This window comes from Sus scrofa, chromosome 7 (assembly GCF_054392235.1).
Source record: "Sus scrofa isolate SSC_HxYL_T2T_F1_AM1 chromosome 7, Sscrofa_HxYL_maternal_Yorkshire_Landrace_v2.0, whole genome shotgun sequence".
In the NCBI taxonomy this organism is placed as follows: domain Eukaryota; kingdom Metazoa; phylum Chordata; class Mammalia; order Artiodactyla; family Suidae; genus Sus; species Sus scrofa.
Window position 1 is genome coordinate 7,589,168 of NC_139389.1, and position 144,179 is coordinate 7,733,346.

Below are 144,179 nucleotides of genomic sequence, written 5' to 3' on the forward strand. Positions count from 1 at the left end.
TCGATTCGACCCCTAGCCTGGGAACCTCTGTATGTGGCAGGCGCAGCCCTCTAAAGACAAAAAGACCAAAAAAAAGTCTTATGAAATGACTCAGGAGATAGGATTGTTGAGATTTCTTCCCAAAGCTATTTTGACAACTGACTCATCTATTATATATAAGTATATTATAAATTATAATAAATATATTATTAAATTTGTAATAAATTATAATTTATTAAATTTAATATATATTATACAGACAATTTATTAATTATGTAATTATATAATATAAATATATAATATAAATATTATATATGTAAATTTCTTTGCATGCTAAATGAATTTCCCAACCTTAGAGACAGCTGCCATGCCATGCTCCACTGCCTGCTTGGGGACCAATGTAATGTGCCCAGGACTGGTATTCAAAAGTCCTCAGCTAAAGAACGGACTAACTCTATCTGAATAACCAACTGTGGACCCCAGCGCAGGTGGACAGATATCCCAAGTCTCTGCTCCGTCTGTCCAGGTGGGTGCTGCCACCTGAGGAAAAGACAGAGGGGGTCTGATGGCCTGGCGATCTCCGGGACTCTTCAAAGGCAGCGACCCTGCTGGAGAGGCTGCTGTGGCGACTGCAGCTGGAAGGGCCAAGGCTTCTGGGTAGGTGGCCACGTGGGCATTTTCCGGAGCAGAGGCACAGCCTGAAAGGCTCTTAACTTCGCGCGCGCTGTCACGGTATTTCGGGGCAGGGGGCTGGCAGGCCTGGTAGGACACTTTGGTGGTGGTGGTGATGACGGTCTGTAGGGCTGGAGCCCCCGGGGAGGTGGTTGTAAGGTACCTGCAGGGAAGCTCGGGGGTGTAATAACGGCGTGTGGCCCCGGCCTGGGATGGTCCATGGTCGGTCCACTCCCCAAGGCCAGCTTGTCCAAGAGCTGGTGTCCAGCCATGCTGTTGACTGGCGAAATCAAAGCTTCTCTCGAAGCTGCTGTAGGCATTCACGTTGTATTGTGGTGCATTCAGAGGAAGCCAGTCTGTGTCCTTAGGCACGTGGCTGGAATCTTTATAAAGGGTGGGGTAGGGGCTCGAATTTGCATAACCAGGACCTGCCGATTCATAACTGCAGGGTGGCCGAGACCAGCAGACTCTTGGGTTTGGGTATTTCTGAAAGGATGGTACTCGGTCTCCCTGAAAGGCAGCTAGGTCACAGGTAGCTTTGTAAGCCTCCGAGTCTGGAAAGGAACAGCAAGTCTGCCCTGGAACAGGGAAGCCTGTGTCAGGAATCAGATCCAGCTCCTCTGGATTTTCCAGGGAAGGTATGTCGTTGAAATGACTGCTGTTACTTTGATTCGCTCCTGCCTAAAAAATTTTTTTAGAAAAAGCAAAAAACAGGTGCAAATTTTTATTTGTAAATAAAGATGTCATTTGCATGGACACCTTCACCTGTAATAGGTGCCAACCAACCAAATAACAAATTTCCGGTTGGGGGGCTCTGTGTTATGAGCTCGGAAACATGATCTGGGCAAGTGATTCGCAGCTTGAGCTCAGACTTGAATTCCATGCTGCTGAACGAGGGGGGTCCATGGCAGCCAAGCGGGGGGCAGGGGAGGGGGTGGGGGGAGATGTCTGAGTGACAGATGGTCTCTTCTCCCCCTATAACGTGCATAATCCTCAGGAGCCTGCTGCAGACCTGGGTTTGAATCTGGACTGTCCCTCATGAATTAAACAAGTGCACACCTCTGAGCCTCAGATTCCTCACCTTTTTAATTAATTTTTGGTCTTTTTTTAGGGCCGCACTAGCAGCATATGCAGGTTCCCGGGCTAGGGGATCGAATTGGAGCTCTAGCTGCCAGCCTACGCCACAGCCACAGCAACATGGGATCTGGGCCACATCTGCCACCTACACCACAGCTCACAGCAATGCCAGATCCTCAACCCACTGAGCAAGGCCAGGAATCCAACCCGCGTACTCATGGATACTAGTTGGGTTCATTAACCTCTGAGCCACAACAGGAACTCCACATTCCTCACTTTAAAATGGGACTCAGTAACAGTGATTTCTTCCTGAGGCTCCTGTGACCACGTCATGAGTAAACTTCGTAGACCCCATGTGCCTGGCCCACAGAAAGTACTCAAACAATGCCAGGATCTCTTATCTCAGACTAATATTCTGCCTGCTGGCACACTTTGCGTGGAGAGACAAACTGGAGCATGTTGCCCAAAGAAATGTTATCTGTCCTCAGTAATAATGTAAATATCTACATTTACATGACGTAAATGATGTAAGGGACCCTCTCAAGGATGCACCCATTTCTGTGCTTGTGCAGGATGTCAGCACACGTCCTCACTCCATCACTGCCCATAGAGATATCCTGCTTCCTCCCCCCTAAGAAGAAGGAGGTATCAGAAACCCTCTTCCAAATGTTGATTCAAGGACATTGTTAGAGGTATATCATTTTCACACAAAATCAAACCTTTTTCATTAAAGCCTGACATTCAGATTTAACATAATTATCCATATGTTTTGTAATGAACATGAACACAGACCACGGTGAAGGATCAGCACCCCATTACCTCCGGTTCTCGAACTTTCTTTTTCTGGGGTTGGTAAAAAGAAGCCATTTGTCTCTTGATGGCGCTTCTTCTAGCCTCCGTGTCCGATTTACTCTCTGGTCGTGGGTGATCATGAACTCCCTTGGCCTGTGTTAATAAGGACGTGAACCACACATGTTCCTCTGAGTGAAGCCGGCCATGCTGCTCAAAATCTGAGTATGCCTTTCCCAGCATCCCAAGTTGTTTGGTTTTTGTTTTTTCAAAAGGACAGGGGTGGGGGGGGGGAAGCTTGAACAAATAAAACTGCACCAATCAATAATAATAATAGACATCTTGAAAGATAACCTGACAGCGCTTTGACATGCAAAAACAACTCTAACTAGGTTCTCCTGCCCTTAGAGAGCACACAGTAGGTGCACTAACTCCTGGGAGTGTGGTAAGGCCCCAGGAAACCCCAGTCCCTATTTCTGGTCACCTGAGCTGTATTTGGTTTGGTCCAGAGTTCCCAAGGCCCATGGCAGGGGGACTGGTCCCTGTGACATGAGCAGCATGCCCATGGCAAACTGTAGTGTTCTCTCCCACGCCCCCACCCCCGCCAGCCCACCTACCTGAAAAAATATGGCGTTGCCATCAAGCCGCCAGAAGTTGGTTACAGGGTACCCGCTGTGTCCTCGACAGGGGATCAATTCCAAAGCAGAATGACAGTTGGGGCACGCTTTCTCTATAAAGCCAGAGGCGAGACACATTAACAGCCTGATACCGGCCCCCTTGGAAGGAAGACAGGGGGAATTAGCTGGGGAGAGGGAACTCAGGCTGGCAAGCTCCCCTCCCCTGCCCGGCCCGGCCCCCGGGGCGGTGGCTCACTCTGCTGCTTCAGCCTGGCCTTGTCGCAGATGGCCGGCCGCAGCTGCAGGCGGGAGCCGTCGGGGAGGGCGCAGGCCCGCGCGCACACCACCACGCCCAGGCACGACTTCTTGAGGATGTGGCCGTTGTGGTTGTTGGTGTTGCGCATGGCCCAGCCGCTCAGGTGGCGCTGCGCCTTCTTCTCGTCGCTGCGGTAGATGAAGCGCACGTAGCCGTCCGCCCACTCGCAGAAGCGGTCGAAGTGCGCGGGCGCCTGGAAAGGCGCCCCGAAGGAACAGGGGTCAAGGTTAGCAGGCCCAGAGCTATGCATCGCGGGTTTCATTTTCCCCAAGCACGTGAAAAGAAAAACTGTGTCCTTGTAATTCCAGAAAGGTTGTCAGACCCAGGAGCTGCGCCCTCACAAAATGTCACTGGCCCTGTCCGCATAGGCCCTTCTGAGAGCCGGCTGTCAATTGATGTCTAAATGGTGCTTATCTTCCAAAAGCCTCTACATGCTATTATTATCCCCATTTAATCAAATAGTAAACAGAGGCCAAAGAGGTTCAATAACTCGCCCAAGTTGGTACAGCCTAGTAAGTCCTGGCTCTAGGATCTGAATCCTCAGTTTGGCTCCAGAGCCAGTTCTCATTACCACCACGTGATAGCCCTTCTTGGTGTGTTTAAATGTTACAGACATTTGCTAACCAAGCATTAAAGCACCAGGGCAAAAAGTGATTGGAAATTTCCATCACTGACATGCAATTCAGCCTGTAAATACCTTTACTTCCAACCCATGCTTTTTCTTTTCTTTTTTTTTAATGGCCATACCTGTGGCATATGGATGTTCCCAGGCTAGAGTCAAATCCAAGATGCAGCTACCCGCCTATGCCACAGCAACTCCAGAATCCCAGAGTCTGTGACCTAACTGCAGTTCAGAGCAAGGCCAGGGATCGAACCTGCATCCTCATGGATACTAGTCGGGTTCTTTTTTATTTTTTCTTAATTTTATCACCCCCCCCCAACTAGTCGGGTTCTTAACCCACTGAGCCACAATGGGAATTCCAAACCAATGCTGTTTCTTCAAAAGCTCTTGATTGGCTCCTCCCAAACCTGTCAGCCACTTCAGCAGTGACACCCCATGCCCCATCAGAGAGACAAGAACAATTTCTATCCCTCCTCCCAGCTTAGCCCTCCAGGTTTACTAAGTGTTGTGATGAGAGCCTAACCATTGAGGTAAACTCCAACATCGGGCGGAAATTGTCAAAGCCCTGGACCCCTGCCCAGAGCAAAGAGATTGTCACTCAGCAAAGAACCACATGGCTAAAATAACGATGTTATATCTAAAACACTAAGCACTTCTTCACTGTTCATGTTTGGTGGTCCTTGTCTCTATTGTGCATTATTTCTACCCAAGTGTCTTTCTTGCACATAAATATAAGACCACTTTTACTGAGCACTTACAATTTACCAGGTACTCTTCAGGGCAGGGGTCCACAAACTGGGGACTGTGGGCCAAATCCAGTTGCCACTTGTTTTAGGACAGCTCACAGGCTAAGAATGATTTTTACAATTTTAATGGTTGGGGGGGTCAAAGGAATTACATTTTTTTTTATTTTATTTTGTCTTTTTGCCTTTTCTAAGGCCGTACCCACGGCATATGGAGGTTCCCAGGCTAGGGGTCCAATCGGAGCTGTAGCCACCAGCCTATGCCAGAGCCACAGCAACTCAGGATCTTAGCCACGTCTGCGACCTACAGCACAGCTCAAGGCAACGCCGGATCCTTAACCCACTGAGCAAGGGCAGGGATTGAACCTGCAACCTCATGGTTCCTAGTCAGATTCGTTAACCACTGCGCCACGACGGGAACTCCCAGGAATTACATTTTGTGACACATGAAAACTGTATGAAATTCAAATTTGGTATCCATAAGGCAAGCTGGATTGTGACATAGCCGTGTACATTCATCTACGTATAGTCTGTTTCGGCTTTTTCACGCTGCTGTGCAGAGCTGAGGATTTGGAATCTAGACAGTAGGGCCTGCAAAGTCCCATCATACACTATCTATAACTTTCACAACAACCTGGCCTGTTGGGCATCCTTTCTCTTATTTACTAGATAAGAAATGGAGGGTAGATAGAGAGCCTTCTCCAGTGGCATAGCTGGGGTTTAAACAGAAGATCTGTGGCAGCCCCACTGACCTTACCGGTAGGATAGAGGCTCAGAAGAGTATTATCAGAGTAATAAGCCATATATACCGTCTCTCCCTCCTGCTGCCCCAGGAAAATTAGATCTAACATTTGCAAAGCACAAGGATTCTCAGTTGGACACTCCAGACGCGTGTAACACATTAGTGCTGTGCATTCTAGAGTCATAGGTGGGCAAGTTTGTTTCCCAAACTACACAGATATTGTTAAATCATTATCTTTACAAACAGACATTATTTATCTTTCCTGGGAAATATTTAAGCGACATAAATCAATTTACTGGCTTAAGGTAAATCACATATGAGATGTATAACGATGCGTGATCAACTCTAAGCTTTTAAAGTGACTATTTCAATTTAAGGACCTTATTGACAAATAGGCAATTTTCCAGAAGAGAGTACTCTGTTATCACTCCCTTGTAAGGGTACTGCCTGGACTTCGATGTCTCACACCAGCTACCAAAGTAGTGACACTGAAAATGAAGCCTCAGAGACGGCATTTTAAAATCAGAACAAGAATGGGGGGCTCCACTGTTGGAGCTCGTTTGGTGCAAGTGAGCATGTGCTCACAGCGTGCTCACAGACAAGCGTGCACACACTGAACACGACACTAGATCTGGATGACGAGCAGTGGTATCTGTATTGGCTGAGATTCTCCCCCTACCTTTCCTGTGGATTTCAAAGAATGGATAAGGAGATAATGACCCATTCCCACCTGGGTTAAAGGAAAGCGAGGGACCCGAAAACCGGCTCCCTTCAGACCACCCGGAGCCTGACTGACAGTTCCTGCTGCTTTCCGTGTTGTTTTCAAACAAGAGCGAAGAAAGAGCTGGAAGAAGACGCATCTCTAAACCCAGCTCTGCCACCGCGGAGCCCCTGCACACTGGGGGGCTCTCAGGGATGTGTGTTTGGCGGCGGCGGGGGGACTGTCCACAGTCTCGGCAAGGACTTGAAGGCCATTCTCCTCCTCGGATGGGCAGCGCCGTGCGCGCTGCGGAGTTTCACGCACCTGAGGCATCTGCGGGTCGTTGATGTCCCAACTGAGCTGCATCCCGTAGGAGCACGGCCAGTCCGCCTTCTGTCCCGCCTCCGCCGGCATCTGCCCCTCCTGGCTGGCGCTCTCCACCAAGGATGCTGAAAGACAGAAGAAATACCAACCAACCTAGAGGTGCCCAAGGTGAATTTTCCCCTCGTTTTATAAGAAAGCGGAGAGACAGTAAGAGGTAGATGGATAAGAGCTGGATGAGAGAAAGAGGGGAGAGATGAGAGATCCAGAAGCTGCGGACAAAGGTTAAGACGGGGCGGAGACTTGGCCCCGGTGCTCAAAGGTCTACACTCGCGGCGCAGCGCGGCCGCCTGGCAGCTGCCCGCACGTTTATAGGGATCCAGGCCGCCACCCCCCCTCCCCTGCTCCGCCTTTCCTCGCTCGCCCGCCAGCTCCCACGCTCCAGGCGCCTACAGGGCCTGCCACCCCCTCCCTGGCAGAACTAGGGACGGTGGGGGATGGGGGTTGACCTGAGCCTTTGGGGCGACGGGAGACTGAAGCCGAGACCCGCCAGGGTGGCAGGAGGTTGGAATGCCTCCTTGAAGTCGTAAATCATCTTTTCCCAACCGGGCCCCGCCTCCGGGGTTCCCGATGGGGTCTTAACGGAGGCGTTTGAGACCGAGCCTTTCCAGAAAAGTTCCCTAAGAGCTATATACTCATTCCCGGACAGCTCGGGAACCTTCTGTAAAAGCCTCGGCTGCCGTGCACCCCCGAATGAGTAGCTGCGTCCACGCCAACTAACTTTGGGGGTAGTTTGGGGCTCTTTTTGGGGATTTTGCTGTAGCCGGGCTTTTGTTGCCGCTGCTGGGCTTGTTTGGGAGTCTACGGTCCCTTTAGGGGGGAGAGAGGGCGAGTCACTGAAGGAGTGACAAAGGTTCCCGTGCGCTCGCTGGCCTAGGAGACACCCGATCCCGGGGGCTGCTGAGAGATCTGGCCCCGTGGGGCGAGAATCTTCGAACCACAACCTGGAGAAAGTGGGGAGATGAGCTAGGGAGAGGCGGAGGGGGAAGGAAGGGGTGAGCTCTGCGGCTCCAAGCCCCCCAAAACTCGAGCCTGTTTTCTTAGGTGTTTAAAAGCGGCATTGGGGCTCAGGGAGTCCTCAGGCGCCACCCACCTGAACTGACCCTTTATTGGAACTGTCGTGGAAATACCACGATAAATCGTATTTACACCCATTCCATTACGGGCGAGAGCGCAGGGCGCTGAGAGCTCCCCTGGGTGAAAAGCAAGTTTTCTTCATCTGTGATTCCGTTTCCTTAGGGTGATCGGAAGCGCCCAATACAGGAAACCGATGGAGGAGTTCAACTGCGGAGGCGCAGCGGAAACGAATCGAACTGGTAACCACGAGGTTGCGGTTCGATCCCTGGCGTCGCTCAGTGGGTTAAGGATCCGGCGGCGTTGCCGTGAGCTGTGGCATAGGTCACAGACGCGGCTCGGACCCCTAGCCTGGGAACCTTCAGTTGCCATGGGTGCGGCCCTAAAAAAAAAAAAAAGAAAAGAAAAGAAAGAAAGAAAGAAAGACAAAAAGAAACCGATTGAAGTGACTTAAGTCGCTCTTTGGCTTTCCCGGGCAGCCAGGGAAGGTGGGTTTCCGGAGTTTATTCCCTGCGCCTTTGTTCTACGGGGAAAAGCCAGCCATAGGCAGGTCCCCGAATTTTCTTCTTCCTCTAGTTTCAAGCTGGGATTCTCCCTTGAAGCAGAGGAGGCTCAAAGTCCTCGAGCAAGAGAGTGACTTGTTCATCCTCCAGCCTCCCTCTCCCCCTGCAAAGTTCTCTTTGATCTCGTCGGTCTGCGTTTCTGGTTAAAATCACTCTCTCAGAGTTGCCACGAAGGTCCGAGAAGAAACGAAGAAATGTATTCATGCCTCACCCCCCAGTTTCATCCAAAGCCGTTAGTCGTGGTAGCCACCTACCGAAGGTCCTGGCAACTCCTGCTATTCAGTTGCTTTGTGTGTTATTTTGATTCTCAAACGTTAAAACTATTGACATGTTTTAAAAAAAAACTGACATCAGGTGTGAAGTTTGATAATGTACTCTCTAAAATGTTTTAAATGTAACTTCAAAAAATAAAATCACCTCTGAGAATTCACAGAAATTAATTCCTAGTTGTATTGTAACCATTGTTAGACTCTTCCTTGCCTCTGTTAAGTTTGAAATATTCCTAGAGAGTCCTTACCACTCAAAAGTATAAACACGGTACATTAAAAAAAGTTAAAGCCAAATCAATCAAATACTTTTTCTTAAATGGACTCTGGTCTCCAAAGAAATGTGGAGCCTCTACCATATTGTATTTAAGCAGAATTAGAATATATATTTCAAGTTGCCCTAAAATTACGTGTTAGTAAGAGAAGCTAATCAAAGTGAAAATATAACAAAATAAAAGTAAGTAAGTGGTGTTATCTGTGACGTTATCTTTAATCTCTCCTGAATTTTTGAACGTGTTCACAGTCATATAGTTTGAAAGGACATACTTTTTCCCCCAAAGTGAAAATAATTGATGAACACTTTTAAACTAGTATTAAGAAAACTTTAATTCTGTTATCATATTGTTATTATATTACGTATTTTATTCTTGAAAATAAAGTGCATTTAAATTGCATTTTGATTATTACTTGTTATTAACTCTCGGCTTTTCCTGCATTAACATTTGCATTCATTCGAAACACTTTATTCACAGCTGGCTCTTCCTTGATTATTTCGAAATTGTAAAAGTCCATTAATTCAAAAGCAAATGAAGAGGGCTTTGAATTTACTTGGTTTAGATTAAAATAGGGTAAATTAATGTAAGTATGTTTATACCACATTTGGCAGGAAATGGATGTGATGAATTTTGAGATAAAGATTATTTTGAATGGACTGGAAGCACATGCAGAGTCCTGGGTTGACGATCGAAGATTCAGGTTATATTATGTTTTGCTTTGAAATAAACAAATATCTTCTGTAAATGTCAGGACACAAAATACCCATAGCATCTAATTTTAATACATGTTGATTTTTACACGAGGAATGGTTAGAATTGAAGGGTCTTGTTGTTGTTGGCTTATTTTTTAAAGAAAAGGCCAATCCAACTTTTTTTTTTTTGTCTTTTTTTTTTTGCCATTTCTTGGGCTGATCCCGCGGCATATGGAGGTTCCCAGGCTAGGGGTCTAATCGGAGCTGTAGCTGCCAGCCTATGCCAGAGCCACAGCAACGCAGGATCCAAGCCGCGTCTGCGACCTACACCACAGCTCACGGCAACGCCGGATCGTTAGCCTACTGAGCAAGGGCAGGGATCGAACCCACAACCTCGTGGTTCCTAGTCGCAATCCAACTTATTTTTGCCACCAGTTCAAGTAACAGACAACGTATCAGCCTAAACCTGGCCAATAGTGCACATTCTTGTCAGCTGAAAGGAAGCGGGCAGAAAACAAGCAGACAGGATAAAATTTTGTTTTTTTATTTTAACTGAGTACACCAAGGTATATATAAAAACGCTTCTTTTGTGATATAAGGAAAAAACACAATTTCAGGCACAAATCTGGTTCCTGGAGGGAAAAAGTTCATTCTATAATCACTATTCATGGATGAAAACCAGCTCCACCAGCTGTGAAAAGTGGAGAGAAAACTGCGGGCTTCCGCAAAGGTGATGCCTATCAGTTTAGAATCTCGCATATTAATTGACGTGTTCACCTTTGAGCAACCGCTTTCTCTTAATCGGGGAGGGGGAAGGGTTGCGTGCGCCCAGGTGGCCTGACCTTAATTGCTTGTTAACTCGCCAACGTTTCTTGCTTCTCCAGCAGATACTCAGGGCTGGGTTTGTTAAGAGTTCCGGACGAAGCTTGGAACCCAGGAGCTCTGGGCTACCCGGGCCCTCCCCGCCGCGCATCCCAGCCTGCCCATCCAGTGCGCGGCGTCCTGCTGGGGGCCTCGGGATGCAGGAAGTGAGTGACCTCGGAAGGATCGGGCACCGGTCGAATCCGAGCCTCCCCTCCGCGGTTCTAGGGGGGCGCGAGGGCGGGAAGTCGCTCTTCCGTCAGGCTCTGGGCTCCGAGCCTGGTGTGCTCGCTCAGAGACCCGACGCCGGCTACAATCCCGGGGCGCGAGATACGAGCCCTTCTGGGGCTCTTGGGGCGCTTCAGCCTCCTGCGGTTGGCTTGGAGTTCATGGGCAGTGAGACCTCGAGGCATGATAGAAACCTCTGGTCCCTCGCTACTGAAGGGTTTGCGGAAGGGGGACCTGGAGAAGCAGTTTGGAAGGCGAGGTTCTTTTCAGGTTGCTCGGGATGTTTTTCGAGCCCTTTTTTACCCCTTGCGTAGAAAGCGCAATGACATTTAACCCGCCTGGGCCCCAGATCTAAGGTCCCCAAAGCTGGCGCACAGGATAATCCCTAAGGCTCCCGCCACCCCGGGGTCGGGGTTGGGGGGGTGAATGGGTATTTCTAAGTGCTTTTACTTTTGCAGCATTCATTTTATTGAATACACTGCTGGTGGAAAAAAGAGTCTGAATTGAGTCTTTCAATTCACCTTATTTTTCGTATTTATCAATAAGATAATATTATTGTAAAATATGTTGGCTTTTAAGGATTTTGGTCAATTATATATAGAATTGTTAGCCCAAGCTAGATTTTTTTTTTTTTTTTTTTTTTTTTTTTTGCTTTTTAGGGCCGCACCCGCGGCATGTGGAGGTTCCCAGGCTAGGGGTCGAATCGGAGCTATAGCCCACCAGCCTACGCCACAGCAACGCAGGATCCTTAACCCACTGAGCGAGGCCAGGGATCCAACGGCAACCTCATAGTTCCTAGTCAGATTGGTTAACCACTGAGCAACGCTGGGATTTCCCCAAGCTAGATTTAAAAAAACAAGACATAAAACAAAACCTCTTTAGAAGAGATTAAAATTTTTTTGTCTTATGCTTTAGTTGGGATGAATTGAGCAAATGAGATACTGTTATTTAACGCAGTATGTGCTGTGAAAACCAGGTTGGTAAGGCCCGGGGATCACTTCTTGAAGAAAATGTGCAGCAACCTAATGTTTTGTAAATTTTCTTGTGCTGGTTGTTGGTATTTGATCCTTGAAGTTGTACTTTTAAGTCCTAGAGTCACGTCTAAAATTCGTAACAGGAGTTCCTGCTGCGGTGCAGTGGGGTAAGGTGGAGTGTGGCTGCAGCTGTGGCATGGGTCACAGCTGTGGCTGGGTTTGCATCGTTGGCCAGGGAACTTCCACGTGCCACGAGTGTGGCTGAAAAAGAAATAAAATGAAATAAAATTCATAACATAAAGCTTAAACTCATGACTGTGCTTTAAACACACTTTTAAAAACTTTATAAGCTCTCATTCTAAAAATGATTCATTAATTCAAAGCCTTTTTTTTTTTTTTTTTTTTTTTCTTCTTAAGGCAGAACTCACAGCATATGGAGGTTCCCAGGCTAGGGGTGGAATCTGAGCTGTAGCTGTTGGCCTATACCACAGCAACACCAGATCCTAACCGCATCTGTGACCTACACCACAGCTCATGGCAACACTGGATCCTTAACCCTCTGAGCAAGGCCAGGGATCGAACCTGCGTCCTCATGAATGCTACTCAGATTGGTTAATTGATGAGCCATGATGGGAACTCCTTAAAGCCTTTATTTTTAAAAAAATAGTTGCCATTATAGAGTTTAAATTTGCCTATTTTATGTGATTGTTTATTACAATGATGATTGCTTTGCTCGTGATAATTTTTATTTATCACAAATTGGATAAAATGCTAAAGAATGGATAACAATTTTGGTTTTGGAAGAAGATTGGATAAAGTTTTTGTTTTTTTTATTTTGTCTTGAGGGTGGTTTTTGTTTTTTGTTTTCATTTTTGGCCATGCCTCCAGCATGAGGAAGTTCTCTGGCCAGAGATGGAACTGGAGCTGCAGCAATGACGGCTGCTGAATTCATAACCATTAGGCCACCAGGGATCTCCTGCTTTTTTTTGTTTGTTTGTTTTTTCTTTTTAGGGCCTCACCTGTGGCACATGGGGGTTCCCAGGCTAGGTAGGGGTCGAATCCGAGCTATAGCTGCCAGCCTACACTACAGCTATAGCAACGCAGGATCCCAGCCGCATCTGCAACCTACACCACAGCTCACGACAACGCCGGATCCTTAACCCACTGAGCGAGGCCAGGGATCAAACCCACACCCTAGCTGGATTCGTTTCTACTGCACCAGGATGGGAACTCCCTGTTTTTGTTTTTAAAGTAGTGTCTTAGACCTGTAATCAGGGGCATGAACAAACAAAGTTTTGTTCAGGAGAACAATACGAACCTTTATTGCTTTTATTTTAAAACCTGAAATGCACATCTTTGAAGTAATTTTTCAACATCTTCTTCCTATATACAGGAAAAGGAAGGTCCTTTGCAGTCTGTTCAGGAAAAGGATGGGAGTGGACTGGTCCAGGATGCTTTCTATGTAAAGATAAAGTTTGTGTTCTGTGTGTGTATGTGCGTCACATGCTGTGTCAAGTCCTGTGTCCCGGGGGCCGTCAGCATGAATGTTCTCCAGTTGCTCGAGCCAGACACAGCGAAATCCTCTTTGCGTCTCCGGCTTCCCTAATCACTCACATGCAGTTTATCACCATGAGTTGGCAATTGTACCCTTGATTGCCCTACTACTATCCTAGCTATCTTGCATCCGGTGCTATTCTAGTAGACAGCATGGACCCACTTCTTGCTCTCACAGAGCTTCCAGCCTAGCAGAGAGCCGAAGAGACAGATGAGGAACAAAAGTAAGGGAGAGACCGAGTTAGGAAGAAAAGGAATTGGATGTTGTGATGGAGAATCATTGCGAGTGGAGGGAGGCGCTTGACTAACCTAAGAGAAGGTCCTGGAAGACCTACCTAAAAATGGGATACTGAGGTGAGATCTGAGGGGGGTGGGGACAAGGAGCCCGAAGGTGGTACCTTGTGGGGAGAAGCAGTCTAAGCGTGGAACAGCCAGTGCAAAGGCCCTGCGGCAAGGAATAGCTTGGCTTGTTCTAGGACTCATCTAGCAGGAAGTCCAGGCTGGAAAAGTTGACAGAGATTGAATCCTGCAGAGCCCTGCAGATCACAGCAGAGGGTTTGGATTTGTTCTAGAGAAGCCAGGCAGAGTTTCCAGTGGGCAGAAGCCTGAACTGCTGAGTCAGAGAATCTGAGCGTGCATCTCAGCTGGGTGATCTCATGCACGTTCTTCAGCTTTCCCAGCCTTGCTGTTCGTATCACCACGAGACGAGTGCAGAGGTTTAAATGAGAACATCTGCAGAGCACGTACTTGGCTCCAAGAGGCTTACTAGGTAGTAACTTAAAACATGTGTGATTTCAAATGCTGCCTCCCCATTTAAATCAGTACAAAGGATAAGTGGAATTGTAGGCGGTATATAGTAGAATGACTTCTCAAGATACTGTAATTTAGCCTGTAGGAGTGGACTAGATTTTTTAAATAAAGTCTTATCTTTTAATAGTGTAGATGTTTAAGAACATGTCCGTTGTGTCTATTATTCAGGTAGATGTGTGTATATATGTGTATGTGCATATACATCTGACTTAAATTGTCTAGAATAACTTCCAGGCAGAAAAGGTTAATTTCATTCATCATGGTAAATTGCCTACTTAGCAACTTCCATTAACCATAATTATTAGTGTGGAATTTTTCTTCCTTCTATTAGGATCATTTATGTAACTTGAGTGATAATAGCCTTGAATTTTATAGTGTTAGAATTTCTAACATTACCGAGGATAAAGTGTCTTTACCCCACGATAACTGTGATTTAAGTATAGTTTTCCTTCAGTCACTGCTTCTCAAACTTTAGCCTGATGAGAATCACCCGAAAGTCCCTGAGCCCAGCGTTTGATTCCAAATAAGACCCAGGTGATGGTCAGGTTGCTGGCGGTCCAGAAGCCACATTTTTGCAAACTGCTAATCTGAAGCCAACAAACTCAATCACTGTCCACATGATAACTGACTGTTCACGATAAAATTCTCTCGAGTTACTCATTTCTGCACAAAATTACTATTGCCCATGATGGTTAGAAATGCCACTATGACATAAAATACTTGGGGAAAAATGGTAATCTTGAGACTCTCAACTTTGCAGCTTCAGTCCCTCATCACTGATGCGTTCCATGACCAAGGATTTCAGAAAATAAAAGAATATTTCCAACAGCGAGAGAACCACGTTCCTCAAAAGTATGATGATCTTTTATTACACCATCTTAACAGATCGATAAGTAAGGCAAGTAAGCTGTTTTGGTCTGTAATCAGAATACCAGTGGGTAATTATCTGTAAGGTTTTTAACGGAATGTGGTCTAATCCCCAGGAACTGGATAAAAATGAATTTCAGTATGTTTCCCTGTTGCTGAAATGTATTCAGCAGTTCTTCATGGACGGCCTCAAAGAAGATGAGCCTTTGCTAATTCAGCAGGGACTGATCCCCAAGATAAGTGGTGTCTTAGTTTTGTGTGGATTTGGGTAACTTAAGGAACTAGAGTGGATTCAATTGCAGAGTTTGGAATTTTCTGTCCCTGCGAAATCAAATTTGAAGAGAGATTGGTACTGATGCTTATTGCTTATATCTTAATTTTATATAAAATTAAGTTTGACAAATGTTTCTGATGTATGGGGTGGGTGGAGCTCTTTGAGGGTGCACGGGAATGAGTCAGACGCAGCTCGCCTCTCCCCCTGACCAGCCAATGCAGTGATAGCATTTGTTGTTTGTTTGTTTTAGTGAATTTAACTTTGGAAATACTGGATCAGGAGACACACCCCACCCCAAGACTCTACAACTATTTTTTTTTGGAAACAGCTGTTTCTTTTAAAATATCCAATCGCTTTATTTTACTTTTTTATTTTTATTTTATTTATCTTTTTAGGGCCATACTCATGGCAAATGGAAGTTTCCAGACTAGGTATCAAATAGGAGCTGCAGCTGCCAGCCTATACCACAGCCACAGCCACACCGGATCCAAGCTGGGTCTGCAACCTATGCCACAGCTCATAGAAACATCCTTAACCCACTGATCCAGGCCAGGGATTGAACCGCACGCTCAAAGATACTAGTCGGATTCATTACCACTGAGCCATGACGACGGGAACTCCCTCTATAACTGTTTTAATGGAATTTATTAACAAGATTAGACCTACATAAACTATCAAATACGTCCCCTCGCTGCAGCCTATCTTTCCAACTTTCTAAAATCCTAGTTGAATCTGAAAAAACAAACAATGAAAATATATTTTGCTTGTTCTCTGTCACCCCAGGTACAGGCTTCAGGTTGGTTTTTGCATTAATCAGAAGGTAACATCCTGCATGCCTTCTAAACAAAGCAGAGTTTACAAAACCTCTTGCATCCCTTCTGCTTTTTTTTTCCCAGAGATTTGAAGCTCTGGAGTTCCCATTGTGACTCAGCAGTTAATGAACCTGACTAGCATCCATGAGCATGTGGGTTCGATCCCTGGCCTCACTCAGTGGGTTAAGGATCTGGCATTGCCATGAGCTGTGATGTAGTTTGTGGACATGGCTCAGATCCTGTGTTGCTATGGCTGTGGTGTAGGCCGGCAGCTGCAGCTCCGATTCAACCCCTAGCCTGGGAACCTCCATTTGCCACAGGTGCGGCCCTACAAAGACCAAAAAAAAAAAAAAAAAAAAAAAAAAAAAGATTCAAAGCGCTGAGGTTATTGGTGGGATCAGGGTGGGAGGTAGAGTGGCAGAAGAGTGATCTGGCTGGTAATCAAATCTCTGATTTACCCCCTGGACTCCAGTACCTGAAGCTGATCCAGATCAGGTTGGGCCAAGGAGCTGTCCTTCCCCTTTTCACTTGAAAAGGCCTCTAATTATGGGGCAGCCCCTGGGGGTGGCAGTGGGGGAGTAAACTCAGGCTTTCCTAACGCCTCGTCTCAGGGTCTTTAAAGGTGTTTGCGGCTGGGTTGGTGGTGGGATGGGTAAGAGTGGAATTATGCAAACTGTATATATTTCACGCTGTGTTAGCCCCACCTGACACACGTCCTTATGCATGTAACCAAGAAAATGGGCTAAAACTCCAAAGGAAATGAGGCAGGGATGGCTCAGGGGTACCTTGGAACCTTAAGCTGATTGTAGGGGGATAACCTGGGTTCAACTCTAAACTGAATTTCCTATCTAGACCTAAGAAAGCCCTTCTGGAGTTCCTGTTGTGGCTCAGCAGAAAGGAATCTGACTAGCATCCATGAGGATGCAGGTTGGATCCCTGGCCTCACTCAGTGGGTTAAGGATCTGGCATTGCCGTGAGCTGTGGTGTAGGTCGCTGATTCGGCTCGGATCTGGCATTGCTGTGGTATAGACTGGCAGCTGCAGCTCCAATTTGACCCCTAGCCTGGGAACCTCCATGTGCTGTGGGTGCAGCCCTCAAAAAAAAAAAAAAAAAAAAAAAAAAAGACAAAAAAGACAAAAAATAAAACTTAAAGAAGAAGAAAAAGCCTTCCCAAGGTTAGAAATGTCAGATCAAGTCTCCCTTGGGGTTTTAAATCAAATAGGAATTTCCATGTTCTGGTGGAATTGTTGGTCATAGAAATGCCATAGCCATAATTTAGACACATTCTAAAGCACATACTATTAATTCATGTAGATTTGGCCCAAAGAGAATAGGCTTTTTTCTTTTTAGGGCCTCACCTGCGGCATATGGAGGTTCCCAGGCTAGGAGTCTAATGGGAGCTACAGCTGCCGGCCTACACCACAGTCAAAGCAATGTAGCATCCGAGCCGCGTCTGCGACCTACGCCAGATTCTTAACCCACTGAGTGAGTTCAGGGACCGAACCCGCAACCTCATGGTTCCTAGTCAGATTCGTTTCCACTGAGCCACGGTGGGAACTCTGATATACGTTTATTTTAAATCATACCAGTTCTAGCAACCTAATGTGAACATGGGTATATGTTCCTATAGAAAAGAAATCTCCCATTAGCTGGAAGCTTTTAGCACAAGAAAGGTGGCCAGGCCCGAGGCACGTGTGTTGCACTAGCATCCCCCTGGACATCTTCCAAAGGCTGCCTGTCCTTTGTCATCGGATGGCCCGCTTTCTACAGCCTCCGGGGTGACAGGAACTTCTCCCATGTTGATGAGACTCGTTTCTCTCTCAGCCCCTCACTAGCCCCTTTACATGGCTTTTCAGTGGCTTCCTGGCTGGTGTCTGAGAACTTAGCACAAATCAGCAGCAGTCCGATTCCATTCTAGAGTGTTCCAGACGGAGGCTGCAGAGCCAGGCCTCACAGACATGATGGGGTAATGGAACAAGGCCTTTAAACTTACTTTGCTCTGGAAGGAATTGTCTTTTGGGAAATTTTATCAAGTGGGAAGCAGTTCCTCCGCCGTAGAGGTTACATGGCTGTTTCTTCCTTTCTGTACTTGGTTTCCTGGTTCGAAAGAACAGCAGACTTTCTGACCACGACAGAGTTCGCCTCGGACGCATCTCTGATGAGTGTGACAGAAGACTTTTATGACACAGCCTTGGTAAGACTTAAGGATGGGTGCTTCACTGAGTACAGACCATTAATAACTTGGAGGGAGTTCCCATCGTGGCTCAGTGGTTAACGAATCCGACTAAGAACCATGAGGTTTCGGGTTCGATCCCTGGCCTTGCTCCGTGGGTTAAGGATCCTGCGTTGCTGTGGTATAGGCCGGCGGCTACAGCTCTGATTAGATCCCTAGCCTGGGAACCTCCATGTGCCCTAGAAAAAAAGGCAAAAAGACAAAAAAAAAAAATAATTTGGAGGACTCTTAGAGTTATTTATAAAACATGTCTTTTTCTAAGATGTAGGTTTTACTAAAAGACCCCCACATTTTATTAGAATATTATATGAGATAGTAACAAACATTAAACTATATAACCAATGATAGAGAAATGGTTTATTTTCAGATCTCTTGTTCACCTGATTGAGGCTGATATAATTTTAATAAAGTCATCAAAGGTCAAATAGGATTTCTAATTTTTCTCCCACTGTAGTTAACTTTAACTTCTGCCTGTTAGAGAAATACCAGCATTCATACCTTAATGCTATAGTTGATAATGCTCTTTAAAAGATAATACGAGCTTTGCTTTTTCTTTTATTAGGTTATTTCCAGAAGTAGTAGCAAAGGTAAGTATTTATTACTAATTGTACTTTTACTTTTCATGACTAGAATATTCTTGTGTAGAGAAAAGAGTAGTCTCTGAATGATATCTAAGTGATAAGTGAGGTGGGTTGGCCTATTATATTTGGCTTTATTGAGCATCTTTGTCGTAGTTGCATTGTGATGCTGAAATGAATTTTGCTGTGAAGTGTGTCTCATTTGCCAGGGGAATGTCCTTTATATGGCTGCTCCTGTCACTATTTGGCCACACAGGGGATTTTCTCCTTTCCAGGATGCAGAGCCAAAGCAGCAAAAGTTAGCCATTCCTGGTTTAAATTGGAGCTGATTCCAATGTCTTTCTCCGTGGATGATTTGGAGATGAGGGCAATGTTGTTCCATTTTTAGCTCACTTGAAAGGTCATCCAGCTTTTTGACTTAGGAAACCATGGACTCAAAGGTGCACAGACATTGGGGCCATCTTAAAATGCATATGTCCTCTCCCGGTCATTCTTTTTTTTTTTTTTTTTTTCTTTTGAAAAGCTGTTGTTGAATGGACACTACATTTGATGGTATCTTGTAAATGGAGAAAATTAGTACTAGATGCTTCAGTGTGCATAGGGCTTGGCTGACTGAATAAAAAGAAGTCCCCATAATCTGTCAGGGGGTTCAGATACTTTCAAGGCCATTTTTTTCCTGAACTTCATAAGTAATGGTTACTGTCTCTAAAATTGGTGGACAAGACACACAGTGGCAAAAACTACTTCTGAATTTTGTAACATTTATTTATTTTTTAATAATTTTTAAAAATTTTCCCACTGTACAGCAAGGGGGTCAGGTTATCCTTACATGTATACATTACAATTACATTTTTTCCCCCACCCTTTCTTCTGTTGCAACATGAGTATCTAGACAAAGTTCTCAATGCTATTCAGCAGGATCTCCTTGTACATCTATTGAATTTTGTAACATTTAAAAATACACTTTTGTTGATTACAGCAGTGTATATATATGCTGTGTGCTTGAAAAAAATACATAGGGAGATTTATTTAGTCTCTGGTCATTTTTTTTTTTTTTATGGCCAAAGGTTTTGGGTTATTTTCTTTTAAGCACCCAAATGAATTTATCACATCTGTAGTTGTATAATGATCATAACAATCTGATTTCACAGGATTTCCATCCCACAGCCCAAGCACATCCCCCCACCCTCCCAAACTGTCTCCTCCAGAGACCATAAGTTTTTCAGTATCTGTGAATCAGTATCTGTTCTGCAAAGAAGTTCAGTCTGTCCTTTTTTCAGATTCCACATGTCAGTGAAAGCATTTGATGTTGGTGTCTCATTGTATGGCTGACTTCACTTAGCATGATAATTTCTAGGTCCATCCATGTTGCTAAAAATCCTGGTATTTCATTCCTTTTAATGGCTGAGTAATATTCCATTGTGTAGATATACCATATCTTCTTGATCCACTCCTCTGTCGATGGACATTTAGGTTGTAGTCTCTAGTCATTGTTGGGACCACTTAATAGATTCACAGAATCTTTGTAATCACTCCAGTGCCTCTCAATGGAGGAAACACCACTCCTGTGACTGTATTAGCCAGCTCAAGCTGCTGTAACAAAATACAAAATGGGCTGAATGGCTTTTCTCCTTCTCCTCCTCCTCTTCCTCCTCCTTCTTCTTCTTCTTTTCTGCCTCCCCTTCCTCCCCCTCCTCTCCCTCCTTCCTCTCTCATTGAATGTTTCTGGATTTTATTCTCCATTGTCTCTAGAACAGGATTAGATAGGATTGCTTATCAATATTTGTCAACTTGATGTCTCCTACTACCTCTTTTAAAAATTTTTTTTAGAGTACAGGTGGTTTACAGCGTTGTATCAATTTAGGCTGTATCAAATAGTGACGCAGTGATACACATACACCATCTTTTTCTCTTACGATCTTCCATCATGTTCTTCTCCAAGAAATTAGATACAGTTCCCTGTGCTCTATGGTAGGATCTCATCGCATATCCCTTCTAAGTGTAATAGTTCACATCTGCTATCCCCAAACTCCCCATCCATTCCTCTTCCTCCCTCCTCCCCCTTGGCAACCCCAAGACGGCCCCTTTCTTGCTGTGTCCTTACACGGTAGAGAGCAAGCCAACACTGTGACATCCTATAAAGGCATTAATTTCATTATAAGGACCCCACCTTCATGACCGCATCTAACTTGCATTACCTCCCCAAAGGAGCCCATCTCAAATACCATCACACTGAGGGTAGGGCTTCATTCAGCATATCAATTTTGGGGGAATTGTCCACAGCAATAACATACTGTGCTTAGAGTCCACTTTGCCCACCTCAGGGGGTGCTGACCTCTCTGCAAGGGTCAGATTTCCATATGTCATTTTGCACAAGGTCATGGGGGGTGTGTATGGTTTAGTCCCAGGCTCTATAGAGCCTATGTCTGATTTCTCTCTCTCTGAAGTACAAAGATGTTTTCACTGACTTCCTTCTCACCTCCTGCTCATGCCATTGATAGAATTATTCCTCCCTTTTTATTCCAAGATTTATGTCATCCTACCATGTATATTCCATTTTTCTGATTCCTTTGTTTTGTTCTTTGCTGTATGGATGATACTTTCTTTCACTCTTGGAGGGAACATTCACTTTCTTCAACTATCCAAAGAAAGCCCTAGCTTGGTTCTGCTTAGATGCCCCTCTTCCCCCATAATGAACCAATCACCAGGAAAGGATGAATGGGATGCCCCTGCTTGGTTGAAGCCAGTCCAGACCCACCCCTGCAGCTCCTTAGTCCAACCCAATAGCATAATTGTTACATTGGGGGGGGGGGGGGGAGGATGAAGGGAAGGCGCTAAAAGGTCCATTACACTTTTTCCATTCTATTCTCTTTGTAAGATTATCTATTATTCATCCATTGCAACTTTTTTTGTCTTCATATATACATCTTTTTCTCATTCATATTTTCCTTTGTATTTTGAAAGCAGTTGCTAAGTTTTTCTTGGAAGCCATGACTTTAACCAATTCTCTCATCGCTTCCAGCATAGACTTCAATTCTGCTATCACATCTTTGCTTCCTTGAAATCTCTGGGTGGTGGTGATCTGCCTCTGCTCTCAGATCCATTTCCCTCTCGTTCTCCACTTTGTATTGCAGAGAACTTTTCCCTCCCTCAGCTTTTTGCCAACGGGCCGTCTGCTAGGTTTAGCCCATGGCAGGAAACTGGAGGTAGCGGGGACGTTTCTCCCGCTCCCTTCTGCTGAGGTGCCATCTCTGGGCACGACTGCATGGTTGCTATTTTGTGGTTACAGCATTGGCCAGGTGGCCGTGATTCCTGGGATCTGGTAATGTCACTTCCTCCTTGGGACTTTCCAGGGGTAGTGGGGGTGGTAGTGACTACTTATATCTTACATTCCCTCAGACTGTAATGTCTAGAATGACTTCGATTTTCATATTACATGTTTCTTTCTCATTTACTTCTGTTGTGTTCATCTTAGACTGTTGCCTTTTCTTACTAATCTAATTTTTTTCATTGAATTCGCATTCTTTTTGAGTTTTGAGATGATAAATCAGATGCTTCCAATTTGGCCTCTCAGCTTTTTTATCTTATGTTTCCTGAAGGGAGCATTTTTTTAAGTCACTTTTCTGCTACCTCTTGACTTGTTATGCGCCTTCCTTTTTCTAGGTCTGTATTTGCTAGTTCCTCTTTACTGCTCTTTAAATGAAAAGATTGCATGATGTCTGATATTTGCTGATTAACAGAGTGCATTCATGTCTTTAGGGTCTCTTGCCATCCACCTGGGTTCTGTCTGAATCTTTCAAATTTTAAGTTGGTAGGCAAGTTGTTGGCTCAGCCCCAAATTTCTAGTTTCCAGAGATCGTCCAGCAGTATCAATGTGGCTTTTTTGGACTAAATAGGTGTCTTTTTTTTTTTTAATTTCTACTTCCTGGTTTGGATTTCCACAATTTCATGAGTTACATGGGAATTAAAAAGTATGCAACATATGGTTAAAAAAAATCACATATCCAAATTGCACCTCTGAACCTATCAAAGTAATGTTTAGACCTTGCCATGAATTTTTGTTGTGTATACTTCCACATCATATCACAATATAAAATGCATAAATGAAATTGTAAATAATGGTCGCTTGTTTAATAAGTGCAAAGCATCACCATATACTTTTTTTTTTTTTTTTTACTATGTCCTGACATATAAGTAGCCGTTGAAGTGTCTGTGATTAAGCTATTTAATAGAGGCCAAACCTTTACTAAACAAATTCTTCTGTTCACCTAAGATCTTTCTAAAATTTTTATTTATTTATTTTCTTTTTAGGGCTGCACTTGCAGCATATGGAAGTCCCCAGGCTAGTCAAATCAAAGCTGTAGCGGCTGGCCTACACCACAGCCACAGCAATTCAGGATCGGAGCTGTATCTGCGACCTATACCACAGCTTATGGCAACGCTGGATCCCCCACCCACCGAGTGAAGCCAGAGATGGAACCTGCATCCTCATGGATACGAGTCAGATGCGTTTCTGCTGCGCTACAATGCGAACCCCTAAAATTTTTATTTTTATGAACTATGCAAAGTCTCAGACATAGAAATAACAGGAAATTGAGTGTGAGAGTTGCCCTTCGCACATTGCTTGGTCTGGACAAAAAAGTAGCTTTGCCTGAGATGCAATCATCACAGGGCATCACAGTTTGCATATATGGCTGCTATTTTTCTCAGTGGGTGTCTATGCCATGCAAACCAGTTGTGGTCTGGGGGTTTCTAGAACTCAAAGCAGGCCGTGATTGGTCCATTGCCCAGACGACCTCATTCCTGAGATATTTACTGTCCAATGCTTTTCAGTCTTTGCCTCTTCTTGTGCCCTAGGAGGCATTTCCTTATTCTTGTTTAGCATCAATTTGATTCTTTTAAAATTCTGCTTTCAGGGAAAAGTGAGATGCTGGGTTCCTTCATGTTTACCTTAGGATTTCTGGTGACAGAAGGGAATGTAAATCATGGCATCCAGCAGGAGGTGAGTTGCAGATAACAAGCGTGATAGCAGGTGCCCTGGGCTCCGTGGAGGAGCCGTGCCCGCTCTCCGTTTGGCTTATTTCCCATGAATTCCTTCTCCACCTCCCCATAGGCGCTGAGGGCCTTGAACTGCATTCTTCAAACGGTGCCTCGGGAGGAGAGAAAACAGCTTCTCTTGTCAGACGTGCCATGTCAACTCATGTAAGTCACTTTGACCCGCTTAGCTTTGATGTAAGGGCAAAAATCTCTCAGGGTTGTACCACCACCATCTTTGTTCTCTTTAGGTGTTTGGGGGTGTTTTGTTTTTGTTTTTGTTCCAATCAAATGTATGAGGCAAAATGCTTTCTCAAGCTGTGGTTTATTTTCCACTGTGAATGAATTAGCCTCTCTTGGGATAATGGGAAGAGCGGAGACTGGGATGCCAGACTGACTGGCTTCCACCCCTAGTGTTGCCACTTACGCTCATGGAGAGCACAGTCTTAACCTCACTGCACCTCCGTCTGTTCACCTGTAACCTGGAGCCCATGTTGATACCTGGTCGGTAGCGTTATTGTACAGGTCAGATCGGATGATCTATTGAAAGTGGCGAGCACATTACCTGGTAGAGAGCAAAAGCGCAAAGGTTACCAGCTATTAACTAGTAAACTCTACCAATGGGACATGAATTGCTTTCAAAAGGATGGACTGGGGGGTTTGGGGGACCCACTCATGATTAGGTCCTTCTTGGGATGTTGAAATTTGGAGGTGAGGTTGTAATGTGTAACCATGGGAAGAGCAACGGCAGAACCCAGTTTTGAAATTTGACCCTAAACCGGTCCCTGTGTGCTGACCACTGACCAGCATCAGTGACGACATTGTGGCACAGCATCATTCCAGTGACATGCAGCCGTGACTGGCGAGGGGAAGGGCGACCCCGTCTTATCACAGTGTAGACCTGAAAGTGGTGATGGGTGAGCGTGGAGCTCACCATGTTGGTCCATTTAACTGGTCTTTGCAGGTTGCAGTGTTTGCTCCGAATTTTTCCTGCAAAGTGTTCATTGAATGCATTAGTTTACTCATTACCCTTAGTGGGACATTTAGATCTGGAGAGCAGCTGATGTGCTGTTTTCTTCTAACACAATGCAATGGTCCTACCTTATTGTTCTAGTCTGGAATGTTCTGGACTTCAAGTCAAACGTAAAATCTGCAAGCATAACATGAAGTAGACCTCTCAGGTGTACTGTTTGAAGGTTTCTATTTAATAGTTAACAAATCTGTGATTATCATTCAGTTATCAATGTGCTTATCAATTATCTGCAAGCATAACATGAAGTAGACCTCTCAGGTGTACTGTTTGAAGGTTTCTATTTAAGGTTTCTATAAATGTAATAAATTCATTGAGTAATAAAAAATTATCAATCTATCAATGTGATTATCAATCAAATCAGTTATAATCAATCAATTATGAGGAACTGAACTACAAGTTTTCATAACAAATTTATTCTTTAAAATTGGAATTATTTCAGACATTAAAAAAGATCAACATCATACTTTTTAGCATTTAACTGCATTTTTTTTTTTTCTTTTTAGGGCCAAACCTGAGGAATATGGAGGTTCCCAGGCTAGGGCTCACCAGATCTGAGCCGAGTCTGCAACCTACACTACAGCTCAAGACAACGCCTTAACACACTGAGCAAGGCCAGGGATTGAACCCATGCCCTCATGGGTGTTAGTTGGGTTCGTTAACCGCCAAGCCATGACAGGAACTCCTAATTGCATTTCTCAAATGAATATGCAACTTGGGAACCTGCATTAATTACAATAAGGTAATAGCCTCATCCCATTACATCTGTAACAAATTTTTATCAGTTTTTAAAATCAGTTCCAAAATCTTATAGGCAAGACCCATAGCACCCACTGTATCATTTCTTCCAGGTGTCAAACTGTGTGTGTTGGGGGGGGGAGGATACACATCTTCACAGGCTGGTGAGGTGACTATAAAATTCCAGAATCTTAGCATTTGATGAATCCTCAGATTATTAAATTGAATTCACTTTGCAGAAGGAGAACTAGAATCTCAGAATGTAGAGTAGCTCTGGCTTCTTTTTTTAAAGAGTATATTTAAGGAGTTCCCACTGTGCCACAGTGGTGTAAGAATCTGACTGCAGTGGCCCTGGTTGCTGTGGAGGTATAAGTTTGACCCCTGGCCTGGCATAGTGGGTTCAAGTATCTGACATAGGTCTCAGCCATGGTTCGGATTCAATCCCTGGCCCGGGAATTTCCATGTGCTGCAGGTGCAGCCATTAAAAAAAATAATAAAATCATTAAAAAATTTTTAAAAAGTATATTTAAGTCATTAACATATAAAAAATATTTTTTAATAAAAATGCATTCTTGATATTGAGGAAATTCTGATGTTGAATTTGAAATACTTTCCAAAATATCCATCTTGATTTAAAATTTTAATGCCAATGTAGTAAAGTTTTATTTACATATGTTCATTTCAGTAAAATGAAATTTATTTAAATGTTTCAGGAAAGACTTTGCAAGGACAATCTTGACTGTGGGTGGTAAGAAGTATTTAGAATTTTCAATATTAGAATATTAAATATTTGACAGTGGGGGTTTTATGAGCATCTTGAAACTATGCGGAATAAATTATGGTTAAATTGAAATTTTATTTTTAGTTTATGATGAAAGAGTTAAGCAAGCTGAAACTGTAAAGAATAATTAATGAATATTCCTTTACTCACCAACCAGGTTAGTCAAATTTGATCATTTTTCCACATTTGCTTCAAATTTTTATTTAAAACATTTTTTTAATTAAAAAATTTTATGGTTGACTTATAATGGTCTGTCAATTTCTGCTGTATAGCAAAGTGACCCAGTTATACATTTATATACATTCTTTTTTTCCTATTATCCTCCATCATGTTCCATCACAAGTGGTTAGATACGGTTCCCTGTGCTACAAAGCAGGATCTCATTGCTTATCCACTTCAAATGCAAAAGTTTTGCATCTACCAACTCCAAGCTTCCAGTCTTTTCTCCCCCTCCCCCTTGGCAACCACAGCTCTGTTCTCATGTCCATGAATTTGTTTCTTTTCTGTAGACAGGTTCATTTGTGCCATATATTAGATTCCAGATAGAAGTGATGTATGGTCTTTGTCTTTCTCTTTAGGACTTACTTCATTTAGTATGAGAGGCTCTAGTTCCATCAATGTTGCTGCAAATGGCATTATTTTGTTCTTCTTTATGGCTGAGTAGTATTCCATTGTATATATGTACCACACTGTCTTAATCTATTCATCTGTCTTTGGACATTTAGGTTGTTTCCTTTTTTATTTTTATTTTTTATTTTTTTTTTGTCTTTTTGCCTTTTCTAGGGCCATTCCTGAGGCATATGGAGATTCCCAGGCTAGGGGTCTAATCAGAGCCATAGCCACCGGCCTATGCCAGAGCCACAGCAGTGTGGGATCCGAGCCACATCTTCGACCTACACCACAGCTCATGGCAATGCCGGATCCTTAACCCACTGAGCAAGGCCAGGGATTGAACCCAAAACCTCATGGTTTCTAGTTGGACTGGTTAACCACTGAACCATGGTGGGAACTCCTGTTTCCTTTTTTAAAAACAAATTAGAGTTACAGGTAAAGCCCTATGTCCAGACCCATGTCCCATTCCTCTCTCCATTGGTAGAAGTAATCTTTGACTTGGATTTGTTTTTCATTTTCAAGAATTTTTTTTTAACTTTTCCTCTATGCATTCACAAGCAACATATAGTATTGTTTTGCAAATTTTAAGTTTGCATATCCAGCTGCAACTTGCTTTTTACCCTTAAAATTGTTTGAAATTCAAACCTGTTGATTAGTTTTGTTTATCTGCTGTGAAATACTACAGTTTATCTTGGATTTTATTTTTATAGTAGAAGTATTTCTTGAGACTGGAAAAAGCTGCTTTTTAAAAAATTGGAAGTATATATGTATGACTGGGTCACTATGCTGTACAGCAGAAATTGACTCAACACTGTAAATCAACTATACCCCAATAAAAAATAATAAAATTTTTAAAAATTGAGGTATAGGTAATACATAGTATTATATACATTACAGGTGTACAATATAGCGATTCATAGTTTTTAGAGGTTACAATCTATTATAAAATACTGGCTATGTTCCTTATGTTGTAAAACGTCCTTATTTTACACGTAATACTTTGTACCTCTTACTCCCCTTCTATATGCTCCCGCTTTCCTCTCTCCACTGACAACTACTAGTTTTTTCTCTATGTATGTGTCTTAGACAAAGCTACCTTTGATGAACATTTTAAAATATCTAAAATATAAAATGCAGAAATGTTTATTTTAAAAAATTTTATATGCTGACTGGATTTTTCTCCTAATAATTTCTTAAATATGAGTTTAAATGTTTATAATTGCTCCAGGGAACATATTGCTATTTATAAGACACAATGCTAGTCTTCTAAGATGGAATTTCCTTTTTTTTTTTTTTTTTTAAGGGCTGCACCTGTGGCACATGGAGGTTCCCAGGTTAGGAGTCTAATTGGAGCTGTAGCCTTCGCCAGAACCATAGCAAGGCGGGATCTGAGCGCATCCAAAACCTACACCACAGCTCATGGCAATGCCGGATCCTTAACCCACTGAGTGAGGCCAGGGATGGAACCTGCAACCTCATGGTTCCCGGTTGGATTCATTAACCACTGAACTGAGCCACAACAGGAACTCCTAAGATGGAACTTCTTGGAGCAAATGCTAATCTGTGGAACTCATTTTTTCTTTGGCTCTGTGCCTAGAATTATCCATGTCTAGCATGTTTTTATTATTTTTTTCTACCATGTTTTTAATCTCTAGATTATGACCAGCAGGTGGCTCTTTGTGAAGCATTGTGTAGACTGACGACAAAAAAATCAAGGGAGGACATTGTCCATCAGTGGTTTGAAGATGATGTCATTGCTGAAGCTTTCAAAGAAATTAAGCATCAAGAATTTGAGACGGTGAGAGTCCTGGTCATGAAAATCCCATTTAATCAATACTTAAGAAGCTTCCTATATGTTGGGCTCAAGGGGGGACTTTTTTCTTTTTTTTTACTATTTCTTTTTTATTTTTTATTTTCCCACTGTACAGCAAGGGGATCAAGTTATCCTTATATGTATACATTACAATTACATTTTTCCCCCACCCTTTATCTAGATACTCAGGTTGCAACAGAACAAAGTTCTCAATGCTACTCAGTAGGATCTCCTTGTAAATCTATTCTAAGTTGTGTCTGATAAGCCCAAGCTCCCGATCCCTCCCACTCCCTCCCCCTCCCATCAGGCAGCCACAAGTCTCTTCTCCAAGTCTATGATTTTCTTTTCTGAGGAGATGTTTATTTGTGCTGGATATTAGATTCCAGTTATAAGTGATATCATATGGTATTTGTCTTTGTCTTTCTGGCTCATTTCACTCAGGATGAGATTCTCTAGTTCCATCCATGTTGCTGCAAATGGCATGATGTCATTCTTTTTTATGGCTGAGTAGTATTCCATTGTGTATATATACCACCTCTTCCGAATCCAATCATCTGTTGATGGACATTTGGGTTGTTTCCATGTCCTGGCTATTGTGAATAGTGCTGCAATGAACACATGGGTGCATGTGTCTCTTTTAAGTAGAGTTTTGTCCGGATAGATGCCCAAGAGTGGGATTGTGGGGTCATATGGAAGTTCTATGTATAGATTTCTAAGGTATCTCCACACTGTTCTCCATAGTGGCTGTACCAGTTTACATTCCCACCAATAGTGCAGGAGGGTTCCCTTTTCTCCACAGCCTCTCTAGCACTTGTTATTTGTGGATTTATTAATGATGGCCATTCTGGCTGGTGTGAGGTGATATCTCATGGTAGTTTTGATTTGCATTTCTCTTATAATCAACGATGTTGAGCATTTTTTCATGTGTTTGCTGGCCATCTGTATATCTTCTTTGGAGAAATGTCTATTCAGGTCTTTTGCCCATTTTTCCATTGATTGATTGGCTTTTTTGCTGTTGGGTTGTATAAGTTGTTTATATATTCTAGAAGGACTTTCTTAAACTCCCTGTTTCCCACTTACGTGAAATAGCTTAAGGACAGTAGAAAGAGTATATTTGTGGACCAAATTCAGGCATACAGTTAAGAAGTCTTTGTAGGAAACAGCCTGGAGAGAGAACTCTGTGGGTTTAATGGATCCAGACGGAGACAGTGTCGTGGAGCAGGGAGTGATCTTCAACAAAGTTTGAAGGGGAGTGAGACTCAGAGAAGAAAAGAACATGCATTTCAGCCTTGCAGAGAGCAGCTGGGATGATGACAGGAGACTGAAGCTGGCACGGGCACTCTGGTGGCAGAGGACTATTACGGGGTGGTTGTGTCGTGAGTCCTCCAGCCTCTTCAGGTTGGAGGAACAATTTTTGTTGTCTTCCATGCAGCCTGGGCTCACAATGTCCGTGCTACTTGGTGTCCTCAAGTAGCACATAGTTTGTGGCTTTGCTGCATCTGCACCTTTATCCTAACATAAATGATGTCCCTTTCCTTTTAAAAGGTTTTTAAGGAGTTCTCTTCATGGCTTAGTGGTTAATGAACCTGACTAGGATCCATAAGGATGTGGGTTTGATCCCTGACCTCGCTCAGTGGGTTAAGGATCCCGAGTTGCCGTGAGCTGTGGTGTAGGTCACAGACATGGCTCAGATCCTGCGTTGCCGGCAGCTGTACCTCTGATTGAACTCCCTAGTCTGGGAACCTCCATATGCTGTGGGTGTGGCCCTAAAAAGCAAAAAAATAAAAAATAAATAAATAAATTAAAAGTTCTTAAAATGAGGGCGATTCCTGTAGGAAAAATTAAAATTCTTAACAGCACTCCTGTTGAACAAAGCCTTTTTGCTCAAAACAGCTGAGTATTTGGGATTTTATTAAATCTAAACCTGCATATATATTATTCAATATATTAAATTTGATTTTGAGCCTGTTGGCAGATCTGCAATTGTTGTTTAGCCAGGCTGCAGTTTGATCTAAATGGAAAGACCAGGAGTCTGGTTTGGGTCCCACCTCCCCCATGGGTCTGATGTACATATTTTGGTAAAGTAGTTTATTTTAAAAAAATTTTAAATTAAATATAAAATTGTTTATTTTTTAATTTTTATTTATTGCTTTTTAGGGCCATACCCATGGCATATGGAATTTCCCAGGTGAGGGGTCAAACTGGAGCTTCAGCTGCTGGCCTACACCACTGGCACAGCAACTCAGAATTCGAGCCACATCTGCAACCTACATCACAGCTCACCAAAATGATCCTTTAACCCACTAAGCGAGGCCAGGGATTGAACCTGTATCCTCATGGATACTAGTTGGGTTGATTTCCACTGGGATACACCAGGAACTCCTATTTTTTGTTTTTTGTTAACTTTTCCATTGAAATATAGCTGTACATATTATGTAAGTTACAGGTGCATAGTATAGTGAGTCAGTTTGAAGGGTTATACTCCTGTTTAGTTGTTATGAAATATTGGCTGTATTCCCTGTGTTGTACAGTATGTTGTTGGAGCTGGTAGTTGACTTTTGAAGCCTGAGTGTCCTCATCTGTAAAATGGGAATAAAACCCACTTCCAAAGTGTGAGAATTAAATGAAAGAAACAAAGTGTGGACACCCCAGTGTTGGTTTCCTTCCTCCACTATGTCATTCCCTCACCTGCAGGGAATTGGAGGGAAACAGGACGGAAGTAGTTATCTTGTTTCTCAAATCCTTTGCCCCCTAGAGCCATCAGCTTCTCAGTGGAACTGCTTTTAGATGAAGGCTTACACTGACGTGTGTTGAGTGCCAAATCTAGACACTGAGTGTGGGGACTGTTTGATCACAACAGCCAGTCCGGTTCTTGCTAACAAAAGGGTCAAAAGCCTGGATCAGTGTCTCTTTGGCTTTAGAGTTTTGGGGGCAACAGATTGTCCTTCCTAATAGCTGTTGGTTAGGAGAACTCTAAACCTATTCTTTATTCTTAGAACATATACCGAGAGAGAACTCCTGACAAGGGAAATTGACAATGGATAATACACCAGGATGAATTCAACACGATGAGTGTTGTGGGTTTGGGGTTGGCTTGTGCTGGGGAGGTGGAAAGGGGATGGACGCCCAATGGATTAGATGATTATTATATTCTTGTACCCTTGGTCATCAGTAAGGGGTGTCTCCTTGCTTACTCTTCTAACGCAGTGAAATGTAATTGCGCATGTAATTTTGGAGGGCTTAGTATCCCTCGGCTGCAGATCTCATGGTTGGGGGTTCAGAATGTGATTCTGGAGTCTTCTACTTTGTGAGACAAAATATTGTTTTAGTTATCATAATTAACAGCAAACCCTTATGAGGCCTTGTGGTGGCTCTGGATCCTAAAAACATGGAAGCAAACACTGGCCTCTATATGCTGCAAAAGGTGGTATTTCGATAAAATATCCTGGGAGTTCGCTGGTGGTCTAGGGGTTATGACTCTGGCACTTCCACTGCTGCAGCCTGGGTTCAACCCCTGGTCTGGGAACTGAGATCCCACATCAAGCCGCTGCACGATGTGGCCAAAAAAAAATAAAATAAAATATCTGGATTTTTAAACGAAGTTTGCCTTATTTACTTTGAAGGATTGTAGACGGTTTCTCAATCACCTAAATGACAGACTTGGTGACCAAAGAAGGTAAGACGTTTCTCTGAGTATTATTTTATTGATCTATTCTGAAAATGTCTAATGTTAAGAAGTTCCCGTTGTGGTGCAGGGGTTAAGGATATGGTATTGTCTCTGTGGTGATAGGAGTTTGATCCCTGGCATTATACAGTGGGCTAAAATGATCTGGTGTTGCCACAGTTGTGGCTTGGATTTGATCCTGGCCCCGGGAGCTTTTATGTGCCCCAGGTTCAGCCATTAAAAAAAATAATAATAAGTGAAAATATCTAATATTTAAAAAAAATCTGAAGTCTGTTTTATTTTAGGAGAGAACATAGGATACAGAATGGACTCAGTATTACTGAGTTATTCATTGAGTAGCAACCTCAGAAGATTAGACATTCTGCCGAGTGATTTATTTCATGTGTATTTAAAATGATTTCTCTCAGTCTTTAACAGGTTTATTTACGATTGGGAATAGTTTTAACATTCGGTCCTCCAGGGAGATTTTATGAAGAGTGTAGGTCTAAGGTTACCAGAGAGAGACGTCTTATGGACGGTTCTGTCCCTGATGAGAAAATATTGGTTGAATGCACTCCTTTCACTGGGACTCTTGCCAAGCCACGGGGCTGAGGTCTAAGTGCCAGCAAACCTGGCTTGTAGACTCTGCCAGACAGAGATCTGAAATCTACCCACAGTAGATCTCCGTTTGTAGGTCTGAGGTTCCTTCTGAGCTCAGTACAGAGAGACTTAATGGCATACCCAGTTACACATGCTTGCCGGTGGGACATCTGTAGGTCGTGTGTGGGGTCCACCATGCTTTCTTTCACTTTTTAATTGTGAGGTGTTTTTGCAGAGTCGAATCATTTCCGTGCATTGCTGCTTTTGCTGATGAGCTTGAGGTACGTTCATCTCTTTTGGGGGCTGTGAGGGTGGGGGATGTGTAATGAGAAACCCATAGTTAGGTTTAATCAAGCCAAACTGCTCTTGCTACAAAGAGGGGCTTTTCCCCTTCTGTTTGTCTTCTTTTAAGGGCGACACCCATGGCATAGGGAGGTTCCCAGGCTAGGGATCGAATCAGAGCTACAGCTGCCTACTTATGCCACAGCAATGAGGGATCTGAGCCATGTCTGCAACCTACACCACAACTCACGGCAACACCGGATCCTTAACCCACTGAGAGAGGCCAGGGATCGAACCCCCATCCTCATGGACACTAGTCAGGTTGGTTACCGCTGAGCCACCATGGGAACTCCAGCATCATGCTATTTGAATCTTTCTTTTTTCTTTCCTTTTTTTCTTCTTTTTTAAACCAAGAGCATATATTTATTTTATAATACAATTGTTTCTTGGCACCCATGGGGGACTGGTTCCAGGACCCCTCACAGATACCAGAATCTGTGATACTCAAGTCTCTTGAATATGAAATGGCTTAGTGCTTGCATATAATGTATACACATCCTCCCGCATACTTTAAATCATCTCTAGATGACTTATAATACCAAAAACAATGTAAACACCAGGCAAATAGTTGCCCAAGCATGGCAAAATCAAGGTTTATTTTTTAGAACTTTTTGGAACTTTTTTTTCCCCTGAATATTTTCAATCCATATTTGGTTGCATCCTCAGATTTGGAAGCTGGGGGTACAGAGGGCTGACTATAATTAAAATGAAGGTAACTTGAAATCTTCAGGTTCTTATCACAACACACGGGAGGTTGGATGACAAATCACCACTTGTGTTTGATAACTGTACCTCCTTTGCTAGAAGCCTCTATCCCTAAGCAGTGTGGTTTGTTATACTGCTTTCACACAGAACTGCTTTCTCTGCGATTCGCACCAGGAAAAAAAAAATTCTGTGGATAGTTACCTGACACATTTAAACACCTATTAAGTTGCTGTGTGTAGTAGAGTTTTTGTAGAAATAGCTTAGTTCTATAAAACTGAGACTTTCCTGTTTTGCAGAAACGACTAAGGCAATAAAGGGGGACCTTATATTAAAGTAGGGTTGTTCTAGGAAAAGCCGTTCTGTTTTTAATGGAATAATTTTCATTGGACCCTTTCACACGATATTAATGCTGCAGTTGTATCTTACAGATGAAGAAACCTGCGGATGAAAAATTAGAGAAATTTTGGATTGATTTCAACCTAGGCAGTCAGAGCATAACTTTTTATGTAAACAACACTGAGGTACAGGTTTGATTCCTGTTTAGACCTAAATGCTTAGAAATTGCTCGGGTCCAAGAATGTGTTATGCGCTCCTGAATTTCACTTATCTTTTCCCAAGAGCGCCCTCTGGGACTCCGTAAGACTTTTGAAGGATGCGGTGATTACTTTCAGCGTAATAGGTAAGACGATTATTCTAAACACTCCTACGTTTAGTCCTGAGTATTGTTTCTGTTGATGGTCGCAGAGTATGTTTAGTTAATTCCAGAGCCCATTTTGCTTGCACCTTGAGGCAGAAGGGAGCTGGTGAGTGTGGTGGAGAAGGGGCTGTGCTCAGGGCCAGGGGGCAGGGGATTGATGACGCCTCCTCTTTGTAACTTTGGGGCTCAGTTACTTGCCTGGTTTTCTCATTGTAAAAATGGTTACAGTTCCTAAACCCATTGAAAATAGAATCACCCTAGGATCCAGCAATTTCACTTTTGGATAGCTTCAGAATTGAAGTGAGAACTTGAGGAGACTGGCACACCGGTGTTCATTACAGCCTTATTCACAACAGCCAAGAGGTAGAAGCAACTCAGGTGTCCATCACCGGGTGAATGGATCCATACGATGGAATATTATTCAGCTTTAAAAAAGGAAGGAAATTCTGACACATCCTACAACATAGATGAACTTTGAGGACATTATACTATGTGAGAAAAGCTAAGTCACCAAAAGACAAATACTGTATGATTCCACTTAAATGAGATATTATTGAAAGTAGTTAAATAGAGACAGATAGTTCAGTGGTGGCTATCAGGGGCTGTGGGGAAGGGGGCATGGGGAGTTGTTTAATGGGTACAGAGTTTCCGATTTGCAAGATGGAAAAGTTTTCGGATCTGTTGCAACACAATGTCAATACCCTCAACTCTACCAAACCCTACACTTAAACGGTTAACAAGGTAAATGTTAAAACTGTTTTGTACCACAATTTAAAAAAGTGGTTATAGTACCTGCCCTCCCTTTCACACATACCTACACTAATGATAGAGGAGTTGTGGTGTGTTAAATATCAGCCCTCTGACTCCCTCTTCTTAAATTTCCATCACTCACCTTTCTTCTCCCTCTGGAAGGTGAGAGTTGAAGGGCATGGACTCAGGAGTGGTCCTTTTCCAGGAGGGGAGAGGGAAGTTGCTGGTCCAGTTTAACCTTTCAGCTGTAATCATGCTTGACCAGGATTCCTGAATTGAGTCTCTGAAAAAACAAAGGGATGTTTTGCAAGTAATTCGATACACATATTTTTTAAGCGATTGAATGTACTAAAGTGTTCAAACAGAACACTGTGGAACTTTGTGGATTTTTTGCTTGACCGACTTTCGCAGAGGATTTAAAGCAGCTTGCCTATTTATACTAAAATAATCCAAATGGGAAATTGGAACCCCAGACAAAGATAAAAATGTTTATCATGAAGGCTGGATTGGCTGCTACGGAGATGCAGATTTGGTACTTAGCTTCCCAAAAGCCAGGGTGAAAAGTGAAACAATATATAACATGATTCTCATCATACAAGTCCGAGAAAGAACCAATCTTCCTTCCTAACCTTGAACTCTTAACCAAAGGTTCTTCCCTGAGACTACTTAGGAGGAAGTAACCTTTCCCCATCCCAGGGTTTTCCTGGCTGGAATTTGTGTATGTAACTTTGGTGTTTCATTAAAAGATAATTTTTGAAAAGGTAAGATCATGACCCTCAAACAAATATAAATGTGAGTTAAAGATTTCATTAAGCAATGAGGAAATTGGTAAAACGCAGCAACCGGGAGAATTCAAAAAGCAATGCTGACATTAATTTACAAATAGATGCACCACTAGGCAGTTGCATTCCAGGGACAATTTCAATTTTTATGAACAAGAATCATTTGCTTTCTTATTGATTCCTCCTGTGAATTATCATTAGAAAAAGAGGGAAAGTGGGGGTCAATGAGGCAGTAAAGAATGTGGCAGAAGAGGACGAAAGCCTTTCTCTGCGAGGCTCTGGGAGAATGAAGGGACGGTGACGACAGCCCCCACTTCAGACCCTCGCCTCAAGTCTCAGCGTTGCCACCTGGAACTTCTGACCAACCAGCTGCCAATCAGAGGTTCCCACAGCCTCTTCCCTGGGTTTGATAATTTGCTGTAATGGTTCACAGATCTTGGGGAAATGCTTCTTTGCAGTTTCCAGTCTTATAAGGGATATAATAAGGCACACAGATGGACAGCCAGGTGAAGAGGTACCCAGGGAAAGATCCAGAAAGGATCCTGAGTGCAGGGGCTTCTGTTTTTGTGGAGTTGGTGCATCACCCTCCTGGAACTAACCTGGAAGCTCTCCGAAAACCCTGTAGTTTGGGGATTTTTATGGAGGCTTTCTCATGTAGGCGGAAGGGCATAGTTACTCCATCTCTGGCCTTTCTTTCCTCCCTGAAGACTGGGGAGCTGGAAATCCCAACCCTCTAACCGTGCCTTGGTCTTTCTTGTGACCAGCGCCATCCCGAAGTTATCCTGGGTCCTCCAGCCCCCAGTCTTCTCAGAAACTTAATAGGACACGTCCATCACTCCAAGGATTCCAAGGGTCTTAGAAGCTCTCGTGTTGGGAACCAGGCTCCAAGACCAAATCTTAGAACAAAAGGTGCTCCTGGCCCCCATTACTGAAAATGATGACAGTTGTAGGCTATGTCAGGAACCAAGGCAGAGGGCAAATTTATTTTTCTGGTGTCACAGACGGGAAGAAGCAGAAGCCAGCAGATAGAGTCACAGAATTGGAAATAGTGTATGTTAAGTTGGTGCCACCTATCTGCAGTAAAGGAAAAGGGCTTATAAACAACTTCCTAGAAATGTAAATTGAATATAATCATAGGAGTTCCCACCATGGCTCAGCAGTTAATGAATCCAACTAGTATCCATGAGCATGCAGGTTCGATCTCTGACCTTGCTCAGTAGGTTAAGGGTCTGGTGTTGCACTGAGGTGTAGTGTAGGGCTTGGATCTGGCTGTGGCTGTGGTGTCAGCTAGTGGCTACGCTCTGATTGGACCCCTAGCCTGGGAACCTCCATGTGCCACAGGTACAGCCCTGAAAAGACCCCCCCAAAAAATAATAATAAATTGAGTAACTTAATTTATACAGGTATTACCTGTTACTATCTATTTTAATGTAAAATATCATTAACGTTTACTCTAAGTCAATATTTTACAAAGATTTCCATGGATTTTCTGACTGTGGTACCCCTAACATTGCTTTGCTTTTTTTTTTTTTTTTGGTCTTTTTCTAGGGCTACTTCCTACGGCATATGGAGGTTCCCAGGCTAGGGGTCCAATTGGACCTGTAGCCGCCGGCCTACACCACAGCCACAGCAATGCGGGATCCGAGCAGCGTCTGCAACCTACACCACAGCTCACAGCGACGCCAGATCCTTAACCCACTGAGCAAGGCCAGGGGAACTTTATAATCCACAAAGTGCCTTCCAACAGCTGACGGAAGGTGTGACTTTCTAGTTTTATAGCTGAGGAAACCGAGGTTTGTGTAGTAAACACCACGAGCAAGAACACACACACACACACACACACACACACACTACTGTACAGGAAAGAGATGACAAAGGATCTATTGTAGAGCACAGGGAAACCTACTCAGGGTTCCACATTAACCTATATGGGGAAATAAGACTGGAAGTATGTATAGCAGATTCACTTTGCTGTTTGCTGAAACTAATACAATGCTGTAAGTCAACTATATGCCAATTAAAAAAAAAAAAAAGACTTGCCTTTTGTACACACAGCCCTTCCTGCTGAGGGCTTGGCAGGGTTCTAGGAGCCTGTCGAGGGTTTGGCGTGGCCCTTGCAGCTATTTCTTCTCAGCCTTGAACATTTGCATTGAGCCCCACAGCCAAACTAGTTCCTGGCTTTTTCAGACATTGTTTAGAATTACTTCTGTTGCAGGGTTTAAGAGATTTTCCTGCAGTGACTGAGTTTCCAGTAAGATCAGCATTTGGGGATGATTATTATTTTATGCAGTGATTTTTTTTTTCATTATAGCTGGTTTGCAGTATTCTGTCAATTTTCTTCTGAACAGCATGGGGACCCAGTCACACATACATGTATACATTCTTTTTCTCACACTATCATGCTCCATCATAGGTAACTAGGTATAGTTCTCAGTGCTACACAGCAGGATCTCGTTGCTTATCTATTCCAAAGGCAATGGTCTGCATCTATTAACCCCAAGTTCCCGGTTCATCCCTCTCCCTCTTCCTCCCCCTTGGCAACCACAAGTCTATTCTCCAAGTCCATGATTTTTTTCTGTGGAAAGGTTCATTTGTGCCATAGATTAGATTCCAGATATAAATGATATCATACTGTTTTTTTTTTCTCATTCTGACTTACTTAGTATGAGAGTCTCTAGTTCCATCCATGTTGCTGCAAATGGCATTATTTTGTGCTTTTTCATGGCTGAGTAGTATTCCATTGTGTGTGTGTGGGGGGGGTTATTGAACTTGACTAGAGGCCAGCACTGTCTTATGGAAATACCGTCTGAAGCACATATTTGATTTGACATTTCCTAGTAGCCTTATTAGAAAGTCTTTTTTCAAGTGGGTTAATGTTAATAATATATTCACTTAACCCCATATGCCCAAAATATGAACATTTTAACATGCAATCAAGGTAAACATTAACCATTTATTTTGTGTGTGCTTCTGTTCTTTGGTATTCAGTCTTCACAAACCCGTGTGCATTTCATGCTTATAACACATCGCATGTTGTGTTAGCCATGCTCCAAGTGCCATTGGCCACGGAGCTTGGCCAGGTGTGTCCCTTTCCATTCTCGCTCATTTGTGACACTGAGCTGTGCCTGCTCTTTCATGAGTTTTACTCTTTTCACTCCTGCTCCTTCCAACTCAGCTTCTACTTACCGTGCCTCTTTCTTGGGCTCTTTACGAATTGTGGTCTAAACGATTTTCTAGTCTAAGACCAATTACTATTCATTGGCAAAGGGCTGGTGTCTGAGAAGCAGGCCTCTCAAGGATGCTTCCATTTCTCGTCTTTAAGTGGTCTGTTGAGATGAGGGTGGATTATTCCAGTTTGTGTATTGAGAATAGTGGGTTTTATTTGAAATTTCAGAAATGAGTGAGAGAATGAGAATGTGTGTCGTGCCTAATGTATTGGGAAGTGAAATACCTGTTGCAGATGTAAGCTTTGTGTTCACAAATGCTCTTTAAAAAAACGGGTTGAATTTTAGAACAAAAACTCCCTCAATTGCTATGCTGCAAAGTTACTTCTATTTCTGCAAGATTAAGTACTTAAACAGATTGTGTGTGTATAAAAACACACATGTGCATCTTACAAAAATAATTTCAGAGTAACTTTATTACAATAATTTCAATCTCTCATTGCAGAAAAATCTGGACAGTGAACAAATAGCCCAGTGCAGTTATTTAAAATGATAAAAATTTGGGAGCTCCTGCTGCAGCATGGTGGGTTAAGGTTCCAGCACTGCCACAGCTGTGGTCACAGATGTGGCTTGGATTCGATCCCTGTGCCCTGAATTTTCAATGCCATGGGTGCAGCTGAAAAAAGGAAAAAACAATTATAAAATTTAAAAAGGTGACCTTTCAGTATGTTGCTGTACATTGGTATACTTTTTTTTGCTAGAAACTGAAATGAAGGTGCTCAGAATTTTCCTGAAGAAGCCTGTTAATATCGGAAACAAAGAAGTGATGAAAATAGAAATCCATTTTGAATTGCAATTTGACATAGCACAAGCCTCCATCAAGGCCTTAGGAGAAGACAAGCAGGTGGTGGCAGGTTTAATTCTTTTTGTTTGTGTATATTTTAGTATGTTTTCTTGCCTCTTAAATTTCCACGTTGGTTTTAAAACCAAGATCTAATTGATATAAAACATTATAGTAGAACATTGTATTAGTTTCAGGTGTCTATCCTAATGATTTGGTATTTGTATATATTGTGAAATAATCACCACAATGAGACTAGATAACAGCCATCACCATTGCTCGACGTGTGTGTGTGTGTGTGAGACCTTTTAATTGACTCTCTTAGCAACTTTCGAATATGCACTACGGTGATATTAAATATAGTTGCCATGTGTACATCACACCGCATGACAAATTCATTTTTTAGCAGGAAGTTTGTACCTTTTGACTCTCTTTGCTCATTTTACCTCCCCTCGCCCCCCTCCTCTGGAACCACCAGTCTACTCTATGTATCTATGAACTTGTTTTGTTGTTGTTTTTAAGATTCCACCTATAAGTGGGATCAGAGGGTATTTGTCTTTCTTTGTCTGACTTATTTCACTTTTTTAGTGCCTTCAGGTTTCATCCATGTGGTTCCAAATGGCAGGATTTGCTTATTTTTCTATGGCTGAATAATAGGTGTAACTATTTTCTTTATCTTTTCAAAGAGCCAGCCCTTAATTTCACTGTTCTTTTCTACTGTTTTTTTTAAGCCTCTATTTTGTGTATTTCCATTCTGTTTTTTGTTACTTTCTTCCTTCTACTAACTTTGAGTTCATTTAGTTTTCTTTTTAGTCCCTTGAGGTGTAAAGTGTTGCTGTTTATTTGAGGTTTTTTTTTTCTTTCTTTTTTTTTTTTTTTTAAGGGCTGTACCTGCAGCATATGGAGGTTCCCAGTCTAGGGGTCCAATGAGAGCTGTAGCCACCGGCCTACGCCAGGGCCACAGCAACTCTGGATCTGAGCCACATCTGTGACCTACAGCACAGCTCACAGCAATGCCGGCTCCTTAACCCAGTGAGCAAGGCCAGGGATTGAACCTGTGTCCTCAAGGATGCTAGTCCTGTTCACTAACTGCTGAACCACAATGGGAATTCCAGTTATGTTGTTCGAGGATTTTTTTTTTTTTAATAGCTACACCCGCGGCATATGGAGGTTCCCAGGTTAGGGGTCGAATTGGAGCTACAGCTGCCGGCCTCCACCACAGCCACAGCAATGTGGATTCCGAGCCACGTCTTCAACCTACACCACGGCAATGCTGGATCCTTAACTCACCGAGCGAGGTCGAGTATCAAACTGCAACCTCATGGATCCCAGTCAGGTTTGTTAACCTCTGAGCCGTGAAGGAAACTCTTTTTTTTTTTTTTTCTTTTTTAATGTAGGCATTTATTGCTATGAACACCTCTCTTAGAACTGCTTTTGCTGCATCTTGTAAGTTTTGGTATGTTGTATTTCCATTTTCATTTGCCAAAAGGCATTTTTAAATTTCTTTTTTGATGTCTTCCATTGGCCTGTTTGTTTTTCAGAAGCGTGTTATTTAATCTTGACACGTTTGTGAATTTTCCAGTTTTCTTCTTATAACTGATTGTGAGTTTCGTACCATTGGGGTCGGTAAAAATGCTTGATATGCCTTCAGTCTTCTGAACTTTATTAAGACTGTGGCCTAATATATGATCTATTCTGGAATATATTCTATATGTGCTTGAGAAGAATGTGTATTCTGTTGCTTTTGGGTGGAATGTTCTATATGTGTCAAGTCCATCTGCTCTAACGTGTGATTTAAGGCTGATGTTTCCTTATTGATTTTTCCATCTGAATGATGTGTCCATTGATGCAAGTGTGGTGATGAATCCCTTGCTATTACTGTATTGCTGCCTGTTTCCCTCTTTGAGGTCTGTAAATGTCCAATTTTTTAAAGAATTATGGCGTTTGAAAATCATGCGGCTTTTGGTCTGCATTTTAGGTAATGCTTGACCAGACAAAAACCTTCTCAGACCTTTTTGAGTTTGAAGAAGAAGGGACTGAGATTCCTAGCAGCCATGAAAGAGATACAGGTATATTGGGAAATAATACTACAAGGATTCCCTACGGAAGCAAAGATAAAGTATTACTTGAAAGAGGTGACTGAACGCCTCTGGTCGTAGAAGAGTAATTAAATGTATTATACCTTTGGAGAAAGAGAAGTTGGTTGGTTAAACCTTGAATTTTCTCCACTTGATATAGTCGCTCTTGGGGTCAGCTGGAAATGGCAAAGGAGGAAATAATGATGGGGTGACAGGAGGGACATGATGGGGGTGCCGCTCTGCCCACAACGTTGTACATCTCTCATGAGTTGGGCCCAAAGGCTGTTTTCCAAGGTCCTTAAAGGTCTTTGGCATGAGGTTTGAGACAGACCCTAATTGCCAGCTCTTACCAAAAGATGGTGATGGACCAGCAGTATGAATCCCATGAAGACCAGCTAAAGGGTGTAGGCCTCCTTGGATACGGTTATTGCGATCACTTTTTACTGCCCTTTTCTTAATATGTTTAGACCAAGCAAAGGAATCCACTGAGCTGGCAGAGTTATCCAGTCCTGAAGATGACCATGGCTTAGCCGCTGTCCCTTTAAATAACCAGTCTGATCCTGCTGTGAGTATGGGGAACTGGGGATGAGATTCTGAACTGTATCCACCAGGATGCTGGCAGGTGGAAGCTGACTCTCTTGGCTTGTTGGCCATTTTTTTCAAGCCAACCATCCCTCTTTTTTTTGCCTGTCTTTTTCCTTCAATTCCTTTTGCCTGTCATGTCTATTTTCTCTCTCCTTTTGCTCTCTGTGGTTCTCCCATGGATGATGGGGCTTGGCTGGTGGCTTGGCCTTGTTCCCTCATTTGGGATCTGGAGACTGAGCTTGGGAAAAGCAGCCTCATGTTTGAAATCAGACCTGGTTTATTACAAACTAACTGTGGGAACCTGGGAAAATTACAGCGCATCACTAAGCCTGAGGCTTCTCATCTGTAAAACAATGGTAAATAACTGGTTTACAGGATGGTCCTCTTAGGATTAAAGACATAATAGTCGTAAGGCCCCTAACACGCCGCTCGGCATATGTTGGTGTTCAGTCTATTTTCTTATGTTTGATTACATGATACAGAAGTGTGATGATCATGTCATGATTTTTTAAAACAAACACACTGGAGGTTATTCTCCCAGATAAATTGTCTTTTGGGAACCTGTACACCTGCCACCAAAAAGGATGCTGTTGAAGATATTTTCTGAGTCTCCCTTTGACATTTCCCTGAGTAGCTTTGAGATGCTCTGACGGTTGTTGACTTAAAAAATTGGCACAATCTCAAAGTTGAGAGTTATGTTTAACTCAGTGGACAAAACTGAGGTCTTTGGCCCAGAAGGCAGCATCTCGAGTAACTCTAAGGAAACTGCTCTGAGGAGGCGAGGGGGGAGCTAGGAAATAGAGGAGTTTTGCAATAAAGGGTAGATAGAAGGAACACAAGATTACCGTTAATAACTGAAAACTAGATATCTCAAGTTAAGGAATTTAGCACTTTTCTTTTTTAAAATTTTTTATTTTTTAAATTTTTTTATTTTTTTCATTTTATGGCCGCACCTGCAACATATGGAAGTTCCCAGGCTAGGGGTTGAAACAGAGCTACAGCTGCCGGCCTACACCACAGCCACAACCAGGCCAGATCCTAGCCATCTGTGACCTCCACCACAGCTCATGGCATCACTGGATCCTTAACCCACTGAGCGAGGCCAGGGATCAAACCCACATCCTCATTCTTAACCCGCTGAGCCACAATGGGCACTCCTAGCACTTTTCCATGTATGAGAAGATGCAAGGTCTGGGCTCACTGAGCTCATTCCTTTGAGATGGATCTCAACTCTCCAGGGCCAGTATGCTGTGCTCTCTTGTCCTGAGTCTTCTCAGCTTACCTTCAAGACTGGCAGCAGTCTGATGGCTGCTAGATGGCAGGGAGTCTTTGTTTCCTTCCTGAGTTCCTTCGGGGCTCATCAGCTCACCCTCAGAAGTGGCTGCAATTAAAAAAAAAAAAATTTTTAGGGCTGCACCTGCAGCACATGGAAGTTCCCAGGGTAGGGGTTGAATCGGAGCCGTAGCTGCCAGCCTCCTCCACAACTATAGCAATGTGGGATTCCAGCTGCATCTGCAACCTACACAACAGCTCAGGGCAATGTCAGATCCTTAACCCACTGAGCGGGGCCAGGGATTGAACCTGCATCCTCATGGATCCTGGTTGGGTTCGTTACCCCTGAGCCACAAACGGGAACTCCCTGCAATTGTGACATTCTTTGTTGACTGATACGGCAGGCTACAGTTTATTTCTCATTGTCTTTTAATCTGGGCAGATCTTTTCCTGAGGGTGGTTATTTTTTCTGGAACAGCCAGCAGTCACCTGGAGCAAATGGACAAAGTGCCTGCTATCTTAGTATTCAAATGCTTTTCTTCAGAGGGATAAAATAGGACCAAAAAAATTTCAAAAAAGCCATAATCAAACATATTATATATATATATTTTTTTTTTTTCTTTCCCTGCAGCAGACAAATACAGCTGATGGCTCACTTGAAGAGTCGAGACCGGATGACTCACAAAAAGGTCAGATTTTTTTTCTCTGTCACACAAGACCTGAGCGGTATATTTAAATGTCTCCTTGAGATGCTCACCCATTTTTGTTTTTCATTTGCATGCTTGGAAGTTACTTCAGAACTTGAGTACTCTTTAGATTTACAAGAACCCTCAGCCAAAATTCAGGTTCCTGCACTAAATGACCCATCTCGGTAAGTGATGTTCAAAAACTAATAAACCACGTAGATGGCTGTTAATGTGACGAGTTAATTACCATTTGTCTGGGTTTTCTCCTTTCCTGCCTCTGGTCCCGCCCCATACAGGGAGAGAGTGCTCTGTGCTGTTTTTCATAGAAAGATTTGAGCCGGGCTAAAATGTTCTCTTGACCTGTGGGTTTCTACCTTCATACCCCAATGTTATCTTTGGTGTTGCAGTTTTCTGCAGCAGAATACTGAATACCCCTAGGCAGAAAACATGCATACTTGGCATCAATTTATTTGCTATCTTTCCAGGTAAGTCTCTGAAGAATGGGTCACATGTGTGTTTTTTTTTTTTTTAAATAGCTTTATTGAGATATAATTGAAATTAAAAAATGTACCTATTTACAGTACATCTTGAGTTTTGACATGTGTCTACACCCAGGAACCATCACCACAGTCAAGATAAGAACCACATCCATCGTCTCCAAAGCTTTCCTCCTGCCTCTTTGAACTCCCTCCTTCCTGTCCGTCTCCATTCCTGCGCCCACCTCTGGCCATCACTCATCTTCCGGTCACTATAGATGAGTTTGTAGTTTAAAAAATCTTATTTAAATGGAATCAAACAGTAGGCATTCTTTTCTCCCCTAGCTTCCATCATTCGGTGTGATTTGGGATTCACCAATATTCTATCGACAGTTTTATTGAGTGATGGGGAAAATAGTGCATCTGTTCTACCACGACCTGTGTATCCATTCTCCCGTTGATTGGGCATTTGAATTTCCAGTTTTTTGTTGTTACGAATAAAACCCTTCAGATGTCTGTATAAATTCCTGCATGAAGATGTTTTCTTTTCTCTTGGGTAAATACAAGAGTTTCCTGGTGGCCTAGCAGTGAAGGACCTGGTGTTATCACTGCCGTGGTATGGATTTGATCCCTGGCTCGGGAACTTCTGCGTGCTGTGGGCATGGCCAAAAAAAATAAATAAATAAAAGTTCATCTCTTGGGTAAATACATAGGAAGGGGGTGGCTGGATCATGATGTATGTTTAACTTAAAAAAAGCCAAAATAGTTTCCAAAGTTGTTGCAGCCTTTCGCATTCCCACCAGTTCTAGTTTGGGGGCTCTGGTTAGTTGCTAGACCTTCTCATCAATACTCGGGTCTTGCACCTTAGCCATTCCAGTAGCAGTGTAGTTGTATTCCATTGTTTTTAATTTTCAACTCCCTGATGGCGAAGGGTGTTCAGCATCCTTTCATGTGTTTGTTTTCCATCTATATATCATCTTGGGTCAAGTGTCTTCAAATACTTTCCCTATTAAAAAGAAAATGGGTCATTTTGCTTTCTCATGATGGAGTTATAGGCGTCCTTTATGTAGTCCACATACAATTCCTTTATCAGATAAATGTTTTGCATATAGTTTCCTGTCGGTGGCTTTTTAATTTTTATAACTATTTTTTACCAAACGATTCTAAAGTCTAAATGTTCAATGCATTGATTTATTTATCTTTTGTACATTATGCTTTTTTTGTGTGTGTGTGTGACTTACTTGGGAAGTCTTAGGCAAACTCATGATCAATAGTATTTTTCTTGTGTTTTGTTCTAGAAACACAGTTATACTTTTAGAACTTATGTCAGCTTATGGGCCATTTTCTTTTAATTTGGGGGGTATTATGTGAGGTATGAATTAAAGTTCTCTTTCTTTTTTCCCTCCCTTCTTTCTTTGCTTTCTCTCTGAGCTGTCCAATTGTTTGAGACCATTTATTGAAATTGTTATTCTCCCTCCATTGAATTTCCTTGGAAACTTTGGTTGAAAATCAATTAACTTTATGTGTATGGCTCTCTTTCTGCACCCTATTCCGTTCCATTGTTCTCTTTGCCTTTATAGACGATCTGAATTACTGTAGCTTTACTGTATGAACTACCTTCTCTCATTTTGAAATGAGGTGCTGTTAGTCTTCCAACTTTGTTGTTGTTGTTTACAAAAGCTGTTTTGACTGTATTAGGTCCTTCACATTTCATATACATTTTAGAATCACTTTACAAAAAGGTCTGCTGAGATTTTGACCAGGATTGTATTGAGTTTACACAACAGTTTGGGAACAATTGACATCATACAGTTTTGTTTGTCTCATGAACATGCTATGTCTGTTCATTAATGTATGGCTTCTTTAATTCCTCTCAGGAATATTTTGTGGTTTTTAATACGTAAATTTTATATGTATTTTGCTAAATTTATCCTTAAGTACTTCACATCCTTCACTATCATAAATCATTAAATGTCTATGGGTTTATTCTATAGAAATGTGGTTTATTATTTCTGTATATTATTCATATATTCTTGCAACTTTGTTAAACTGACTTATTTGTGGGGGGTAGATTCTATGGGATTTGCCATGTTGAAAATTATTTCACCTATCAATAAGGACAGTTTACTTCTTTCTTTCAGATAAGGGTCACCTTCATTTCTTTTTCTTGCTTATTGGTCCAGCTAAAACTTTAGGTACAGTGTTTAATAGAAATGGGGAGAGCAGATATCTTTGCCTTTTCCTTGATCTTTGGGGGAAAACATTCAGTCTTTCAGCACTAAATATATTATTAGCTGTTAGTTTTACCTAGGTGACCTTAATCAGGTTAAAAGAATTTCCTTCAATTCCTCGTTTTCCGAGAGTTTTTACCAGAAACGGATGTTGCATTTTTGCCAGGCTCATTCTGCATCTGTTGAGATCATGCTATGATTTTTAATTTTTCAGTTAATGTGTTGAATTATAAGGATGGATTTTGGAATATTAAACCAACTTTGCATCCCCGGGATAAAACTCTACTTGGTTGTGATGTATTATCCTTCTTATCTATTGTGGATTCCATTTGCTAAACTTTGTTAATAAGCGTTCCGTCTGTATCCTAAGACATTCTTCAGTGATTTCCCACTGTCATTCCCAGTATTAGTAATTTGTGTCTTGTCTTTTCCTGAACAGTCTGGCTATAGGAAACAGCATTTTGTTTCATTAATTTTTTTTTCTTTTAGTTTTCTGTTTTCTGCTTTGATTTCTGCTTTGAGCTTTATTTGTTTTTCTCTGCTCGCTTGGGTTTCATTTCCCCTTCTGGTTTTCTAGTTGCTTAAGGTGGAAGCTGAAGTCATTGATTGGCAGTCCTTTTCTTCTCTAATACGAGTTCAGTCCTGGATTGCCATTAGGCATTGCTTTAGTTGTATCCCCCACATTTTGGTGGGCTATCATTTTTCTTCATTTCAAAATGCATTTTAATTTTGATTTCTTCTCGACCCATGAGTGAGTTAGAAGTATGCTATTTAATTACTAAATATTTGGGGATTTTCCAGAGATGTTTTTAAATTGATTGCTATTAAATTCTGTTGCGGTTAGAAAACCTACTTGACATGATTTGAATTCATATTTATCTAAAATATGTTATGGGGAGTTTGTGTTGTGGCGCAGTGGAAACGAATCTAACTAGTATCTATGAGGACTTGGGTTCGATCCTTGGCCTCATTCAGTGGGTTAAGAATCTGGCGTTGCCGGGAGCTGTGGTATCGGTTGCAGATGCAGCTCGGATCCCACGTTGCCATGGCTGTGGCGTAGGTTGGCAGCTGGAGCTCTGATTCAACCCCTAGCCTGGGAACTTCCAGATGCCACACATGCCCTAAAAAGCAAAAAAATAAAATAAGATAAAATGTGTTACGGCCCTGAATATGCCTATCTTGGTCAGTGTGCCATGTGCCCTTGTATGGGTGGAGTGTCAAATCAGTGTGTCTTATGTCAGGGTGGTTGGTAATGTCAAGTCCTTTATATCCTCCCTAATAACGTCATCTACTTGTTCTGCCAGTTTTTTTGGTTGTTGTTGTTCTATCAGTTATTAAGAGAGGGATAAACAATATCTGATTATAATTTTTATGAATTTATTTCTCATCTCTTGTTATTGCTAAATGTATTTGAAATCATCATTGGGCATACAATCATTTTAGATGGTTGTGTTTTCTTTATGGATTGACCCTTTATCTTTAGGAAATTTACTTTTTCTTTTGTACCTCTGGCAATATTCTTTGTTCTAAAACCTATTTGGTATAATATTAACATAGCTACTCCAGCTTTCTTTTTATTTGTGTAAGCATGGTATATTTTTTCCAGTCTATATATTTCAGGTGGGCTTATTATATGCGGCATATCGTTGTTTGCTTTTCTAACTCAATATGACAATTTCTGCCCCTTTAATTGGGATATTTAAACCATATTTTTATCATAATTGATATGGTTGCATTTATAGCTATTATCTTGCTGTTTATTTCCTATTTGTCTTGTCTGGCTTTTGCTCCATTTTTCCTTTTTCTGACTTATTTTGGATAAATGGAGTGGTTTTTAAATTGTTCCATTTTATCTCCTTGGTCATTTTGTCAGGTGTAGTTTTTCAGGTTGGTTGGTTTGCCTTTTTTAGCTCTTACTCTATCGATTACACATACATTTTTAACTCATTCCGTCACTTCACACAGGCATCCTTGCCACACCCTGTACTTTCATTTTCTCCTCCTGGTATTTGTGCTACTCTTTGTCCTGCAGTTTACTTGTACGTGTGTTATAAACCCCTCCTGTTATTAGCTTAGGTTTGAGTAATGGATGATCATTTCAAGACACTTGTACATGACTTTGTATCTTATGGAGCCTGTATCCTTCCCACTGCTCTTCACTCCTTTGTGCAGATGGAAGTGTCCATCCGGCCTCATGTTCCTTTGCTTGAAGGACTTCAGTATTTCTTCTTTTGTAGGTCTGCTGGTAATTAATTCTGTTAATTTCTGTATGTCTGATGGAATCTCTTTTAACTTGACTTTTGAAAAATATTTGCACCGGGTGTAGAGTTCCAGGCTAACAGATTGTTTTCTTGTAGCACAGTAAAGATGTTAGGCCATTATTTACTCACTTGATTGCTGTTAAGAACGACAACCGACTTATAATTATCTTTGTTCTTTTATATACAATGCACCCTTCCCCCCCTTGGAGTGTTTTTTCAGATTTTTTTTCCTTTACAGTTACCTTTAAGTAATTTGATCGTGATGTGCCTTGGTGTAGTTTTTTCATGCTTCTTGTGCTTAGGGGTTGGTGAGCTTCTTGGATATGTAGGTTTTTAGATTTTATGAAATGCAGCATATTTCAGCCATTATTTCTTTAGAAAATTTAGTCTTAATTCCTTTCTTCCTCTTCTTTATGATCTCCAATGATACGCATGTTATAATAACTGTTTTACTATCCCTTTCTGTGGTATCAAGTTGGTTTCAATTTTTTTGCTCCTCTTTATGCGTTGTATGCTTCTTGACATGCCTGGTAATTTTCTAGAGTTTGTGGGTTTTTACCTTTGGTATTAAATATTTTTGTATTCAATTAAATATTTTTTAACTTTTTTCTGGGATATGGCTTAGTTGTTTTAAGTTTGTTCCTTTTGAGATACTGGCTTTTAAACCTTGTTAAGTGGGACCAAAGTAGCCTTTAATTGCAATTTATGAAGCTTTCTCATCGGTGAGAACTAGTGCTCTTCAAATTGTTTGAAGGAGACTCACAGTCAGAAATTGATTTAAATTGTGACTCAGTACGCATATGCAAACACATTACGTATGTATTTGAAGCAAATATTTTGCACAATATCTGTTTTACTATGTACAGGAACTTAAATTCTAATATAAGACCTCCTCTCCCGTTAGAAGGTACTCACTCTGTTTCGCTTACTAATAGGTGATGATGTATAGTTGGGAAAACTCTAGTTTAAAATCCCTAATGTAGGCAGTAAATTGGAGGAGTCAGAGACAGAATAAAAGGCAGGAAGTCTGATTAATGAGTGTACAAGCTATCCAGGATAACTCCATGCCAGGGAGCTTCTGGAGGAAGGATGGAATTGCTGGCAGATTGAAGGGACATTATAGAGTGAGGGAGGAGAGGAAGATTCAAAACACCTAAGGCTGTCAACTGGGTAATTGAGATTTCAAGAAGATTTGTAAGTACTGAATATCGGTGCTAGGTTAGACATTAGCCATGGTTGGGAGCTTGGCTTAGCCAGGGGAAAGACCTGGGTTAAACATAGAAACTCAAGTGACATGGTATCTAGATAATTTAGGCATCATCTTTTTTTTTTGTCTTTTTGCTTTTTCTTGAGCCCCACCTGTGGCATATAGAGGTTCCCAGGCTAGGGGTCGAATCGGAGCTGCAGCCCCAGCCTATGCCAGAGTCACAGCAACACGGGATCTGAGCTGCGTCTGCAACCTACACCACAGCTCCCGGCAATGCCGGGTCGTTAACCCACTGAGCGAGGGCAGGGATGGAACCCGCGACCTCATGGTTCCTAGTCGGATTCGTTAACCACTGCGCCACGATGGGAACTCCTCACCCTGCCTTTTAAATTTCTGATTGTGCCATTTCACATATTATTAGCTATCGCTCAGGCTCTTATTTGAATATATGATCAGCTGGCATTTTAGAGTTTTTTCCCCCCACGATATGATAAGTTTGAGATGAGATCAAAGACCTAACTGTTTGGTTTATCACTTGACTCTCCTCTGCCTGTCTCTCTAGATGCCCCCTTCTTTGTTTTTCTTCAGAATAATACAGAATTTCTAGCACTCCCCATCCCTAGTGGGTCATCTTTCTTTTTACTCTATTTTCTCCTCTCTTTTTGAAAACTGACTTCCTATATTTTAGTATTTGGGTAGAGGCTATACCGTGGTAAAGATTATGTTATGGAACTGGATTTGGCTTTTCTACTTAGGAAGTTGGACACATTAATACTTGTGAGTTCAATTTTCTCATCTGTAAAGTGGGAAGATTAACACATGCTTATGTAATGCTTCATACAGTGCCTGGCTTCTGATAAATGTTCAATGAATGGTAGGTTATATTTGATAGAGCAGTAAATAAAGACAGTGTAGGTGGGGAGAGAGAAATTAAGAATTTGGAATTAACTTATACATCCTACTATATATAAAATAGATAACTAACAAAAATAACCAACAAAGACCACTGTAGAGCATAGGAAGCTATGCTATTTTGTAATAACCTATAAGGAAAAAGAATTTGAAAAAGAATATATGTATGTGTATATATACACATAGGTATGTATATATGTGTATGTATAACTGAATCACCTACTGTACACCTGAAACTAACACAACATTATAAATAAAATATACTTCAATTAAAAAAAAACTGGGTAAGAGCATGGGCTCGGGAGGCAAGCTGGCTGGGTTCAAATTCCAGCTCAGTCACTCCCAGGTGGGTGAGTAATCTCAGGCAAGTTAACTTTTCCTCTCCTTGCTCAAATAACCTCATCTAAAACATAGTGATAAGAGGAGTTCCTGTCGTGGCTCAGTGGAAACCAATCTGATTAGTATCCATGAGGACGCAGGTTCGATCCCTGGCTGCCCTCAGTGGATTAAGGATCAGTGTTGCCGTGAGCTGTGGTGTAGGTTGCAGACACAGCTCACATCTGGCGTTGCTGTGGCTGCAGCGTAGGCTGGCGGCTACAGCTCCAATTCGACCCCTGGCCTGGGAACCTCCATATGCCGCTGGTGCGGCCCTAAAAAGACAAAAATAATAGTAATAATAATAAATAAAATAGGAGTTCCCATCGTGGCTCAGCGGTCAATGAACCTGACTAGGAACCTTGAGGTTGCGGGTTCAATCCCTAGCCCCGCTCAGTGGGTTAAGGATCCGGTGTTGCCATGAGCTGTGGTGTAGGTCACAGACGTGGTTAAGATCCAGCATTGCTATGGCTGTGGTGTAGGCCAGAGGCTATAGCTCCAATTCAACCTCTAGCCTGGGAACTTCCATATGCCCCGGGTATGGCCCTAAAAAGCAAAAATAAAATAAATAAATAAATAAATAAAATAGTGTTAATGATATGGCTCTTGGGGTGCGATGACTGAAAGAATTATGACATGTACGGGGAACTCTGCCTGGTGCATAGGAGTACTCAGTAAATGTTAGCTCCTATTACTATTGCTACTGTCAGTAGCAATACTACTGCTTCTATTCATGTTCTGCCCAAACCCTTTTCTTTGCCAGTTACCAAAAAACCCACCTCAGTGATAAGATAATCTCTTAAAATTCCCACCCTTTCGACTTCCCTTCATCGGTCAGGTCGAAATCTAAAGGACCCTAAAGGGTCCGTGGCCCTCCTGGCTCCTGAGAAATGTCGTCGTCAAGGCAGATTCCCAACAGGTCAGGTAAAAGTGCTAAACGTTAGCAACGTTTAGAGAAAGTTGCACACTCATTACTTTCATAGTTGGCCCGTTTTGTGATATGATACCAAAAAATGTGGTTTCGTGTCTTCGGTCAGGCCACATCGTGTCTGTTTTGGTTTTTGCTCTGTTAGGTTCAGTACCATGCCTTCACTGATGGATGGACAAATGAATGAATGAGCAGATCCAGTACCGACGTGGGCTGTCTCTTCATTCCTCTCCCAGAAGAACCACATGATCCCCAAAGGGTCCTAGGGGACGACATTTTCCTCCATTTGTTACAATTTCCTTTATTTACTTCTTTAATCTACGTATGTTATTGTGGCTCCACCTCCCTAGCACTCTTCGAATTACTAGATAATTTTTTCTGTTGTTTTTCTGTGTCAGCGTCGATTGTTTGGGGGCTTTCGGGGTTTACAATTTATATCTGAACAGCTCTATTTATCCTTTTCAGATGCTGGTTTAAAGCACTCTTTCACGCTGTGAAATCTGTTCTTTCTTGACCTTAAGTGGTGAGAGTTTGGAGTTTCCATATGGCTCAATGGATTAAGGACCCAATATTGTCTCTATGAGGATTTGGGTTCCGTCCCTGGCCTCACTCAGTGGGTTAAGGCTCTGATTCAACCCCTAGCCTGGGAACTTCCATATGCTGCAGGTGCAGCCTTAAACAAGAAAAAAAGAAAAAGATGAGCATTCTAAGCCAGGAACAGAATGTACATTTCTACCAAGCATGATCCAGGAGATAAAAAGTAGTGTTTTTATGCCATCTTTGTAGTGAACTGTTCATTTTTCATGACTGTCTTTCAACTAGAAGAGAAATCTTTCCTGTCCTCTCCCTATGCGTCTGCCCCACCCCACTTTCTTGTTCAGGCATTCGGAGTCTCATTCTTGCCTTGAAGACCCTTGGAGCAAAATCCAGCTACCTTCCGATTTCAGCTCTTCCCCTCACATGCATCCCAGAGGCAGTGGGAGCAGGCAGGGCGTTGTGGTAGGTCTGGGAGCGTGTAGAGCTCGGGCTGCCCTGAGCCCTCCTGCCAGGCTGTGCTCTTCCAGCAACCAGCTGCCACTCTCTGTGCCTCCGTGATCCTCATGGATCCTAGTCGGGTTCATTAACCACTGAGCCACGACCGAAACTCCCGCCCTTAACCAGTTTTAAGTGTGCTGTTCCGTGGCATTAAGTCCATTCTCACCGCCATCCACCTTCCTCTGAAACCCTGTCCCCATTAAACAATTCCCAGTTTAACAAAAGTAAAGGATATGAGCTTAATATACAAAAATGGAGCTTCTTTCTCTAGGTGAGCAGATAGACTTATCTTTTGGTTTTTTTGATAACAGTAAACCATAAACATAGTCGGAGGTTAAAATCCAAAATATCCAAGGAACAACTCAATAGCAAAAAGATGACCTGATTTAGAAGATGGGGAAGGGATTTGAAGAGACGCTTCTCCAAAGAAGGTATACACATGGCCCATGAGATATGAGAAGATGCTCAGCGTCACTCATCATCAGGAAAAGCTTTCTTCGGTTTTATTTTAGAAAATTCTTTTAGGAGTTCCTGCGGTGGCTCCGTGGTAAGGAACCCAACTAGTATCCATGAACATGTGGGTTTTGATCCCTGGCCCTGCTCAGTGGGTTAAGAATCCGGCATTCCTGTGGCTGTGGTATTGGCTGCCAGCTGTAGCTCTGATGTGACCCCTAGCCTGTGAATTTCCATGTGTCGTGGCTGTGGCCCGAAAAAGCAAAATAATAAATTACAGTTGATTTACAGTGTTGTGTCAATTTCTGCTGTACAGCAAGATGACTCAGTCTCACACACACACACTCTTTTCCTTGTATTATCTTCCATCATGTTGTGTCACAAGTGATTGGATATAGTTCCTGTGCTGTACGGCAGGACCTCATTTGAGCACGGAGGTGATGCTCAGGCAGAGCCCGGCAGGAAGCACAGCTCATCACTTTCTTGCTGATCTCTCCCTGCCTTCCTCTTCTTTGCATACCTAACAGAGAATGGCTCAGCCAAGGTTTGTTTTAAATAGCCCATTGCTGTCTGGCCGAGGGTCTCTGGAAATGCAGGCAAGAAGTTTGGTGCCAAACGGGCTACTTCCCACCAGCTGGTCTCCCAATCAGAGGGCACGGGAAGGGAAAAAAAAAAAAGTGCTATGCGGTTGGTCAAAGGAGAAGGTGTTGGTGGAACAGTTCCATTAACTCAATCTATTTTGTTTTAGGGACGAGTCTGCTCTTGAGGGTGACAGAAAGCGAGAAACAAGGATGTCGGTAATGGAATAATCACCTTTATTGTTTGGGGGCCGCACTTTAGTTATTTGCGTCTCATCTTCAAACTTTGTCATCGCTCTGCTCTTTTATGTTTCTCAGTTAAATTTATCTTAAGCGTGTTTTAAAAGGGTGTAGTCCACTTTCAAATGGAAAAATCGGCATTAGTGTAACAGAAATAGTTGGTAAGCCCCAGATGAACACAACAGAAAAGAACAGAGTTATATCAAATTGTACTTTTCCTCGTATTAGGCTCTGAGCCTAAAGTCTGTTCTGGCTTTTGTGAAAAAAGATGAGTGGATATAGCACAGGGGACTATATCCAGTGTCCTGGAATAAACCATAGTGGAAAGATATTTTTAAAGAAGAATATAGAGATGTGTACAATGAAGTCACTTGGGCTGCACAACAGGAATTAGCACAACATTGTAAATCAACTATAATTTAAAAGAAAGAAAATGAAAAAAATCGTGAAGTAGAAGTGTTACAAGACGGAACAGCAGCTGAGATTTCTCCTGAATAGAATCCGAAGTGTTCATGCATCATGCTTTGCTCCGAGTCAGCGTCATGGTTTCATTCTTGTGTTGCTCAGTTTCCACCTCTCCCTTGTTCTTGCTTTGGGAAGTGTGGTGCTCTAAGTCTATAGTCGGTGCATTTGAAAGAACCTCTATGTGAACAGTACGTGACAGTTCGTTTTCTTCCCTAAAACTGAAGTCACAGCTTCAAACAAACAAGGCACCTCCTGCTTTCTTTCAGCAGTGGTTCTCCCTCTTAGCTGCCTAGTCCTCCAGTTAGAATCACAGGGAGCCGAAGGTCTTGAAGCCTGAACCTCTTCCTCAGACAAAGAGACTTAACCAATGCAGAGGGATGTCCAGGCATTGTTTGTTTGTTTTTGGGGTTTTTTTCTGCTTTTTGCTTTTTAGGGCCGCACCCATGGCATATGGAGGTTCCCAAGCTAGGGGTCGAATTGGAGCGATAGCCCCTGGCCTACACCACAGCCACAGCAAAGCAGAATCTGAGCTGCGTCTCCAACCACAGCTCAGGGCAACGCCGGATCCTTTAGCCACTGAGTGAGGCCAGGGATCAAACCTGCACCTCATGGTTCCTACTCAGATTTGTTTCTGCTGCACCACAATGGGAACTCCCGTACTGGTTTTTTGTTTAAAAGGCCCCTCCTGGCAATTGGAATATGCAGCCAAATTTAAGAACTACTGCTCTGGATACTTTTGTTTTTGTAAATAAGTTTCAACACCTCTTTGTATTGATCCAAAGAGGCTGGGAAAGCCTTGCTGTGTGGTTGTTCCACTGGGCACATTAGAGGAGGTGAAACTTGCTCTTTGTAGGATGCTGGGCTGAGGAGCCCTGGGGCAAATGTGATGGGTTCCTCAACCTTTTTTTTTTTTTTTTTTTTTTTTTTCCTTGTAAGATGCAAATAGGCCTGGTTTACAAAATTACTTTTAAAAATGGCCTTCTCTCCAGAAGTTTGGGCTGGTAAACATTTTAAAGCAGGAGTAATTAGGTCTTCAAAAATGAACTTGCCTGAAAAATAGTTGACCATTCACCCACCTTAAAGGTTACGTTGACCTGTAACCTTTAAAACAAGGGTGACACTGCTTCTCATGTAGGCCTTGGGGCTGATTTTGAACGTTGCCCTTCTAGGCCCGGGGCATAACCTTCGGCTGATGCATTTTACATTTGACAAGACTGTCAGATACTGTCACCACTAAATATGTTTAGATTTCATAAGAATCCTCCCTGGCCTGAAATGAGAATGAGCTCACTGATGAGGCCCTCTAGGGGCACCGTGGTTTGAGGACTGGGCCCCTAGGAGAGGTGCAAGACACGGGGCTCAAACAGCCTTGTCAACAGTGTTTTGTTGGAGTTCCTGTTGTGGCTCAGTGGAAACAAATCTGACTAGCATCCATGTGGATGCATGTTTGATCCCTGGCCTCGCTCAGTGGGTTAAGGATCCGACGTTGCCATGAGCTGTGGTGTAGGTCGTAGACACGGCTCGGATCCCGTGTTGCTGTGGCTCTGGTGTAGGCAGGCAGCTACAGCTCCGATTTGACCCCTAGCCTGGGAACCTCCATATGCTGTGGGTGCGGCCCTAAAAAGATAACAAACAAACAAAAACAACCCAGTGTTTAGTTAAATTCCATATTAAAATTGAGCATAAATATTTGTCACAGCATTTACAAAAATTGATGCAGGCATCCCTGCTGTGGTGCAGCAGGTTAGGTACCTGGTGTTGTCTCTGCAGTGACATGGGTTTGATCCCCAGACCAGTGCCGTGGGTTAAGGATCCAGTATTGCTGCAGCTGTGGCAAAGGATTTGATCCCTGACCTGGGAACTTCCATAGGTCATGGGTGTGCCCCCCCCCCAAAAAAAAATCCCGAAATAGTAAGATGTTTGAAATATATAAACATCAATGTCCAGTTGACTAATCCAGAACAGAAATAAACTTGCCCTAAATCTCTGCATTTTAGAGTCCAGGCTCAATGTCAAAAGGCTTTAAGATTTAAAGAGATAAGACCTTCTGGCTTTATTTTAGTTCCTCTTAAGGTATAGACAAGGGTGTCTTGGCAAAGTTATTTTTATAGTTTCTTTTGTTGTTCAGATTAGTATTTTGAAGTTAGTGTTGGTACACTAATCCGGTGCATCCGCTTTCGGACAGGTACCTGCCCTCTCTTCAGTTACAAACACTGGATTAGAGAGGGGTTTCTCATCTTTTACAGCAGCAGCTTGGTTGAGAATTCAGGAAATCATCCTTTTCTCCCTTCTCCTTCTTCTGTGCCCTCTTATTACGTAAGAGAGCCTAGTCGCCTCGAAGAAGGGGTTGCTTCTTTTTTGTCTTTGTAGTCATGTATTTAATTGTATATAAATAGCACTGATGCCCTTTCAATCGTTCTCACGTACCACCTGTGTTTGTCCTAGTTTAAGTATAGGAAACACCTCTTCTCCGAGAGTAATCAAGACTCGAGTACCAGCAGCAGTGAACTCTCTTGGACCAGTAACCAAAAAAGGAAAGCCCTGAAGTCGTATCCTAGCAGAAAAAAGACAAGAACAAGAAGTAGCGTCCGATGTAAGTCTGCTTTTGTGTTTTCTTTCCAGAGTCGCTGTTCAAATACGTGGGCAGGTGATACTGGAAAAGGAAAAATGTACATCCGGGAAGCAGTACGAAAGAATATGGAATTGACTAATAATTGATAAGCATGAGCTATGGATAAATGGAGTCAGGAGTTCAGATAAGAGGAAGCTGGCCCAAGCTGGAATCATCAGGAAAAATGTCAGGGAAGAGATGGGTGGCACTTCGGAGAATCCTTGGGAAGGGGATAGGATTCGAAGAGGTGTGGAAAAGGAGGGGCGTTCTAATGAGTGCTGGACAGACAGGAACAGCACTGGGGACAGGCTCTGGAGCAGAGACTTCATGCTGAGTGGGGAGGAATAGAGTTGGAGAATTAGAAAGCGGTCTTAAGAGCTAGGCAGTGCAGCAAGCCGGGGGAAGTGGGCATTGCTTCCGGGATGTATTTTTGTACTTGTCATAAGTAAACCTATCCATTGTACTCTTATTCCCTTCGGTTTCAGTCGTGTCACTTCTCCCTCCCAGTAGTGGCAGCGACCTTGAAAAAGACCAAGTAAGTAAAATTAATTTGGGCTTGTGTGTGGCCTTAGGGCATACGCTTAACATAAATTGATCTGTTTAAGGTTAAAATACCTTTGTTTCTTTTCTTTTCTTCTTCTTCTTCTTCTTCTTTTTTTTTTTTTTTTGCTTTTTACGGCCACACCCTCAGGATATAGAAGTTCCCAGGCTAGGAGTCAAATCAGAGCTGCAGTTACCAGCCTACACCACAGCCACAGCAATATGGGATCCAAGCTGTGTCTGTGACCTACACCACAGCTCACAGCAATGCTAAATCCTTAACCTACTGAGTGAGGTCTGGGATCGAACCCACGTCCTCATGGATTCTAGTGGAGATCCTTAACCACTGAGCCATGAAGGGAACTCCAAACTACCTTTGTTTCTTAAAAACAACCAACCAACCAAAAAGCTCCTTTTTGGAATATGAGAACAACAAACCAGTGGTTTACTAGTATGTAAATCACTTTCAATAGAAACCTCAAGACTTCTAACGTTTAGTGTGAACCTTGGGTAAAGATTTAGGATCTTTTCTCATGGGTTTCAAATTTGTTGAAAGGTATTTATTATGAACAGTGTTTGGAATCTGGGCTACTCTGATTTCCTGCAGATGTCTGCTTTTTAATGTTTTTTTCCTTTTTTGGCTGCCCCTGGGGCATATGGATTTCCTGGGCCAGGCTGTGGCAATGCAGGATCCTTAACCCACTGTGCTGGGCTGGGGGTCAAACCTGTGTCCCAGTGCTCCCAAGACAGCACCGATACTGTTGCGCCATAGCGGGAAATCCTGTCTGCTCCTTTGAACTTATATTTTAAAATAAAATTTTTGGTTTAATTCTTCCCTTAGTTTTCAGTTTGTGACATGTTACTCCCAAAGATTTCAATAATTTAAATATCTAAATCTTAGCAAGCGATCAAAGTGCCTCCAGGCTTGTATAAAGATTGAATAAACCCCGAAAGTTTCTTAATTCCCTTCAGCTATCCTTGTCTTTTTCTTTTTTAAATTTTAATTAAAACATTTTTTTTCTTTTTATGGCCGCACCTGTGGCAGGTGGAAATTCCCAGGCTAGGGGTCGAATCAGAGCTGCAGCTGCCGGCCTACACCACACCCACAGCCACACTGGATCCAAGCCACATCTGTGACCTATGCCATAGCTTGAGGCAACTCCGGATTCTTAACCCACTGAGCGAGGCCAGGGATCAAACCTACATGCCCACAGACACCATGTTGGGTTCTTAACCTCCTGAGCCACAGTGGGAACTCCAGTTATCCTTGTTTTAAAGCCAAGTAGTTGAGAACACGGATACAGGTGTCCTCTAGACCAATTCAAAGTTTTATTTATCACACTTGTAGCTGAATTACCTCTCTCAGCATTTGGCTTTTGTTCTTTGTCTTTTAAAAAATATATATTTTGTATATAATATACAACATAATATGTAACTATATAATAATTATATATTTGATACACACACTACAGAGTATAGTATAGCCCCGTGTTTAAGAATTTTCTGACGTCAGCTGCTGGGATTCTGAGGGCATCAACAGCCCCCTCTTGCCTACACAGAAATATGAGGTGGTTAGTGCTTTAATCGTAGCTTGTTTCTGCCCCCCCGCCCCCGCCTCTTCCAGCAGCCTGGAAGGTTCTGTAATGACAGGTAATTTATAGCTTAAACGTGTGAGCCAGAGTAGGTACCTAAATATTTGTTGCATCGTTCATCCTAAAGTAGGGAGTTGGTTAGAAATAAGCCAAAAGAATGGTTTTTAGCAATCTCAGTTTTAAAAAATAGATCCCAAGGAAACACCAAAGCTTTGAGGGTCCATCTTAAGGACGCAACTGTCGACAAGAAGACTATGCTGATTTTCAGTGAGAGCACTGCTGACTTTGTACAGAGTTGGTATCTAAAACTCCCTTCTCTGTGCTGGAGTTTAAGAAAATAATTTAGAACAGGGGGTTGGCAAACTTTTTCTGTAAAGGGCCAGGTGGTAAATATTTTAGTTTTGGGGGGCAGATAGTTTCTGTGGCAGCTATTCAACTCTGTCATTGTAGCATGGAAACAGCCATGGACAGTACTCGAATGAGTGTGTTGTGTTCCAATAAAACTTGATTTACAAGAAGAGGCCATGAGCTGTAGTATGCGGACTCCTGATCCAGGGCAGTGGTTCTCAGACTTTAGTGATCATCAGATGTCTGGATGATCACTGGGTCCTGTTCCCAGAATTTTTCATTGAATATGTTGTAGGTGGGGCTTGAGAATTTGCATTTCCCTCAAGTTCTCAGGTGTTGCTAAGGCTGTGGTTTGGACCACGCTTTGAGGACTTTGATTTAGAGTCATCTTCGAATTAGAGTTAGCAATTGATACATGACCCAAGGTATTTCCAACCTTGGGAGCTTATGGTCTGTTTATTTTCACATGGGGCATAGCCAATACTTACATTTTTTACAAGTGTATCGGAAATGTCTTGGAATGTTTTGATAACTTCTTTTGAGTGGTTGTAGGTGTTAACACTTTTTAAAAAGTACTGTATTTTAAGCTAAAATTCTACCCCCATTACAGAAAGATACCTCCAGGCAAAATAGTACCACACCTCCAAAAATTTCTGGAACAAAATTTCAGAATAGTTCTGCCTTTTTAACTCCTGAAGATTCTGCCCAGAAGACAGGTATGCTATTTTCTGTTGATTTACACAGAAAAAATTATATTTGGGGAAAGGTGATTTGACAGAGCAAAACATGTTTCTTTTAATATCTGTTGAGGAAAGTGTGAACATATGATTGATTGGTCCTCTTGTAAGGTCCTCAGTAGCCAAAGATAAAGGATGTTGTGCGTTGATTTTAACATTTGAGATCGGCTTGTTTGTGCATAAGACTTACTGGTACTCTTCCTCTTTTAAAATAGCAAGAACACTCAAATGATAATCACTTGCAGGGGTGCATAAACTTTTTCAGTAAAGGAACAGACAGTAATTTTTTTTTTTTGGACTTTTTGACCCCTACAGTTTCTTATAACTATTGAACTCTGCATTCGCAACCCCACATCAGCCACAGACACGGTGTAAACCAATGGGCGTGGCTGTGTCTCTATAAAACTATTTATAAACCATAGTGACAGCCTGGATTTGGCCTGAGGGGCAAGAGTTTGCCAACCCTTGACTTAAAAGGTTTTTCTCAACCCCTGCTGTAGTTTATTAAAACAATTCACATCTTTTAAATTTGTAAAAGGAGGGATTTTGCTTTGTTCACCTTTATTATTCTATAGTTTAGATCCTTGGCAGCCCCATAATGGCATTTATCAAGCACATGACTGCCAGCCTTTGGCTTGGAAGCCACTGGTAGAAAAGTAGGGAAAGGAAAATATGAGAGGGAAATACAGCATTTGAGAGTAAGAGGAATAAGGGGGTGGATCTAAGAGGAGGAAAGAGAAGGACCACAACGCTCAGGTGACAGAATCCTTGCCATGTATTTGGGGCCAGATCAGAAACGATTAAAGCTGCTGACTTAGTGGAGGTAACTGGCTATTCACTTGATCTACAGACCTATAAACCTAATACCCATGCATGCCCTGAAATACACGAAGTATTTTTTGGTTTTCGGGTTTGCTGTTCTTTTGTGTTTTTGAGAACCGTGTCCCTTTTGGGGGGTGGGGGAGGTTGCCATTTAATTGATATCGATAGTTAAATGTTACTGTCTCAGTTACTTCTTAGTGTGTTGATTCCTTTAAAACTATTCACTCTCTCTAATACTCAGAACTTCAAAGTCCCCACCCACTGAGCAATCTCTCTTCCTTGGAGCCCTCAGATCTTGAAGAAAACGTCTCTAAGGTACTACTTAATGCTGGGTTATTCATCTGGTTTTCCAGAATTAGTATTATAGTTGCTTACTATACTGACTTATTCCTTCTTTAGGGATCATGTAGCACCATGTGTCTCTTACTTTGACATAAATACATGTATTTGTAACTTTTTTTTTTTTTTTTTTTTTAAGACGGTGGCCCAAGAGTCATTGATAAAAAGTACCAGCTTCAAACATAAACTGCAAAACTTGGAAGACAGAGGTGAGAGAATTCTAAACTTTTTGCAGAATAAAGCAAACTTAATCTGATTTTGGCAGGCTAGGCTGTTATTCAGATCGAGGCAGATACAATCACTGTACAGAGTGGTGCTTGCCAGGCCTTGGAGAGAACAGTGTGATCTGCTCACCAGCTCCAAAAGTGCATGAAGGTCAAGGTGAGGAGCAAGGGTTTTACTAAGCATGAGAAGCACATAGCCTGGGACCTGAGTCCCATCCACCAACACACCTCCCGTTCTGACCCCACAGAAGGTATTGAAGTCTCTTACTGTTACAGTGTTGTCTCTTTCTCGTTCGGATGTGTTAGTGCTTGCTTAAAATATGTGGGTGCTCTGATACGGAGTCCATATATATTTACTGTTGTTACCCTCTCTTGAGGAATTGACCCCTTTACCATTATGTGATGACTTTCTTCGTCTCTTGTTACATTTTTCGACTTAGTGTATTTTGTCCGATATAGGCATAGCTATTCCTGCTTTCTTTTGGTTTCTGCTTGCATGGGGTTATATCTTTTTCCATTCTTTGATTTTGAGCCTATGTGCATCTTTAAAGCCCACGTGAGTCTCCTTTAGCTGGCATACAGTTGGGTCTTGTTTTTATATCCATTTAGCCGCTCTGTGCCGTTTATTTGGAGAATTGAATCCATTTACGTTTAAAGTAATCATTGATTTGTAAGGACTTACTAGGGCCTTTGTATGAATTGTTTCCTGGCTGTTTTGTAGTGCCTTTTCATTTCTTCCTCTCTTACTGTTTGCCTTTGTAGTTGATGATTTTCTATAGTAGCATGCTTTGATTACCTTTTCTTTTTCTTTCTTTCCTTTTTTTTTTTTTTTGGTCATTTTTGGGTGTCCCTCAGCATATGGAGCTCCCAAGCCAGGGATTGGAGCCCCAGTCATGACTTAAGCCACAGATGTTGGCAACACCAGATCCCTAACCCACTGTGCCAGGCCAGGGATTGCACCTGCATCCCAGTGGCTCCCACGATGCTGCTGATGCCATTGCGCCACTGCAGGAGCTCTTGATTAACTTTTCTTTATCTTTTATATGTCAACTATAGATTTTTGCTTTGCGGTTACCATGAGGCTTACACGAACCATTGTAAAGGTATAGTTTTTTGGGGGAGTCAGTTGCTGTATAATTATTGTGAGTTTTTTGGGGGTATTATGTTTCCTTGAGTTTTCATGATCCTTGAAGTTTTGCATTGCTGTCTACAAATTTGAAGAAGCAGTCACTTCCTTTAGTCTTTACTGACTGGCTTTAGGGGAGAAATACCCTTTGCCTGCGAGGGATTCTGAAGCTTTCTCAGACCTTTTCCATGGATGTGCCTCCACTATGTTTCTTTTCTTTCTGTGGGGGGACCTCTGAAGATGGCATGCTTTCTTAGGACTCTGCACAGCCAGGCCAGGTGTCGATAGCCTTCTGTTGCTTTCCCTGGGTCAGTGGTGAATATTCAAACTTGTGTGTTCTTACTCCCAATCCTGCTGAGTAGAGTAGGTTATCTATAAATGCTCATAGTCCATGCCCCGGGTGTGTGTGCACAATGAGCCTGCCACAGGATGAGACTGAGTCTGGGTGAGGCATATGGATGGTTTACAGTGGGCCAGTTGGGGGGGATCCATAGAGGAGGCATCCCCTGCAGCTCATTGGTAGCCTTCCTAATGGAGTCCATGAGGCAGTTAGTAGGATCTGCATCCCTTTGAAGTCCTCTGAGAACCCCGGATGCTCTTCTCTCAGCCCCTCCCTACCCCCCAGTCCTGTGGTGAACCTCAGTGTTCCGGAAGGGGCCAGAAAGAAAGGGTCTTCCTGGGCAGGGTCCCATGTTACTGGGGAAATTGAGTGCTCCCCCAAACCCTCTCACCTTCCCCTGTGGGCACAATAAATCATGGGGTAAGAAGGTTTCTCTTGGCCCTGAGCCGTGCTGCCTTGAGCAAGTGGTGATGCGGGTCAAGTGAAACTGTTCTTGTTTCCCTCTTCAATGCCTCAACTCTTGGATTTGTTTTTTCCACTAAGAGTGTGCTAGAACTTCCCCCACTGGACTCCCAGACTTCCACAAAAGCCCCCGTGTCAGGAGGTGATGTTCAAAATCAGTGTCCTCTGGGGGAGGGCAGTAGAAAGCCCCTCATCTGCCATTTTGCGCATCAGCTGGTATTTTAATGCTGACCCTCAAACTGGTTGTGTTGTGTTCCCAGAACCGTGAGCAAACAGGATGATTCCTCAAGATTTTGCATTTTGCCCTCATGTACCTTATGGAAGAAGCCCCCGCAATGGAGAGAGAGCCAGGGGATGACTTCTTTGGTCGACTCAGTGCTGTGAAGGCCTAGTTTGGTGCCTGGCATATTGAAGCATTCAGTAAATATTTGCCAAAGGACCAGAATGAGAAACTTAGAAAATGCTATCATTTAGTGAGGAAGCTCTACATAATTCCACATTTGAATCATCATTTGTATGTGCTCACAAATAAGTAGTTATTATTCATTGATTTACTGATGTAAAAATGTATTGATCCAGACAAAACCCAGTCAATGGTCCCCATTAGACAGACATGCAACAATAAATTTGTCTTTAATTTGTCATAGTCTCAGCAGAGTACACATGGATAGAAAAAAACAAAGGAATTGGCACTGAGAAAGTGCCTCTAGAGGCAGGATGTTTTAGTAAAGACTGTTCTTTTCCCAGTGAAGGCTGTTGGTCTTTATTTTTTCAGGCCACAGGGTGTCACTTCAGAATAAGATTTGTTGTAATGCCTGAACTTGGGAGAACTTGGCTATTAACCAGAGGGTTGGTTCTGCGTAGCGCTAAAAATTGTTTTCTCAGACGTATGCGTAAATAAATGCAAGATGGACACCAAATTAGTCGCTACAACCTGTGCCCAATAGGCGACCCCCAAATTAGTTAAGTGCCTCAGTTTGCAAACATCTTCAGTTTTCATGGACACTGTGTGTGTTCAAACGCAAGAGTGCACTCCTAGCAGCCGCCAACAGTTAGCTCTCATGTGAGATGGTTGATCACCCATGGTGTGTTTACTGCTTGTGTAAACCGTGTACATAGTTTTTAACCCCTTTGTGAGCATGTCCAAAAGTCCTGGTTCAAAGAGGCATGCAGTTACCATGGAAACAAAGCCAAGTCAGCTGCATCACTCAGAACCTGCAGCTTTTAACAAGTGCACTGGTTTCTCTGGAGGAGCGTGTTCTCTCTGGAGAGTCATTCCTTTGTTTCAGAGAAAGTGCTGTACACAGCAGACCCTGCAAAAGTGTTTTTTTTTTTTTTTTCTATGCCAAATTATTTCCGTGTCCCTGAAGTTGTCTACCTGGCAATCCTGTTTACTAAGTTTACAAAATCCAAGGGGCTATCAAGGTTATTCACACAGTGTTGCTGGAGTCCCCTCTTCACTGAAAGTCACTATTGTCTGTGCCAGCAGAGGCCCTGCTTTTCCGCAGGTGGGGCATGAACATGAGAAATCGAAATTCAAGGCCATGCTTTGGGCTGTTGCTACAAATACGCTGCCTGAAGAGAAGGAAAAAAAAATCCACAAGGGTTAGAACAGGCAGCAAGGAACGAAATGTAGAGAAACATAATGGTTGTTCATTGATGTCTAGTTGGGGCTAGCTGGAATCCTTTCTTTTCTTTTTTCTTTTTAGGGCCACACCTGTGGCATATGGACGTTACCAGGCTAGTAGTCAAATCAGAGCTGCAGCTATATGCCTATGCCACAGCCGTAGCAACATAGGGTCCAAGCCGCATCTGCAGCCTATACTGCAGCTTGTGGCAAGGCTGGATGCTTAACCCACTGAGCGAGGCTAGGGATGGAACCTGCATCCTCATGGACACTCGTCAGGTTCTTAACCCACTGAGCCACAGCAGGAACTCCAATAGAATCCTTTCTAAGTGGTTTCTTTGGATCCTCACTCGGGTCTAGACAGCATGTGAGAATCCAGCAGGAGTGCTATTTGTTTTGAGATGAGGAACGTGTAGTGCCTGGATGCTTTCTTTGATTTTTTTTTTTTAAATTATTTAGCCTTGCAGCAGTGCCACTCTCTAGAAAATATTCACCCTGTCCTTTTCAAACAAATGAACACACCTAAATCTAAGGGCAGTGAGAAGAAAAAGGCAGTGGCCCCTCTCAAAGTGGAGAGTGTTTATGTTTTTATTTTATTTTTTTAATTGCAGAGGCTGGCTGTGGGCTTTTTCTTTTCCAAGCTCAGAGTGAGAATGTGATCTCTAGTGAAGGTTTCAGTTGATGAAAGTTCTGTTACAGCAAACCAGCTAAGGTGTCCTGCGAAGGTCATTATTCATGTATGATCATTTTATTTATGAATCTGCTATTACTTAGTTTTTGAATGCTTTTGATCGTCCTCAAATAGGCATTTATCTCCCTTGTTTTACCTCTCCTGTTGGGTGATTTCCTTTTTTTCCTTTAGTCGAAAATAATCTAAGTTGACATTTAAACTTGTTATTCATGTTTCTTAAAAATGTATCTTCTAGTTTGCCACAGCGCACGAACTGTTTTAACCTTGACCGTTCTCTGTTTTGTATTACTTCAGCAGCAAAATTCATTTTCTTTCCCTTTTGTCATCTTGATGTTTATGGCTGGTATTTCCTGCTTCGGTGCTATTTCTAAAACTTAGTAACTTTACAAGTCCTCCCAGAAGGTAGTTTCAGCAGAGCTTAAAATGCTAAATTTTATGAACTTCAATTTATTATTTAGGTAGTAGGTATTTGGGTCTTGAATGTTTTCGATATTCCTGTCTCTCTACCCTCCCTGCTAGTATAAGATAATTAGAATAAAGTCTTATTTTACTAAAGATCCTTTTACTGGTAATTTAATTTTTTAATTAAAATGTAGTTGATCGACAATGTCGTGCCAATTCCTGCTGTATGGCAAACTGACCCGGGTGTGTGTGTGTGTGTGTGTGTGTGTGTGTGTTCCCTTTCTTATATTATCTTCCATCAGGGTCTATCCCAGGAGACTGGGTGTACTTTCCTGTGCTGTACAGTAGGACCTCCTTGCTTATACTAAGATCCTTTTTGAAAGATAGAAGATCGCTCTTACTTTGTAGACTCTTGGATATTCTGCAGCATTTGTTCATTTATCCGTTCAGTGAATGTTCACTGAATGCCTGCTGTGCACCAGGTTCTTATCTACGTGTTAGATATTCCAGTGAACAAAAGAGACAGCATGCCTGCCCTCATGGGACCTTACCTTCAAGTAGGGGAGACATAACACACAAGAAAAGTGAAATACATAGCATGTTGTGATAAAGGCTAAGAAAAAAAGTAAGCAGGGAAGGGGATTTAAGAGTTGGGGCGTTGGCTGAATTTTTAGTTTGCGTGGCCAGAGGAAAGCCTGGCGTAGACCGGTGGGGAGGGATGCACGTTGAAGCAGCAGCAGTGCAAAGGCCCTGAGGTCTGTGTGTGCTTGGGGGAGGGAGCAAGGGCCTGGAAGGAGACCAAGGAGGGCCTCAGAGTGCAGGAGAAGCTTGCCTTTCACGTCTTCACCCCCTGTCCATCATAATGCCCTCTCCTGCACATAGTAACACTCAAACATTCACTGAGCAAATTCCTGAAATTACATTCCAGAACTTTCAGGGGGATATCTATAGGGACTTGCTGGATGTGGGAGGAGAGGGGGAAGAGCAGATGGCTTCCCAGCTGAGGGTGTGTGGGGTGGGGAAGACAGAGTGGTTTGGATGGGGCGGAATGGGTGAGAGTGGGGTTCCAGAGGGAGATGTTGGGTAGATGGTTAGAAACCCAAGTTTGCTGTTTGAAGAGCTCGGGCAAGAGAGAGATTAGGGAGGTGACAGTTGAAGGATGGGACAGATCAGATCCCCCAGGGAGCTGGCCTTTTCGGAGTCATGGTGTGAGGATGCAGAAGAGCTGTGAGGTCCTTCTACAGGCGGGACCTCGGGCCTTGATGATGGAAGGGAAGAGGATGATAAAAAGCACGAGTCACATCCGGTGCTAGTGATCTATTGACAGTGATAAGAGGCCATGATAGGAAAGCAGGTGCAGGTGGGGTGAGGACATGTTTGGGGTGAAACTGAGCATCAGAATAGAAAATATCTGTACCTCTTACTCCCCTTCCTACCCCTCTACTGCCTCCCCCCGCCCCGTCCCCCAGTAACCACTAGTTTGTTCTCTGTATCTGTGAATCTGTAAGAGGTACAAACTATGAGGTATAAAATATTGTACAACACAGGGATATAGCCAATATTTTATTATTATTATTTTTCATCTTTGTTGGGCTGCACCTGTGGCATATGGAAGTTCCCAGGCTAGGGGCCGAATTGGAGCTGCAGCTGCTGGCCTGCACCACAGCCACAGCAATGCAGGATTGAGCTGCGTCTTCCACCTACACCACAGCTCACGGGAATGCCGGATCCTTAACCCACTGAACGAGGCTAGAGATTGAACCTGTATCCTCATGGATATGAGTTGGGTTCGTGACCTGCTGAGCCACAACCGGAACTCCTAGCCAATATTTTATAACAAAGACAAATGGAGTATAACCTTTTAAAACTGTGAATCACTGTATTGCATAAGTTATTGTATTTTTTATTTTATTTTTATTTTTGCTTTTTAGGGCCACACTTGCGGCATATGGAGGTTCCCAGGCTAGGGGTCGAATCAGAGCTACAGCTGCAGACCTACACCACAGCCACAGCAACGCAGGATCCAAGCTGCATCTGCGACCTACACCACAGCTCATGGCCACGCCGGATCCTTAACCCACTGAGCGAGGCCAGGAATCGAACTCGCAACCTCATGGTTCTTAGTTGGATTCGTTTCTTCTGCGCCACGATGAGGACTCCATATTGTACAAGTTATTGTACACAAGCAGTAGATTAAGTTATTGTTATACATAACATTGTACAGCAACTGTATTTAAATTAAAAAAAAGCAAATATTTAGTTAATGCCGAATTGAAAAGAGAATTGTATTTAATTTTCATCAGCAGAGGTTCTCAGAATCACTTGAGCTGGTGAGGGGCCAGGATGCCCTCATTCATGCATCGGTCCTCAGGTCAGGGCTGATGCTCCAGTGTCACCAGCAGGTGGCGCCATCTGCAGGGTGCTCCCATGAGCCTCCAAGAGCCGGTGAGCCTGGAGACCTGGCCACCTCACCCTTCAGCTGGAGCTGGGCAAGTGTTTTTGATGCCAGCCATCACTGCTTTGCATTTGAGTCAGCCTGTATCCTGCTCAGCAGCGTGATCCTCAGTGCTACCGAGCCTCATGCCTGCTCCCGTGGGCCTCTTTCAGGCGTCACTAAACTGGGTGCTTTGATAACTTTGTTCTTAGTCAATGGGCCGAGTGATAAGCAATTAGTAACAAGCAGGGAACACGATTCACCTGCTGCTCATCGGGGCTGGATATGAAGGGACGAAAAGATAAGTTGGGAACCAAAGATAATGTGTGGTTGTTAATGCGCTGTGGTTGCCTTCAGACAGAGCAGGTGGCCATGCTGCTCAGTGGAAACAGTCAAGGCGGGAAGAAGGTGACAGTCCAGGATCCCTTTCCTCAGTGTCAGAAGAAGCAGGCCTGGCAGGTAACAGTGTGCGCCCAGCCAGCCGGTCACACGAGAAGGTGACAAGGGACAAATGTGGGAGCACTCACTCTCCCCATGTGGATTACAAGGCTGTTCCAGTGTTAAGATCACAGTAGCTGCAGAACCAAGAACCAAGCACTCAGAGACAAATAAAATGTCACACAAATTGTAGATAAAAGCAAGCCCTCTCTCCTTCCAGTGTTTTGATGTCTGCCTCTTCACGCTTGGTGGTGATTTTCGGGGCCTAGGTATTCTTAAACCTTGGAGGTCTCTGCTTTCGTTGATGGTTATTAGCAAAACTTTTGTGCTGGAAATAGCCACTCCATACAGGTCAAGGGGAATGGTCTGACATGTGGGGTTGGCCTTCTGGATGAGTGGCAGTGCTGTATGTTGAAACAAAAGGCTCCAGGAAGGCAAATTCAGAAGTCCCAAGCTACGAGGGGCGGTGGTTGAGACCCAGGATGCCAGGGTTTCAGTCCGGAAGCTGTCGATGGGAGCGCGCACCAGATATGTGCTCTCGTTCCATGTGGACAAGAAGCGCCTACTTCACTTGGATTTTGTGAGGATTCCACGAGCTAATCCACAGGAATCCCTTAGAACAGGGCCAGAGCCCTCAGAAAAGTTCTGGGCCCCAGAAACCGTTATGCTAGCCTTGCCCTTAGAAACCCCCTACCCACCGCATCCTCCTTAAAACCTCTTACAGGGGTTCCCGTCGTGGCTCAGCGGTAACAAGTCCGACGAGTATCCATGAGGATGTGGGTTTGATCCCTGGCCTCATTCAGTGGGTTATGGATCTGGCATTGCTGTGAGCTGTGATGTAGGTTGCAGACGTGGCTCGGATCCTGTGTTTTGCTGTGGCTGTGGTGTAGGCCGGCAGCTGCAGCTCCGATTCGACCCCTAGCCTGGGAACTTCCCTATGCCGTGGTTGTGGCCCTGAAGAGACAAAAACAAAAAACCTCTTCGGGGCACCTCAGCCTGCTTCTTAGACAAACTATGGGTTGCTCTGATTGAAAGTGCTGGGAGAGCTTGGGTGAGATGAGCACTAGCCTGAGTGTGAGTTTGGATGTGAAGCAGCACGAAGCATCCCCTGATGCTGGCCTGGTGGGTCGTGGCCAGAGGCAGCCAGTGGATGATACCTGTGCTTCCAAATGCCTGTCCACCCTCTGGGCAGGTAGAGGGCTGAGCACCCCCACCTGGGCCCTTGGTTAGTTTTTTTTAACGTCCTGTTCTTGTGTTCAGAAGGCGTTTCTACTTCATCCCTAATAGTTATGCCAGAGAACCCAGAAGGTTCTATGATGATTGCAACTTTTGAAAACTTCACTCAAGAACTCAGAAGAAAATTCGAGGTAACGGTCCACTAAGAGTGAGCAGCTGGCTCATGGGGCGTTTAAAGCATCAGGTTTGTAGTCATCCGTAGCATTGTTATCTTTCTGCGTGAAGATGTCCCGAGTCCTTGGGGAGGTATGTTGGTCTTAGCTGTGGTCACTGTGCCTTTGTGAGTTGGGGTTTCTATTTATAAGACAGCTATTCCATGTCCGTTTGCTACTGTGGGACCAGGCAGACCTACGCGGAACGCAGACTCGTGGTCTGGTTTTGTTGATTTCATGCTCAGAAAACTGGACAATGAGGAAGCAAGGATTTGGTCCCAGTGACAGACAAGGAAGAGGGGGCCAGGTGGGGGGGACCGTGTGGATGAGAGAGGGGTCGGACCAAGACAGAGGCGGGCTATGGGCGAGTGGTCGGCTGGGTGGTGGCACTGCACATACAGGCTGTCACAAAGCCTTGTCTGCAAGATAAACTTTGGAACCATTTCTGTCCCCTCCAGTTTGTCCTACTGTTTATAAATCCCTCGAGTTATTTGTTAGCACATGGGAGAAAGGTCTCTTACCCTAACAGATACTCATTTCACTAATTTGGAAGGTCTTCAAAGTCTGTCTTTCTGCAAGACCAATGTAATCTTAATTTATAGTGGAAATTTGGTCATGATATTCAATATGCGTGTTAGTAGCATGAATGTATACATGGGTCATACATGGAGTGTGTGGTGTCTTTTTTTTTTTTAAGTATAGTTGATTGACAATGTTGTGCCATTTTCTGCTGTACAGCAAAGTGAGCCAGGCGTATATACATTCTCTTATATTTTCTTCCATCATTGTCCATAAGAGACTGGATATACAGTCCCTGTGCTACAGAGTAAGACATCACTGCTTATCCATTCTTCTTCTTTTTTTTTTTTTTTTTTTTTGCTATTTCTAGGGCCGCATCTGCGGCATATGGAGGTTCCCAGGCTAGGGGTCGAATCGGAGCTGTAGCCACCGGCCTACGCCAGAGCCACAGCAACGCGGGATCCGAGCCGCATCTGCAACCTACACCACAGCTCACGGCAACGCCGGATCGTTAATCCACTGAGCAAGGGCAGGGACCGAACCCGCAACCTCATGGTTCCTAGTCGGATTCGTTAACCACTGAGCCACGACGGGAACTCCCTGCTTATCCATTCTAAATGCAGTAGTTTGCATCTACTAACCCCAAATTCCCAGCATGACGTCTTACTATGGTTCTTTAGCGATAGTGTTCGCTCTTAATAGTAAGAACTGGCAGCATCTTTTTTTTTTTTTCTTTTTCTTTTTTAAGGGCCGCACCTGCAGCATAAGGAGGTTCCCGAACAAGGGGTGAATTGGAGCTGCAGCTGCCAGCCTACACCACAGCCATAGCAACGCAGGATCCGAGCCACATCTGCTACTTACACAGTAGCTCACGGCCATCCCGGATCCTTAACCCACTGAGTGAGGCCCGGGATCAAATGCACATCCTCATGGATTCTTAATCTGCTGAGCCACAACGGGAACTCCATAGAAGCATCTTTTTAATGCAAAGACTGCACCCAAATTCTCTAGCTATTTCTAACCCAGATGTACTAATGTTGTTATCGTTATGGTTTAGCTTAGGTACAGAAGGAGCCTACTTTATTCCAAAAATGCAAAGCAAGCACCCGATTGCCTAATGAAACTCTTAAACCAGATACGTCAGCGCAGGTAAGTGTTGGGTTTTTCAAAACGAGTAAATGGAAGTGTGATCCCTCGCAAACATTTCCAAGGGGAAAGAGGAGAAGGGAGACGCATATTCTTAGGAAACATCTAGAGAAGAATATGAAGTCCTTGCAATAAGAAGATTCAGTGCAAGAGTCCCCGTTGTGGCTCAGTGGGTTAGGAACCCAATTAGCATCCATGAGAATGCAGGTTCCATCACTGGCCTCGCTCAGTGGGTTAAGGATCGGTGTTGCCATGAGCTGTGGTGTAGGTTGCAGACGCGGCTCGGATCCTGAGTTGCTGTGGCTCTGGTGCAGGCTGGCAGCTGTAGCTCCGATTCATCTCCTGACCTGGGAACCTCCATATGCTTCAGGTGTGGTCCTAAAAAGCAACAGGGGAAAAAAAAAAAGATTAGGTGGGAGAGTCTTGTGTCACATCCAGGCAGTACTGATACAATGTGTTGCTTTTGTATTTATCAGACTGAAGAAACTAGAACAGTTTCGCAGCTTCGTTCTTCAAGAGGCGAGCAATCTTGAGAAGGATATTCAGGGTCTGTGGCGCCTGGAGGAGGATGTTCTGGCAAGTTCTTTGTGTTTGGAACACTCTCCATGACCTAAGAGGATCTCTTCCAAGGTGGGGTAACTGCCAACCCCTTAAACCAACCAAGCTTTTGTTTAATTTTAGGAATTTTGGGGAAAACAGTCTGATGATCTGAAATCATTCTGTGATCTGCAACTGCTGAGGTACTTTTTTTTTTTTTAAAACAAGGACTCTTTCTCGAAGTCGCTTAGTTGAAGTATGAGATGTTTGGCTAAAGCATGAGTGGTTGATATTGGCAAAAGCTTACGGAAGGAGCTAGGGTTAAGGATGCTAGCTGCATCTTTTCTAACCAACTACTCTGTAGGACTCCCTAGGTATAGCACATGGCTTAGGATGTCATACAGGAAGATAGGTTTTTATTTATTTATTGTTTTTAGGGCCGCACCCCGTGGCACATGGAAATTCCCAGGCTAGGGGTCGAATCTGAGCTGTAGCTGCCAGCCTACGCCACGCCGGATCCTTAACCCACTGAATGGGGCCAGGGATTGAACCTGTGTCCTCACAGATACTAGTTGGATTTGTTACCACTGAGCCACAGTGTGAATTACAGAAAGATACATTTTGAAAAGCATAAACAGATCATACACATGTCACTGTTTTTGATACAGATTGTTTTCTTTTTAAGCAACATTTTAAAAATTAGATTTTGAGAAAAATATTGAGGTGTCTGAGTGAACAGTTGGGTTTCAGTTAAACTGAATTGTATTCTTGCTAGAATGTATGTTCTATACTTTACACATGTATATATTTAAAACATAAATACGTATTCTTTAAAACAGCACATGGATTTATCTTGCTACACATTCCTCTCACTGTGATGAGTCAGTTGCCTTCTGAGGCTGCTCCTTCTAACTGAATGGAATATTGTTCCCTTTCTAGAGTGTAGGGTCCAGGGGAATTGAGCATGGAGCCCCTCACTCCAATACTTGTACCCTGGGAGACGTTCTAGTGTTTTCTTCCTGCTTGGATCAAAAGGGATCCCTGGGAGCTCCCACTGTGTCTCAGCAGGTTACAAACCCCACTCGTATCCATGAGGATGCAGGTGCGATCCCTGGCCTTGCTCAGTGGGTCAAGGATCCGGTGTTGGCGTGAGCTGTGGCGTAGGTTGCAGACCTGGCTCAGATCCCATATGGCTGTGGCTGTGGCTGGCAGCTGCAACTCCCATTCAACCCCTAGCCTGGAACCTTCTCTGTGCTCTGAGTGGAGCCCTAAAAAGCAAAAAATTTTAAAAAAATGTAGGGGGAAGGAGGAGCTTGGACTGGGAGTTTGGGGTTAATACATGCAAACTGTTGTGTTTGGTGTGGATGACAATGAGATCCTGCTGTAGTGCACAGGGAACTATGTCCAGTCACTGGTGATGGGACATGACGGAGGATAATGTGAGAAAAAGGGAATGACTGGGTCACTTTGCTGGACAGTTGAAATTGACAGAACACTGTAACTCAACTATAATGGAAAAAATAAAAATCATAAAATTGAAAAACGTGAAAAAAATGAAAATAACAGAAGCACATCTTTACATATTGATAGAAATAACGGATTTTTGTGATAAAGCGTCAGACTGTTCCAAACCAGAAATGTGAGCCGAGTAGCATTGTTTTATGTTTTTGCAGATCTCTTTAATGTCTGAATTAACAGGAGACTTTAATTCAATCCGTTGTGACACCACACATGACACAGCCTCTGGAAAACTCCACTGTACTTTTGGGGAGAGTAAGAATGAAAAAAAAAAAAAAGCAAATAATGGCTTAGACCTAGTAACATTACAACCCAAATCATTTTGACCTCACTGAACCTTTGCAAACCGAGTTTCCTTAGGGGGTCCCAAAGGCTCAGACTTTGAGAACAGCTGCTAGAAAGCAACATTAGCGTAAGCGTTAGAGACGCTTACAGCCCCTCATCTTCTGAAACCTGGAGAATTCGCTTGCGTTACTAAATCGAGATTTGCAGGCAACTGTCTGGTCGGTTCACGCAGATTATGTTGTAGGCTATTTAGTCACTCTTTGCATCCATCGCCCCTTGATAACAGGCCTCTGGGTGAAATTAGAATACCTCAAAGAACAAAAATTGCTTTTAAGTATACATCCCTCTGCATTTTGAATTTGCTGGCCTCTCTTCTGAACAGCTATGGAAACCACCCTGCAGCTTGCTCACCAGAGGACGAGATGAGGCCCTTGGCTCCCCCGGAGTGTTTCCTTGTACCAGGCTCTGGGCTCAGAGCCCACAGGATTTAAAGGTTAACTAGCCTGGCTGAGATGACACAGGGACCCAGTGTCTGTCCTTTTGTCGTGTCTGAACATGAGGATGGCTTGACATAGTTTTCTAGCGATTGAAAAGGACTCCCTTGGACTAGATGGTTTCAGCCTGGAGCACGGTGCTTCTGATTACAGAGATCCAGTGCTCTGATGGGCGGTCATGAAATACCCCTGCCTGTGTTGCGGGCTAGTGGCGGTGACAGAGACAGGGCATTGAAAAAGAATCAGGAGTTCCCGTCGTGGCGCAGTGGTTAATGAATCCGACTAGGAACCATGAGGTTGCGGGTTCAACTCCTGGCCTCGCTCAGTGGGTTAAGGATCCGGCATGGCCATGAGCTGTGGTGTAGGTCGCAGACGCGGCTCGGATCCCGTGTTGCTGTGGCTCTGGCGTAGGCTGGTGGCTACAGCTCCGATTCGACCCCTAGCCTGGGAACCTCCATATGCCGGGGGAGCGGCCCTAGAAATGGCAAAAAGACAAATATATATATAAATCTCTTTTGATGTCTGGGATTGGCTTATGTAATCTTCTCAGCGGACATTCAGTAATGTAGCAAACTATGAAATAACTTTATGGTGTGTGTGTGTATTCTTGTTTTTAAATTGCCTGATGTGAATATAATGAGGTGGCTCGATTTCTTCTAGGCTCAATCCAGTTCAGCCTTCGTGAAGAAAGCCGAAGCTGCCTCTGATGTTGCATCCTGGGGTGAGTATTAGGTTTGCTCCGTTCAGTCAATGCGAATTGAAGGGGGATACAAACCCTAAAAGATACTCTATTCCTTGTCCATATTACATCTCTTCCATCAAGCTGCTTCTTTCACGTTCTCTCCCCTCCTAGGCGTTATCCTTTTGGCTCTGGATCCTTCTTGCCTTCAGTAGATCTGTACATTGAATACTGGCTCCGCATCAAACTCTGCTGAACAGGGAGATAACAGGTCATACACACAGGCATGTTCCCCCTCCCTCTAAAAATAAATTCCTTGAAGGAAGTCAGAAAAAAGACAAGTAACCAAATAAAATAATTGCAGGTGCACTATGGGCTTTGAGGGTACTAAGAAGGCGATTTGCCCGAGAGCAATGGTGTGAAGCATCAGACGGGAGAGTCATTAAAAGGTCTCTTGGAGGAAGAGGTCTCAAGAGTAGGAAGGAACTAGACTTGGGAAGAGTTCCAAGCAACAGGATTGGGCTGGGGGGACCTCTGACATCCCTGCAGAAGCAAGCGCTGGTGTACGGGGGATGGTTACTGGAAATTGGGAGCATGGCTAGTTCTCAGAGACCATGAGGAAGAGCTTGAGTTTTACACTAAGGGTGAAGGAAATATGGGTGGGTTTGGCCAAAGCATTGGGGGTGAGGGTACTATCATTTCATTTCTATTTTAAGAACATCTTTTAGCTACTGTGTTGAGGGTTTGACGGGGAGAGTGAAGAATAGAAGAGGAAATCAGGACTGGAGGCCTTTGGAGATGGTGAGGAATTAATAAACCACTGACAGGAGTTCCCATCATGGTGCAGAGGAAATGAATCTGACTAGGAACCATGAGGTTGCGGGTTCGATCCCTGGCCTCACTCAGTGGGTGAAGGATCTGGCATTGCCATGAGCTATGGTGTAGATTGCAGATGCAGCTCAGATCTGGCATTGCCAGGGCTGTGGCGAAGGCTGGTGGCTCTAGCTCCCATTCGACTCCTAACCTGGGAACCTCCATATGCCACAGGTGCGGCCCTAAACAGACAAAAAAAAAAAAAAAAAAAAAAATCATTGAGAGATGGAAGCAGTAGGTAAAGGAAGGAGAATTAGGGGTGAGTCCTAGGTTTCTGTCTCTAGCAAGTAGAGGGATGATGCTGCCAGTTAGACAGCAAAGACCTGGTGTGGGAGGGAAAGTTAACGTTTTAACTTTTGGTTTTCTCCCCACATCCAAGTTTTGCTGAGAACCTGGAATAATGGGCAGTTTTTCAGAAAAACACAATTTAACAACACAGACTCCTAAATGGATGTGAAAACACAGGCAAATACTGATGGAAGGACTAGAGGAGGTAGTTAAAGAACCACCCCTCGAACGTGTCTGTGGTCCAGATTGCATCACTGAGGAGGTATGCTGGTCCTTTAAAGAAGGATGACTTGAGTGTCGTTGAAACTATTCCAGCAGGTAGGAGGATAAAAACTCCCAAATTCTTTTTATGAATCTTGCATCATAAGACCAAGACAACAAAAACTGTGCAGAGAGAGACCCATGGAACAGTCACATTTAAAATCACAGGCAGGGAGTTCCTGTTGGGGCTCAGCAGGTTAAGAACCTGACACTGTGTCTTTGCGGATGCAGGTTCAATCCGTGGGCTTGCTGAGTGGGTTAAGGATGCAGTGTGGCCACGAGCTGTGGTGTAGGTCACAGATGCAGCTTGGATCTAACGTGGCTGTGGTGTAGGCTGGCAGCTGCATCTCCCTAGAGTCAACCCTTAGCCTGGGAACTGCCACAAGTGCAGATTTCAAAAAAAGTCACAGGCGGTACCCTCAGAAGTCAGCCACATTTTAATTAAAAGAAGGAGGCAAGGAGATGTTTTCTTCGGAGACCGAGGATATTGGGGAGATTGTTGCCAAGAGACTACGTTGTGGGGGCCAGAGAGGAAGAGCTGGGGGTGGGGAGGGGACAGATGGGGGCAGAGGAGAGGAACGGCCAACGTCAGGTGAGAATGGATGATGATGTGGGGATGACAGCTCTCTTGGGCAGTTGCTAAGGCGAAGGATTTGAAGCCAGATGAGAGATTTGTCAGGGAGAGTGTTTTTTTCTGTTGGTTTTTTTTTGTCTTTTTGCCATTTCTTGGGCCGCTCCCGCAGCATATGGAGGTTCCCAGGCTAGGGGTCCAATCGGAGCTGTAGCCCCCGGCCTACACCAGAGCCACAGCCACGCCAGGTCCGAGCCGCGTCTGCGACCTATACCACAGCTCACGGCAACGCCGGATCCTTAACCCACTGAGCAAGGGCAGGGACCGAACCCGCAACCTCATGGTTCCTAGTCGGATTCGTTAACCACTGCGCCACGACAGAAACTCCCTGTCAGGGAGAGCGTTTACAGAATTTTCACCGTGAACCCGGGGGCTTCCGCTGGATGGGCGGGCAGCTGGAGGGGCTCCCACTCCCAGAGCTTGCGGGCTGGGTCCCGAGAGCCGCAGAGGAGGTAAACATGGCCTCTGCAGGCAGCCACCAGCCCTTCTGTTCTTGGAAACGATCACTTTAAGAACAACAACCCTCCCGCCCAGCTGGATTCTTTGAATACTGTTTTGTTCATTCCTGCAGCATTTAACAATGGGGCTTTTTACACAGATAGCAACTTTGAGATTTTCTTCAAGCTTAGAGGTTCCCTAAGTAGACCATATCCAAATACTTTTTAATAAGAATGCAATGCCATTGCCAAAGAGAATGGAGTATTCATTTTTTGAAAACATCGGAGTTACTGTCGTGGCGCAGTGGTTAACGTACCCGACTAGCATCCATGAGGATGAGGGTTCGATCCCTGCCCTTGCTCAGTGGGTTAAGGATCCGGTGTTGCCATGAGCTGTGGTGTAGGTCACAGATGAGGCTCGGATCCCACGTTCCTGTGGCTCTGGCGTAGGCCGGTGGCAACAGCTCCGATTAGACCCCTAGCCTGGGAACCTCCATATGCCGCGGGAGCGGCCCACAAAACAGCAAAAAAGAAAGAAAGAAAACGCATGCTTTGTTTAATGTTATTTGAGAGTAAATGAAGTGGCTGGTTTCTTAGAAACATCTTCAGTGTCCAAAGTTGTGCTTTGAGGTTTTTGACTCAGCCGTTCCACTTCCAGGAAATTAAAGATGAATTTGCACCTCCCAAAGAGAGGTACAGTGATGCAAACATCTCTGGTAGTGAGAGATGGAAGATGTTGAAATGCCCAGATAGTGTTTGGTTAAATAGATTGATACATTCATATGATAGACCAGGTTGCCATCAAAAAAATGACTTTGATTATATTGACTTGAAAGATGTTTAACAGTAAAAAGCTTGTTGCAAAGCAGCATCGCTTTGTTTTTAATGTGAGATGAGGGCGTATATGTTCATATGTTCCTTCACGCAGTGAACCATGGACTCTCCTTAGATCCCAGGGTCTAAAAACACCCAAGAGGTCTTCGACCACCTAGGACATTCTTATAGGAAAGACAGATGGTAAATAAACAGGTAAAAGTGCATGAGAGCGGTCAAGGCTAAGATGAGACAGGTAAAGGTGTGATGAGAAGAGAGACTGATGGTACGGAAGGAAGGCCGTCAAGTCAGACCTTCCTAAGGAAGTGACATTAAAATTAAACTTGAAGGGTGAGATGGAGCCACAGGGGGGAGAGCAGGGAAATGTTTTCCCTTTCAGAGCAAACAGACAATACATCTGAGGCTCCAAGCAGCTCGGTTTGTTCTAGGAATTCAGTGAAGCTGCAGTAGTACCTGATGAGGTTAGAAGGCAGGTGTGTGGTGCTGGCGGTCACCTAGGGCCCAAAGGACCTTGGATTTTTTTTTTTTAATTATTATAGTTGACATACAGTATTCTGTCACTTTCTGCTGCACAGCAAAGCAACCCAGCCAAACATCCATATACATTCTCTTTCTCCCATTATGCTCCGTCACAGGGCATCAGATAGAGTTCCCAGGGCTATACAGCAGAATCTCATGGCTTATCCATTCCACATGCAGTCGTTTGCATCTGCTAACCCCAAACCCCAGTCCCTCCCACTCCTTCTTGGCAACCACTAGTCTGTTCTCCAAGTCCATGAGTTTGTTGCTTTTCTGTAGATAGGTTCATCTGAGGACAGTGGGTTTTCTAATTGCAGTGAAAGGGGTCAGAGCAGAGGGCTGTTCCCAAGGGCAGGTATGTGCTGTGGGGAATCAGATGGTGGGAGCAGTGGAGCTGGAGCTGGAAGGGTTGCTGAGGGGTTCACTGTGGCAGGTGGGGAAATGGCAGGACAACTTCCAGGCAACTGGGGGAATTTGGTGCAGATCTGGAAAGGCCCAGTTGTATTGGCGAGAGGAGGAGGACGTGCCTAGATATGGAAAGTGTGATTTGGGATGTCCATTTGATGTGTGATTTCAGCATCTGAGTGGAATTGGCAAGTAGGTAACTGGATATTCAAGACTGAAAGTCATGGCAGAGGGGCTGAGCACTGGATGAGTTGATTTAGGGACCAGTTATAGAGAGAAGTTGTTCCAGGACAAAATTCTCAGGCTGTTCCAATGTGTTGAAGGAGTTAGGTGAGGGAGATGAAGCTAGAAGAAGAGGGTGAGAAGGACTTGTCCAAGGAGCAGGTGCTGTTAGGATGAAAGCGAGTCATACATGCATATGTAGTAAGAAGTCTAGAGTCTAGAAGATTTTCACCAAAATGTCAACTGTGGTTATTTCTGTGTGGTGACATTTTAAGTGAATTTACTTTCTATCTTAGGCTGTTCCATACTTTTAGAATTTAGTGTAAGATATAAATAACTTTGGTATAATAAATGCAAACAGCATCACATTTATAAAGAGGAAGCTTCTGTTTCCTCTCCCTAACCCTCCCTCTTCTCTATGATCCAGAGAGAACTGTCTCCTTACTATTTAGTATATATTCTTCTAGATATTTTTCTATGTTTATATAAAAATAGGTACTGTGTACGAGATCTTCCTAAGTATGTATATTTCAAGTAACGTAAATGATACACTAAATATTGCGCATATTGTTCTTTGTTCTCTTGGCAATAGAAGTAGGATTCTGTTCCAAGTCAATCATAAGAATCTGCTTGGAGTTCCCTGGTGGTTCAGTGGGTTAAGGATCTGGCATTGTCACTGCTGTGGCTCAGATTCGATCCCTGGCTCGGGAACTTCCACATGCCATGGGCATGAGCAAAAAAAAGGAGGGGAGGGATCTGCTTATTTTTAAAATAACTGCAAAATATCATGAACTAGGATATTCAGTATTTTAAATTATTATACAAACAAATCTGCGGTGAATATCCTTATACCTATATCTCAAACGACTTTCACTATCAGGAAAACAGTAACTAAAATAACAAATCTCTGAGTCAAAATTGTACTAAAAGAGGATATGGATAAAAGACTAATTGGGCTAAAAATAATTAGACTTCCAAACCCTAGTGGGCAGTTGGATCAAATGCGAATTAAGCATATACGTTATAATCAGTCACATGTAACAGAAATCAGACTCCAGCAGCTAAGCCAAGTGGGGTTTTACTTTAACCCTGAAAGAAGCAGCCCAGGGAAGTTTGCCCAGGGCTGGTGCAGCAGCTTTACGTGGTCATTAGGGACCCAGGTTCTTTTAGCCTCCTCCTCTGCCATCCTTCATCTGGCTTTGGGCTTCATAGCCACAGAATGGCAGCTCAACCTCCAAGTGTGTCTTCTATTCTCCAGGCAGGCAGAAGGGGATGGGTGAAGGATTTGGTTTAAAAAAAGAAAAAAGTATGCCAGTAGAATCTATTCTCCTCTTCCCCCCTTTTTAAATTAGGGAAACAGTTTTCATGGAAGCCAAACCAATAGACATCTGTCTCCATCTTATTGGCCAGAACTGAGTCGAGCGAACCTCTCCAGTGACAAGGAAATCTGGGGTGGCAAGAATCTAACTGAGCTCTCCTGCAAAGTAGGCTTCTGTTAATAAGGAAGAAGGGGAGGCGAAATGTTGGCTAGGTAACCAGCATTGTCTGTTACGCCAGCGTTAAATTATAGGTGCTAAACCCGGGAAAAACATGGGGCGATAAATCACGCAGGTGCTTGTGTCTGCCACTCTTCTCAGCCAGCCTGTGCCCTTGTGTTTGCATTTACGATGGGAGAATCTGTCCGTCAGGTGAGGTCAGCTCCTACCTACCTCTCGTGAGCATCCAGCTGGGCTCGGTGACAGTCTGGTTATTAACAACATGCATTTTTCATCCAAAGTGTCCTCGAAAGCTAGCCCAGCTGCTTTATCTGGTCCTCTGCCCAAGAAAATAGCTGCCTTTTCTCCAACAACAGAGGAAGTAACGACCCAGTGCACTGGATTTTTGCACAATGGCACGTGTATCCTCAAAGCAGTGTGTGTTTGAGAGATTGAGAGTGACTTTGATTTTGACCCAGGGCAGCCCCTCCACCTCCACCCCCCAACGGACCTTAGATCCCAGATGCAACTTCACTGAATATCTGCGTTAGGGATGGAGCGGATGAAAGGAATGACACTCAAACGTTCTAAGGGATCAGACGGGGGGATGGTTCAGGCTCCACTAACTACTGCTCTCTTGTTCCCTTTCCACCAGCCTGAGCCACAGGAAGGAGATAAAGCTGTCTCTGGCCAAGTGGTGACAGATGCTCTGGGGTCGTTCACTCCAAATGGAATTCCTGAGATCTGACAAGCTGAACTAGACTATACTATGTTGGTCATTTGTCTATTTTGTTTACAAAGGTTAACCTTTTGTATTAAAATTTGGTCAGAAAATAGGAAGTTCAGGATGTTTAGTGACTTGGAGTGATGTTGCTTTCTGTTTGCTTAAATGCTTTTCAAAAGTAAAAGTGACTTTTATCTGAGAAGTGTCTGCAAGTTATTTGGGGGCGGGGAAACCTTAGCATCTGTATACATACTACTTAGTGTTTTTCTTGAAGAATGTAATTTGAATGTCCTGAAAAAAGCTCAGGTGGAAATAAATGGTGGTGTACTTTGAAATAGTTATTATTTCACTTGGTTTGCAGATGTTCTAGTTTTTCTAGCACTTTCACAAAATGACAAGCTTTAACAGGAGAGACAGGAATCTTTGCTAATTACTAAATGCTCTACTCAAATCTGAGCACACGAAGATGCATATACGGTCAAGTGAATTTATTTTAGAAAAAGAAAACGTACATGCATTAAGACCACCTGCAAAGTAACTCTGCTCATGATTGGATAAGTACCATTAAAGACTTTAGACCAAAAGCCAGTTTATACCTTATGTAAGTCCATAAGTTATGTAATTTAGCTGAAATAGTTTAATCTGCTTAAAGCAATCTTTACAACCCCAATTTGTCATTTTTATTAGAATTTTTTAATGAACCATATCTTAGTATTTGCTTAAGCTTTGTAAAGTAGAAGAGCATTTATTTAACTTCCTTTTTAGACCCAATTAACATTTAAATCAGTAGATGCTGAGTAAACAGATTCCCTTCCATAAAGCGGGTGGGCCTCACCGAGTCAGTTGAAGGTCTTAAGAGCAAACACTGAGGTCCTGGAAGAAGCAGTTCTCTTTCAAGACGGCACCACAGAAACGCTGCCTGAGTCACCAGCTGTCAGACTGCCCCAGGCTGTCAGATTGCCAGCTCCCACAATTTCGTGAGCTGATGGCGGAGAATAAATCTGTGTCCCTCTGTCGCTGTATATAAATTATGTAATTTGCATATCGGCATGTGTCTATATCAATACTATTGGTTCTCTTTCTCTGGAGGATCCTGACTAATACAGGGTGTCCCAAAGCTGCTGTAGCTGAGACCTCTCCCAGGAGCCTAAGGAATGGTGGGAAGAGAGAGCTGGAAGAGGACGCATCTCTAAACCCAGCTCCGCCACCGCGGAGCCCCTGCACACTGGGGGCCTCTCAGGGATGTGTGTTTGGGGCGAGGGTGGGGAGTCTGTCCACAGTCACGGCAAGGACTTGAAGGCCATCCCTCCTCCTCGGATGGGCAGCGCCGCGCACGCTGCGGGATTTCACGCACCTGAGGCACCTGCCGGTCGTTGATGTCCCGACTGAGCTGCATCCCGCAGAGCACACCCAGTCCGCCTTCTGCCCCACCTCTGCCGGCGTCTGGCCCTCCTTGTTGGCGCTTTCCGCCAAGGATGCTGAAAGAAGAAATACCAACCAACCTAGAGGTGCCCAAGGTGAATTCCGCACCCCCACCCCCCGCCGGTTTTATAAGAAAGTGGAGAGAGAGGAATTGCCGTTGTGGCTCAGCATGTTAAGAACCCAACATAGCGTCTTTGAGGATGCTGGTTTGATCCCTGGCCTCAGTGGGTTAGGGATCTGGCATTGCCACACACTGTGGCGTAGGTTGAAGATGTGGCTCCCATCTGGCATGGCTGTGGCTCCGTTTCTACCCCTAGTCTGGGAATGTCCATGTGCTGCAGGTTCTGCCCTAAAAAGCAAAAAAAGCAAAAAAAAAAAAAAAAAAAAAAAGAGAGAGAGAGAGAGAAAAATGGCGAGAGCAAGAGCGAATGGCCAGAGGTCAGAGTGGTTGGGATACATGGGCAGTTAAAGTGTCAGTTCAGAATATTGATCTTTCTTTGCTGTTTAGGGCTGTACCCGAGGCATATGGAGGTTCCCAGGGTAGGGGTCGAATCAGAGCTATAGCTACTGATCTACACCACAGCAATGCAGGATCAAAGCAGCACCTGAGACCTACACCGCAGCTCACCGCAGCACTGGATCCTTAACCGACTGAGTGAGGCCAGGGATCGAACCTGCATCCTTATGGTTACTAGTCGGGTTCATTACCACTGAGCCACAACAGGAGCTCTTGGTGATCCTTTTTAGAAAATCAGTATGACATCAATCCAGGCAAAACTGCAGAATTGTTTTTGTTGTTCCGTGCTCAGGTGCCACAAATTCAGATGCTTTCAGGGGTCTACTAGGTTAACAGGTGATGAGTGGTGGTAACCGGCAAACCCAAGACCACGGGCTCCACCCTGAGGTCACAGACAGGGATGCATACGGATGCCAAGGTATGTGCCAGAGCTTGGAGAGGTGGAGGAGGGTTGCCCCATGCCTCACCCCAGCTGCCAAGCAGGATTTGGTCTCTGATGGGCTCCCAGTGGGTTGCTTCTAAGAGCCGTGCTGACTGCATCTTCGAAGTGGTCATTGAGGGTGCAACTTGCAGATTTCTTTGTGTCGTCCCAGTGTTCCCTCAGCACAGCCCCTCGAGGCAGAACAATGACCTACAGAGCGATAGCGTTTGCTTTTCCCCCCAGGACTGAAAGGCACCTGCTACTGAAGGGCAAAGGTTATTTTTATTTATTTATTTATTTTTTTTGTTGTTGTTGTTGCTATTTCTTGGGCCGCTCCCGAGGCATATGGAGGTTCCCAGGCTAGGGGTTGAATCGGAGCTGCAGCCACCAGCCTACGCCAGAGCCACAGCAACGCGGGATCCGAGCCGCGTCTGCAACCTACACCACAGCTCACGGCAACGCCGGATTGTTTAACCCACTGAGCAAGGGCAGGGACCGAACCCGCAACCTCATGGTTCCTAGTCGGATTCGTTAACCACTGCGCCACGACGGGAACTCCGGCAAAGGTTATTTTTGATGAGTGTATTTAGGTGTCGTAAGAGCGAGTATTTCTTTACCTGCCCTGGAGTAGAATTCTTTAATGTGTTCATTAATCTTTAATGATTTTGAAGAAAGCCTAAATAATAAATTTTAGTAAAAAAGAGTATGTTTAATAATAAAAACACACCAAATTCTCCTTTATACAGAGAATCTAAGGAGTGTGTTTAGGTGCACATTTATCATGTAAAAGTGCTTTTTTTTTTTTTTTTTTTGTCTTTTCTAGGGCCGCTCCCACGGCATATGGAGGTTCCCAGGCTAGGGGTCAAATCGGAGCTGTAGCTGCTGGCCTACACCACAGCCACCACCACCCAGGATCCGAGCTGAGTTCTTCGACCTACACCACAGCTCACGGCAATGCTGGATCCTTAACCCACTGAGCAAGGCCAGGGATTGAACCTGCAACCTCATGGTTCCTAGTTGGATTTGTTAACCACTGAGCCATGACGGCAACTCCACATATAAGTGCTTTTAATTTGCAGGTTATTATGCTGAATGAATTGGTTCCACCCAGCAGGTTAGGAGGACACTCTCCAGCCCCATTCAGATAGTTTACGTTTCCCCTCCGGCTCTTCCCCCGTGTTACCAGCCAGAAGTTGAAGCCACTTGGCAAGCAGACGAACCCATTTTCGGTACTATGCTTTCGGTACTGTTCTTGCTCTGCGCTTTGTCTTCCACATCACGTTAAAACTACACTCTGACACTATGCCAGTCTGTGACCTGCCCCCGTGACCAAAGTCTCGCCCAGGCTTCGCCACGGCCCGTCTCCGCTCACGTGCCCACGCCTGAGCGGCAGCGGCCTCCTGTCCACCTGTCTCTGCAAAGGGAGAGTCCAGGGCTTCAGTTCATCACACCGCGTTGTTTGTGCCTAGTTTAGTCTCTTCTACGGACCCGGTGCTCCTCCCAGGTTATCTTACACGGGGGGAGCAGTTTGTTATAACCTTTCTGTCCTCTGCTTAGATAACTGGTCTTAAATTTTTCTTATGAATGACCACTTTCTGAACTAGTTTAATTTTGTATATGAATACTATGTACTGTTTTTGTTTTCCTACTTTTTTTTTGGCGGCGGGGGCGGGGGGAGAGGCATCCCTGCAGCATGTGGAGTTCCCAGGTCAGGAATCATATCCAAGGCACGGTCAATGCCAGATCCTTAACCTACTGTGCCGGTCCAGGGATCGAACCTGTGTCCGAGGGCTCTCAAGATGCCATCCATCCCACTGTACCACTGAATACCATGTAAAGGTAACAATGTTACATAAAAGCTCCCTGCTTACTGAAATGAAGAATTAAACATCTAAAATTGCTAAAATAATACTTTATTAAAAAGTTCCTGAGTAACAGGTCATTTGGAATAGCATGCAGAACACATTTTAACTTCTTTGAATCAAATGAAAAGAATCACAACATACTTTAGTGTAAAAATCAATTTATTATACAACAATCATACAGAATGCTTTTTATCTACAAAGAAAAATGGCTTCTCCTGCCTCCCTGGCCGCCCCAATCATGATACTATGTTCTTAAGACATAAGTACTTTTCAAGAAAAACCAAAAAAGTGATATCCTTATTTTTCAAATAAGGAAGTCCCCAGAAATATAAAATGATATGGAAATACTGGAAAGAACTAGACTGGTCTCTTATAAAGTGCTGGTCTGCTCATCATAGTAAATTGCATTTTGCCTTAAAATACTTTTCTGATGTGGAAGACTCCCCACCTCCCCAGTAGGATTAAATAGTATATAATTTGATGAGCTGAAATTTCCATATTTAATTCCATCAAGTAAACATTTTACTGTTTTTAGAAATTATAATAGATATACTTACAATATTCACTTAAATGTTTTCATTACTATGTGTAAGAGGAAATTTATTTGGAGGAAAAACACTTTCCTTCTTAAATTATACAGTTTTTTTTTTTTTTTTTACAGTTTTGCTTTAGGAAACTCACATGAAGAGTAAATGTTTAAAGTTGTTGCACTTAACAGGTGAAAATATTTACCTGCTTCAGTATTTGTGTATTTTTACAAGCTCTTGAATGGTTTAAGGCTATGTGTTTCATTTCTTCTCTAGAATTAAAAACTGACTGGAAAATAAGCATCCTCAACCCTCTAACTCAACTGAGCTTCAAAGTGTCAACTACCCAAATTTTTCCCTTTGATCAGAGAGGTTTCTGGCTGCCTGGCTGTTACCACTCGGCTGAAGGATGCTTCTCTCCTTGTTGTGCGGATATGAAGCCCTTCGGAGCCCCCCAGACTGCAGGTATAACTCCAAAGGGTGAGGCCAGAGCCTCGCTGGTGAAGAATAAGCTGGAGACGGTGATGTCTGCCTTCTCTCTGCATCTCACTTTCCCCTGCGCTGAGTGCACTCTGCTAAGAGATTCTAGCTCCCATTTGAGACAGAAAGCTGAACAGCTGCTCCCAGTCTGACGTGGGTTTTGTCACAGAGGCGCAGTAATAGTTACGCTCAAAGCCAGCCCTTGTTGGAACAGGTTTCTGGGAGAGGACGGTACTTGGGACTGGGCAGGGATTAAGCACCTAGAGCAAGTCAGCTGTAGAAAACGATTCCGAAAGATCCAAGAGTGAGGTTGGCCTCAGACAAGGTGTCTGTTCAGCAGGAATGGATCCACGGGCAGAGAAGGACTCACAGCCACGATGCCTGGAGCACTGGCCCAGGGTCAGTCACCTGTCAAAGAGTGGCCGGCATCCGGAGGGGCGTTTACAGAAAGAGCAGTCGGAAAAGTTAGTATATGGTCAGTGTCAGTGTACACGTCAGGACAAGAGTCAGTGTGGCTTTGTTTTCCTGTTTAAAAAGAAATTTTAAGACTAAAGCTTAGAAAAAAGGAATGGCCCCAAAGGACAAAAATTGTTTCCAAACAGACTGTAAGGGGTGGGGGCGATGGTGAAAACGCCTTTCTGGCACTTAGGCATCTGCTGTCAACGTTATGATCTAAAAACTTCCTAAACTAAGGGAGCAAAGAAGACGAAGTGTCCAAGTTGGTGAATTATTTTTAGGGTACAGATATTCACCGAATCTTCAGAGAAGGTCCCCTTTCCATTCCCGGTACAATTTAAAAGTAAAGACAGTCCACCTCGGAGAGGAAGGAGGCAGGCTCTGCTGCCTCCAGCTGCTTCTCAGCAGAGCTCCTGTGACCCCAGGACGGATGTGCCATTGGCCAAACTGGCACCTTTTACTGTGGCCCATTCCCAGCCGTGGCTGAGTGTCTGAACCTTCCTGAAGTCCTTTTTCTTCCTTTTTTTCCAAAAATGACCTGCAGCGAGCAATTGCAGGTGTTTGGGGATAAAATTCACAAGGAGGCTCCTAACAAATCATTGATGAATTCAATGAAGATTTTGCCCCACTGTGCTGTTATTTCTGGCTTATAAAGAGTCTGGTGGCACGTCATTCTAAGAAAAAGGGCCACGTGGACAGAGTCCTTGCTCAGAAAGGAAACGGGCAGCCAAATGCAGACCCTGCTGTTAAAACTGAGCATCGTGTCTGTCTGTATCCTAACCTCAGGCACCTTAACTGGGAGAAGAACTAAATTATGAGTAATTAAGGAAACCAAATGAAAACCAAGGAGCTGCTCCTACCCGAAGGCTTGAGCTAGGAGGGTTTGGCAGGTTTTTCTTCAAAGTTGGAAAAAAAAAAAAAAAAGCTTTATTACAATATCCCTAAATTGAGAACGAGGAGCAGTGAGCAGTTGTGGGAATGTGAGATGCCAGAGAGACAGCCTTCAGAGGAAAGGTTTCCATTTATGATCCCACTTTAGTATTTTCTGGGGTTGATTCCTAAAGGAATAGACTGATTATGTACTGACAATTATTGCTTAATATACAGATCAGAGCATACCCTGTATTTAGAAGATAATCCAACATTTTGTTTTAAACATTTTAATCTGAACTAAACTCTAACTTATTTGCAGACTTGCTGTGAAAAACAGTGCTCCAGGTGTCCTGGCTTTGTATACGCATAAGGCGCTATAAGGACGGTTTTTGGGGAGGGGTTAGGGCTGGGGTGGGGTCTGGGTGGGAGAGAGACTGCACCAGTTGTGTCACCTCGATGCTGATGGAAGCTTTCAGTTAACAGATTAACCTAATAGCAATATATTAATACATTCCAGGTACAAATGATTTATAAACTCAAAAGAAATTAGTTTGTGCTAAAACATATATCACTTTCAATTCAGTCTTTGCTTTAAAACAAGCGAGTCTGTTAGGCTATTATATATGCTTTGTCTGGTGTTCCACCTTTATTGTGCTTTCTTGTTTATGGCTCCATTAGTCGCAGTGAAGTAGACTTTGGAAAAACCATTCTTAACTTCTTTCCCTGCAGGCGGCACGTCCGTATCTTTCTTCATTGGCTTTTTTCGGTATGTCTGTTGGATGTGTACATGTTGAAGAGAAAAAGAAAAGGATGCTTTAATAAGGTCCTATCTATAATGTGACACATAGTCTAAACCAATGCCTGCTTTTGTTGGTAGTGAACTTTCCAGTAAGAATTCTTGTTTGTAATAGGACCGTTTTTAAGCTTCTGATTAAAATTAAAAATAGGGTAAGAATAAGACAAATGCATGAATTCCCCTGAGAAGTTGTTTCTTTCACCTTATCCACATTGGATTAGTATTTATATATTATGCTGTGGAATTAGCATTCAAATTATTCTGCATTACTTGCTTACTTGGAAAGAATTTTTTTTGGAATCTTTATTAAAATCAAGGTATAAGTGACATACAACATTAGATTAGTTCAGGTGTAGGACTGTGACATTTGTATATGTTGTGCGATGACACAAAAGTCCAGCTTACCATCTGTCATCACATACAGTCACAACATTTTTTCTTGTGCTGAGAACTTTTAAGATCTAATCACTCAGCAACTTTCAAATGCACAACAGTAGTAACTAAAGTCACCATGCTGGACGCGTCCTCCCCATGACTTATTGAAGGATATAATTTTTTGAAAATATAGTTAAAGTGGAACAGTGCCCTACTTTTAAAAGTACTAGGACCTGGGATTCTGGCTTGATTTGTGTTCTGCCATATCCTTCCTATCCTGACAAAATAGCTGAGTTGACTTTTTTTTTTTTTAAAGATAGTATCAACAAGGGTCAGGACTAAAAGTACATACTCAGCTCTAAAGCGCTAAGACTCCATTTGAACCAACATGTGGGGCCACAGCTCTGAGCACAACTGCCCGCTGCTGGGCTCCCACTTCCTTCAAGTCCCAAGAGGAATCCCTTAGCCTGCCTTCAGTATTTGGGGGGGAGAGGGGGGGATTTTTTGTCCTATCAATGCTCGTTTCTTTAGAAATTCTCAAAAGAAACGTTTACCTCTTATACAAAGACAAAGCCGTGCCAGTCCAATTCCAGAAACACAAGAGCTGAAAAGCTGTCAAGAGTTCAGTTCCCACAGCTGTACGCTGTATAAAACCACTATGCACTTGCTGAAAGTCAACCTAAACTAAATAATCAGCATGCATTTGTGTGTGTGAAGAAGAAAATACAGTTGAGTACAATTTCAAAAGTAGTTTTGAATAAAACCATGTTCTCATGAAGCTTTCTATTTCCCCAGCCCACAAAGGAGAGCCATTTAATATCTACAGCCACCTGGGGCCTGTTACCACTGCCATCAGCTCTTACATAGAGTTGCTGTGACACTGCATATTGAAAATCTCTTCCATTTAAATTGTTAGTTAAAAAGAAAGTGACAGTAGAAAATTGACAGAACACTATAAACCAGCTATAATGGAAAAAATAAAAATCATTATAAAAAATGAAAAGAAAGTGACACTTAAGAAAAAGTCCATGTGACATTTCCATACAGGTTGTGTTAAAAAAATTTTTTTTTCAGATAAACAGTCTACAATGTTGCAGTCACTGATATGGAAATAGTTTTTTAATATTAATATCTATAGTTTTTAATAGTAATATAAATAATCTATCTTAATATTAAGTTCATTTAGCCCATGCTCTCCTCCATCCAGCCAAATTTCCTGGATCTGTGCTACTATACATAGTATTTAGCTTTCAGAGGTCACACTTTGGTAGCTGGTGCAAAAACATGATTCAAATGCATAGTATGTTTGGTGTCCCCACTGTGGTCCAGTGGGTTAAGAATCTGACTGCAGCAGCTCAGGTAGCTATGGAGGGGTGGGTTCAATCCCTGGCCCAACGCAGTGGGTTAAAGGATAGTTTGTTGCCACAGCTGCAGCGTAGGTTGCATCTGCAGCTCCGATTCAATCCTTGATCAGGGAACCTCCATATGCCGCAGGTGTGGCCATAAAAAAAAATGCGTAATATGTCTGATAAAACTTTATTATTTTTTAAATTTTTTAGTATAGTTGATTCACAATGATCTGTCAATTTCTGTGTACAGCAAAGTGACCCAGTCATACATACATAGACATTCTTTTTCTCACATTATCCTCCATCATGTTCCATCACAAGTGATTAGATATAGTTTCCCATGCTATACAGCAGGGTCTCATTGCCTATCCTCTCCAAATGTAATAGCTTGCATCTACTAACCCCAAACTCCCAGTCCCTCCCCCTCGGCAACCACGGGTCTGTTCTCCATGTCCATGTTTCTTTTCTGTGGAAAGGTTCATCTGTGTGATATATTAGATTCCAGATATAAGTGATATCATATGGTATTTGTCTTTCTTTCTGACTTACTTCACTTGAGAGTCTCTAGTTCCATCCACGTTGCTGCAAATAGCGTTATTTTTTTATGCCTAAGTAGTATTCCATTATGTATATATATCACATCTTCTTAATCCATTCATTTGTCGATGGACATTTGGGTTGTTTCCATGTCTTGGCTATTGTGAATAGAGTTGCAATGAACATGGGGGGGGGGGACATGTATCTTTTTCAATGGAAGTTTTGTCCAGCTATTTGTCCAGGAGCGGGACTGCTGGGTCATATGGTAGTTCTATGTTTAGTTTTCTCTGAGGTACCTCCATACTGTTTTCCATAGCGCTCATACCAAATTACATTCCCTCCAACAGTGTAGGAAGGTTCCCTTCTCTCTACGCCCTCTCCAGCACTTGTCATTTGTAGACTAATGATGGCCATTCTGGTCAGTGTAAAGTGGTACCTCACTGTAGTTTTGATTTGCATTTCTCTAATAATTACTGAGGCTGAGCATTTTTTCATGTGCCTGTTGGGCATCTGCGTGTCTTCTTTGGGGAAATGTCTATTCAGGTTTTCTGCCCATGTTTCAATTGGGTTGTTTTTTTTTTTTTTTGTTTTGTTTTTTTTTTTTTTTTTTTGCTGTTGAGTTGTACGAGTTGTTTGTGTATTTTGGAGATTGGGCCCTTGCCAGTTGCATTGTTTGAAACTATTTTCTCCCATTATGTACACTGTCTTTTTTTTTTTTAATGGTTTCCTTTATTGTGTAAAAGCTTGCAAGTTTGATTAGGTCCTATTGGTTTATTTTTGTTTTTATTTCTATTGCCTTGGGAGCTAGACTGACCTAGGAAAATATTTGTATGGTTGATGTCAGAGAATGTCTTGCTTATGTTCTAGGAGTTTGATGGTCTCTTGTCTTACGTTTAAGTCTTTAAGCCATTTTGAGTTTATTTTTGTGCATGGTGCGAGGATGTGTTCTAGTTTCACTGATTTACATGCAGCGTCCAGGTTTCCCAGCACCACTTGCTGAAAAGACTTTTTCCTCTTTAATATTCTTGCCTCCTTTGTCAAAGATTAATTGACTACAGGTATCTGGGTTTATTTCTGGGTTCTCTATTCTGTTCCATTGGTCTGTATGTCTGTTTATGTTCTTACTGTAGCTTTGTAATATTGTCTGAAGTCTGGAAGAGTTATGCTTCCTGCTTGGTGTTTGTTTCTCAGGATTGCTTTGGCAACTCTGGGTCTTTGATAGTTCCATATAAACTTTTGGATTGTTTGTTCTAGTTCTGTGGAAAATGCCATGGGTAATTTAATAGGGATTGCATTGACTCTCTAGATTGCTTTGGGTAGAATGGCCATTTTAATGATAATTTTTCCAATCCAGGAGCATGGACTATCTTTCCACTTCTTTGAATCCTCTTTAATTTCCTTGATTAATGTTTTATAGTTCTCAGCGATATAAGCATTTCACTTCCTTAGTCAGGTTTATTCCTAGGTATTTAAGTTTTTTAAAAGGTATTTTTATATTCCTTTTCTAATATTACATTGTTAGTATACAGAAATACAACTGATTTCTGAATGTTCATCTCGTATCCTGCTACTTTGCTGAATTCATTGATCAGATCCAGTAGTTTTTGTGTTGAGTCCTTACAGAGTGTTCTATATAGTGTCATGTCATCTGCACAGAGTGACAATTTTACCTCTTCCAATTTGGATACCTTTTACTTCTTTTGTCTGATTGCTGTGGACAGGACTTCCAATACCATGTTGAATAAAAGCGTTGAGAGTGGGCATCCTTGTCTCGTTCCAGGTTTAATGGGAAGGCTTTCAGCTTTTCTCTGTTGAGTTTATATTGGCTGTGGGTTTGTCATGAATGGCTTTTATTATGTTAAGGTATGTTCCCCCTATACCCACTTTCGTAAGAGTTTTTATCATGACTGGATGCTGGATTTTGTCAAATGCTTTTTCTGCATCCATTGAGATGATCATGTGGTTTTTTGACTTTTCTTTTGTTAATGTGGTGTATGATGTTGATTGATTTGTGTATGTTGAACCATTCTTGTGCACTTGGGGTGAATCCCATTTGGCTGTGGTGTATGATCTTTTTTTATATGTTGTTGGATGTGGTTGGCTAAAATTTTTTGAGAATTTTTGCATCTATATTCATCAAAGATATTGGCCTATAGTTTTCTTTTTAAGGAATATTGGTATTAGGGTGATGGTGGCTTTGTAGAATGTCTTTAGGAGTATTTCTTCAACCTTTTGGAAAAGTTTAAGAAGGATGGGTATTTTCTTTGTATGTTTGTTAGAATTGGCCTACGAAGCTATCTGGCCCTGGATTTTTGTTTGTAAGAGTGTTTTTTACATACTCAATTTCTAGTGATTGGTCTGTTCAATTAATTTACTTCTTGATTCAGTTTTGGCAGGCTGTATGTCTCCAGAAAGTTGTCCTTTTATCTAGGTTGCCAAATTTGTGGTGTATAATTGTTTATAGTATCTCTTGTGAGTTTTTGTATTTCTGCAGTATCCAATGAGGTTTCTCTTTTTTCATTTATTACTGTGCTTATTTGAGTTCTTTCTCTCCTCTTTTTGATGAGTCTGGCCAGAGGTTTGTCGATTTTTTTTTTTTACCCTTTCAAAGAACCAGCTCTTGGTTTTATTGATTTTTTTTCTGTTTTTTGAATCTCTAGTTTATTGATTTCCTCTTGATCTTTATGATTTCCTTCCTTTTGCTGACTTTAGATTTTGTTTGTTCTTTTTTAATTCTTTTAGGTGGTGGGTTAAGTTCTCAAGTTGAGATTTTTCTTCTTTTTTGAGGAAGGCCTGTATTGCTATGAACTTCCCTCTAATCACTGCCTTTATGGCATCCCATAGATTTTGAATGGTTGTGTTTTAATTATCATTTGCCTTGTTTTGTTTGTTGTTTTTTTGTCTTTTTGCCATTTCTTGAGCCTCTTTCACGGCATATGGAGATTCCCAGGCTAAGGGTCGAATAGGAGCTGTAGCCACTGGCCTCCGCCACAGCCAGAGCAACGCCAGATCCGAGCCGTGTCTGCAACCTACACCACAGCTCACGGCAACCCACTGAGCAAGGCCAGGGATTGAACCTGAAACCTGTTCTTAGTCGGATTAGAGGTATTTTAAAATTTTTAAACTAAAAAAATTTTAAATTTCCCTTTTGATCTCGCTGACCGGTTTTTTTAGAGCACATTTTTTTAGTCTCCATGTAGTCAGTTTTTTTCTCATTTCTTTTCCTGTGGTTGATTTCTAGTTTCATGCCATGGTGGTCACAGAAGACACCTGAAATAATTTCCATACTCTTCAATTTGTTAAGGTGAGTTTTGTGCCCCAGTATCCCAGTATCCTTGAGAATGTTCCATGTGCCTTTGAAAAGAACATATATCCTGATTTTTTTGGATGTAATGTCCTGAAAAGGTCAATGAAGTCTAACTTTTCTATTGTTTCATTTAGGATCTCTGTTGCTTTACTGATTTTCTGTCTAGAGGATCTGTCCATTGATATGTAGTGGGGTGTTAGTCTCCCAGTATTATTGTATTCCCATCAATTTTTCCTTTTATGTCTGTTAGTATTTGAGGTAGGTATCTCAGTGCACTTATATTAGGGGCATTTATACTGACATTTGTAATATCCTCTTCTTATGGATCCTTTGACCATTAAATAGTGTCCTTCTTTGAGACCTTCATTTTAAAGTCTGTTTTGTCTGATGAGTATGAAACTCCTGCTTTCCTGTCTTTTCCACTCACATGAAATATCTTTTTCCATCCCCTTTCAATTCATATGTGTCCTTTGTCCTGAGGTAATCTCTTGTAGGCAGCATTGTTGTAGGGTCTTGTCTTTTTTTTTCCCCTACTCCAGTATCTCATTCTAAGCCTTTTGATTGGAGAATTCAGTCCACTGACATTTAAGGTAAGAATTGATAAATGTGTTATTTGTTGACTTTTTTTTTTTTTTTTTTGGTCTTTTCTAGGGCTGCACCGTGGCATATAGAGGTTCCCAGGCTAGGGGTCAAATTGGAGCTGTAGCCGCTGGCCTACACCACAGCCACAGCAATGTAGGATCCGAGCCACATCTGTGACCTACACCACAGCTCAGGGCAACGCCAGATCTTTAACCCACTGATTGAGGCCAGGGATCGAACCTGCAACCTCATGGTTCCTAGTCAGATCTGTTAACCACTGAGCCACGACAGGAACCCCCTTGTTGCCATTTTAAACCTTGTTTTCTAGTTGATTCTGTTTCTCATTGTTCCTTTCTTTTTTTGGTTGGATGATTTCATTTTATGCTTGTGTCCTCCTCTTTATAGTATATGCGAATTTATTGTTTGGTTTTGATTTGTGGTTTCCCTGTTCTTCAAATGCTAACCCTTTCCTACATCTGCTTGCTGTAGCGTGATAGTCACACAGGCTCAGACACATTAGAGTCTAGATTTTCTTACTTTCCTTCCCCACATTTTACGATTTTGATGTCCTTTTTTAACATCTTCATGTTTACCCTTTCACTGTTCCTTGTGTTCATTGTTGCTTTTACAGTTTTTTTTTTTTTTTAAAGATATGTATACTGGCTTACTTAAGTGATTACTCTCCAAATAAGAGTTCCTCTTAGAGCCCTTTCAGTATTTCTTTTAGAATGGATTTAGTATTGCTGTACTCCTTTAGTTTTTGTTTGTTGGAAAAATTCTTTATTTTCCCTATTTTAAATGATATTCTTGCTGGGTAGAATATTCTAGGCTTCAAACTTTTCCCTTTTAGAACTCTGAATATATCTTGCCACTTGCTTCTGGCCTGTAGTGTTTGTGTAGAGAAATCAGCTGATGGCCTTATGGGGTTCCCTTATAATTAATGCTTTTTCTCTTGCTGCCTTTAGAATCCTCATTTTAGCTTTTGCCATTTTTAATATAATATGTCTTGGTGTGGGCCTGTTTGGGTTCAACTTGTTTGGGGCCCTCTGTGCTTCCTGTATCTTGATATCTGCTTCCTTTAGATTTGGAAAGTTTTCAGCCATAATTTTCTCACATGTATTTTCAATCCTCCTTTTTCTTCTCTTTCTGGAATCCCTTTATGTGTAAATTGGCCAGCTTTATATAATCCCATGGATCTCTCATACTGCTTGCATGCTTTTTTTCATTGGTTTTCGGTCTGCTGTCCTGATTGAGTGATTTTCATTACTCTATCTTCCAAGTCACTAATTCATTCCTCTGCATGATTCATTCTGCTCTTCATCTTCAGTGCTTTTAACTTCAGCTTGCGTCTCTACAAGTGAATTTTCTAATTTTTCCTGACTCCTCATGTTTTCTGGTTCCTTTCTAAAGTAATGTGTATTACTATTCATATTCACTCTTAATTCCTTCACTATTTTCACTGTGTCCTTTTTTTAACTCAGTGTCTGTTGGGCTACAGAGGTCTGTTTCATTGTTTGCTCCTGCAGGGGAATTATCTTGTTCTTTTAACCGGGAATGGTTCCTGAGCTTCTTCATTTTGCTTTTATTTTTCTTATTGTGTGAGTTTAGGGGAAAAAAAACTACTGTAGTCTTGGAGGGCAATTTTATGAGTGCCCCTGGGTATTTTGTGAGGGCTTACGATTTATTTTTGGCATGAGGTTTTGTTTTCTGCTTTTGAGGGCCACACTCATGGTATATGGAGGTTCCCAGGCTAGGGGTCTAATCAGAGCTACACCTGCTGGCCTATGCCACAGCCACAGTGCCAGATCTGAGCCACGTCTGTGACCTACAACACAGCAGTGCCAGGGATTGAACCCACAACCTCATGGTTCCTAGTCATATTTATTTCCACTGCACCATGATGGGAACTCGTGGCATGAGGTCTTGGATGCTTGCTGTCTCTTTCCTCAGTGTGTGCAGGCTGTATCCCCTTCATATGGTGCTGTGCGTGCTTTCAGGGAGATGGAGGCAAGGGGCAGGGCTAGCAGCCAGTGCCTGGTTGCTGGGCCCTTGACAGTGGCAAGGACCTCTGGGAAGGTGGCTCAGGCTGCTCCTAGCTGCAGGGCCCTGGGAAGTGGCGATGCCCCTCAGGCAGGTTCAGGTGGCATGCAGAGCATGTGGCAGGGGCAGCAGCAGGGCGTGTGTGTTCCCAGTGGAGTGAGAGCAACAATGGTGGTGCTTGGTGGCAGTGCCCTCCTCTGTGCTAACTACTGCGGTGACTGGGGCTGCGGGTGGTACCTGTTCACAGACTCCTAGTGAGGATGGACCATGCCCATCTCTGCCACACTTAGCCCGAGGAGGCGCCGCAATACGTAGCCTGTGCAAGAGGCGCCTAGCCACCCACAGCCCCGCCCTCTGAGAGAGTGCAGAGAAACATACCTCTATGGGGGCCACCACGACCATGGCGCCTCGCCTCTCCCACAGGCCCAGATCTCCTCCTGGGTTCTCTCGGCGGGGGCGCTCTGCTCCCCAACCCTTGACACACTACTCTCTAGCCCCCCAGGCTGTCTCCCCCGGCTGACACGCTCTCCCTGGAGCCTGCGTTTCAGCGTCCAGCCCGCTCCCGGGTGTCTCAGGCTGTACTGATGCTCTGGCGACTCTCTCTGCTCTGCCACGGCTGCTGCACTTGTCCCTGAGGCCTTGAGGTCTCGCCATCTCAGTTGCTCTCCCTGTCAGTTAGGTGGCTTCCCAGGGGGTGGGTTCCTTTCCTCTTAACAGCTCCCTCTCAGGAGTGCTGGGCCCATCCTGATTCCTTTCTCTCTCTCTTCCTCTTTTGTCCCCCCTTTTGTACCACCCAGATATGTGGAGGGTTTCCTGTCCTTTTTGGAGGTTCAGCAGGTGTTCTGTGCGAGTCTTAAATGCAGAGGGCCATTCTGATGTGTTCCTGGGAGAAGGCGAGCACCATGTCTCACTCCTCCACCATCTTGATCCGGCTCCTCTGATAAAACTTTATATGCAGGCGCTGAAAGGTGTTTAAGAAAATGCCCACCAGGAAAAGCAACAAAATTACAACCAAATGCTAAACAACCTTCCACCTAATGCAATGGAAACTTTCAAAAAGACATCTTGCTCTAGAAGACAAAAGAGGCCACATCAAGAGGTAGGAGGGGCGATTACACAATATAAACAACCCCCTATCTGCCAGGTGGGAAGCCCACAGACTGGAAAATACCTATCACAGAGACTCACCTACAGCAGTGAGAGTTCTGAGCCCCACATCAGGCCCCCATGCCTGGGGATCTGGCATTGGGAGAAAGAGCCCCTGGAGCATCTGGCATCGAAGGCCAGTGGGGCTTGTGTGCAGGAGCTCCACAGGACTGGGGTAAACAGAGATCCCATTCTAGAAAGGCACACACAGACTTTCATGTGCACTGGGTCCCAGGGCAACGCAGAGGCTCCATAGGAATCTGAGTCAGACCTGACCGCAATTCTTAGAGGATCTTGTGGGAAAACGGGGGGTGACTGTGGCTTGTCGTGGGGGAAGACACTGGAGGCAAAGCTCTCAGGAATGTTCATCAGCATGTGTTCCTCTAGAGGTGGCCCATTTTGGGAAAATCTGGCCCTACCCATCAGTGCTGAGGAGCCCCAGGCCAAACAATAATCCAGATGGGACCACAGCCCCACCCATCAGTAAACAGGCTGCCTACAGACCCCCCCAGCCACACAGCTGCCTCTAATTTCAACCAGAGACAAAGTCCCACCCACCAAAGGGATAGGAATCAGCCCTACCTACCAGTAGGCAGGCAACCCCCCCATCAGCAAGCCCCCGTACTGATGTCAGCCACAATGGCAGCAGACATCTGACATAAGAGAGGCTACAACTTTATTGTCTGCAAAAAAGGTGACCACACCAAAAACCTATAAAAAAAAAAAAGGCAGAGAACTATAACTCAGATAAGGGAGAAAGAAAACTCCCCAGAAAAACAGCTAAGTGATCTGAAGATTATCAGCCTCCAGGAAAAAGACTTTAGACTGATGTTGAAAAATGATGCAAGACATTGGAAATAAACTCAAGTCAAAGATTGATAATTTACAGCAAACACCAAGCAAAGAAATCCAAGATTTTAAACAAGCAGAGGACTTCCTGTCATGGCACAGCAGAAACAAATCTGACTAGGAACCATGAGGTTGCAGGTTAGATCCCTGGTCTCGCTCAGTGGGTTAAGAATCTGGCGTTGCTGTGGCTCTGGAACAGGCTGGCAGCAACAGCTCCAATTCGACCGCTAGCCTGGAACCTCCATATGCCATGGGTGCGGCCCTAAAAGGACAAAAGACAAAAACAAACAAAAAACAAACTTAAGTAAGGAGAGATGCAAAATACAGTAACTGCAATGACAAATTCATTAGAAGCAGCCAACAGCAGAATACAGGAAACAGAGAGAGTAAGCTAGGTGGAGGAGGACTAGTGGAAATCACTGATCCAGAACAGAAAGGAGAAAAAAGATTGAAAAGAAATGAAGAGAGTCTCGGAGAACTCTGAAACAACACTAAACACGCCAACATTCGTATTATAGGTGTGCCAAAGGAGAAGAGAGAAAAAAAAATGTTTAAAGAGGTAATAGCCAAAAACTTCTCTAACATGGGAAAGGAACCACTCTCTCAAATCCAGGAAGCACAATGAGCACCATATAAAATAAACCCAAGGAGGAACACCCTGAGACACATATTAATCAAACTGACCAAAATTAAAGACACAAAGAGAAAATATGGAAAGCCGCTAGGCAAAAGAAAGAATAACCTTATCGGAATTCCCTCGTATGTTATCAGCAGATTTTTCAGCAGAAACCCTGCAGGCCAGAAGGGAGTGGCACAATATACTTAAAGTGATGAAAGGAAAAAGCCTCCAACCAAGATTACTCTACCCAGCAAGGCTCTCATTCAGATTTGAAGGAGAAAGCAAAAGCCTTACAGATAAGCACAAGCTAAGAAAATTCAGCACTACTAAACCGGTGTTACAACAAATATTAAAGGAACTTCTCTAGGCAGAAAAGGCCACTACTAGAAACAAAAATACCGCAAGTGACAAGGCCCACTGGTAAGGGCATATATACAGTAAAAGTGGGAAATCATCCATGCACAGTTATGCTATCAAAATCAGGAATCGTGAGAAGAGGAGGGTACAAATGCAGGACACTGGAGATGCACTTGCAATTAAGAGACCAACAGCTTAAAACAATCTCGTATGTAAATAGACTTACATCAAAACTTTAGGGTAACTGCAAACCAAAAATCTGCAATAGATACACAAATAAGAAAAATCAACTCAAATACAACTCTGAAGATGGTCATCAAACCACAAGAGGAGGAGAGAAGAAGGGAAGAAAAAAGAGCAACAAAAACAAATCCAAAACAGTTAATAAAATGGCAATAAGAACATACATATCAACAATCACCTTAAATGTTAATGGACTAAATGCCCCAACCAAAAGACACAGACTGGCTGAATGGATATAAAAACAAGATCCATATATATGCTGTCTTCAAGAGCCCCACTTCACTTCTAGGGACATGCATACATTGAAAGTGAGAGGATAGAAGAAAATACTCCATGGAAACGGGAATCAAAAGAAAGCTGGAGTAGCAATACTCATATCAGACAAAACAGACCTTAAAGAGTAAGAGAGAAGGAAGGACATTATGCAGTGACCAAAGGATCAATCAAAGAAGAAGACAGAACAATTGTAAATACATAGGATCACCTCAATAAATAAGGCAACTACAAACAACCTTAAAAGGAGAAATTGACAATAACACAATAATAGTAGAGGACTTTAACACCACACTTTCAGCAATGGACGGATTATCCAGACAGGAAATCAACAAGGAAACACAAGCCCTAAATGAAGCATTAGGCCAGATGGATTTAATAGATATTTATAGGACATTCCATCCACAAGCAGCAGAACACACATTCTGCTCAAGTGCACATGGAACATTCTCTGGGATTGATAACACTCTGGGCCACAAATCAAGCCATGGTAAATTTAAGAAAATCGAAATCACATCAACCATTTTTTCCGACTACAATGCTATACAGCTGGAAATAGACAACAAGAAAAAAACTGCAAAAAGCACAAACATGTGGAGACTACACAACATGCTACTAAACAACCAATGGACACTGAAGAAATCAGAGGAAATTAAAAAATACCTAGAAGCAACTGACAACAAAGACACTCCAAAACCTAGGGGATGCAGCAAAAGCAGTTCTCCCAAGAGGGAAGTTTATAGCAATACAAGCCTACCTCAGGAAACAGGAAAAAGCTCAAATAAACAACCTAACTTTACATCTAAAGCAGCTAGAGAGACAGGAAAAGACAAGACCCAAAGTCAGCAGAAGAAAAGAAATCATTAAGTTCAGAGCAGAAATCAATGAAATAGAAATGAAGAAAACCATAGAAAAGATTGATGAAATGAAAAGCTGGTTCTTTGAAAAGATCAACAAAATTGATAAACCCTCAGCCAGACTCATCGAGAAAAAGAGAGGACTCAAATCCATAAAATTAAAATGAAAAAGGAGAAGCTACAATGGGCATCACAGAAATACAAAGGATCATAAGAGACTACTATATGCAACTATACATCAATAAAACGGAAAACCTAGAAGAAATGGACAAATTCTTAAAAAGGTACAATCTTCCAAGACTAAACCGAGATGAAATAGAAAAGATGAATGGAACAATCACAAGTACTGAAATTGAAACTGATTAAAAAACTTCCAACAAACAAAAGTCCAGGACCAGATGGCTTCACAGGCAAATTTTATCAAACTTTTTAGAGAAGAGCTAACACCTATCCTTCTGAAACTATTCCAAAAAATTGCAGAGGAAGAAACTTTCCCAAACTCATTCTATGAGGCCACCATCACCCTGATACCAAAACCAGACAAAGATACCACAAAAAAGGAAAATTACAGTCCAATATCACTGATGAACATAGATGCAAAAATCCTCAACAAAATACTACCAAACTGAATCCGACAATACATTAAAAGGATTCTACATCATGATCAAGTAGGAATTACCCCGGGCATGCAAGGATTCTTCAATACCCGCAAATCAATCAGTGTGATACTCCACATTAACAAACTGAGGAATAAAAACCATATGATCCTCTCAACAGATGCAGAAAAAGCCTTTGACAAAAACCAACACCCATTTCTGATAAAAACCCTTCAGAAAGTGGGCATAGAGGGAACCTACCTCAACATAACAAAGGCCATAAATGACAAACCCACAGTGAACATCATCATCAATGGTGAAGAGCTGAAAGAATTCCCACTGAGATCAGGAACAAGGCAAGGATGTCCACTCTCGCCACTACTCTTCAACATAGTTTTGGAAGTCCTAACCACAGCAATCAGAGAAGAAAAATAAAAGGAACCCAAATTGGAAAGGAAAAAGTAAAACTATCACTATTTGCAGATGACATGATACCGTACCTAGAGAATCTTAAAGACGCTACCAGAAAACTGTTAGATGTCATCAATGAATTTGGCAAAGTTGCAGGATACACAATTAATACACCGAAGTCAACTGAATTTCTATATACAAACGCGAGATCAGAAAGAAAAATTAGGGAAATGATCCCATCTATCATCACATCAAAAAGAATAACCTACCTAAAGACACAAAAGACCTGGACTCTGAAAAGTCTAAGAGGCTGATGAAAGAAATCAAAGATGACACAAACAGATGGAAACACATAACATGCTCTTGCATTGGAAGAGTCAATATTATCAAAATGACTATACTACCCAAGGCAATCTACAGATTCATGGTAATCCCTATTAAATTATTACAGAACTAGAATAAAATATTTTAAAGTCTGTTTGGAAGCTCAAAAGACCCAGACTAGCCAAAGCCATCTTGAGAAAGAAAAATGGAACTGGAGGAATCAGAATCCCTGACTTCAGACTATACTACGAAGCTACAGTCATCCAAACAGTATGGTACTGGCACAACGATAGAAATATAAATCAATGGAACAGGATAGAAAGCCCAGAATTAAACCCACGCACCTACAGTCAACTAATCTATGACAAAGGAGGCAAGAATATACAGTGGAGAAAAGACAGTCCATTCAATAAGTGATTCTGGGAAAACTGGACAGCCACATGTAAGAGAATGAGATTAGAATGCTTCTTAACACCATACACAAGAATAAACTCAAAATGGATTAAAGACCTAAATATAAGACCAGATACTATAAAATTCTTAGAGGAACATAGGCCAAACACCCTCTGACATAAACCACAGCAACATCTTCTCAGATCCACCTCCTAGAGTAATGACAATAAAAACAAAAATAAACAAATGGGACTTAATTAAACTTAAAAGTTTCTGCTTAGCAAAGGAACCCTAAACAGAATGAAAAGACAACCTACAGAATGGGAGAAAATATGTGGAAATGAAGCGACTGACAAGGGACTAATCTCCAAAATTTATAAACACCTTCTACAGCTCAATACCAAAAAAACCCCATTAAAAAATGGGTATAGGTTCTAAATGGATAATTCTCCAAAGAAGACAATACAGATGGCCAAAAAACACATGAAAAGTTGTTCGACATCACTAATTATTAGAGAAAGGCAAATCAAAACCATTATAAGGTACCACCTTTTACAGGCCAGAATGGCCAATCAAAAAGTCTACAAACAATAAATGATGGAGAGGGTGTGGAGAAAAGAGAACCCTATTACACTGTTGGTGGGAATGTAAATTGGTGCAACCACTGTGGAAAACATGCAGATTCCTCAGAAAACTAGAAATAGAATTACTATTTGATCCAGCAATCCCATTCCTGGGCATCCATCCAGAGAAAACCATGACTCAAAAAGACACATGTACTCCAATGTTCACTGCAGCACTAAATACAATAGCCAAGACATGGAAACAACCTAAATGTCCATCGACAGAGGAGTGGATCAAGAAGATGTGATACATATGCACAATGGGGTATTACTGAGCCACGAAAAGTAAAGAAATACTGGCATTTAAAGCAACATGGCTGAACCTAGGAATTATCATGCCAAGTGGTGTTAGACAGTGAGACACCAACATCATATGCTATCGCTTACGTGCGGAATCTAAAAACAAGGACACAACGAACTTCTTTGCAGAACAGACACCAACTCATGGATGTTGAAACATTTACGGTTTCCAAATGAGACAGGTGGGCAGGGGGTTTGCGATAAAATTGGGTTGTGATGAACACTGTACAACTATAAATGTGATAAAATCAAGTTATAAAAAAAGAAGATAATTAAATGAGATGAGAAGATGACAATGATGATAATCATAAAAAAAATGCCCACCAGACTGCTACGAGTGGTTATCCTCTGAGGAGGAAGGCGTGGGGAGAGTGAGGAAGGCAAGCTCCACCTTTCACTTGGCGCCCCTCTGTTGTCCAAATTTATCAACATCACGTGCTCCAAGAGTGTTTTAACGGGTAAAGTACACAGTGCGGAAGTGCACAGTCCGTGCTCTTTCACCCTTGAATGTTTCTCTTTGACTTACCTGAACGTAGAAGTTTAAGAACAGGATGACCAGCGTCAGCATGTACGAGGACTGGAAGATGAGACAGCCGAAGGGGAAGCCGCAGGGTCTCACGACGGCGCTCAGGGTGTGGGTGATGGTGAGCACGAACTGCACCTGCGGGCGGGAGGGCGGGAGGGCGGGCTGAGGGCCGGGCCGGCCCCAGACGGCTCTGCGTGGATGCGATCAGAAATCAACCACCCGCAGGCCCTACACTTTGCAGGAATGAAATAAGGCAAGGCTGAAGCGGCCCACTGTCTTATCCAGAAATTGTCTGAAATTACAGGAGGATGTGCATAAATTGGCCATTATTTTCTCCTGGAAAAACTGCAGTTGGAATCTGGCAGATAAAAATGCTTTCCAAGTATTCACCTGCATTTCAGAGCATGGAATAAGCTACACCAAGGATACACACACAAAGGGTGTTTTGCCACACAAGATGTCACTCTTAAAAGTCCGCTTTTGGAGAAGACGGGCAGCCTCATCTCACACACACAGCAAAGCTCTGCCCCCGGGGGCCGGGCTGAGAACAGGCAGGGGCTGCCCACAGACAAGAGAGCCCACGGGGCGACGTACCAGCTGGGCCTGCGTGAGGTACCTCTTCCACCACAGATACTTGTGCATGGACGGAAACACAGAGAGGCCGTAGTAGGAGTACATGAGAATGTGGATAAAGCTGTTCAGTGTGGGTCCAAAGAAACCTGGAAAAGCACAGTACACAAAATTACTCTTCTCGAAAGGAGGACTGCTCGTTCTTTGTCGGGTAATAGTCTTCCTGTACATAACTGAAGCCAAATAACAGCACGGCCCTAACAAATCCCCACTGATCAAGTCGCCCTCTTCTCCTGCCATTACTCCAGGATTTGGCCCAAGTCCCCTGGATAGAGGGACTCCACCGGGGTTGTTTTTCAGTCAGAGTGCCAACCAAACAGGTAACCCCTGTAACTTGCAAAGGCTCTACTGTCATTACCATCAGCTAACCGGGGATAAAACTGTTAGCTTAACACCTGTGGCAGAATTCCTTTGAGAAAGTGTGTTTGCTTAGCGAAATCTCTGATGAGCCATTCTGACAGTAGAAAGAGAGACTTCAAAAAAATCAAAATCATTATATATTAAAAAAAAAAAAAAGAGCGAGCCTTCAGTACATGGCTGGACAGAGGGCTACGGAGTCGAGGAAAATGTAATTGCTCTTCAAAACAAAGTAAATCTACCTGGAAGGGACCTGGAACAGGAAATGCTGGGGAAGGTCCGGCAGGCTGAGGACAGGTGGGTCTGGGGACCTTGCCAGGAGCTGGGTCACCTCATGGACTCCTAGGACCAGGAAGGTCTAGGAGTTTTAGGGTACTGCTGTGCTGAGCTGTGCCTAGCGCTCTGCTGTCCCCTGCTATCACCTTCAGGAAGTGTTCTGCCATCGACGTGAGTGAATCATGTTGCAGGAAACCAGGCATCCAGGGCCACGTTCTACGCTGGGTCAACTAAGGGTCAAAAGGATTGAGCTGCAGGAGGTGAGGTACCAGAGACGGAGACAGAACTGGCTGCTGGAAGCATCACACAAATCAATAAAGTAAAGGGCTCAGTGTTCTGAGAGAAGGCTGTGTGTCAGCTTGGACCCAGGCGGCTGGTCTATGAGCTGCGACCCTGTGGGAGAGGAGACAGGCAGTGCTCTGATCCCTTGGATGTGTTACTTTGAATCTCCTCATCTGGAAAACGGGTAAAATAATTACCTGTTAAGGTTGAGATGGGATTAAGTGAGGTAGCACTATATAAACTAGAAGGCACTGCACATGTGTTGGTTAACGAATTTAAATTCTCCTGCCTGGACTCCCGATCCCAGAGTTGTGATCCTGACAGATCAATGAAAATCGACGGGTTAGGAACCGCAAGAGGAACTGCACCACCAATCCGTCAACACTGGCTGGAGTAACTCGTCAAGGCGGTGAATTTATATGCAAACACAACCAGAGTTTCAGAGTACCAGGCAGCCCGATATTAACAGCATTTCTTTACCAACCTGAGTTTTCATTTCCAGCAATTGATAAAAAATATAAGAACTGCTGCTTATCATTTTTATAATATTCTAGATTGAACAGAAATTGCCACATGCAGAATTCCTATGGATGAAATGTCCTTACACAGTGATTATTAAGACTGACTTTTAGATGCTTCTGTGATTTGTTAATGAAACCGTTGAAAATCAAAATACTTCACCTTGACAACTGTCCTCTGGTGTTGCAGGTCTATTTTCTGATCATAGTGTAAGTCTCGTATAGTCTTAATAACTAAGCGCAACCCAGAGTCTGTCAGTCTAGGAGAGACGTGAAAGCTTCTCTTTCTGCCCACAGCAGAGTTTAAATATTGCATCTCCAATAGTCACTGATATATTCCAAGGACCCCTGGGGTTTTCGTTGTTGTTGTTTTTAATATCATCTCTACAAGATCTTAAATTCTAGGAGAAAATCATTTTGACTCAAGTTTTACTCATTCTGATTTTTCATTAGGACACTCTTAGATTCTTGGATACAGGACAATAAATATCAAATACTGAAGTACTGTTTTCTCTAGCTCAGTGTTTCTCAAACTTAAGTCTTAACTATTAGTCAATCGTGACATCAATGAGATGAGAGTTATCAGCTTTTTGAAAAAAAACGAAGTAGAATTTTTTTCAAAGTGCAGCACACAAAGCCAGGCTAAATAGTCTTTCATGAAATTTTTGTCTCAGGTAAAATGCATTCATATGCACTGGGTTATGATATAAAATATATTTCTTACTGAGTTCTCAGCAAAAAAAAAAAAAATTGAAAGCCATGGCTCTGGTGCGTCATAACGACATGACTAATTTATCTGAATGGAAAAAGCAGCCCCAAAAGTTGACAGGACTCAATCTTATCACAGCTAAGGGTATATTTATTTCTACAGCCCCAGGTAAGCTCCAGCTGGGGGACATGCTTCTGGCCATAGGACATTTGGTGCATGGAGAGAAAACACTTCCAAAATTTAACATAATACTCAAAGATTCTGCCAGGCTCTAAGACCAAAAACCAAGCGTGGGCTTCCCCGAGTGACAGGCAGGCAGGGCCAGGCCCCCGTCCCTCTCCTGAGCCGAGTGGCACGGCTCAGTACGGGAGACCCGGTACCTGGAGCTCCAAGACGGACGCAGTTACTTACTCTGTCCGCAGGGGATCCAGTTCAGCACACACCACCAGATGTTAAACATCGAAGCATGGTGGTAGACGTGAAGGAAGGTAATCTGACTGGTTTTTTTCCGCAACACAAAGAAAATCGTGTCCAGGAACTCTATTAATTTGGAGAAGTAGTACCACCACAGCACCCTGGCCACCTAGGAGATGTAAAACAGGACGAAGCCAAGGTGAGCCGTGACGATGCCCCGTATGGGCTTCACCAGCCCGCCTGGCTCCCAAACCAGCCGAGGAGCGTCTTCACCGGCATCTTTGCCTCCAGCTTCCCCGTGTTCCCCGCGGCCCAGCCGTCGAGCTTCCCAAAACGCACCACCTGACCAGGGCCCTGCTCTGACCCACAGGACCACGCCTGGGATTCCTTGGTTGATGCGGGATCTTCCCGGGCCGGGGAGGGTGGCCAAGTCCACTCCCCTCCTCCAAGCACAGCCCGGGCGTCCCGTGCGGTCAAGGGGTCACATCGTCCCCTGGAGCCCCGCCCCCAATGCCTGGCGCTCTCCCCCTGTGACCAGCGCCCCCCGCCCCCCCACATCTGCCACAGAACCCATCGGCCTGGTCACAGCCCTCTCAGATGCCACCCTGCTCCGGAACCAAGACTCCTTGCTTTCCTCAGGCTGAATCAACTGTTCCTTCCAGAGGTCCCGTTGTGGCTCAGCAGAAATGAATCTGACTAGTATCCATGAGAATGCAGGTTTGACCCCTGGCCTCGCTCAGTGGGTTAAGGATCCAGCATTGCTGTGAGCTGTGGTGTAGGCTGAAGATGCAGCTCGGACCTGGTGCTGCTGTGGCTGTGGCGAAGGCCGGCAGCTAAAGCTCTGATTAGACGTCTACCCTGGGAACCTCCACACGCCTCGGGTGTGGCCCTAAAAGACAAAAGAAAAGTTCCTTCCGCTGGTCCGCAATCGCTTCGTGCCTCCACTGCCAGCAACCAGGACGGCGTGTGTGGTCAGCGTAACAACTCTCCCACTCAGGCCGAGACCTTCCCCTTGGCCTCTGCCCAGGGTCCAGCGCTCAGCAGGTCACTAGAGATCACTGCTACTGTCACACTGTTTTAATTTTTCTCTATTCCTTTAATGTTCACATTTTGTCCCTTAAACATCAGGCCACCCCAGAGAAGCCCCTACCTTGTGTGACTCTTTCCCCCCGGCCACCACCCAGGCAGTAGGTCACAGCCACCTTCCCGCCTCCCAGTCCCATCCCAGAGGGCACTTTCATGAAAGGCCCTGTGCTCTCAGCACTAACATTCTGTATAAGAGGAGTTCTGAAATCAGAGTTTCATGCTACTATTTAGTTCCCAAGACGACAATCATAAAAAAGGTGTGGTGGCATCTATCTTAATGTTTGGGGAGTAATTAATCTTCAAAAATATTAAACCAGGGAGTTCCCATTGTGGCACAGCAGAAATGAATCCGACTAGGAACCACGAGGTGTCGGGTTAGATCCCTGGCCTCGCTCACTGGGTTAAGGATCCTATGTTGCTGTGGCTGTGGTGTGGGCCAGCAGCTGTAGCTCCGAATTTGACCCCTTAGCCTGGGAACCACCATATGCCACAGGTGTGGCCCTAAAAAGCAAAAAAAAAAAAAAAAAAAAATTAAACCATAAATACACACAACAGTGACTTTCAGAGAACTGTATGGTATCCCAAATTGTACCAGTCTGCGATATTAGAAATGAAATGGCTGTAGAGAAATCCATGTATCTTACTTTTCATATTACGGCTTTGAAGATGTTTAAAAATGCACATCTTCAATTCTGAATTAAAAGGTTTCTGGGATTCCTGTTGTGGCTCAATGGGTTAAGGACCTAATGTTGTCTCTGTGAGGATGTGGGTTCAATTCCTGGTCTTGCCCAGTGGGTTAAGGATCCAGCGTCCCTGCAAGCTGTGGTTTAGGTTGCAGATGCAGCTTAGATCTGGTGTTGCTGTGGCTGTGGCATAGGCCGGTAGCTGCAGCTCTGATTCAACCTCCAGCTGGGGAACTTCCATAGGTAGCAAGGTCTGGCCATAAAAAGATTAAAGGAAAAAAAAAAAAAAAAGGATTCTATTGTCTTTTATCAGTAGTCCATGTTTTTTATCATGGAAATCTTCAAATATTCACAGGAAGAGTAAGTAATACAAACACTCGGGTTATCACTGAACTTTAAAATTTTCAATACGATTCCAGTTGTGGAATCAATTCTATTTCCCACCATTTGGGGGGAGTGCAACATAAACTGTCTTATCTATAACAACTTCTTTTAGCTAGGGAGACTTTAACATAACCACCAAAACACTATATGCTATCTAATAAAATTAACGATACTTTAATATCTAATAGCCCAGTCCATGTTCGAATCCATCTGATTTTCTCAAAATATCTTTTTATAGTTGGTTTGCTTAAATCACAATCCAAACAGCATCCAGCTTCCATTTGTTTGCTGTGGTTCCTAAGTTTCTTCTCATCAGTATCAGTTCCCTTTCCTCGCTCCCCTTTTTATTTCTTAAACTAGACCAGATGTACAGAACTCCTAATATCATGGATTTGGATGACTGTTTCTTCCTAGGGTTGTTTACAAGAATATAGTTGGACCCTGAACAAGGCAAGGGTGCTGACCTGATGCACAGCTGAAAATCCGCGTAACTTACAGTCGGCCCTCCCACAGCACAATCCCCACGGGCTGTATGACACAGTAGTGTTTAGTACTGAAAACATTCTGCATATGAGTGGACCTGCATGAGTCAAACTGAGGTAGTTCAACGGTCAAGCAGACTTCATACACGGTTCCATGTACTTCCGATAGAATCACATCAAGAAGTACCTAATTTTTGGCTGTGCTACTGATACGCAGATGAACAGTGAGCTTGAGTGTTAACGACCTAATCCAGTCATTACGAAGTTTCCGTTCCACTTTCACCCAGTAGTTTTATCATTTACAGATGCTGCTGTCTGGATCCATTATTTCACCACAAGTTGCAAAATGGTGATTTTCAAATTCTCTTCATACTTGGGCATTTTTTTCTTCTAAAGAGAAGACTTCATCTTTAACTATTTGGAAACTTACATAGGAGAGGTAAGATAAATGTTTCCCTTTAATTTTCTTTTTCTAGAATGAGATGGTGTTCTAACAACCTTCAAAAGGTAGCAATGATGTTTTAAAGTATTTTAAACTCATGTTTTTTAAAATAAATTTGATGTCAGCTTCCTTTTGATGCTCGCACTGTCCCCCTGCTGTGGGAGTCCCTTCAAGGTGGCTTTCAGATTTTCCTGCCAGGACCCTAGTGGTCTTGGACAGCTTCTGGGCTTCCTCCGTCACATCCAGGCTTCTTCCCACCCCAAACTAGGAGTCAGCCAGATCTCCTGGAGCCCTAAGCCCTTCTGGTGAATTGTATATAGAGAGAGCCATCTGGGTACTCACTGCTGGGTTGTCAGATTCTAACCAGGCCTTTTCTGTAGACAGAGCTAAAAAACACACTTGTTATAATAAAGTTAAGGAGTTCCCGTCGTGGCAAGCGGAAGCAAATCTGACTAGTATCCGTGAGGATGCAGGTTCAATCCCTGCCCTCACTCAGTGGGTTAAGGATCCGGCGTTGCCGTGAGCTGTGCTGTAGGTCGCATGTGGCTCGGATCCCGCTTTGCTGTGGCTGTGGTGTAGGCCAGCAGCTGCAGCTCTAATTGGACCCCTAGCCTGGGAACCTCCATATGCTGCAGGTGCAGTTACTCTAAAAAAGAAAAAAGAAAGAATAATGTTAATTCTGATATTTCCAATTTGAATCTGTAATAACTGAGTTTTAGTTTAACTTTTAAATTTTTCTTGTTTCAAATTAGTTGTAATATTACATTATGTACTTTATCCTAAGTGTACCTATAAGCATCTCACAAAAAGCAATACCAATATTTTTATTAATAATAGCAGGCTCTCGAACTGCTGAAGGCTGTTAAATGCCCCTCACTAGGGATGTGCAGGCAAAACTCTGTGTTTTAAAGTCACTTGACATAAATCTTTTGGTGGTTAGGTCAACAATATATGCGTGTATTAATTTTAGTTTATTTCCAAGATTTTGGGGGGAGACTGCCTTGCATTCTTTTCAAATTTAATTTGTTTTATAATAACATAAAAACACCTAATGGCTCTGAAATCAGATATAAGACAGGGTACATTCAGAGCAGCCCAGGCTCCATTCCTTTCCCCTCTGCCTTGTTCCCGCCCCCCTACCCACCAAAAACCATTTTGTTAGCTTATTGGTTTATTCTGCCACTGTTTCTTTTTAAAAACATCCGCAAGTACACACTCATATCATTTCTTGCGCAAACGGCACTGTACTACAAGCACGGCCTGCGGGTTGCCTTTTTCCACTCAGCTACATCCTGGAGCCTCTTCTGTAACAGGACAGTGGTCACCTTCAGTCAGTCCACTTTGCAAAGGGATGCCCTGCGTGGATGCGCCGGGATTCAGTGGGTCTGCGCCCCAGGTGAGTATTTCCTAGAGGTCGGCAGCAGGCCCTTTCTCAGCTACCCCAGCCTCCATCTCCCACCTGCAAGGAGAAAGCAAGCCTTCTCTCCTTTGCAGTGGCAAATGGTTACAGACAGTTGACTCACCCGGATGTCGGCTTCCCCTGCACTGGTTAGATCCTGACACTGTAAGTTGTAGCCTCCTTCCCAACTGGAGAGAATAAGCTGCCAGAGAAACAAGAAAGGAGAGGGAAAAAAAAAAATCAATGCAAGAATATGGACAAAAACTAAATTTCCCATTCAAGTTTCTGATTGGCATCTACTCAAGACTGAGTTCTTCCCACACTGAGCTTGGCTTGATCTTATCCCCAAGTTATCAAAGGATCTAATTCTTGCTGTTAAACTGATACTAATGGTTACATTCCTCAGTTAACATAATTTACTTTGAATCATTACATCCACCAAAACCAGAATTTGGCTATCATCTGAGTAACAAAGCATTTTAATGTAAGAACTTTATCTCATCGTATGTCCTACAAGATGTAGAATTAAATGTAAACAAATGTGAAGAAACTACACTAAAATCTTAATACTTTATATTGCCTTATATATAATATTTATCTTATTTGATAATCTCAATTTTATGAACTATTTATTACCATTTTATAGATATGAAAACCAGGGCTCAGAAAGGTTAAATCATTTTCTTCATTGTATTGATGCTTCATTGTCGTCTGTCATTTGTGTGATCATAACTGATTAATGTCATCATTATGCTCAAAAAACAGAAAGCTCTATAAAGTCTCTGCGTCCCCTTTTTGCTCATCTCTGCCTCTACGGTTCTTTGTCCAATGCCTGGCAGGAAAAAGCGCTCAATAACTGTGTGATGAGTGCATTGTTCAGGAGCCCACGGCTAGAAAGTGGTAGAACAATGATTGGATTCAGGTCTTCTAGACAAGGAGTTTGGATATGAGAGCCTGCAATTCTCTGTGGCTTATCAGAAATGTATAAAGGCACAGATCTGTTAAAATATACAAACCGGAGAGGAACAGGTGTAAATGAATTGAGCATTAAGATGAGATGAACTATTAAAAATACTGCAAATGTCTTAGAACCGTTGTGTTTTCTCTACTGTCCTTATTTACTTCTCTTTCCTTCTAACAAAACACCTTTCAATTAACGTCATGATAATTACAGAATATCAGGATAAATCTGGTGAAAGTAAAAGAGACTGAGCTTGCCTGAAGGGTCTATTACAAATCAAGTCACCCCCAGAACCCCCACTCCCAAGTGTTATGTGCTTGGTTCTCAAGTAGGAACCGGTGACAGGCCACAGGGATTCAGGAATACCTAAAAGTGTAAGTTTTTTGTGTGCATTTTTCAAAATAAAGTTGCTTAACTTTGTGCAGCAAGAGTAATTAAAAGCCTCCATGGTCAGGCTGTAGTTCCGCAGGAGGGGCTCCAGCATCTACTGTTCAGTGACAACGCAGCCGTGGGAGAGGGCGGGTCATCTGTTACGTTACCCCATGGCACCTGCTTTAGTCAGATGTATCCAGGCTGTCCCCTCCCCCTGGCACCGCCACAGGACTATCTGACAAACTAAACAGCAGGCGCAAGCAGCCAAGGCACCGGACGCTCTGTCTGCCTCATCCCAGACCCTTCCTAACCCCCTGGCTGGGACGGTTCCAGGAACCATCCAGTCCACGTGCTGAAGAAAAGGAAATCAGGCGGCCACAGAGCGTTACAAAGGTATGGGCTGACTTGCTCCAAAGTACGTCTAGCAGCCAGTGGCTCCTCCCCGTCACCACCACCTTAATCCAAGCTGCTGACCCTAGTACCGTACTCCTTTCCTAAAAGGACCCTCTGCTTCCACTCCCGCCTCCCAACACACTCTGAGTCCCTTTTCCGTGGAGCAGCCAGAATAACCTATTTAAAAAGGGAGATGATACCCTCCCCCATTAAGATCCCCCAGTGACTCTTTGCTACACTTAGAAGAGCCACCAAATTCCCGTCTAGGCCCTAGGTAATCTGCCACCTGCCACCTGGCGGTGGCTCGGTCCTCCGTCCGTGGTCCTGGCCGCGCTGCTTCTTTCCGCCCTTCGACAGCCCAAGCCTGCTGCTGCCTCCAGGCCTCCAGGCCTGCCGCTCCTGCACCAGCCGCTCCCCAGGTCTTTCCCTGCCCTGCTCCCTCTCATCGCAGCACCTCCGCAGAGAGGCTTCGCTCCCCCTCGCACGGGGCCCAGACGCAGTCTGACGCGGCCCACGGCCTCGGGGCGTGTTTGCAGGAGTGTCAGTGACCCGAGGGGCGGCTTCCTGGCCTGAGCCTGGGAGCAACGGGTTGGCAAGGTTGGGGAAAGCTGTCTGTTGGCTAGAGTCCACCAAACCACCCCGACAGTGTCAGAGAGAAGCCCTGGGCCCTCAAAGAGGTTACGGTTAGAAGGCTGGAGGCCACAAGGCCGGTGACTGTGAAGCCAGGGATGGACAGTGGGGGAAGAGAGACAGCGGGCGAGCAGGAGCCCAACTCAGTCGACGGCGAGCTCCGTGCAGAGGCGCTTCCTGAAAGACGAGCCATGGATGTGGCTGTTCAAACACCAAACCGTCATTCTGCTTCCTGCCGATGGTGACTACTGTCCACCTGAAGGCTGATAAGGCCCCTTCGCAGTGACTACCTGCTACCCATGCTGGTCGGCGAGCTCTTCGAGGTGAGAAACCACACCTGACCAACCCGGCCTAACGGAGCAGGTGCTTGCCCCTCCTCCCATGCAGGAGCGAGGGAAGGACAGACATCCAGCTCCATGGCAACGCTAAGCTGCCTGCGGTCCTGAGCCTGGCTCCTCTACGGTTACTGAGCGCGAAGAGCTGACACGGGAGGTCGGGGCTCTGCCTCCACTGCACCAGCACTTCCAGCAGGATTAGAGCTTCCCTGTGCTCAGACCTTCTGGCTGGCCCTTCGGACGCACTTGCCACTCCTGAGAACCACCCAGGGACAGGTGACTTTTCTTTTGTTATAGGAGGAGAAACCCACCCCTATGTCGCTACCTTGCAAGCTCGTGCAGTGAACTACAATTCACCCGCTAGGGAACCTAAAATAAAAATTCCCCTTTAGAGTCCGGTGAGGCAGGGCGCACCTAGTGACACAATTTTAGAGCCGTCAGCACAGCCTTCCTGACCCCAAGGCCCATCTCCTGCTCTCTGATCCTAAAAGTCCACAGCTTCACCACAGTCATTCTAGACAGTGGTTATTCGCCGCCACTGCTAGAACAGTGCGCATTAGACTAAGGCACAGATTAAACTCTCTGAGTGAGAGGGCTTGTATTTTAGGTGAGAATTTATTTTCACTTAGAATCTGAGGACACCAGGAAGGTGCTATTGATTATCAGCCATCGATAATGTCCATGAATGACTGGAATTTATCCTAACTTTTCCCTAAAACGACATTGCTATGCTTTCGTTTTCTTTTCTCACGCAGGCTCATTTAACACTTCAATTTTCTCTTGGAGAAAAGGACAGTGGCCTTTGGTTGTCAGGCAGGGCAATTGTTAACTTGTTCCTTTTCTTGTGAAAATGGCTTGCTTTGGCACAAAGGAACAGGGCAGCTGTGGCTGGGCTGGGCTGTCACGCCAGGCCTCCAGCAGCCAGTCCTGAGGACGAAGTGTCCTCAAAAGCAGGGCGTCTCCTTCAAGGGACAGCATATCTGCATCTCAGTGCAACAAAGTGCATTTGATATTTAACCTTAAAAATACTCTTCCTCGATAGCTGTCTATTCTCAGGCAAACCAGGTAACTTTTCTGAGCCTATAAAATGAGGAACGTATATGATTTTTAAAGGACCGTTCAAATCCACGTTGTGATTTTAAGTTACAATGAGAGACAAAAGGCTACAGAAATAGTTCAAGTTAGAAGCAAAGCCTTCTACACTTTGGGAAGGAATGCTATCAGACGCTGGAGCAGGGTCTTGCCATGTCAAGGACAGTCCTGACAGCAGAGGAATTGCTTCTCCAGCCCCCTCGGCTCCTCGCTCCAGCTCTGGCTGCGCGAACACTTACCTCTGCCAGCATATACGCGGAGAGAAGCGTGATTCCCAGATTATAGAAGGTGAGGAGCCCCCGGAGGGAGAGGGCAGGTCTGCTCTTCATGAATCTGTTGCCCAGCCATATGGAAAGCAGGTACAAGACAGTGAGCACAAAGGTAGGAAGGTAGGAGTCCAGCATGAACCACCCTCTGACTCGAGAATCTGCAAAGAAACACAGTAAGAAGCTGAGGAGCAGCCCGCGTGCGTGGGGAGACCGAACCACAGATGGCGGGTCTGTACCCACCAGGGCAGCACGGGGGCCCGCGGGCCAGGCAGAGGCGAGCGGGACCTGGGTGCTAGTTCAGTCCAGGAAACCAGTGGGGACCAAATCGTGACGCAAGGTTCCATGGAGCAAACAGGGCTTAAGCTGAACGCTGGCCTGAGTGACAACGACAAGCAATGAAGTGGAAGTAACAGCAACAGTCGAGGGTCCACCTTTGGAGCGGTGACTGTATTTCCTCTAACTCAACAAACGTGAAGCCTGTCATGCCACTTCAGAGATGTAAACACAGTTCAGAAAGCATCTGTACTTGCAGAAGGCCACCCACAGCAGTTGGCGGCTGAGCCGGGAGTGGAATTCATATAACTCTCGGCCCGATTAACCTGCCTCCCGAGGAGAGGCTGTGAGTGGGCGGGAGAGAGGCGCGTGGACACGGGGGTCTAATTCCTAAAACCCACACTCCCCGGAATTTGCTTAGGATCACCGAGCGTACATCAGGGATGGTTCAGAGTTTGGCTGGAACAAAGAGAGCAGTGGGATTACAGTAGGCCAAGCAGGAGAAGCTAGAGATGGCAAAGGCAGAGCCTCAGAGCCGAGGATTCAGAACTGAAAGCAGAAAAATCAAACCAAGGACCCAAACCTGATCACAGACCAAAAAGATAAACTGTCATGAGGCCAGAACCTGGACACAAGTGCCCCTTACTCTGGAGAGTGAAGATTTAAAACCTAAATGAAACACACACAGTAGACCTATACTATAGTTACTAATTCAAAAATAACTTGGGGAGTTCCCTGGTGGCTCAGCAGGTTAAGGATCTGGTGCTGTCACTGCTGGGGGGTGGGTCGCTGCTGTGGCGTGGATTCAATCCTTGGCCTAGGAACTTCTGCATGGGGCAAGTGTGACCAAAGATAATAACAATGAAAATAAAGAAAATAACTTGGGCACAAAATGATTTTTGTTCTCTGTTCTGCTCCTTTTTGTTGTTGTCTACAGAGAAAACGATTTGGCCCAGAATGCTGCTGTTTCTGAGCTCTGTAAACAGAGCTGCAGGAGCTGGTTCCTCCCTGCTCCTGGTCCCCCCGGCCACCCACACAGTCCCTGCCCACGTTCTGCTCCCCCAGCCCCCCGCCTCTTCACCCCCCTCCGCCCCCGCAGGGCGCTGTTTCCTCGAGGAAGGTGTCTGCTCAGGCTCTGGACAGCAACTTCCTCTGTCCGCTTTGCCCATTTGTGACGGAGATGAAAAGGTAAGAAAGGGGCATCTGTGCCACCCACCCACGACATTACCCTTCGCACAACTGCTCATCATTATCTGCCACAAAAGGTTGTGCCGAGTGAAAAGACTCTGAAAGGGGATGGATTTGTGTATGTGCATGGCTGACTCACTTCGCTGCACAGCAGGAATTATCACAACCTTGCCAACCAGCTCTACTTCAATAAAACCTCAGGAAATAAATAAAGCTCCGTTCAAAAAAAAAAAAGAAAAGGTTGTGTGCAACGTGCCCCTTCCTCGCATTCCCCTCTAAGCCGACGGATCCTCTTGTGCCAGGTCAAGGCCCGGCCCCGTGAAGGGAGCCACCTGCCACTGCTCTTTCGTAATGACAGCTCCCCGTGTGCATAACAACGCAATTACCATTTCACAATTTACATTATTCTCATGGCTGCAATACCACCGTAATGAACATTTACTGAGCACTGATTTTGTGCCACCCATTGTTACAAAGGTTTGTGCGTGTATTAACTTACTTAAAATTCTCAATCTAATTCTATAGAGATTTTTTTTTTTTTTTTTTTGGTCTTTTTGCCTTTTCTAGGTCCGCTCCCGTGGCATATGAAGGTTCCCAGGCTAGGGGTCTCCTCGGAGCTGTAGCCGGCGGCCTACACCACAGCCACAGCAACGCCATATCTGAACTGCATCTGCAACCTACACCACAGCTCACAGCAACGCCGGATCCTTAACCCACTGAGCAAGGCCAGGGATTGAACCCACAACCTCATGGTTCTTAGTTGGATTCATTAACCACTGAGCCACGACGAGAACACCTGATATTATTTTTAACAACTTTATGAAGCTGTAACTGATACATAAAATCCTGCCCATACTTAATGTGTACAATCTGATGAGTCTGGACACATGCAATCATCCATGATGCCACCGCCAGTCAAGGTCAAAGACAAATCCATCCTACAGGTGGTATTCTCCCGCTTGTGACTGAGAAAAACTGTGTAAAAAGAGAAATAACTGGCTCTCAATGGCTACCCTACCTCTTGTGACGGTGTTAGGGGTTGAACTGTGAGCTACCCCCCTCCCCAAAAAAAGATGTGCTCAAGTCCCAACTCCCGATATGTGTGAATTTAACCTTATTTGGAAATCAGGTCTTTGAGGATGTAAACAAATTAAGATGAGGTGGGCCCTGGGTGGCAATCGATGTCCTCATAAGAAGGGGTTAAAATGGAGTTCCCATTGCGGCTCAGCAGATTAAGAACCCAACATAACATCCATGAGGATGCAGGTTTGATCCTCGGCCCCACTCAGTGGGTTAAGGATCCCACATTGCCATGAGCTGTGGTGTAGCTTTTGCAGATATAGCTCTGATTTGACCCCCAGCCTGGGCATTTCCATATGCCGCAGGTGTGGTGCTAAAAAGACAAAAAAAAAAAAAAAAAAAAAAAAAAGCTGGGAACAAATATTTGTAATATCATCTTTGAGACTTGAGAAGTTAGCTCTGCGTCTGAGTCACGTGCGTGCCCACAACAATCTCTCCTGATGGTACCAACGTGGCGTAGATAAAGTCACCACAGGCTTGGGGACACCTCTAAGTTTAGCAGGTGGCCTGCCAGACAACTTACACGTGCACCATTTTCTCAGAGGGGAAGAGGATGCCTCACGGCCTGGAGGCCAGACGCCCTGCCACCGGGGAGGGCACCTGACCCGGCCGTGACTGTCCACCTCACAGGCTGCCTGCTACAAAGGAAACTCCCATAAAAGTGACCAAAGCTGAGCAAACAACTGCAACCCTATCCTTAACTAATCCCCAATCCGTGTAATTCCAGGTCACAGTGATTGTACTGACAGCAAAGTTCTGTGTGACCTTGGCTCGGAGCACTGCGGGTTAACTTTCTGGTGGAAAGGTCAAGTTGAAAGCCGGTCACCCAGAAGCCCAGTGCCCTCCATGCTACCCACTAAGGCTCAGGCAGAGAACACGTCGGATACAGCAGGTGGCGAGCTCCGGGCATCCCACGCTGCCTGCCCCGCAGGGTGATCACAGAGATACAATGGGAAACAGAGCAAAAGCCAAAGGCAGTGTGAACACTCGTATTTGCAAAGCTCTTGTACAACCTCGGAGTGTCATTCCGCTAAGGCTCTACAGTCACTCACTCACTGGGACGGGCGACGAGCCTTGCAGAAACTGGGGCGTGGTCTAAATCCCCTCCGTGATTCTGTTTCAAGATTCTGAGAAACAGGAAAACCTCATCCCCCCACCCACACACACACAATGACGGTGAGGAGACAACGGGGGATTTTCCAGCTCTGCGACCCAGCAAGGCGCGAGGAAACCACACACGCTGTTGAGAATGTATTCACTTGTTTGCAAAACAGATGGCGCCTCAGAGGTTCCTAGGACTGTAACACGCCCTGGAGAGAGCAGTCCTGGCTGCTGCCCTCGCGGGAGAAAAACCTATTAATAAAGTGAGCGAAGGAAACAGACAGAGGCCGAGAGAGAGCGAGGCGAGGCTGGCTTTAGCGGGCAGGGCTCTGCTGGCCGGTCAGGGACAGCTCATCTGCGAGGGTGACATCCAGCCGACACCTGCTGTATGAGAAGGAGATGACAGGGTCGAGGGAGGGGGTGGGACCCGGTGGGGACGGAAGAGCACGGGAAAGACTTTTACAGATTCGAGGAAGCCCAAGGTGTCCGGAGAGCGAGGAGAGGGGCGCTGGCCGTCAGAGAGACAGCCGGGGCTGGACCACGCCGGGGTGCGTGGTCCGCGCTGCGGCACTTGGCTTAGATCCTGAGGACACGGGGAAGACACGGGGTTTTTTCTGGCTGCGCCCGTGGCCTGCAGAAGCTCCCAGGCCAGGGATCGAACCAGCGCCACAGTAGTGACAATGCTGGATCCTTAATCCCCTGAGCCACCGGGGAACTTGACACTGCTGAGCTTTAAGCTAAAGGACCACATAATGGGATGTAGGCTTTTATCATATTATTCCAGCTGACATTTAATAAATGACGAGAAAGAAGCAGACAAGGTGGAGGGAGGCCCTGCTGAGGTCAGAGTGACGGGGGAGGGAGGAACGGCTGGGAGCAGAGGACGCCCTCAGAGGGACTCTACTGCCGTAGGGACGGGCAGAAGGAGCGGGAGGTGAGGAGTGGGGGACTGGGCGGGGCTGGGGAGGAGAGGAAGCAGCAGGCCTATCAGGTGCCAGAGGCAGGAACTCGCCACACGCGCTGCTCCTGTTCCCGCTCCCCCCGCAGCCTCTGCGTGTTCTGGGAGGAGGAGGTTGAGGGTGGGGGGCAGGCCAGGACCCCAGACACATGGTCAGGACTCCAGACACGGCCGACCCCCCTCTCACTAAACCGTGCGCCTCCACATTCAGTTCTCAAGCAGCTCACTCACCCCGAGGTCCAAACATATTGTCCAAAAAAGCATTGATTTCATCATCAAAGGCCTTTAGATGCTCCTGAAAAGACAAAGGAAAAGTGATTTAACTGGGGTTCTTTTGACTCTCTCAAAACAAGTCGGTGACAATACATGGCTGACGGACCTTCCAAAGGTCCTGGCCCTGACGACCTTTGCCCGCAGAGACTTAAGGACGGTCAACCAGCACATGCAGCCTCATCGGTCACTAGCCTGGAAGGATCTGGAAGCAAATAATTCCTCTTTCATTTCCTTCGGCAGGAGGAGCCCCGGAAGACAGACTCGGTACCTTTAAACACTGAAGGGTTATGAACAGTCCCTTTCCCGCGAAACCGCTCAGAGACATAAGCTTTGCCACAAGCAACTTCTACGGCTGCCGCTGACAGGGTGGCGTGCAAACAACAGGGACAGTCTACACCTGCAGGACACGGCGTCATTACTGATGACAATTCGGCTCAACTGGACTTCACAGAGCTGAAGGGAAAGCCATAAAGACTCGTTTTTCCAGCAGGGGGACAGCTCTCTCCATTACCTTTCTATTTTGTTTGCTTTCAAAACATTTTTCGCACACTAGCATCCACTCGCTATGACAGTAGAGTGTCCCTGGGGCACACCAGGTTAGGTCCCACTGCTATAACAGGATTCAGGTGGGGGGCAGAGAGCTTCCACTGAGAATCTTAAGGCAGATTGAATGGCCGGCTGCTGCCCCTTGACTTGGCTCCCCTCTGCGCCGGGCTGCTATTCTACTGCTCAAAACACCTGCTCAGGTGCCCCTACCCCTGCTAGAAAGGCCCGGAATAGCTCCTTGGGCAAAGGCAGAGAAGACGGGCACCGCCGTGTTCCTGCGAAAGGGGTCTTGGGCCAGGACTGAGGGCAAGTGGACAGGGCCCCGGCTATACGTCAGTTGAGTAGGACAGTTCTCAGGAATTTCATACCGAACATTCTCTGCAATCAATAGCTGGGATACAGCCAAAAGCATCTTATTCTCAAAGAAAACATAAGTGCCAAAGAGGAGGATTAAGTTACTAGCATCTGAAAAGACGTGTGCGTTGGTGACAGGCACACACCGTTTGCACCGCTCCTTATTCGTGATGCTGATCCCGAGAGAAATCTGCAGGAGACTTAGGTCCCTGGGACCCTGAGGAGGAGGAGGAGGAGGATGAAAGACGAGCCTTCAGCAGCACCTGCTGCTTGCTGACCAGGGTACTGGGACCTTTACTCTTTCCTGATATCGCATGAAAAGCATCCGGGCTAAACCAGGTTTGGAAGGGCTCAAGCAGTGTTTCTAGGTTTGGTTTCCACGACGGACATCTCAGGAGACCTCCAGAGCCGAGAAAGGTCAGTTACCTAACATCTCCACGTGGCCATCAGGGCGGATGTGTCCCGAGGCCTCTCACTCCTGAGCAAAGAATGTTAACCCCACGGATAGGTCGCCCTCCTGACAAACAGCAGTGACATCTTCATTGCCACATCTACCTGCAGTGTTTAAACTTGTCCTGTTTGTTTGCTAGGGTCCAAAATCCATTTTCCGTCTGCAGGTCTAAGAAAACTCTAAAGGTCACAAAACTCATATTATTTCTATCATCATGCGGAAATTTTCAGTGGAGGAAACAAGTAAGAAGGGACGACCTGAGGAGAGGGCGGAGAATGAGAGACGAACACGAATGACGTAGTTCGGTCACGAATCTACTGATTCCTTAACCAATTATCTGGACGTCACTCTGCACCAGCATCATGTTAAACGCTCAAATACGAAGTCACATGAGGCATGGTCCTTTCTTCCCCCACAAAGACAAGTCGTCAGGAGTTTCAGATGGTGCCCTAAGTATGATGCGGTGTTTATAGGAACATGCTAAGAGCAGAGAGGAAGGAAATATCATTCAGCCGCAAAAAAGAAGGCTTGCCATTTGTGACAACACGGATGCATCTTGAGGGCATAAGTGAATAAGTAAGACAGAGGAAAAACAAATACTGAGTGATCATGCTTATATATAGACTGGAAAAGAAACACAACAAAAAAAACCAAACTCACAAATACAGAGGATGACTGGAGGTTCCCAGAGGTGGGGGGTGGGAGAAGTGGGTGAAGGGGGTCAAAAGGTGCCCACACTTAGTTATAAAAAAACTAGGTCGGGGGGTGCCATGTGCAGCATGGTGACTACAGTTAAATAATACTCTCCTGCATAAATCAAAGTTGCTAAGAGAGGAGATCTTAAAAATTCTCATCACAAGACAAAGAGGGAGTTCCCGTCGTGGCGCAGTGGTTAACGAATCCGACTAGGAACCATGAGGTCGCGGGTTCGGTCCCTGCCCTTGCTCAGTGGGTTAAGGATCCGGCGTTGCCGTGAGCTGTGGTGTAGGTTGCAGACGCGGCTCGGATCCCGCGTTGCTGTGGCTCTGGCGTAGGCCGGTGGCTACAGCTCCGATTCAACCCCTAGCCTGGGAACCTCCATATGCCGCGGGAGCGGCCCAAGAAATAGCAACAACAACAACAACAACAAAAGACAAAAAAAAAAAAAAAAAAAAAAAAAACAAGATAAAGAAACTATGTGTGATGACAGATGTTAACTACACTTGCTGTGGTGTCATCTTGCAATATATGCAAGTACCAAATCATTGTACTGCACACCTGAAACAAACAAACAAAAGCCAGAGAGGTAGGAAATCTCATTTAGATGTCTTAAAAAGAGCTGCTGCTGTTGCTGTTGCTTTGTTTTCTCTTTTAGACCTGGCATAGGGAGGTTTCCAGGCTAGGGGTCAAATCGGAGCTGGAGCTGCCGGCCTACACCACAGCCACAGCAATGCTAGATCCGAGCTGTATCTGTGACCGACACCACAGCTTGTGGCAACACTGGATCCTTAACCTACTGAGTGAGGCCGGGGATCGAACCTGCATGCTCACAGAGACAACACTGAGTTCTTAGTCTGCTGAGCCACAACGGGAACTCCCCATCACTGAGTTTTGAAAAGACTCCAGGGTGTTGTTTAGATGGAAAAGCATTAGCATGTGCACAAGCACAGAGGGATGACTCGCTGGGAAATGCTGACGGCCAGGGTCTCTAGTGACCTAACAGACAGAAACAAAGCCAAGGCTGGGAAGGCCAGAAACCTAAACACCATGACTTCTTTGGTTCTGGGGTATTTAACAGATAGTGGGGATGCAGCCTAAGAGGACAATGACATCGGAAGAACAAATCCAAGTTCACCCTGGGTCTGTAAAAGGTACTATGAGTACTGCGCTGGCCCATCAAGGAAGAACCCTTAGCAGAGGATGAGCGAGCAGGGCGAGGCGAGGGTAACGAGGTTAACAGCTGGGTGCTGGGTGTCTAAGTGCAGAAGCATGCTGGGCATGCTCAGGTGACACCATCCCCTCGGAGCTGAGAAACACCAACTGCAAGCAGCACGTCATGCATCCAACCCCCATCTCTTGATAGCTGTTATGTACATAAGACTTCGTCAGACAGGTGAAGAGAAAAGGGAGCGAGTGCTCACCGGAATCACTTACCGACAGCCTGGAAAGCGAGCCAGAGAAAGAGGCAAACAGCCAACAACTGAGAAGAAGGAGATACGGAGAGCGGCCCCAGCAACAGCAGACGGCACAGTGAGCAGGACCTGAGCAAGGTGCCTAGAATTCGGACTGCAAGAGAGAACAGTGCTGTCCTCAGGCCTGGCAAAGGGGCTGCTGCCCTCAACTTCACTCTCGGGAGGAGCCCCCTCTGGCCATCCACTGGCCATACCCCCTGCCCGCCCCCCCCACAGGACAGACATTCTCTCAGCCAAGGGTCCTTCTTTCCCCCAGAAGATGTTCCAAGTTTCCCAGGCTCCTGAACTCTCTGCCAAACAACACTTCTCCGAGCTCACTTCTAGAACGACTCGAGTGACTTCCCCTTGCCCACGCCATCAAGTCCACATTCCATGACTGAATTCCGTCTGGGCCTGTGTACAGCAACAGCTGAGGCACGGGGAGACTGCAAGCAAGCAGGGCCTTACGCAGACGCACAAATGCGTGTCCCTGTCTGCTTGCCGCAGACAGTGAGAATGCAAAATGGCACAGCCGTACTGGGGAACAGTTTGGCAGTTTGGTAAAAACAAATATTCACCTACCATGTGAACCAGCATGCCACTTGCAGGCACCCAAAAGAAAAAAAGCATGTACCCATGCAAAGACTCGTACATAAATATTCGTGGCAGGCGAATGGATAAACTGTGATATAGTTGTACAAGGAAATACTACTCAGCAAATAAAGGAATGAACTACGGATGCACACCCAACATAGATGATTCTCAAAATGATGAGGCTGCATCAAAGCAGCAAGACCAATACATACATACATACCACACACATACACACCCAAAATCTTTTCCATTTTCATGAGGTTCCAGAAAATAAAATAAAAACTTAGCTATGTGACAAAAAGAAAATCAGTGGTTGCTTGGGAACTGCACAGGAGGGGAGCTGAGTATCTTCAAAAATGATGGTGGGAGTTCCCATCATGGCTCAGTGATTAATGAATCTGACCAGCATCCATGAGGATGCAGGTTCAATCCCTGGCCTTGCTGAGTGGGTTAAGGATCTGGCATTGCCATGAGCTGTGGTGTAGGCCACAGACGCAGCTTGGATCCTGCGTTGCTATGGCAGGTGGCTGGCAGCTACAGCTCCAACTCCACCCTTAGCCTGGGAACCTCCATAAGCCATGAGTGCAGCCCTAAAAAGCAAAGAAAAAAAAAAAAAAAAAAGAAAGGTGGAGACAGGATTAAGATGGTGGAATAGAAGGACTGGAGCTCACCTTCTCTCATAAAAGCAACGAAATTGGAACTGCTGAACAATCTTCAACAAAACAGACTGGAAACAATCAAAAAAGATATCCTACTCCAGAAGACAAAGAGGAGGGAAGACAAAGAGGAGGCCACATCTAGACTGCAGGAGGGGCAATTATGCAACATAAACCTCCCCATACCCCCAGAATGGGCAGCCCACAGATTCTAAGTATATTGCAGAGGCTCACCCGTGGGAGTGAGAGTTCCAAGCCCACATCAGGTACCCAAGCCTGGGGATGTGGCATTGGGAGGAGCCCCTGGAGCACTTGGAGTTGAGGGCCAGTGGGCCTTGTGCACAGGAGCTCCACGGGACTGGAGAAAATGGAGACTCCACTCTTGAAAGTGCACACAGGCTTTCTTGTGCACTGGGTCCCAGGGCAAAGCAGAGGTTCCATAGGAATCTGGGTCAGACCTGCCTGCAGTTCTTGGAGGATCTCCTGGGAAAACAGGGGGTGACTATGTCTTGTAGTGGGGGAAGGATGTGGAGGCAAGGGTCTTGGGAATATTCTTCAGCATGTGTTCCTCTAGAGATGGCCATTTTGGAAAAATCTGGCCCCACCCATCAGCGCTGAGAAACCCTAGGCCAAACACAAACTGGGTGGGTACACAGCAACACCCAACAGCAAACAGGCTGCCTAAAGATCCCCCAGGCACACAGCTGCCTCTAATTTCACCCAGAGACAAAGCCCCATCCACCACAGGGATAGGAATAGGATAGGAATCAGCCCCACCTACCAGTGGGCAGGCACCAGTCCCTCCCCATGAGGAAGCCTACAGCAAACCCCAGTACCATCTTCAGCCACAAGGGGTGGGGGGCAGAGAGCAGAAGTAAGAGAGGCTACAACATTATTGTCTGCAAAAAGGAGACCACACCAAAAATCTATACAAAATGAAAAGGCAGAGAATTATGACTCAGATAAGGGAACAAGAAAACCCCCCAGAAAAACAGCTAAGTGAGCTGGAGATTACCAACCTCCCTGAAAAAGACTTTAGACGAGCAATAGTAAAGACGACTCAAGATCTTATTAAATTGGAGGCAAAGATTGATAAATTACAAGAAACAGAGCAAAGAAATAGAAGATGTAAGGATTAAGCAAGCAGAGATGCAAAATACAATAACTGAAATAAAAAATTCACTAGAAGACACCAACAGTAGAATATAGAAGGCAGAAGGGGAGTTCCTGTCATGGCGCAGTGGTTAACGAATCCGACTAGGAAGCATGAGGTTGCGGGTTCGATCCCTGCCCTTGCTCAGTGGGTTAACGATCCGGCGTTGCCGTGAGCTGTGGTGTAGGTTGCAGATGAGGCTCGGATCCTGTTTGCTGTGGCTGTGGTGTAGGCCGGCAGCTACAGCTCTGATTAGACCCCTAGCCTGGGAACCTCCACATGCTGCGGGAGCGGCCCAAGAAATGGCAAAAAGACAAAAAAAAAAAAAAAAAAAAAAAAAAAAGAAGGCAGAAGAATGAGTAAGCGAGGTGGAAGACAGACTGGTGGAAATCACCGGTGCAGAACTGAAAAGAGAAAAAAAGATTGAAAAGAATGAAGACAGTCTCAGAGAACTCTGGGACAACGTTAAGTGCCCCAACATTCCTATCATAGAGGTGCCAAATGGAGAAGAGCGAGAGAAAGGGCCAGAGATAATATTTGAAGGGATAATAGCCAAAAACTTCCCTAACATGGCAAAGGAATCACTCACTCAAATCCAGGAAGCACGACAAGTACCACATAAAATAAACTCAAGGAGGAACACCCCCGACACATACTAATCAAAGTGACCAGAATTAAAGACACAAAGAGAAAATATTGAGAGCAGCTAGGGAAAAGAAACAAGGGAACCCCGATAAGGTGGTTGGCAGATTTCTCAGCAGAAACTCTGCAGGCCAGAAGGGAGTGGCACAATATGCTTAAAGTGATGAAAGGGAAAAAAACCTCCAACCAAGATTACTCTACCCAGCAAGGCTCTCATTCAGATTTGAAGGAGAAATCAAAAGCTTTACAGATAAGCACAAGCTAGGAGAATTCAGCACCACTAAACCAGCTTTACAACAAATATTAAAGGAACTTCTCTAGGCAGAAAAGGCCACTATTAGAAACAAAAATACCACAAATGACAAGGCTCATTGGTAAAGGCATATATACAGTAAAGGCAAGAAATCATCTACACACAAATATGCCACCAAAACCAAAAGTCATGAGAAGAGGAGGGTACAAATGCAGGACACTGGAGATGCACTTGCAATTAAGAGACCAACAACTTAAAATGACGATATATATGTATATATATTTTTCCTAATCAAAACTTCACAGTAATTGCAAACCAAAAATCTAAAGTAGATGCACAAATAAGAAAAAGCAATCCCAACACAACACTAAAGATCGTCATCAAACCACAAGATAAAGAGGACAAGAGAAGAAGAAAAAATAGCAACAAAAACAAATCCAAAGCAATTAATAAAATGGCAATAAGAACATACATATCAATAATTACCTTAAATGTTAAAGGACTAAACGCCCCAACCAAAAGACATAGACTGGCTGAATGGATACAAAAACAAGACCCATATATATGCTGTCTTTAAGAGACCCACTTCAGTTCTAGGGACACATACACATTGAAAGTGAGAGGATGGAAGAACATATTCCATGCAAATGCGATCAAAAGAAAGCTGGAGTAGCAATACTCCTATCAGACAAAACAGACTTTAAAATAAAGAATATTATAAGAGACAGTGAAGGACATTACATAATGATCAAAGGATCAATCCAAGAAGATATAATAACTGTAAATATATACGCACCCAACACAGGATCACCTTAATATATAGGGCAACTAACTGCTAACAACGTCAAAAGGAGAAATTGACAGTAACACAATAATGGGGGGACTTTAACACCCCACTTCCAGCAATGGACAGATCATCCAGACAGAAAATCAAGGAAAGAGAGGCCTTAAATGATGCACTAGACCAGATGGACCTAATAGAAATTTATAGAGCATTCCATCCACCAGCAGCAGAACACACATTCTTTTCAAGTGCACATGGAACACTCCCTAGTATAGAGATCGCATTCTGGGCCACAAATCAAGCCTTGGTAAATTTAAAACTGAAATCATATCAAGCACCTTTTCTGACTACAGTGCTTTATAGCTGGAAATCGACAACAAGGAAAAAGCTGCGAAAAACACAAACGTGTGGAGACTAAACAACATGCCACTAAACAACCAACGGATCACTGAAGAAATCAAAGAGGAAATTAAAAGATACCTAGAAGTGACAACAAAGACAAAACACTCCAAAACCTATGGGATGCAACACGAGCAGTGGATCTAAGAGGGAAGTTTACAGCAATACAAACCTACCTCAGGAAACAAACAAAAATATCATATAAACAACCTAATTTTACACCTAAACCTAGCCAGGGAACTTCCATGTGCCACAGGTGTGGCCCAAAAAGGCAAAGGAAAAAACAAACAAAAGACTTCCAACCAACAAAAGTCCAAGACCAGATGGCTTCACAGGCAAATTCTATCAAAAATTAGAGAAGAGTTAACACCTATCCTTCTGAAACTATTCCAAAAAATTGCAAAGGAAGGAACATTACCCAAACTCTTTCTATGAGGCCATCTTCACCCTGATACAAAAACCAGACAAAAGATACCACAAAAAAAGAAAATTACAGGCCAATATCACTGATGAACATAGATGGAAAAATCCTCAACAAAATACTAGCAAACTGGAGTTCCTGTTGTGGCACAGCAGAAACAATCCGACTAGGAACCATAAAGTTGTGGGTTCGATCCCTGGCCTTGCTCAGTGGGTTCAGGATCTGGTGTTGCTGTGAGCTGGGGTGTAGGCCCCAGACGCAGCTCGGATCTGGCATTGCTTTGGCTGTGGCGTAGGCTGGCAGCTATAGCTCCGATTTGACCCCCGAGCCTGGGAACCTCCATATGCTGCAGGTGTGGCCCTAAAAAGCAAAAGATACTAGCAAACTGAGTTCAGAAATATATTAAAAGGATTGTACACCATGATCAAGTGGGATTCATCCCAGGGATGCAAGGATTTTCAATATCCAAAATCCATCAGTGTGGTACACCACATTAACAAACTGAAGAATAAAAACCATATGACCCTCTCAATAGATGCAGGAAAAGCTTTTGACAAAATCTAACACCCACATCTGATAAAAACCCTCCAGAAAGTGGGCACAGAGGGAACCTACCTCGACATAATAAAGACCACACATGACAAACCACAGCTAATATCGTTCTCAGTGGTAAAAAGCCAAAAGAATTCCTGCTAAGATCGGAACAAGACTAGGATGTCCATTCTCGCCACTATTAGTCAACAGAGTTTTGGAAGTCCTAGCCATGGCAATCAGAGAAGAAAAAGAAATAAGAGGAACCCAAACTGGAAACAAAGAAGTAAAACTATTGGTTTACTGATTGATTCTATACCTAGAAAATCCTAAAGACGCTACCAGAAAAATAGAGCTCATCAATGAATTTGGTAAAGCAGCAGGACACAAAATTAACATACAGAAACTGACTGCATTTCGATATATTAACAACGAAAGATTAGAAAGAGAAATTAGGGAAACAATCCTATTTACCATCACATCAAAAAGAATAAAACACCTAGGAATAAACCTACCTAAGGAGACAAAATACTTGTACTTTGAAAACTATAAGACACTGATGTGAAAGAAATCAAAGATGACACAAACAGATGGAAAGACATACCATGCTCTTTGATTGGAGAAATCAGTATTGTCAAAATGACTATACCACCAAAGGCACTCTACAGATGCAATGCAATCCTTATCAAATTACCAATGGCATTTTTCACAGAGCTAGAAAAAAATATTTTAAACTTTCTTTGGAAGCACAAATGATCCAGAATAGTGACAGCCATCCTGAGAAAGAAAAATGGAGCTAGAGGAATCAGGGTCCCTGATTTCAGACTATATTACAAAGCTACGCTCATCAAAACAGTATGATACTGGCACAAAAACAGAAATACAAATCAGCAGAACAGGAGAGAAAGCCCAGAATTAAACCCACGCATCTACAGTCAACTAACCTATGACAAAGAAGGCAAGAACATACAGTGGAGGGAGTTTCCATCATGGCTCAGCAGTTAACAAACCTGACTAGCATTCAATTCCTGGCCTTGCTCAGTGGGTTAAGGATCCGGCATTGCCGTGAGCTGTGGTGTAGGTCGCAGACTCAGCTCGGATCTGGCGTTGCTGTGGTTGTGGCATAGGCCTCAGCTGTGGCTCCAATTCAACCCCTAGGCCCAGTAACTTCCATACGCATCAAGCAGCCCTTAAAAAAGAAAAGAAAAAAAGAAAGGTGAGCTGGTCTTCCTGGCTACACAACACACACTTCCCCGCGCAGGTGGACTGGACACCAGGTGCCCCTGCCTCAGCTACTGTTTTCTGAGAGTACTTGAGACACACGAGAGCCACAAAGGGCACATCTACTTTGTGGCCACTGTGATGCTGACTGGGACTCAACATAAACCAGAGGCATTTCAAACAGGAGGCTGCCTGCCTTCTGGTCTGTTCCTGAAGGTGTGACCTCTGAGGGCTGTGGGGCGGCCTCATCCTGGACGCCTTGGCGGCTCAGACCCTTGCCAGCAAAGGTGGTCTGACAACCAGGTCAGAATCGCTGGCACCCGTGTTCTGCAGAGGCTGAGCCAGGAAGCAAGTAAACCTGGCAGCATAGCTCGCTCTGATCTCAAGGCGCTTAGACCTCAAGGCACCAGGCAGGCCTCCTCCTCCCTCCTCCCCTTCCCTCTTCCTTTCCCTTCCCCTCCCCCCTTCACGCGCTCCTTCTCCACAGTCCATTCCTTCATTTGCGTTTCACGCGTTTTGTGTGTTTCAGTATTTATCTCTCACGGGCATTATGTGGCATAAAAATCCAGCGACTCAAGCCCTCTGGGGTTGGTCCTACTTTGATGGAGTTTTACAGGACACTGTAAAGATACTCATCCAATCAGAACAGTTACCTAGTTCCCACGACCAACTCCCTCGCTCACTGCTTTTTAAAATGAGCCAGAGCCAGAGCTCTCTGGTGGCTCAGTAGGTTAAGGCATTGTCACTGCTGTGGCTCAGGTTTGATCCCTGGTCCGAGGACTCCTGCATGCTGTGGACATGACCAAAAATAAAAAATAAAATGAGCAAACATCATGAAGATTACAAAACAGACTGTTAAATTGGAAGACAGAGTAACCAAATCCTTACTTTTAAAAAACATTTCAGAGAAAATGAAATCTGAAGGCTTTAATGACAGCAGGTCGGGAGATGGGATCTGACAGCTCAGGACTAGATCGTATCTCGGATGAACCGGACACAACCCTGACAATGGGCAAACTTAAGCATCGTCACACAGTGAGGTCTCCGTGTTGTTCCCGGGACTCGGGACGGCCATCAAACACGGAACCCCCTGCTGCAGACCCCGAGGGCCTGCTCCCGGCCATTCGCCCTCGTATTTGAAGAACAGAAATGTGTTCACATTTGTGGACAATTCTTGGCGGTTCGGGGCATGGCTAAAGTGAACACATAAAATTCTTCATCTTTCATGCCGCCGACTTCGGACGATGTTCCTGGTAGCGCACCTGCCTTTGGGAGGGCCACCCCCTCGACATCCACGTCCCACCACCGCAGCCGGGGGAGCAACTACCTTAGGCTGAGGGCACACACCAGGCAGGGAATTATGCACTTAGGGGAACTCTGAATTCTTTTTCTTGTGGAGTGATTTTTGCAAGACACTGAAACTACGTCAGGTGATGGAGAATCTGGGGAAACGCTCGCATTCAGTTACCACATCTTTAGGTATAAATGAACCATGACGGTACTAATTGCAGCTCTTGTTTTTCAAACACTTGATATGTGCCAGGCACTTGACGTCTATTATCTACAGTTTTCGCAATGGCCGTGTGAGTTGGGCGTTTTCCCATTTACAGACGTGGAAACAGACTGAGCTCTGCGGTGTGAAGCTTGAACTGAGTTCCCGAACAACTGACTGGCCTTCTCCCACCGCTGGGGGAAAGGTTTCAGGGCTGGGGCGGCGGAGGCCGTGCTCTCTGCGGCGCTCACGCCGTTTCCCATGCGGGGCTCCGGTGCCGTTTCCTCATCAGCGCTTAATGGCACCTGCATCTGGGTAACCCTGGGGCTGTGGGCAGTCTCAGTCAGTTAAGGAGAGGTCTTCTTTAGAACAGAAGATACTGCTGCAGGTTTGGGGTGGGTGGCACGTCCCCACATGGCTCCTTCTCCTTCCTTCAGTGTCCAGCCACATGGTGACGTGTTACACGTCCCCTGATGCATCTCGGGGCTAATTACCAAGGAGGAGGAAAGCATGTGCTCGTGGCATGCTGGTGGGTCTCCATGCCCTCGCCTGCTCTATTGCTTCCTTATAACATTTATCTTAACACAAGTGTTCACCGGCTGGTCAATCTGGTTATTGTCTGGGTCCTCCAACAAACACAGGCTCCAACAGACCATTTTATCCCAATCCAGGAACAACGCCTGGCATCTAACTGGCGCTTAATGCTTATTGGATGGACTGATGAAACTCTCACTCTGGTAAACCTTCACGGTACTCACTCAATACTGTTTTCACATCCCTTTGCATTCCTAGCTGTATTTTCATATATGAGATCTGGTTTCTAGGAGATTCTGAAAGACTCTTAACACTCATAACAACATTTGGTATCCTGGGGTCTACAGGACCGAATTTTTTTCTTGTTTTTTTTGGAAGAAAGAATTTTCTGGAAAAGAAATGCGAAGAAAAAATTGTATATATTTTTACAACAGAATAACACCCCTATTTTGCAATTAAAATGACAAGTTCAATGGATTCTCTTATAAATCTAAGATACGGTCTGTGATCTTAGTGATCTCAGTTTTCTCCATCTTAAACATTGTCATTTAAGTAAATCTTAGGAATTACCTCACCAATATCCAATCACTTCAGTCTGTGCTTTAAAAAAAGGGAAAAACATGTACATGAAGGATAGGAAGGCCTAGAAGGACCATGCAATAGTCACATAAGCCAAATCTGTTGCATCATATTTCCACTCTACCTGAAGCACTGCATCGTGCTCTAAGAGGATATAGAAGTTAGGAGGTATCTTTACAGCCTTTTAAAGTTTCCCTGAACACAACCCAGTTTTTCCTGTTTTCAAGCTTTAATGGTCATACAGACCATCTGCGGATCTTGTGAAAAGTGGCTTTCATTCAGTTGGTGGAGGATGGGGCCTGAGAAGCAGCATTTCTACCAAGCTCCCAGGCAATGTGGATACTACTGGTCTACAAACTGCATGTGGGCTGGGATGATTCCGATCACAGTCTCTCGAAATTTGAGTATACTCAAGGTATTAATTTTTTATGTGCTTTTATCATAAAAATTCCAAGGTCTAAAAACTACCAAGTATTTGCTTGCATATTTTGCTCTATGAAATTCAAACGCACTGTATGCTAGTTTTATCACCATGCATTTCACAGGCACTTTAGTAATTAACTGTCTCTACAAATCCATTAGACAGGATCCATGTTGCTCAAACAGAAATGAAATCACTGGTTTGCTTGTCTTTTTCCTTTATTTGCTGTATCTGAATAAAGTATTCCCACCGAGGGAAGAATGCAGAAGGACTGGTGACCTCTCTTGATCAAGATATTATACTTCTTTATTTCCTTTCTTTCTTTCTTTTTTAATGTTCATTACTCATGCTGGTTATTTTACTTACATTTCTTTTTTTCTTTTTTTTTTAGGGCCACATCTGTAGCATATGGAAGTTACCAGGCTAGAAGTCAAATCAGAGCGGCAGCTGCCGGCCTACGCCCCAGCCACAGCAACACCAGATCCAAGCCATGTCTGCAACCTACACCACAGCTCACGGCAACACCAGATCCTTGACCCACTGAGTGGGGCCAGAGATCAAACCCGTATCCTCCTGGATACTTGCTGGGTATCCAATGTGCTAAGCCACAACGGGAACTCCTCTTTTCTTTTTTTCCTTAAAGTACAGTTGGTGTACAATGTTATGCCAATTTCTGCTGTACAGCAAAGGGACCCAGTCTTACATATATAGATACATTCTTTTTCTCATATTATCTTCCATCATATTCTATCTCAAGAGACCGGATACAGTTCCCTGTGCTATACAGTAGGACCTCACAGCTTATCCATCCTAAGTGTAACGGTTTGCATCTACTAACCCCAAACTCCCAGTGCAGGACATTCTGTTTCTATTCTCAGAAGACTGCATTCACACATCACCGGAGTTAGTCACTGCTGACAAACACCATCAGGTACTTCTCATATTAACTGCTGTCAAATTCAAGCCTTACCCAACCGATACTTACACAACTTTTTGTTTAAAAACTTAAATTCAAAAGGGAAAAAAGTTTACTATTTCATTTACCTTCTTCGTTTCGGCACAACCTTTGTGCTCTGATTCTTAAGATTACCCAAATTCCTAAATACCTATTTTCTCTTTAGGTTTAGTAATTTAAACAACTTGGCACCTTTATTCAAATGACTAATTGAAAGAAGTGGCATATTTTGGTGTTACAAGCTGAGTATTTGTGTCTCTCATGTCCTTATGTTGAAGCCTTTACCCCTGATGTGATGTCATCCGTTGATGAGGACTTTGGGAGATACTTACATTTTGATGACATCGTGAAGGGTGAGTGGCAGGCTTAGTGCCCCCAGGGCATGGGCTCTTTCCGTCTCCCAGCCATGAGAAGACACAAGAAGGCTGCTTGTCAGGAAGAGCGCCTTCCCCAGAACCCAGGTGACAGGATGGTGAGAAAATAAATTCCTACTGTTTCAGTCACCCAGTCTATGGTATTTTGTTATGACAGCTTGACATTGGGTAAAAGAAAAAAAAAAAAAAGCCTTCAAGAAAGCCTTTTCATAAAGAAAAAAAATCACGGCTTGAATTCATCTAATGAAAAGTATAGGCTTCACATGATCAGATTTGGTTTAAATAAACAGTTTAATAAATTTTTAAATTTTTTAGTTTGATAGTTTAACGAATCTGTTTTCCTGTGCATGTACATGTACAAAATACACGGGTATCGGGAAAGTATTGCAAAAGGGCGCGCAAACGGTGAGAAGGATCACCTCTGGGGAGGAAAGGAGAACAGCAAGAGGAATGAGAGATGGGGGGACCCTCCACCCAGTGTTTGTCTGGCAGTGCTTTAGTAAGAGGTCACTAATATGGTAAGTGTGTAAGTAAAGTATTACAATTAACAACTAAAGGAAATGCGGTCAATGGGATGAGGGGGGAGGAAAACTGTACAATTTCCTTCCTAAGTCTAAACAACAACAACAAAATCACACCTTTTAATAGGATGGTCAGTTCCCATTCATCTGATGGAAGAGACAAAACAGGTATCATGACACAAAATGACTAAAAACGAGCCTCTCTCTGAAAGGTGAACCGAACGCACGACAAGTAACTTCAATTTCAAATATGTATTATTTTGTCTTAACACAGATTAGTGATTACAATAATCAACCCAAAGCTGGCTTTTGAAAAGATAAACCGAATTAACAGCACTTTAGCTAGACAACTCACAACTAAAGCAAACGCAACCAGAAATAAAAGAGGAGACATTATGATATTGCAGAAATACAAAGGTTCGTGCGAGATTCCTATGAACACTCACGCACCAGCAAACTGAATGACCTGAAAGAAAGGGATGTGTTCCTAGAAGTATACATCCTACCAAGACTGACTGAACCATAAAGAAAGAGAAATCTGAAGAGACTATCACAGACCAATATCCCTGATGAATACGGATGCAAAAATTCTCAATAGGCGTTCCCATCATGGCTCAGTGGTTAACGAGCATCCATGAGGATGCAGGTTCAGTCCCTGGCCTTGCTCAGTGGGTTAAGGATCTGGCACTGCCGTGAGCTGTGGTGTAGGTTGCAGATGCAGCTTGGATCCCGAATTGCTGTGGCATTGCCCAGCAGCTGCAGCCCCAATTCAACCCCTAGCCTGGGAACCTCCATCTGCCACAGCCCTTAAAAGACAAAAAAAAAAAAAAAAAAAAAAAAAAATTCTCAGAAAGATATTAGAAAAATTGAATTTGACAGCACATAAAAAGAATCATATACTATGACTAAGAGGGATTTATTCCTGAAATGCAAGGATGATTTAACATTTGCCAATCAATAAATGTGATAAACCACATCAATACAATGAGTGATAAAAACCATACAACTATCTCAAAAGATGCAGAAAAAGCATTTGACAAAATACAACATCCTGTCATAATAAAGACATTCAACAAATTGAGTATTGAAGAAATGCATCTCAATACAATAAAGGCCATATATGGTAAACCACACAGCCAGCATCATTCCCAGTGGTTAAAGGCTGAAAGCTTTTTCTCTAAGATCACAAACGAGACAAGAATGCTCACTCTCTTTACTCTCACTGAATGCAGGACTGGAAGTCCTAGCCAGAGAAGTAAGGCAGGAAAAATAAAATCACCCAAAGAGAAAAGGAAGAAGTCTCTGTTTTCAGCTGGTCTGATCTTCACAGAGAAAATCCTAAGGACTCTACCAAAAAACTCTACAGCTAATCAGTGAGTTTGGTAAAGCTGCAGAATAGAAAAATCAGCAATCAGAAAACAGCTGCCTTTCTCTACACTAGAGTGCACAGGGCTGTCCCTTCTTTCTATCCTCACCAACACTTTTAACTCGTCTTTTTGACAACAGCCGTTTTAACAGGTGTGAGGTGATGGCTCATTACAGTTTTGCACTTCTCTGCTTAGTGACGTTGATTGTGTTTCTATGTACCTATTGGCCATGTGTATGTCTGCTTCAGAAAAGTGTTTATTCAGTTCCTCTGCCCACCTTTTAATCAGGTTGTTTTCTTTTTGCTGTTGAGTTGTAGGAGTTCTTTGTATAGTTTGGATTTTAGCCCCTCACCAGATGTACGATTTGCAAATGTTTTCTTTCTGTAAGTTGCCTCTTTTTTGTTGTCATTGACTGTTTCTTTAGTTTAATGTAGTCCTACTTATTTTTGCTTTTCCTGCTTGTGCTTTTGGTGTCATGTCCAAAAAAAAATCATTGCCTAAGACCAATGTCAAGGAGTTTTTTTTTTCCTCTGTATTTTCTTTCAGGAGTTTGGTCATTTCAGGCCCTGTATTTAAGTCTTTAATCTGGATTAATTTGGAGTTAATTTTTGTGATTTGTGTAAGAAAGGGGTCCAATTTCATTCTTCTGCCTGAGGTTATTCAGTTTCCCAACACTATTTATTGAAGAGACCATCTTTTCCCCATCGAGTATTCTTGACTCCTTGGTCAGATGTTGGTTGGCCGTATATGCGAAGGTTTGTTTCTGGACTTTCAGTTCTGTTCCAGTGGTCTATGTGTCTGTTTTTGTGCTGGTATAATACTGTTTTGATCACTATAACTTTGTTGCTGTATTTCTGTTTGAAATCGGGACATGTGATGCCTATGGTTTTCATTTTCTTTCTTGGGCTTGCTTTGGCCATTATGGATCTTTTGCCATTCCATACAAATTTTAGAGTATTTTTTTTCTGTGTAAAATGTCCCTGGAATTTTGATAGATTGCATTGGATCTATAATTGACTTTAGGAAGTGTGGACAGTTTAGCGATTATCCATGAACATTGGGTATCTTTATTTGTGTCTTCAGTTTATTTTATAAAAGTCTTGTGGTTTTCAGTGTACAGATTTTTCATCCCTTTGACTAAATTTATTAAGTGTTTTATTGTTTTTGATGCTACAATGAATGGGATTATTTTTATTTTTCATATGTTTTGGTAGAGTCTTTAGGATTTTCTCTGTGAAGATCAGACCAGCTGAAAACAGAGACTTCTTCCTTTTCTCTTTGGATGATTTTATTTTTCCTGCCTTACTTCTCTGGCTAGGACTTCCAGTCCTGCATTCAGTGAGAGTAAAGAGAGTGAGCATTCTTGTCTTGTTTGTGATCCTAGAGAAAAAGCTTTCAGCCTTTAACCACTGGGAATGATGCTGGCTGTGTGGTTTACCATATATGGCCCTTACTGTACTGAGATGCATTTCTCAATGTATGTGCACTGATGGCGGGAAGGTGAACGGGTGCAGCAACTACGGAAAACAGTAAGAAGGTGCCTCAAAAAATTAAAAACAGAACTTCCTTATGATCCTGGAACCACACTTCTGGATATACACTCAAAGGAAATGAAAACAACATCTCAGAGATACCTGCTCTCCTTGTTCACTGTGACAGTATCTACATCAGCCAATATATGGAAACAATCTAAGCATTTGTCAACAGATGGATAAAGATAGATACACACACACACACACACACACACACAATGGAATATAAGCCACGAGAAAGAAGGAAATCTTGCCATTACAGCAACACAGATAAAGCCTGAGGATGGATGTTAAGCTATGTGAAGTCAGGGGGAGAAAGACAAATATGCTGCATCTAAAAAAGCCAAATCACAGAACAAAGAGTAGAGTGTAGTCACCAGGGGCCTAGAGGTGGGCAAGTTGGGAGATACTGATCAAAGGGTGCCGACCTGCAGTTATAAGATTAGTAAATTCCGAGAATCTAACACACAGCACTGGGAATATAGTCAACAATACTGTATTACATACCTGAAAGTTGCAGAGAGTAGATCTTAAGTGTTCTCAGCACAAAAAAGAAATGGCAATGACACGACGAGATGGAGGTGTCAGCTAGCTAATGCTATGGTGATAACCGTTCTGCAATATGCAAGTGCGTCAAATTATCACGTTACACACCTTCAACTCACACAACGTTGTGTCAATTATATCTCAATAAAGCTGGAAAAAACAGTAATCAGCCAGACTCTCAACAGTAACTGGCAGTGTTTGGTTGAGTCTTGAATCTTATATTACATACTCTAAGCTACCATAATTCACCTATCATCAAAAGATCAGCAGCTGTTCACTCTAATATTTCTCTACAGGTCTTTGAGAGACGCCTTCAGAGGCGGGCACAACAGGGTCCTTCAACCCTTCAGTTCCTCCCTTCCTCTCTGCTTCATCTGCTAACACTCACCGCAGGAAGGTGTCTGGGTGAAGAGTGACCTATCCCTACACTAAGAGAAGGACTTTTCTTCGATCAAAACAAAGCCACCTAAGGCTTCCTTCCATGGGCTGCTGCAGTCAGTCCTCAGAAGACTGATCAGATGATCACTTTGTTAAAAGTAAAAACAGGACTTTTTTTCCTAGTAGGCTAAAATTACACAAAAATCAAAGCCCCAAAGCAAACCCAATGACAACTTCATTATTTTTATCATTTCCAGTGGTGCAACTGAGCCATATTTTAATTCAGTGCAAAATTAACAGTATGGAGCTCAGGGGAAGGCAAGTCGACCGTGTCAGCAGACTGCACTAAGACAGCCCAGACACAGACACCTGCATTTCAACCCCAATGCCTGGACATCCAACTGAGTGCTGCAGGAAGAATTTGCATTGTTTGCCATAAAATTGGAAAAAAATTTTTTTGAAAAAAAAATCAAATAATTGTTACTAAGTTCTTTCGCCGACTGGACTGCAATTCGATGACCTCTACCCTACTTTCTAAGCCTCCTCTCCGTCCAGATGCTGGTGTCCGCTCTCTGCTCCAGGCGTACGAATTATCCCAAGCTCCCAGCTTATCCAGCCAGCCCGCCCCAAATGCAAGTGTTCCTTCAGCCTGGATGACTCCTCAGTGCTTGCTGGTGTCCCTGACCTCTCTCCCTCCCCCATACTGGTCCAGATCCTCTGTGCCTGGCACACTAGGCGCGCGAAGTATCTGCGGAATGTATTTATTACATAAATGAATGAGTTTGCCAACATCATACCAAGAATGGGGCCTGCAAACTTCAGGAGTCCACTTTTGATCGCTTTTTCCTTTGTCAACTCTCTTCTTTGACAGGTTCAGAGGGTTATCAGCATCATCACGTGTGAATACATACACGGCAAATAAAGAGTGTTGGAGATTAGAGAGTTTTTTTTTTTGGGGGGTTTTTTGCCACACGGGTGGCATATGGAAGTTCTTGGGCCAAGAGTCGAATCCGAAGCACAATTATCACCTACACCACAGATGCAGCAATGCCAGATCCTTAACCCACTGTGCTGGGCTGGGAATTGAACCCCCACCTCCACAGTGCCACCACAGAGACAATGCCGGACCCTTAACCCACTGAGCCACAGTGGGAACTCCGAACATCACTGTATTTTAAAGCAGAGGATAATTCCAAAATTGTAAAGAGACCTACGACTCAGTGGAAACCAACGAGTAGGACTCTTAAATAACACCTTAACTATAAAATACATGATGCAAAACACTAACCATCTTCTGAGCCTTCATCGAGTCCTAGCGGTAACAACAAAATCGCTGATCACAGACACCACAATAATAATGAAAAGTTTGAAATATTCTGAGAATTGTCAACATGTGACACAGAGACATGAAGTGAGCAAACACTGTTGGAAAAATGGCACAGACAGACCTATTGATACGGGTTTGCTACAAACCTCTCACATGTACAAATGGAGGATCTGTGAAGTGCAGTTAATTCAAGGTCTGCCTGCCATGTAACTTACATGGTTTTCTAGAATGCTCTAGGGTGTATACGCATTTAGCCACCTGCTGTAGGTAGACCTTGTGAGGTGGTGCTGCTGGCTCACCCCTTGGCTCAGACTTCTCCACAAACTGGTGGGGTAAGAGTTTGCA

The 144,179-nt window shown here is 43.8% G+C and overlaps 3 protein-coding genes across 7 annotated transcripts in view; 1 reads left to right on the forward strand and 2 right to left on the reverse strand.

Moving 5' to 3' along the window:
- Nucleotides 1–320: 320 nt before the first annotated feature.
- Nucleotides 321–6,734, reverse strand: GCM2 (glial cells missing transcription factor 2). Its single transcript, XM_021100173.2, has 5 exons — nt 6,582–6,734; nt 3,391–3,643; nt 3,135–3,247; nt 2,548–2,673; nt 321–1,332 (listed from the first exon to the last, which is right to left on the reverse strand). Exons 1-5 carry the CDS (start codon nt 6,669–6,671, stop codon nt 412–414), a joined length of 1,503 nt encoding a protein of 500 aa, XP_020955832.2. The 5' UTR covers nt 6,672–6,734; the 3' UTR covers nt 321–411.
- A 3,669-nt stretch (nt 6,735–10,403) lies between these two features.
- On the forward strand, nt 10,404–84,339 carry SYCP2L (synaptonemal complex protein 2 like). Of its 5 annotated transcripts, none has more exons than XM_021100174.2 (32): nt 10,404–10,536; nt 12,965–13,033; nt 14,696–14,833; nt 14,919–15,038; nt 17,978–18,082; nt 18,684–18,708; nt 23,616–23,701; nt 23,813–23,901; nt 26,215–26,249; nt 28,550–28,692; nt 32,331–32,383; nt 33,207–33,252; nt 34,447–34,539; nt 34,637–34,697; nt 40,173–40,315; nt 42,231–42,321; nt 42,798–42,895; nt 44,819–44,876; nt 44,977–45,058; nt 55,500–55,548; nt 58,480–58,627; nt 59,131–59,180; nt 61,736–61,841; nt 62,926–62,999; nt 63,163–63,232; nt 70,687–70,788; nt 72,055–72,134; nt 73,732–73,823; nt 74,297–74,396; nt 74,502–74,560; nt 77,315–77,375; nt 83,934–84,339. In XM_021100174.2, exons 1-31 carry the CDS (start codon nt 10,528–10,530, stop codon nt 77,337–77,339), a joined length of 2,499 nt encoding a protein of 832 aa, XP_020955833.2. In that variant the 5' UTR covers nt 10,404–10,527; the 3' UTR covers nt 77,340–77,375; nt 83,934–84,339. The 5 variants fall into 5 exon arrangements, 4 of the variants coding, with proteins under 4 accessions (XP_020955833.2, XP_020955835.2, XP_084823488.1 ...); XM_021100176.2 differs by having other exon boundaries at nt 44,986–45,058; XR_002346297.2 differs by lacking the exon at nt 74,502–74,560 and having other exon boundaries at nt 74,297–74,450.
- Nucleotides 84,340–88,368: 4,029 nt separating this feature from the next.
- ELOVL2 (ELOVL fatty acid elongase 2) overlaps nt 88,369–144,179 on the reverse strand; it is a 78,833-nt gene continuing 23,022 nt past the window's right edge. The window contains exons 3-9 of the mRNA XM_021100179.2: nt 123,612–123,675; nt 118,751–118,938; nt 114,853–114,930; nt 110,250–110,421; nt 107,661–107,785; nt 107,067–107,201; nt 88,369–91,335 (exon numbers count right to left, since the gene is read on the reverse strand). Coding sequence (XP_020955838.2) covers nt 91,210–91,335; nt 107,067–107,201; nt 107,661–107,785; nt 110,250–110,421; nt 114,853–114,930; nt 118,751–118,938; nt 123,612–123,675 — 888 coding nt within the window. The 3' untranslated portion in view covers nt 88,369–91,209. The remainder of the gene's footprint in view (nt 91,336–107,066; nt 107,202–107,660; nt 107,786–110,249; nt 110,422–114,852; nt 114,931–118,750; nt 118,939–123,611; nt 123,676–144,179) is intronic.

Coding starts and splice junctions, on each gene's coding strand:
- SYCP2L (XM_021100174.2), top strand. Junction 28,693..32,330: donor AGCATCAAGAATTTGAGACG/GTGAGAGTCCTG, acceptor TTTACTTTGAAG/GATTGTAGACGGTTTCTCAA. Junction 40,316..42,230: donor CCTTAGGAGAAGACAAGCAG/GTGGTGGCAGGT, acceptor TCTGCATTTTAG/GTAATGCTTGACCAGACAAA.
- GCM2 (XM_021100173.2), bottom strand. CDS start 6,671: ATGCCGGCGGAGGCGGGACAGAAGGCGGACTGGCCGTGCTCCTACGGG. Junction 3,248..3,390: donor GGCCAGGCTGAAGCAGCAGA/GTGAGCCACCGC, acceptor CTGGCTTTATAG/AGAAAGCGTGCCCCAACTGT. Junction 2,674..3,134: donor GCAACGCCATATTTTTTCAG/GTAGGTGGGCTG, acceptor TTATTAACACAG/GCCAAGGGAGTTCATGATCA.